Raw genomic sequence first — 124,494 nt, forward strand, 5'->3', positions numbered from 1 at the left:
GGGAGAAAATACAGTAAATATCTTCGTATTTACAGCTACAATGTAGCTCACGTCTATCAGCCTTAAGGAGGAAATTTTTCCAGGATGACCTGACAGTGTGTTTTGTCTAATTATTTCACGTCCTTTGCCTGACCCAATTCACCATTCCAATGAGTTACTTCTTAATGGATCTTAGATTGCAGATTTCAATAATTATATTTAATACATGCTGAGTTTTTGCTATATAAGAAATCAGGTGTCCCAGAAGAACACGCAAACTATATACAGTGAAGGCCACGGCAGGGCTGGGGCACCAGTGCTGTGTACTTCCTCTCCCAAGAATTCTCTTCAGTTAAGCAGGCATGCTCTAGGAGTCAAAGCTTCTAGTTAACTTCCTAGGTATACAGACAAAACTGAAGACGGTTCTTTAAAGGACAAAGAGGGTGGGAGATGTGAGGAGGATGAAGGTATCTGGATCGCCTGGCCTGAGTACATCTGCAAGGAATTTATGAGGTCCATTTGCAAATGCATATTTCAACAGCATTCCCCTTTATTTACTGACTACGTGTCTGCCCCTGACCAAACAGTAATCTTCTAGGCTCTGGGGTTATGAGATGAACGTGGTGTAGAGGGGAAGTGGCGGGCCTCCACCTAAACAGCAATATCACATTATAATCCATTTAAAGTGTGCTAGCAACAAGTGGATATGAGGAAAGTAAGTTTTTATTCTCTGAGGGAAATATCTAAATAACACGTAGGTCAGGGAGAAATAAGAAAGTTATACATCAAAAAGTGAGGAACTAAATTACCCCCGTGAGTGCTGAATTCCAATGGCATGGGTACCTCCATGTCTGTACAAAACAGAAAGGAGCCTCCTTGGTACAGAAAGGACATTTTTTTTTTTTTGAGGGGGTGATACAAAGTTTATTCAATTAGATTTTTCTGTTTACAACTGAGATCACATCTACATACTATATTGCTAGTCTACATGAGTACATTATTTCTAACGAGTTTATTAGACTTACAACGAATGGGCTCAGTCATACAAAAACATGCACACACTGACACTTTTAAAACAGTAATGCATACATTATACTCCTCCTATAAAGCCAGCTTTGATTAACAACTGCTAGTTTCAAAGATCTGTCTGCTTTTGAAGATGAACTAAGATACACACTGTATGATTCTCAAATCTATTTTACCTATTTTGTATGGTCGCTCTCCTACTGGACTACAGTATATATGTTTTAAAGGGACACTAATGAGGGGCACCATCTGGTATTAACTTTAACCAGATAGCTGGCTGCCTCCCCTCCCCCCAAACAGCTTTGGCCAAGAAGAAGAGAAAGGTAGCGTGGTCTGTGGTGCTCAACTACCTGCACGTACAATCAGTGAGTAACTCACAAAAAGGTACTTGGACTGGAGGGTATAATATAAGGCACTTTGTTTTTAATTCCATCAGTTTCTTCAGAATTAAGGTCAGAGGTCCTCTGGTGATCTGAAGCCGTGCTGGCTGCAGCTGTGACCACAGACCCAGGAAGCTGTCAGAGGGCCACCGTCCTCAGTACACTCCTCGCTGCACTCTGCCCACCTGACCACGCACATTCCGACTTCTCCGTAAACTTCCCACAGCACGACCAGTGGGGGCGCCCCGGGTGGCCTTTGTGTCCGTGGCCACAGCCTAGGTACCCACCTGCATGGTTCAAAGAGGAGAGGGGAGAACCACCATTAGAGGAAAGTCCAGCGGTTACCACGGAAATTAATGCTCCTGGCGACATTCAGACTCATGGACGTGAAAACGTCTAATAAAAACCCGGCGAGAGGAACAAGCTATTCGACGCCTCTGTAGTCAGGAGAACTCTGAAGATTGATGACAGCAAATCAATTAAGGTTAGCTGAAGTTCTAAGAAGAGTGTTATTTTAACACTCTGCTAACTCAAAGAGAAGAACTGGTTTGGATTTTAACTGTAACATAATCTAGATGAAGGGGAAGGGCAGAGTGGTGGAAATAAACAAAATAGATCCTGAAGTGTTTATATGAAAGTTTACAACAGCCTATTAAGGCCCACCATTGGAGTAAGGACACCACAGAATACTGACAATAATTAGATCTCTTGCCTGAGCTGACCCTCTTGCCCACCCTCCCTTCTCCCAAGAAAAGAGCCAGACCTGGTTCAGTTAATTTATTCATCTGTTCTCCCATCCCTGCCTTGTTTGGAATTTCTGTAAGGTTTTAAAAGGATCGGAGCGGGTTTACATCTTTGACACTGCTCAGGTTGTTGGAAAGGGTACAGGCTGAAATGGAGCATTCTAGGAGAAGCACAGGGCTCCTAGGATTGGTGAACTGTATCAAAACTAAAAAACTCAGAACTTTGCAGCTTGCTATTTCAGTTTCCAGAACGAAGAAGCTTTAAATGAAACTTTTAGAACTGTGATATATTTATATGCACAGACTGCACTCCTAGAAACAAAGCCTGAGTCTGAACACCCTGAAGCTGGTCGCTGTGGTAGTTGATCCCGCCGCCGGGAGACAGCAGCAGGGGGAGAGCGAGGGCTTTCAGGAGCGACTGGTTCTCCTTACCCGGCATGGTGCCTCCACACGCGCAGCGAGCAGTCTTCTGGCCTCCGCTGGAGCAGAACGTGCAGCAGTGAAACACGCCTGGGTGTGAGCGGTGCCGTTTCCTCACGGTCACAGTGAATGGTGAGCCCTTCAGTGTTCAGACCAAGAGCAAAGAACAGCACCTTGTGAGTCAACAGGGGTGTGCTGAGCATCACACATACTAAACGGAGTGTAAGTCGCAGGGCCTGTCCCTGGAGGGACGAGGACAGCAGGAGGGAAACAGCGACTGGGGGACAGCAACCAGCTGGGCGCTGAGCTGGACGGGGCCAGATACAAATGCAGTGAGAGGGGGAGTCGAGGAATCCGCACTGCTCTCCCAGCGTGCAGACCACCTGACGCACTAGGAAACCCAACTGTGCTTTCACATCACTGACCTTGGTCTCTCTCTCCTCCATTCCTGAGCAAGCTTGGGTAACTATAGAGCACACAACCACAAGGTGAGGACATCTGTGGTCCTTTCTCCAGTTTCTCAGCCACACACCCCCTCCCCTCACATACTGAGCCAGCTCCTCTCCTTCCATCCCTCCATCCTGGACACAACTGTTTACTCATCCCCTCACTCTGGGTTGGTGAAGATAGATGGAAGGGAGGAAGGTTAAGAGCCTGTGGTTAATAAAAAAATTCTCAGATTAGAAACTCTCCTGCCTCTTTTCCTTCAAGGATAACTTCCATTCTCCAATTTCTACCCTATGTTAAATAGTAAATATTTAATAAGTGTTGCTATGTCCCTATCCCTGCATGAGAACCACACGTTCTGCAAAAGCACAAAGCAGAGAGGCTGGCACCTTAGACGCCTTTCAAATGTTAAATCTCTCTTCCTTTAAAGAGTTTACAATCTATTTTAAAAACAACCTGGAGTTCAAAGCTATGGGTTCGGTTCAAATTATGATTTTGCCACACAGGTACTGTGTATTGTGGCAAGTTTGTTTTCTCGGTCCAGTTGGATGATGATCCTTATGCCTCAAGTGATTTGGAGGAAAAGTGAAATAATGTTTGTAAAAACACCTAACTCGGGCTTCCCTGGTGGCGCAGTGGTTGGGAGTCCACCTGCCAATGCAGGGGACGCGGGTTCGAGCCCTGGTCCGGGAGGGTCCCACATGCCGTGGAGCGGCTGGGCCCATGTGCCGCAACTACTAAGTCTGCACGCCACAACTACTGAGCCTGCGCGCCACGGCTACCAAAGCCCACGTGCCTAGAGCCCGTGCTCTACAATGGGAGAAGCCACTGCGATGAGAGGCCCACGTACCACAATGAGGAGTAGCCCCCACTCGCCACAACTAGAGAAAGACCGCGCGCAGCAATGAGGACCCAATGCAGCCAAAATAAATAGATAAAATAAATTTACAAATAAATAATTAATATATTTAAAAAAACCACCTAACCCATCTGACATCCTGTAATTAGGCAAGCAGCAAGTAGCTATTGAATATGAGTCTTCCTAGGGCACAGACCACAAGCCTAACACATGATGATGCTCTGTGGTGTTTTATTGTCCCTGTCAGTGTTGATTTCTGGTTGGGGGAAACCTCTGACAGCTCGAATGTCAGCAGAGATTCTGCTGGACATGTTGAGTATTACCCAATTTTTAAAAATTCATAATCTCTAAACCAGAAAGTGTTACATGTATCTGTTACATGTATCTGTGAAGGTAACAGACAAGCATATACATATAAACAGAGTAGAGAATTATCTGGGCAGATGGTTAGGCAGATAGATGACTGGTCAGTCAAGAAGAGAGGACATAACTCTCCCAATGGTGTTCCAGTAAGTCCATGTCTGGTCATAGTCTGAAAAAGCTGGAAAATCCTGAGCTAGATTGTATTGCTCGAATGTGTGTATGCTTGTCCGCTGGTAGATTGGCCCCTCTGATCAAGGCATCTTTCCCAAATTAAGAATTCCAACAAACTGGGAGAATGATAAAATACAAGCACAACTGCCAGGAGGTAAAGTAGGGATAGAGAGTTCTTACGGTCACCAGCATCCTCTCGTAAGAATAAGAGCTGCAAAATCTGGGCCATTTCTAAAGTGAGGCGAAGTAAGAAAAGAATCCTGTTCAAGCCCTCTATACAGCTGATCCTGTGAGAAATGTCTCCACATCCTAAGATGACAAAACCCAGGGGGGCCAGGGTGAAAGGAGGTCACCGAAAGGGAAGCACCAGTAAGGTCTCACTCACCTGCACGTGTTGTTCCTTGACACAGACGAACACAGTACAGATGCCAGGTTCCTTGGGGGTATAGGAAACGTAGTATGTCCCATCCTTGTTATCGTGGACCATCGTTTGGACTGGACTGGATGGAGGTGAGAGTTCAAAATTATCACTCATTCTCACAAGCCTGCCTCAGTTGCCTACTATTTTAGGATGTAAACTCTACACCAGCGGTCCCCAGCCTTTTTGGCACCAGGGACTGGTCTCGTGGAAGACAATTTTTCCACGGATGGGGTGGGGATGGGGGGATGGTTCAGGCGGTAACGCGAGCGATAGAGAGCGGCAGATGAAGCTTCTCTTACTCACCCGCCGCTCACCTCCTGCTATGCGGCCCGGTTCCTAACGGGGCTGTGGACCCCTGTTCTACACCATAAATCCAGTATTAATTTTAAATGTCCCCCAAGCAGGATGTATCTTCTACTTGTCTCGGAAATTAATTTTACAGCACAAGGTAAGCAACGTAAATGCTGACTTAATCTGATGTTCTGATGAATTCCTTGAAAGCGTCACTGTGTTCTCTCCCGTCAGCTTCTGTTGTACCCTCCTGCTCTTCGTCCTCCCTCCTCCCTCCTCTAATTCCAGAGACGTATAACTTTGCTCCCAGCACAGTTTAGTAGCAAAGTGAGGCTGAATTTTGAGAAGGGCGCCATTCAGTCTAACACGGAATATTTTTCAGTCTATTTGAAGCTTGGGATGAAGACAGTCTGAGGGGCAGATCGGACCTTTGGGAGAGAATTGCATACAGGCCTAAAACCCACACAAGGAAACACATCTGGTCCACTTGGTCCTATTGCACTTTTCAGTGGCATCATGGGGAGGTAGGCTGGAACTACTGCAGTTACAGCCCCACTACTGCAAAGGACCTCGGGTTTCCAGTCGCATCACCGCTCATTACCTGTGACGCCTGAGTGTATAATACAAACCTGTCTTTCTTATCTCTAGGGACTACTGCGACTTGAATGTTCTCTCCTCCCCTGCCCATGCTCTCTCCTGCTGCATCCTTACAAATGACGGTGAAAGAGGCTGTCTGTTTCTCGCGGGCTCTGTGGAGATCTGCGGAAGATAAACACTCCGTCCTCACCTCAAAGGCCAACTGCGGTGACTGTATCCCCAGATCAGACACCATCTTGCCGTTTCTCTTTAGAACAAAAGGTTGTGTTTCCAGTTTCCTCCCTTTCCTTTCTCTCCCCGGCATACCTCTTGGGAGTCGCTCCCGGTGAGCCTGTCTCAGCCAGCAGCTGCTCTTGGATCATATAGGATCCTGGACCTTAATTTCAGCCTTAAGGAAGCTTTGAAAATACTCAGGCTTGATGTACGTATTCAGAGGAAAAACCTCTGGACACCGTGAGAGAGGCTGGTAACCCCAAACTACCCTCTCTGAGCTGCAGATCCTGCTGGAAGAGGCAGGGGGTACAGGGTGACCACCTGGGACTCTTCATGCTGTGAAGTCCTCCACAGTGTGGTAGCTGTGCCATGGTGTTGGGGGCATATTCAGTATCTACAGCCTCTGGTCCAGAAGTCAGATGAAACAGGCTTCTTAACCTGGGGTTCGTGAACTACTATGAGGCCTTATGAAGGGTCTAAGAATCTCCTGAAATTGTATGCCCAAATTAATGGGTGTTTCTTGGGGAGAGATCATTCTCAAAGGGATCTGTGACCTCCGAACAGGTAAGAATTCCTGTGCCAGCTAGGATGACTCTACAGTAGAGTCTTCCTGTGAGGACTGATCTGTGAAATATATGTTTGATCAATGTGCTTCCTTTAGGAAGAGAACAATGTGGTCAAAAGAAATTGTTTTTCCCCTCTACTGACTGAAATGCCTACCATTTTCCTTCAAATGCCAACATGTGGCTTACATGAACCAAAAAGGGCATAGAAGAAAGCAAACCATAATCCTGTCATCCTCACTCCTCAGAAACTCTCTTCAGAACTTGGTCCAAGCCATCCTCTGTGAACAGGCAGGATTCTGCCCTGCCCTGAGGTCTATGCTGTTATCTCCTATGGGCACTGCCTCTGTCCTGTCAGAGAAACAGCATGATCCTTGAGTTCCTTGGTAGTTACTACTTTTCTCCACTGGAAAAGGGTCAAGCTTCACCCCTGTAGGGATCTTAACTGTACCCTGACCAGAACAAATCAGAAAGAAAAGGACAAGGGTGGGGTCACCATCCATTGGATCCATATGTCTCTCTCCCTAGCTAAATGAAGGCCATGGCTGAAAAAGCCATATGTCTTTAACACCATGTCCTGTCCACTGTCCTCTCAATGCCACTGGGAAATGCCTTCCTACCTTCCCCTTGAAGGACACATTTGGCTGGATCGACCTCTTTGGTATTGATGGCCCCATAAACTTCATAGCCACGGCACAGGCCTGCTTTCTCCTTAGGAGAGAAGGTGATCTTCTCGTTCACTCCAGGACGGGTACTATATGCCACTTTGTTCAACTTTGTGAGCCGTTCCATGACCACCCCTTTGGTGATGAGGATCTCCAGGTCGGAGCCACTGGTCAGCAAGTGCTCGGTGAACTCCACTCCGGTCCGCATGTCTGCCAGCAGCTGCTCCAGCTGTGCCTTCTGCAGCTGCAGGGAGTTTTCCTTCTGGATCCGGATGTCTTCCAGCTGCTTCAGCAGCTTGTCCCGATGCTCCTCGATGGCCTTGATGTAGCCCTCGGAGAAGCTGCGGACGTCGGCGGCCACGGCCTCCACCCGTTCCTGCAGGGCACGGTTGGTCCCTTTGATCTGTGCCAGCGCCTTCTCCAGGGCCTCCACGTGGGGCTGGGTGCCTCTGAGGAGCTCCCGCACGGAGTCCCCGTGCTTGTGGACAACGTTGCTGGCGAGGTCGCAGGGGTGCTCCCGGTGCCCCCCGACCATGCAGTCCCGGCACACGGGCTGGTCACAGAGCTCACAGAACAGCCTCAGCTCCTCCGCAGGGTGAGCAGGACACGGAATGGGTTTCCCAATCTGGCTGTAGCCTTTCAAGTCTTTCAGGTCCACCATGGCGTGGTAAGTCGTCGTCTTCTGCCGCCTAGGGGCAAACAGAGTCGGGGACGGGAAATGAGGGGACAATTCTACTTGGGAAACAGTCCGGCAGTTTTAAGAGCACGGGCTCTGAAGTCCAGCAAATCTGGGTTCCGTTCCTCATTCTAACCTCTTACTAACCACATGACCCTCTCGGATTCCAGTTCCTCTCCCGTACCGTGGGGATAATACCTACCTGAAAGGGCTGTTGTATAGGATTAAATGACAGTAGGCTAGGGCTCTCTGACTCGGCACCTGACTTCGCCAGAGGTTGCAATGCTAAGGCTACATCCTGGAACTTTCCCCAAAGAATTCATTTGTCAAGTTTAGGCAAGAGCCACAGCCTACTCCTGCAGCAAGCTAGAGGGGAGAGCACAGTGGAGACCCAGCAGCAAGAGACCAGACCTGTGCCAGATGGCACAGCAATAAACCTCAGGCAATTAAAAAGCAGCTAGCTGGCCACGACAGTCTCCCTCAGCTTCCACCTAACACTCTGGTAAAGCATTTCCTTTGACTAGTGCCTACGTCACCCAAAGCAGCAAGCTAGAATTTTCCTCAACAAGAGTCATCAACATTATTAGACAGAGCAAAATCAGGGGTCAGTAAAATCAAACCTTTAATTCCCCTTTTCTGTAGCCCTCTAGAGATTCAGGGAAATCCCTAGAAACCATGGTAACTGTTCAGATTTTCCCCATTAGCATTATAGCAACATCAAGCTTACATGTCTATTCTGGCACCAGAAAAGTGGCTGTAGACAAAATAGGGTCAGCTGTTTAGCTGGCAGCAAAGTAGCCAAAACACAAGTTAAAAACAGAAAGACCCAAGACTACTAACTTGTTCTGTTGGTGAGGCCAGAAAACACATGGAAGGCAGAACTTAAAAACTACGGTAGGCTAATCCTAAAACCTTGGCCATCTTACACTGTGATGTTCTGGAATAGGGGAAGGGGGTCTGAAAGGGACAAAGTGATTTATGTGACAAACTGTTCACCAAACACCCTAAAAGACATAATCTGCACCCCAATACACACCTACCAGCCCACCTCACCAAGTTCCAGAGTAACACTAGGGTACAAGGCAAAGGCTGGGGTTGTGCCCCACTAATCAGCACCTTATACTGGGAAGGCAGCAGAGATTAGTAGCAAGAGCATAGAAGGGCAGTCAGAAGATCTGGATTTTAAATTCAGTTCTGTTATACACTACTTACCAGCTATGGGACCTTGGCAAATCACATACTGCTGAGCTTCAGTTTCCTCAAATAATAAATAGGGATGAAAACATTGCCTGCTTTTCTATGAGTTGCAAGGATCAAATGAGATCGAGGGCAGGGCCTTTGTCACTATACTCATTCACTTTCTCTAGCACCTAGTACAATTATTCACTATACAAATGATTGATGATCCAAGGAAAGTGTAAATGTGCTTTGTAAACTGAAAAGGACTCTGCAAACCTTTGATGCTATAATTATGATGGGTATTATATAAAGGTTGCAGGAGTTAACTACTGTTCTGGAATATCTGTAGTCACATTGTATATTGCTCTCTGACCTTCCATGGAATTCAAGCTTTCCTATCCATCTGCTCACCAAGGTTATTTCTCTGTCTTGACACCTCTTTGTACTCCGTTCTTAAGCCACACCAGGTGGGGTATCCCATCTTTACCTATGAGCCTGGCAGCAGAAGTGGCAGAGATTGGCTTTGCAGGTCTGACACTTCTTCTCCACTTCCCTGTCGCTGCACAGGTCACACACCAGGCCCTGGCCTTCCCCACGCAGACTCTCCAGCATCACATCATTCATGGCCAGGTGGTCTATGGTTAAAGCCTTCACTCCACCCATGGGCAGGTCCATCTGAGCATCACATACTGGACAGAGGATGCCAATCTGCGGCTGCTGAGTGCGTGGCTTGAGTTCCTGGAATACTGACCCCTCAGAGCTTGTGTCAGAGTCTCCTCCTCGGATGTCCACTACCGAGAAGGGTTCCAGCTGCTCCAGACAGGTGGTGCAAACTGTGTGCAAACAAGGCAAGAGCCTGGGGGCTTTGAAAAGCCCCATGCACAAAGGGCAGCGAGTATTGCCTGAATTTCCAGATGTGGTCCCACTGGGGAGTTTGCCCACGAAGCCCAGCAGCGGCTTCCTTTTTTCTGCCATATTCCCTACGTTTGTGCTCAGTATCAGAAAAGGCCCTGGGCAGTTCTATAATGAAGTAGTATGTGATTAGGCCCACCCAAAGAGAAAGTTTCCAAAACTTGAACAGAGACTATGGGGACTCTCCCTTCGGCATATCAAAGGGCAAAAAGGAAGAAAAGGATTCCTCAAAGGAACCACCCACAGATCTCAGCAAGGCCCCCTCCTTTGCAAGGCATCCCATACCAGACACGCCCACGCCCTCCTCTGTCTCCCCAAGTCCTCTTCCCCGGAAGCGCTTACAGATTTAGGTCTCCAGCTAGTCCTGAACCCCTGCACCTCCATCACCCTCCACTACCAGCCCCCTCCCACCGCCTGCCCCACTGGTCCCGCGCCCGACACACGACAAGTGCCACCCCGCCCCCGCGTGATGAGGTAGGGGGCGCCTCCCACTCCTTCCCTCGACTGGGTCCTCCGCGGAAGGCACGCGGCGGACGAGGGACCTACGAGACCCCGCCGGCTCCTCGGTTGCCACCGCCTCCCCACCCTTTGGTCCAAGGTGCCCGACGGCCCTGGCCCCTCCTCGCACCAATCCCAGCCCGGGGCTACTCAGGCGAGCCCAATCACCGTCCGAGAGGGGCGGCCCTTGCCGCTGCGGGCCCCGTCACCCTCCAGAGTAACACCATCTGCATCCAATAAGCTTTGGAAATTCCACATCTTCGCCTGTCCTCTCCGGGGAGGGGCGGGATCAAACTAAGGGCCGGAGGCGGGGCGGCCTGAGGGCTTGGGTCTCGGAGGAGAAAAAGAGTAAAGCTGGGAGTGAGCGGCATAGTATAGCCAGCGTCACCATTTCACGGCGACTGTCTCCCTCTCTACGGCTGTGGCGACCAGAGAGGCTAGAGTACCACTTAAAAAGCCGCGCTGATGTGCCAGGGGTACGGCCTCCTTTGCGCCCTCGGATTGGTCCCACCAACCCAGCCTGCGCCCTCTCATTGGTGGGTGGCGCTGTCAGGTGGTCCCGAGCTCTGCCCAGGGCTTGCTGGGAGTTGAAGCAGGAGGAGATTTCCTGGTTCTCGAGCACTCGGACCTAGGGACTGGCGTTTTTTCCTCGGCGCGGCTGAGAGCCTGCGAGTTCCCCTCTGGGCCTCCCAGCTTATTTTAGTTAAGGAGTCCTCGAGGCCTAGCGTGCTGGTTACCAGAGCTTCTAGAAGCGGCTTACTGGCTCCTGGCATTTCCCGGGCCAGACTGGTTCTGAGGACGCGTCAGGGAGACCGTTGGACCCAGGTCTAGCGTTGCCTTCGTTCGGCCAGCGCCCGGGAGCTCGACTCCAGATTCCCTGGGGCTGGAGAAGCCGTTGTTTCGTCCGTCGGGGCCAGAGGTGCAGATGACTAAGGGGTTGTTTGTCATCCAGAATTCTACAGTTTTGTGTAAGAGAAGCAGGGCAAGTTTGTCCGCTGTTTTCATCAATCAGGGGCGGCCCGTGACCGGTCACAGTGGGATAGTGGAAGATGTCAAAGAGGGATAAGTCCTTTGTGGGCTCACAAACTAATGGGAAGATGAACACATCAGGCACTCTTTCCTTCACAGTTTCTTTGTCTTATAGTGTCCTTATGAGGCGTCTCCTGATTTGGCCTTATAGGGGATTTGCTACACCTGGGCTCTAGGACCTGTATCTCTAGAATTACAGAAATGGTAACACTCTGGCTCCTTACCCTCCACTTGTTCTCCTTATCTTAAGCCCGTGTAGGATGTCTGATTATCTGTCTCACTGCTTGCTTTGTTAATGACTTTCCCTACTTGATTTGGACCCAATGGGCAACTGTCTCATTGATGTCTTCATTATCCATTTCGTGCTGTAGACACAGAGCCTGGAGCCTAAGCTTTAAGAAATATGGACTCTGAAACGAACAAAAACTGGACTCTGAAATATGAAAAGAAACTATAAAATAAAAATGGAAATGTTTGGCCATATCCATAATATAACATGTCAGTGAGTCAAATGCCACTTTTATGTGTAAATTACATGTAATTTCCAAAAGTAAGCATGCCTACAAAGGTCTTAAAATAGTCCTTACCTATATTTCTTCAGCTTCTTGTCCTTCTCCATACCTACTGGCTCAGAATCTGCTTTCTCCTCTCCAGTATGCTGGGGTAAGTCACAAAAACTGTGCAGACCTGGGTTTGCTATATATTCTCGCTCTGAACTTCACCTCAACCCTCCCTGATGCCTGGTCATGCTTTGCTTCATCTCTTATTTATGCGCTATCATATTTCCCATGGTAGATGTTCAAAGCTTCTCGTTTAAGAAGTGCTTTATAATTTACATGTTTATTATCTTACTTAATCTTTTAACAACTCTCTGAGAAAAGTCTCAAGTTTGGTGGCCAGCCCAAGGTAACACATCTGGGACTTGAACTCTGTCTTATGACGCCATGTTTAAGATTCTAGCCCAACCACCTCTCTACCCTTTCCTTTCCCAGCTTCTTAAGCATTAAATCCTTATATACTCAGCAGGTAACTGCCTTTAATTGAGTAAGAAAAGCAACTCCCTCACTTTTTACTAAAAAAATCTATAATTCATCACACCTCCTTTCAGACTTCTCCTGACTGCTTTTCTTCTATTCCAAGTTTAACCCCACAGGACTTTTGCTCTTGATTCCAACCTTTCCTGCCTTCTCAAAACCTTGCTATTCCTACATTTTCAGTCAATCCTTTACTAGCATGTTCTTCTACCAAATCCTCCCTTGACTAGGCTGCCTGTCAACTTACTGACCTTTGTGACTCTCACCACTACATTTCAGAAGAGTAACCTCACTTTCTGCTTTCGTCATGGTCTTCTCATTATCACCATCGCCACCCATTCTTTTCCTCCCCCAAATAAACTAACTCCTCTTTCCTGTTGAGACTTCTCTTGTGGATCACAAGTGACCATGTAACTGGCCTTTTCTCACTACAGTCTCTTTAGTATTCATCATTGTTATGTACTTCTTCATCCTTAAAACTTGCTTTCCCCCTTGCCTTCTGAAATACTCTCCTGGCCTTCTTGTCTCCTGGACTGCTTCTCACGTTCTCCTTCCTCACTAGTTCCCCTTCCTCCACTTTACCTTTTCTTCTTATACAGATGATCCTCAGATTCACACTTTCAGTACTGACCTCTCTCCTGAGCTTTGGTCACAGCCATCTGTTATAAACCTGTGCTCAAATGTGGTCCCATCACCTTAAGCCCTGCATATCTTAAACTTCATTGAGCTTCTTTATTCACCAAACTATGCTCTTTGAATTTTCCTATTTTATTCTCTCAAGGATATCATCCTTCTCCCTTCCCTCCAGCTTGAAACCTTATAGTGCTCTTGGCCTCCTTTCTCTTTTTCCATATCCAGGCAGATAACTTTTCCATCCCCACTGCCAATACCTTACTGTGTAGAATTTTCTGATGATAAGGACATTATCACCCTTCCTTCAAGTATTAGACTAGTCTCTGAATTATTCCTGCCCTCCATTTTTTCTCAGTTGAATTTATACAGTTTTTCCAAATTAATTATAAAAATATGATACTAATCAGTCTTCATTCTAAAAGCTTCAGTAGCTCCCAATCCCCATAGGATAAAATCTGGATTCCTTAATAGATCCGTAAAACTTGCCTTTTAGTTTACCTAAACATTGCCAAGAACACTTCTTGGCCTTATCCAATTTTGTCTTCAGAATTCTTCCACCTTTATTATTTGAACATACCTTCTCTTTTTCTTTTTTTTTTTAATTAAATTTTTTTGGAGTATAGTTGCTTTACAGTGTTGTGTTAGTTTCTACTGTACAGCAAAGTGAATCAGCTATACGTATATGTATATCCCCTCTTTTTCGGCTTTCCCATTTAGGTCACCACAGAGCATCGAGTAGAGTTCCCTGTGCTATACAGTAGGTTCTCATTAGTTATCTATTTTATACGTAGTATCATTAGTGTATATATGTCAATCCCAATCTCACAATTCCTCCCACTTCTTTTTTTTAATTGACTTTTTTTTTTATTGAAGTGTAGTTGTTTTACAATGTTGTGTTAAATTCTGCTGTAGAGCAAAGTGATTCAGTTATACATGTATATACATTCTTTTCCATTATGGTTTATCACAGGATATTGAATATAATTCCCTGTGTTATACAGTAGGACCTCCTTGTTTATCCATTCTATATATAATAGCTTACATCTGCTAACCTCAGCCTCCCACTCCATCCCTCCCCATCCCTCCGCAACCTATCCTCCCCCTTGGCAACCACAAGTCTGTTCTTTATGTCTGTGAGTCTGTTTGTGTTTCGTAGATAGGTTCATTTGTGTCATATTTTAGATTCCACATATAAGTGATATCATATGGCATTTGTCTTTCTCTCTCTGACTTACTTCACTTAGTATGATAATCTCTAGTTCCATCCATGTTGCTGCAAATGGCATTATTTCGTTCTTTTTTATGGGTGAGTAGTATTCCATTGTATTATATATATGTACTGCATCTTCTTTGTCCATTCATCTGTCAGTGGACATTTAGGTTGTTTCCATGCTTGGTTATTGTGAATAGTGCTGCTCTGAACATAGGGGTGCATGTATCTTTTTGCATTATAGTTTTGTCTGGATATATGCCCAGGAGTAGGATTACTGGATCATATGGTAATTCTATTTTTAGTTTTTTGAGGAACCTCCATTCTTTTTTCTATAGTGGCTGCACCAACTTACATTTCCACCAACAGTATAAGAGCGTTCTCTTTTCTCCACACCCTCTTCAACATTTGTTATTTGTAGACTTTTTAACAATGGCCATTCTGACCAGTGTGAGGTGGTACCTCATTGTAGTTTTGATTTGCATTTCTCTAATAATTATCAGTGTTGAATATCTTTTCATATGCCTATTGGCCATTTGTATTTCTTCTTTGGAGAAATGTTTATTTAGGTCTTCTGCCCACCTTTTGATTGGGTTGTTTGTTTTTTGTTGTTGTTGAGTTGTATGAGCTGTTTGTATACTTTGGAAATTACAGAGGTTTGGATATCTCTTGTCTGTTGCATCATTTGCAAATATTTTCTCCCATTCTGTAGGTTGTCTTTTCATTTTGTTGATGGTTTCCTTTGCTGTACAAAAGCTTATAAGTTTGATTAGGTCCCATTTGGTTATTTTTGTTTTTATTTCTATTGCCTTGGGAGACGACCTAAGAAAACATTGGTATGATTTATGTCGGAGAATGTTTTGCCTATGATCTCTTCTAGGAGTTTTAAGGTGTCATGTCTTATTTTTAAGTCTTTAAGCCATTTTGAGTTTATTTATTTATTTATTTTTTGTTGGCGGTATGCAGGCCTCTCACTGTTGTGGCCTCTCCCGTTGCGGAGCACAGGCTCCAGACGCGCAGGCTCAGCGGCCATGGCTCACGGGCCTAGCCGCTCTGCGGCATGTGGGATCTTCCCGGACCAGGGCACGAACCTGTGTCCCCTGCATCGGCAGGCAGACTCTCAACCACTGCGCCACCAGGGAAGCCCCTTGAGTTTATTTTTGTATATGGTGTGAGTATGTTCTAACTTCATTGATTTTCATGCACCTGTCCAACCTTCCCAACACCACTTGCTGAAGAGACTTTTTTCCATTGTGTATTCTTGCCTCCTTTGTTGAAGATTAATTGACTGTAGGTGTGTGGGTTTATTTCTGAGCTCTTTATTCTGTTCCATTGATCCATATGTCTGTTTTTGTGCCAGTACCATGCTGTTTTGGTTATTGTAGCTTTGTAGTATGGTCTGAAGTCTGGGAGGGTTATGCCTCCAGCTTTGTTCTTTTTCCCTAGGATTGCTTTGGCAATTCTGGGTCTTTTATGGTTCCATATAAATTTTAGGATTATTTGTTCTAGTTCTGTGAAAAATGTCATGGGTAATTTGATAGGGATTGCATTAAATCTGTAGACTGCTTTGGCTAGTATGGCCATTTTAACAATATTAGTTCTTCCCATCCAAGAGCATGGGATATCTTTCCATTTCTTTGAGTCATCTTCAGTTTCCTGTATTAATGTTTTATGGTTCTCAGCATGTAAGTCTTTCACTTCCTTGGTCAGGTTTATTCCTAAGTATTTAATTTTTTTTTGGTGTCATTTTAAAAGGTATTGGTTTTTTACATTCTCTTTCTGATATTTCATTGTTAGTGTAAAGAAATGCAACCAATTTCTGAAACATACCCTTCGTTCTATGTTACGCTGCTTCACACTACTTCTGTGAAACTTCCCCTGTTATTTCAGAGCTCCAGATTTGACTCCAATAGCTCTTCTGCCTATACTTTTCACTGCTACATTCTGGTATTAAACGTTTTTATTTATTATGCATGTATTGATATATGTATATATGTATACATATATATACACATACACACATACATTCTTTGTCTATTAAGATGAAAAACCCTTGGCAACCAATCCTGTGCCTACACAGTAGACATCTAATAAAGACTTATTAGTGACGAGGCAAATAAATGATCTCAGAGTAGAACAAATGGGATGAGCTGCAATGAAGAGTTTTGTGGATAATGCAGACCATAAGTGATATGGGGTGAGATTAAGGGAGAGGATTATTTAAGGATTCTACTTTCCCAGAATTAGTTAGTGTTTTGTTCCATGCTCACATACTGCTTCATCTTTCTGGGGACTTCAGGCAGAAAATAGTTACATGGAAGTGCAGAGTCATGGGATCAGAGGAACAGGACTGATGTAAGTGACCAGGTCCATCAAGGTGTCTAAGGAGTTTCAGCCCACTCCTGTAGCCCAAGACAGGGAATGTACCAAAGACAAGAAGACTAGGAAGCAGAAACTAATAAAATAAATAAATAAATAAAAAGAAAAAAAGAAAAAAAAAAGACACAAGCAGAAAAAAAAAAAAAGAAAACAGTAGGAGGCAGTAAGTTTCATGAGGGCAGGGATTTTGTCTGGCATATAAGAGGCGCTGAATAAATATTTACTGAAGGATGAAAAAAAAAAAAAGAAGACTAGGAAGGGAAGATTACCCATCAGGAAACCAGGCAGGTCTGGATTAGACAGTATGCTTGATCATCACCACCAGCCATGGAGTGAATGTATAGAAAGTGAACCAGAGAGCCATGTCAGACTTATCTTTCAACATTATAGCTGTTTCTGTCAACTCACCATCCTTCCTCATTTCAGAGCAAGGACAGTCCTTTCTCCTAAGATCTGTGTTCTGAAGCCCAGTCTCATCTGCCTCCTCCTTCTCTCTCTTCATACTTTCTTTTTTTTTTAAATTAAATTTAATTTTCTAGCTTCATTGAGATATATTTGACATATAATATTGTGTAAGTTTAAGGTGTACAACTTGTTGATTTGATACATTTATGTATTACAAAATGATTACCAACATAGCTTATCTAACACCTGCATCATACAACCTAATTACCATTTCTTTTTTGTGGTGAGAACATTTGAGATCTACTCTCTTAGCAACTTTCAAGTATACAACACACTGTTGTTAATCATGGTAACTGTAATCACCATGCTGTACATTAGATCCCCAGAACTTATTCCTCTTATAACTGGAAGTTTGTACATTTGATCACCATCTCCTATTTTCCCCTGCCACCTACCCCTAGTAACTACCATTCTAGTCTGTTTCTATGAGTTTGGCTTTTTCAGATTCCACATGTAATTGATAGCATACTTTCTGGTGGAGTTTCTTTCAGCTCATACCATGCTTCACTCTCTTCTACCCTACAACCTGTCTTGAGCTCCTGATTTTGCTCTGCCTCTTAAAAAGAATAGTCTACACTTGTTTCTCTAATTCTTCTCCTCACATTTTACTCCTAAACAGAGTACAGTCTGGCTTTTCCTCTCACATTCCCTGAAATTGCTGTTGCCAAAGTCTCTGATAACTTCCCACTTGCTGTATCCAGTGGATACTTTTCAGTTATTATCTATAGAATTTGCTATAGCTTTTGACATTGACAATTTCTTCTTGAAACTTTCCCCTGTTTGGTTGCTATAACACTCTTCTTGATCTTCTCTCCTTTTCCTGCCCCTCTAATCACTCCTTTTCTTTCTCCCTGCGGTGTACTACTTCCTCGATGTGGTTTTTAAACGTTGTTATTTCCCAGGGCCCTTTAGCCCCCCTCCACCCTTTAAAAAAAAAAAAAGCAAAAAAACTTTTCATCCTCCCTTGATTGTTGTGGGATTTGGAGGTGAAAGCACCAGCCCACAGCAGGGAGCAGCTCCCTCCCTGCTCTTCCTGCTTTACTGCAAATTCTTATCATACTTTGTTTGGATTACGAATTAGTGTCCCTATTTCCAATCCATTCGCTACAATCCTGTTAGCGATCTTTCTGAAACTACATTTTGATCATGATCTTCAGTGGCTAGTCAGTACCTTCATTTATTCATCAAATATCATTTAAGCACCTGGAATATGTTTTCCCCAAATGCTTTCGTGGCTTGCTCTCCACTAGAATAATCAATTCTGTGAAGGGAGGGACTTTTGACTCTGTGCCAGGATTTATCATTGTGTAGAACAAGCAAAAATCCCTGCTCTCGTGCAGATTATCTTCTAGTAGGGGCTTGACTCTACCTCTGCCAGCTCAGCCAAGTTCATTTCTTGCACTGCCCCACCCTGACCTCAGCATGCACCCTGAGCTTCTGCCTCTTTTATGATTGTACAAGCTACTTGCTCTGCTTAGGACACCCTGCTCATTCTCCTTGCCTAGTTAATTCCTACCCATTGGTCAAAACTCAGTTTTCAGACGCCAGCTTCTCTAGGAATCCTTCATTGATCAAGTCTTTATTACGTGCTGCTCTATGTGCTACCCGTGGTACTCTGTGATGACCTCTAGTAAGTCTTTAACATTCTGCATTTCAATTTTATACTTGCTTGTCTGTTTCTGCCTTCTGCCCTCACTACACCCCACCCCTCCCACACCAAGAACAAGGAACAGTGTTTTATTTCTGCATTCCCAACATTGGGCACATGTCTCAAACATAGTATGGTTTAATAAATGCTCCCTATGTGAATAAATGGCCTAGATTCATGTTTAATTTCTAAGAAACTGATCATAATGATAGGATAGATGACTGGAGAAATTTGTTTATTTCAGTAGGTCATTTTTGCTTTCCGATTTTTTTTTTTTTCCAAGAGCCTGAGTCTTTAGTGCCATCTAGTGGAAGTAGCTGCAATAAAAAGCTATGCTACTGGTAAAGCTTGGACAGTGCACGCTGTTCTATCTTGTTTATTTTGAACAGAGACATAGAAGGTAGAACTTGGTCGCATTGCATTATTGGCGCTTTGATTTACATCTAGAAATTCACTGTACCCTGAGATGATTCTAATTGTGAGATCTAGCAGTATAAATACTCCCTTATAATGGATATTTTCTGATAAATGGGAAACTCCTCAACTTTGAGGTGTACGATGCAATGGCTAGAATGATCTGAGCTTTGAGGCTCTCCTTGTGTAACTGCTTTTAGGTCAGACTGGAAGTAAACAAGAACTAAGTTCCATTATTACTTAACTACCTACCTTTTCAGAAAAAGAATTTTTCGCTGTCTTATCCAAGATCTTCTGACTCTTCTCACTTGACTCCTAATTATCTGACCAAATTCTCTGCCATGACCCCAGACATTCTATAGTTGTTGTAGTCAGGAAGCTGCACCCAATCTTACTTGGTCTGGCATAAATATTAACTATTCTTAGACTATTTATACATTATTGCACACTCTATTCATATCTTTGTGTAAATTCCTTTGCTATATTTATCATGTAATAAAACTCATTAACCTTTTAAAACACATCTGATACATTATATTAAATTAATGTGGATAAATACTTTGTGATCATATTTCATATAAATTTATCTTCTATATAAAATATACATGATTAAATTAAATCAGTAATAATATAAAGAAAATGGCATATTTGGAGATTGGTGATGATTCTCGTGATTCAAATTAGAGCAGCAGTTGTGGAGTGCTCATTCTGTTATATTAGAGAATGGATCATAAAAGTCACGCTTTGCACTCTTTATAATGTTACATTATAATTTAACATATGCTGTTTTTTTTCCTCTTAGGATTCTTGTGTGATTTATATTTAATGAACATGTCAACTTCCAAGATTAATCATGAAAATTTTGATTTGGAAGAGACCCTTTGTTTGGAATATGCTTGCCCTAGATATCTTCATGGCTTATTCTCTACCAAAATGGTAAGTCTTTTGAGGGCAAGGACTATTGTCTATTAAATTCTGTGTCTATCCACAGTATCTAGATGCATGCTTGTCCCATAGTTGGAGCCCAATAATTATTTATTGAATGGATGTATGAGAAAATTGAGGCATGGCTAGGTAAAGACATTGGCTTAAGGTCACACAACAAGTTAGTGGTAGAACTGGGCAAGAATCCATGTTTTCTGACTCCTACTCTGTTGAGTGATTCAATACAACACCTCGTCTCTAATCGGTGCTGCTTTTAAACCAGGCCCCTGGGTCCCCTGCCCTGGGTCCTTTGCTTTGAAAGGACCCACTGTGGCCCTTCTCTAGTTACATCCCTTCCCAGGGGCCAAGATACTCTAAGAGTACATCTCCCCACTACTCTCCACCCCGCCCCACTGCCCACTGACACACATTCCAGAGGATACTCTAGCTACGAGGGATTCTTGAAATTCCCTGACAGATAGCTGGAAGCCCACTTCCAGGGCCTGTGCTGGCTCTTCTTGGGTTATAGACAGGATAAGTGTGCCCACACCTAGGCCTCAGGAGTGGTAAAGGCCAGCTGTTGTGGGTGGTGGAGCTTGATCAAGTTTGTTGGGATAGCCACACAAATGTGTGTGAGGCCCCTCTGTTGGGTGGAAGGAGAAGAACAGATCATGGGCTGTTTGCGTCTGTTTCTCCTCTTGCTCACGGTCCCTCAAATGTTAGGGACAGGCCTACCTCCATAATAAATCTGGTTCTCCCCACATATTAAATGTCATTTAAACCAGCACTAAGTGAATACCTGTATTGTGCCAGATGCTGCGCTAGGCATTTTCAAATGTATTTTCTCATTTATGTGTTACCCTTAGGAAGACTCAGAATTGACTTGCCTAAGGACCCACAGCTGACTAGGTGCAGAGCTAAATGCATAGCAGTATCTTCAGGAAGAGTTAAATGCTCTATACTTAACAAGACACACACACGCATGTGTATATAATGTAATTATATATATAATTATATATTTTACATATATATTATATAAAAATGTATATATATCATATATATGCATGTGTATGTACTTATCTGGGGGTGTATGTGTGTTACATACATACATATATGCATTGTGTGTATATAGTTTTTTTTCATTGATAAAATAATGTTTGATAAAAACAGGTGAACAATTTAAGAAAGTGTAAGTAAATAATAAATCTCCCATGCCACGCCTTGAGTCAGAGACAACCAATTAACTTTTCTGTTGTTGTTGTTAAAGATACTCATATTTTAAAACTTACCACCAACAATTTTTGAACTATTTTTATTTGGGCAACTTTAGATACAAGCTGTGTACAAGTGGAGAGAAGTGTAACACAGCCCCAAGTACCCATCATTCAGCTTCACCAGTTAATGGCATTCTGTCATTCTTATATATTTCTCCAACTTTTATTATCATTTTTCTTTGTTGGAGTATTTTAAAGCAAATCCCAGGTAATCATGTCATTTTATTAAATTATATTAAGATACTTATTTGAAAAGGTTTAGATATAAAGATGGAAAAATTTTGACTTTTCATTTAGACTTTTTAGTTTTAAAAATGCCATATACAGTTAAATACCAGTTTTATATATTTATTTTTAAATTTCTTCCTTTATTTCAAAGAGGACCCAGATGGGAGTTAGACATTTAATAATGATTTTTGTAAGTATAAATAAAGCTTACATGATATGTGTGCATTCTGCTTTATGTCATGCTCTTTTCTTTGCAGGATTCTGTGGGACTGCCCTTTTATTTTGTTATAATTGGTCCACTTTCTGGTTTTTTCCTTTCCCTTCATTTGGAAGAGCTGTTAGAAATGGTAAGCAAATAAATGCTTTTTTTCCTCATTTCTGTGAGTGATAGAACTTGAAAATGATGAATATGAAAAGGCAGACTGATTTAACATAGTGCCTTTTCTAATTCAAATGACAGCTAACTTTTCTGAGCTAAAGTGCACCCGCATCTTGGCAATAGCATTTAGAGCATGAGTAGATTATAATGTTTCATGGCATACAGAGAAGTCTGTACATTAGTTCCAGGAATGTTGCTAGGAAACATAAATAAATCATGTTTCTAGTTGCAAGGAAATATAAATAATCCCCACAAACTGAGGCAAAGCCTAGTTATTTATTTCCATAATGACAAAAACTACTTTTTTTTTTAGTACCTATTTTCTAGGTAGCATTTAAATCTGCTGTGCATTTAAATAAATTCTTCATTTTCTTGCACAGTGTACAGGACTTAAAAGCTTTTTCTCCTGTTATTAATGAGGAGTACACCTAATATTAATGAGGTATTTTCAGGAAACTCTGGTGTGATAAATTCCTTCTATTCTTCAGTGTTCCATGCCTCTCTTTTAGACAGAGTCCCATAAGAAAAAGTCTTTGGAGTGATACTGTCTGGAGGGCTGGACTGGGGAGGGGACTCTCTGGCAAGATGCTCCTGAATATCTATGTGAGAGGAGCTGAGAGCCAGCAATCTGGGTGGAAAGAAGATTCAAAGGGTTGTTTGGAAGCTGCAGTTGCAGAGAAAAACACTTTTTCCTTATATATGTATCCATTGTGGCTTGGTGCTGCCACTGCTTTAGACTTAACACTATCCAGTATGGGAGCCACTAGCTATAAGTGGCTTTTGAGCACTTGAAATGTTGTTAATATAAATTAGAAATGGTGTAAGTGTAAAATACGTGCTGGTTTTCAAAAATTTAATATGAAAAAAATGTAAAATATCTCATTTAATAATATTTTATCTTGATTGCACATTAAAATGTTATATAATATATTTTTTAAATATAGACTATTTTTTAGAGTAGTTTTAGATTCACAGAAAAATGGAGGAAAAAATGTGGAGAGTTCTATATGTCCCCCCCACCGCCAGCCTCCCTCACCATCAACACCCTGCACTAGGGAGTTACACGTGTTATAACTGATTGGTTATAATTGATAAAAATTATCACCCAAAGTCCATATTTACGTTAGGGTTTACTCTTGGTGTTGTACATTCTGTAGGTTTTGACAAATGTATAATGACTTGTATCCACTATTATAGTATCATACAGAATAGTTGCAATGAGCTTCACTTGTTTATCTCTTCTCCCCAAACCGCTAACGACTTTTTATTGTCTATAGTCTTGCCCTTTCCAGAAAGTCATACGGTGAGTAGCCTTTTCAGATTGTCTTCTTTCACTTAATAATATTCATTTAAGATTCTTCCATGTCTTCACAGCTTGATAGCTCGTTTCTTTTTAGTGCCAAATAACATTCCAGTGTATGAAATGTACTATAGTTCATTTATCTAAAAGTGATAATATTTTAATTAAAATCTATTAAATAAAATCTATTATTAAATTTATTTTCACTTGTTTCTTTTTTACTTTTTAAATGTGGCTTCTAAAATAAAATTACATAGACTGCTCACATTAAATTTCTACTGGACAGCACTGCTCTAGACTGTGGTAAAATAGTGTTACTGGTAGAGTTTTTCAATACAACATTCTCATTCAAACACCTAAGTTTCTCTGCCTCCTATAAAGAGCGTTCTCCTTCTCCAGCACTTGCCTTAATTCGATCCTTCTCTTGCCCCCAAACTACTTGGGATTGCAATGCTCCTCCCCTAACCCTTCCCAACAGGGACTTATGTTATTTAATTCATTTTGTCAGGACCAGACGATAATTGACTTATTAGGTCTTTTTACCACCATACTAGGTTCTCTGGAGCGTATAAATACGGGGTCTATGGCCAAGTGGCTTACAATAAAAAAACATTTGCTTAGAAGAACTGAAATAAAACATTAGGAGTTAACAACTTTTTTGTTAGAAATCTTAGAGTTTATCTTACTTTAATTTATATAAGTGATATAATAATATTGTTTCTAAAAACTAATTGAAATAGGAGTTTATAATCTGATTTATTCCTCTTTTGTGTTCTCAGTGGTAGTGACATTGCCTGTAAGTGGGCAGTTTTTTCATTCTTGGGGTATAAAAAAATCTTACTCTTTAATGTATAAAGAGAGAGAGAGAGAGAGAGAGGGACCAGATATATAGTATATCTGTATATTAAAATTTCCTGAGGGAGGCAATTAGAAAATAAATGTCTGAAAATGTTCCTTAGGGGGTTGGTCACGAAAAACAGTTTGAGACACACTGGTTTACTGGACTAGGTATTCCTAGAATATGCATAACAGAATGTTTTTATAACAAATTAATCTCCAAAGTTTCCAAAGAGTGGAGAGGAGGAATAAATAGAGGAAAGATAATTGAAAGATGTACATTTATAGGTTGGGGGAAAAGGAGCATCTCAAGAATGTTAGAATTCTCTACCACTAATTGATTATTAACATTTTGCCAAATTAATTAGTTCATTCATTCATTCTCTCTTCCCCCACCCCAACCCGTATTATCTAGGTGAACAGAATATAGACACTCATTGCACTATTTTCTCAAGTGTTTTCTAGGTGTGAACATTTTTGAAATAAAAGTTGAGGTTAATTGCTATCATCTCCACATCCTATCTCTGTCACTCCTATACCCTAATTCTACACTGGGGCCCTATTGAACCACAGTTTCTTGGTAACATGTTTTCTCTCACCTTTGGTCTTTTGCGTGCATTGCTCCCTCTGCCTGGAGATATCATCTGGCCTCCCCATCTTCCTTCACACACAGCCTTTCCCTGGATAACTCCCAGAAGTCTTCTAAGGTTTAACTTCCTCCAGGAAGCCCTCCCTGACTACTCAGCACCACTCAAGCCTAGGTTAAGAGTCCTGCATTTATTCCCTTTGTTGTGATTGTCCTTATTATTGCCCTTGCCATGTATTATTATACCTGTGCATTAAACTTAATCTGTCTTCATTGCACTGTGAGTTCCTTAAAGGCAAGGATTATGACTTATTTTATTCATCTTTTTGTCCTCTGTGGTTATTATGGGGCCTCACACAATATTTATTAAATAAAGCAACAGTTAATTTTTCTATGAGATGCATACTTGTTTTACATAATTCCATTTAAAAGGAAAAAAAACAAGAAATAAAATCTTGATGTTTTATTTATCTTGTAAAGCTTTACTGCTGATAACAGTATAATTTCAGGTTAGATTTTTATAAATGTTAAATATAGCTCCCAGATCCCCATTATTACCCCTGTAAAACTCTTGGTGAAATGTCCCTGACAATCCCAGGAGAAATTGGTTTGTTATTTCTCTCAGCTTCAACAGAACTGTCTTTCTGCCTCTGTATTATAGCATTCCGGGGGTGGGGTGGGGTGGGGTGGGGAGATACCAAGATAGGAAGTTTGGAGTTTGGTGAGAGACTTATGAGTGATACTAAGCATTTTTCCTGACATTTGTATCATTTTTTATAATTTACAGTGCACTTACTCCTCACAAAAGCCCTGTGAATTAGACATTATTAACTCCTTTTTAAGGATGCTGCTAATAAAAGCCAGAATGTGTTATGAAGGTAAGAGAGTCTCTCTTTTTATTTTCTAGACTTTAGGCACTTCCCCCAAATCTGGGGTCCACTAATTTTAAATCTACAGCACCAAATTCAAATTACCAAATTCTGCACTTCTCTTTTGTATAATACTGTGTAGGTACAACCAAAGCTGCAACTTCACTCTTCAGCAGCAGGAGCTACTCTCTAATGAATGATGTACTCCAGATTGAAAATTCCTCAAGTGAAATGCTTGAGATTAAGTAAGGTCAGTTGTTTTTCTAACTTATCAAATCTTTTGGTATATAATTCTATATATTTACCCAAGATGAAGGCTATGATTGCAGCTGTGTGTGCAGTGGACAGAGACTGGAAAGGGCATGCACAGACATAGTAATCATTATTAGAATGGTGGCTTTAGGAGTAATTTTTTCTCTATAAGTTAAAAATTGTATATAATTTTTAGAGTAGGTACATACCCAAGTTATTTTGCGCATTAATTAAGGGAAGCTAATAGCCACCCATTTTGAATCTTACTAGATTCTTAGCTAATTTAACTCACTCGTTGAGCAGCCATTTTCCCTCTGTCTTTCCACCTCCCATCAAGAAATCTCCCTCCCTCTCCTCTCAGTAACATGCATAGTACTCTGCCAGAATCATTGGATCAAACCACAGCATCATGCCACATTGACCCGGAAAGACTTGTTCCTCTATTTCTTAACTCTGTCGTTCCTCTGTTGTGAATCAGGCCTAATGAATTCTTGCTTTTTTCCTCCTGAAGCAAATTACTTTGTTCAGAAGAAGTCAGTCTTAAATTTTACCATGCCTCAAAGGGGTGGTTCTTGGATCAAAAATCAAAAATTAAAATGAAACTGGAAGCAAGAGGATTAGTTTAGAGGCTGGGCAGTTGTTCACTTAAGAGAAGATGCTGAATTAGGCAGGAACAATAAGGATGAAGAGGAGTAGATGGATTATAGAGGCATTTTGGGAGTGTAATTGACAAGAATTGATGACCAATTAATAAGGATGTGTTAGGGATCAAAGATGACTCTGAGACCTCTAGCTTGGATGACTTAAGTAGATACTGCAACTCACAAAAATGAGTTTGTTTTGGATATGTTTAGAATGAAATAACTTCACATGGAGGTACTCAGTCAGTAGTTGGGAACATGTCTGTATCAAGAGAAGGTGATGAAAACTGGAGATAAAAATTTGAGAATTATCAGATTTTTTTGGTAACTACCAAAAATGTATGTGATCTTTCAGTTAAAATGACCCTCTTCCTTTGGTGTAAATTACATCTGCTCCATAATATATGTTTGAGACATCTTTACTATTTTCATACTGTTAATGATAGGATTCTGGACCATCATTTGCCCAGAGAGCAATTGAGTATCTGAAGCAGAGAGGAAAGTCAAAGGGAAGGAATTGGTCATTTAGTGAACTCAGAAGCTATCTGTGCTCTGGGAATAAGAGTCTGTGGGTGGTCTTCAAATGGCAAGAGAACTTAAAGATCCACTTTCATGGCCCTTTCTTGGCAGTCTAACTCCAGAGGGGTTTTATTTGTTTGGTTTTTTTGTTTTTGTTTTTAAATCACAGCTTAGGTCCTAATACAAATCTGAGCAGAGTCCTGTAGGCCTCTTCTTTCCACACCTGGCAGGGAGCTGGCTCAGTGTGGCCACACCCATGTGAAAGCTCTTAGACAAAGTTGGTCACCCTTTGTGCTGCCATTTCAACTGACCAATATTCCAATGACATTTATACATACTGAGGATTGCCTGACCCTCCCTACAATGGCTGATAGATAGGTAATGTGATTATTCTTTTTCCTTGACTGAGCAGGCTGTACCTCTGGAGGGCCCTGGAAGCCCTTGACAGGAGAATGACCTAGTACAAGCTTCTGAACTTTGGAGGATACCCTTTCTAACAAGGCCATTTCCTCGGGGGTCTTCCATAGCATCATAGTTGCCTGCTCTTTCTTTTTTTTTTTTTTTTTTTTTGTGTGTGTGTGTGGTACGCGGGCCTCTCACTGTTGTGGCCTCTCCCGTTGCGGAGCACAGGCTCCGGACGCACAGGCTCAGTGGCCATGGCTCACGGGCCCAGCCGCTCCGTGGCATGTGGGATCTTCCCAGACCAGGGCACGAACCCGTGTCCCCTGCATCGTCAGGTGGACTCTCAACCACTGCGCCACCAGGGAAGCCCCCTGCCCTTTCTTTTCCTACAAATATATAGAGCATTAGTGTGCAGAAGTGTCACTCTGTACTGTAATGGGAGTTGGGTGACTATTCTCTACTTGAACGCTTGGCCCTGATGAGTCCAGTGCAGCTGTGCCCAGCCTAAGCATTCTACTGTAACAGCAGCTCAGAGGATTGCTCTGCTCCTTCAAAGCTGCTTGGAAGGTTTTTCCCCAAATAAGCCCTCTTTTTTCTTAATTCAAAAAATTAAAAAAAAAATTAATACAATTTTTAAAGGTTACTTTGCATTTACAGTTATTGCAAAATATTGGCTACATTCCTCCTGTACAATACATCCTTGAGCCTATCTTATACCCAGTTTTTTGTAACTCCCACTTCCCCACCCCTATATTGCCCCTCCCCCCTCCCCACTGGTACCCACTAGTTTGTTCTCTATAAGTCTGCTGCTTTTTATGATATATTCACTAGTTTGTTGTATTTTTTAGATTCCATATATAAGTGATAGTATTTGTCTTTTTCCAACTTATTTCACTTAGCATAATGTCCTCTAAGTCCATCCATGTTGCTGCAAATGGCAAAATTTTATTCTTTTTTATGACTGAGTAGCATTCTATTATATATATATACATCACATCTTCTTTATCCAGTCATCCATTGATGGACACTTAGGTTACTTCCATATCTTGGCAATTATAAATAATGCTGCTGTGAACATCGGGGTGCATGTATCTTTTCAAATTAGTGTTTTTGTTTTTTTGGGGGGTACATACCCAGGAGTGGAATTGCTGGATCATATGGTAGCTCTATTTTTAGTTTTTTGAGAAACCTCCATACTGTTTTCCACAGTGGCTGCACCAATTTACATTCCCACCAACAATGTACACGGGTTCCCTTTTCTCCACATCTCCAACGTTTGTTATTTGTGTTCTTTTTGTTGATAGCCATTCTGACAGGTGTGAGGTGATATCTCATTGTGGTTTTGACTTGCATTTCCCTGATGATTAGTGATGTTGAGCATCTTTTCATGTGCTTGTTGGTCATCTGCATTTCCTTTTTGGAAGAATGTCTATTTAGTTCTGACCATTTTTTCAGTTGAAATATAGTTGATTTACAATGTTTTGTTAGTTTCTGCTGTACAGAAAAGTGATTCAGTTATACATATATATACGTATTCTTTTTCATATTCTTTTCCCTGATGGTTTATTACAGGATATTGAATATAGTACCTTGTGCTATACAGTAAGACCTTGTTGTTAATCTATTTTATATATAGCAGTTCATATCTGCTAATCCCAAACTCCTAATTTATCCCTCTCCCCCATCTCCCTTTCCCCTTTGGTAACCATGTTTGTTTTCTATGTCTGTGAGTCTGCTTTTGTTTTGTAAATAAGTTCATTTGTGTCATGTTTTAGATTCCATGTATGAGTGATATCATATGGTATTTGTCTTTCTCTTTCTGACTTACTTCACTTAGTATGATCAACTCTAGGTCCATCCATGTTGCTGCAAATTTTTCTGCACATTTTTTAATTGGGTTTGTTTTTTTGATGTTGAGTCGTATGAGCTGTTTATATATGTTTGATATTAATCCCTTATTGGTCATATCATTTGCAAATATTTTCTCCCATTCAGTAGGTTGTCTTCATTTTGTTGATGGTTTCCTTTGATGTGCAAAAACTTTTTAGTTTAATTAGGTTCCATTTGTTTATTTTTGCTTTTGTTTCCTTTACATTAGGAAATGGATCCAAAAAGATATTGCTGTGATTTATGTCAAAGAGTGTTCTGCTTCTGTTTCCCTCTAGGAGCTTTATAATGTTTGGTAGTACATTTAGGTCTTTAATCCATTTTGAGTTTATTTTTGTATGTGGTGTCAAATAAGCCCTCTTATATTTACATTCTGTGGCACTAGAGTTAGTGTCCCTTTTGCATGACTTTGTTTTGTTTGTGTCCCTTTTGCATGACTTTGACCAACACACAGATGTTTCAGTCTACAAGGACTTCAAAAAAGGATTTTAGTGAGAAGGATAGAAAAAAGAAAAAAACTGTTTTCTATCCTCAGAGCCTCAGGACAGAAAAGATTGTAGTCTACCTCTAGCCCAAAGACAGGCTTAGTTCTCAGCAATTTAGTTTAGTCACATGGAGCCAAACTGCCCTGTCACTCAATTCTACTTGTTTGAAGATTGGACCCACACTGGTTTTATTTTTCATCTTTTCATGCTCTGTAGTCTTTTGTGACATTTAAAATAGTAACCTGTGGTTTGCGGAGGCCATTAGCCAATTCAGTTCCCTTAACAGCATCCACCTGCTGAGCCATTGTGCTCTAGTCTTCAAGTGTCCTCTGACCTGGTTTGAAGCAGTAGCTCTTTGGACAAGGCTTTCTCTTGTGTCCCAACTATTCAAACATTAAACAGCTATTCTTGGTCAAATAGGGGGAAAAAAGCTAAGTTGGTCACATCTTTCCTATTATGGTTGCCTTGATATTCAGTTGCCCTGCCCAACCCATATTTAATACTTAATAATAGCTAATTTTATTAGTTGCTTCTTCTATGCCAGTGTTACCGACTGAACTGTGTTCCCCCACATTCATATGTTGTGAAGTCCTACCCCCCAGTACCTCAGAATGTGACTGTATTTGGAGATAGGGCCTTTAGAGAGGTGATTAAGGTTAAATGGAGTAATATGGGTGGACCTTAATCTGATATTACAGGTGTCCTCATAAGAAGAGGAACAGACACCAGGGATGCATGTACACAGAGAAGAGACCATGTAAGGACACATTGAAAAGGTGGCTATCTGCAGGCCAAGAAAAGAGGCCTTAGGAGGAACCAAACCTGCTGACACTTTGATCTTGGATTTCTAGCACCTAGAACTATGAGAGAATAAATTTCTGTTGTCTGAGCCACCCACCGCCATCTCCAGGGAATAGCTGGGTGAATATATTTGCAAGTAACTATTCTTTTTCCTTTCCTATGTATACTGGTTAAAATTGTAGGTCTCGGGCCTCCCTGGTGGCGCAGTGGTTGAGAGTCCGCCTGCCGATGCAGGGGATACGGGTTCGTGCCCCGGTCTGGGAGGATCCCATATGCCGCGGAGCGGCTGGGCCCGTGAGCCATGGCCGCTGAGCCTGCGCATCCGGAGCCTGCGCGTCCGGAGCCTGTGCTCCGCAACGGGAGAGGCCACAGCAGTGAGAGGCCCGCATACCGCAAAAAAAAAAGAAAAAAAAAAAAAATTGTAGGTCTCACAGGTTATCAAAAGTTCAGAAACAGATATAAGTATACATATAAGAACATGCAATATAGTAAAATATTTAAAAAGTCAGTAGGGGTAAGGATGAGTTAATTAAGAAATAGTATTGGAGAATCACTTGAAAAAACAACATTTAACTTCCTTACCTCACAGATTATACAAAAAATTAATTTCAGATGGAATAAAGATTTAAATGTTGAAAAAGAAACATGGAAATACTAAAATATAATGATTAATATTTTAATGTAATCCAGGGTACAGAAGGCATGTTTAAACATATGCAAACATAAGTACTAAAAGAAGAAACAAAAATAGAAAAAATTGATAGATTTGATTGCATAAAAACTGTGGTTGGTCCTGGCAGAGTGGACAGGACCATTTGTGGTCCAGTGCTCAACATTTGTGAATTCAAGGAAGAACTTATAATAATTAAACATGTTCTTTCCAGGTATATTTGAGGCCAAACAACATGGAACATATAAACTGGTCTCAAGAGACATTTTGGATCATCTGATAAAGACGATTATAGCAGATTACAACCATCTTCTGAAGTCCTGGAGACAGTCCCCAAGGAACTTTTGGGAACACACGAAGGTGACGTTAGAGTGAGTTAGGAGGAGGCTTGTAATTTCACTGCCAGCCCCTCTGTGAGTTAGGGAAGGGCTTTGGTGGAAATACTCAAGTGTAATTTAGGAATCATTGCAGTCTCCTCCAGGGAGAAGGGCCGTCTTCCTTACAGATGGCTTCAGATCTTCATGAGCAATGAAGCTGAAAGCTCCCAATGAGTCCTCATAGTTTAATATATATAATAACACAATAGCCAGTATTTATATAATGTTACAAATATTTATAGCACTTTTACACATGACTGTACTTTTTCAGAAATAGTATGGGTTGTGATGAGAGATTTGAGTTTGAATGCTTTTTCAACTTGTTGGTTTATATGATCTTTGGTAAGTTACTTAACCTCTCAGGACCTGTTTTCCCCTCTGTAAAATGGTGATGGTGATGGTGCTAGGGTCAAGGTGATACCCACCTTATAAGATAAGGACTGAATGAGATAAATACCTAGTATGATGTTTGAGACCTAGGAAGCACTTGATTTCCTTTCTCTAAAGATGGTTATTTGCGTCAGTAGACCTCACATTTCCACAGTAGTTATATGTTTATGAAGGTAACATATTCACATGTCTCACGTTACACAGTGATTCTTAACTCCCGCAATGGGGGTGGAAGTGGTGATGCCTATATTGTTAAAGAGCACCCCCGCACCCTCAGTGAGAGTCCTTGGTCTACACTTGATACCCCAAGGATCTCTCACTAGTTGGATATTTTTGCTCCTGCTTTACTTCAGTGAAGTGAGGATTATTTACCTCTGTGGGAAGACAGTACATTAAGCTAATGAAAAAGGTAGTCGAGAAATTACCTTCTTGTGTGGCTAGATGCCAGGGAGCATTGTTTTCTTGGGGTGAGGGGGTGCCTGTGGGGACGTTGTGATGGAAAGAATGGTGGAAAGACAGAATACTCAGGGTCTAGAGGACTGTTGATTGGGCTGTATGGGAGAAAATGGATAAAAGGGAAGGTGAGAGGAACTGAAGACAATTGTTGTTTTTCTCATAGATCCTCATTTAGCAGTCTGTGACTTGGCTTCTTCTGAGGTACCTACTGCCTCTAAATAGGAACTGCTGTCTTTATGCTGTAAACTTGTCACATTTCCAGTCTCACCTACCCTAGGTATGAGACCTGGACCTACCACTTGAGTCGTATATGGTTATCTGACTCATCAAAGTCATATTAAGTACCATAAGGTCCTGGAATTTTATCTGTCAAAGCCTAATAGTTCTCCTTATAATGATACATAATGGTTACAAATACATTTTGGGAACTGCAAATATGGAAGGCAAAGAGAGAAAGGAAATGGTTTCAGTTTGCTATGAACTGCTCACAGGCTAGATTAACTGAGCATCACTTTTGGCTTATTGTAAAGAAGGGATATAGAACTAAGGTATCCATAAAGTTCTTATTCGAAGTATCCTTTAGAGTTTTGGGTAAGGGACTTTATAATTGAAAATGCTAAGGATACTTCTTAGGCCAGGCAATTAGATTTGAACTGAAGAGATAAGATAATGCTGCAGGTAAAATTATGACTTTGAGAAGAGAGAGGCATATCATTATCTGGGGGAGCCATGCCATTCAGTAGACACAGAGGCTCCTATAGTGGTAACTACAGACACCCCCCTTCTAAGTTGTGGCTTAACTGCTTTGGCCCAGAAGATGCTATCAGTAAACAAAGCTTCCTGGGAGTGTCTGCTTGATCCTCTTAAGAGCAAGTTTCCAAAGACTGCCTAGGCCCCCATCCTTATTTTGTCATCATCTTCAAACTTTCCAAGTACTCAGCAATGAAGAGCAATAGACAAAAACAACGTGTGATTTTGTGTTAAATTGCATGTATAGACTAGAGAAGAGTAAAATCATAGTGCACAGGACCACTCAAAGACAGCTTCATGGGAAAGAAGAATTTATGCTCGAGAGAGATAGAATTTAAAGAAAGACAAGAGAGCATCTCTAAGGTTCTGTTTTTGTGACTGTTAATTTTTACTCATGGCTCCCATACTGAAACTCCTGGAGATGATTGATGTGAAAGAGGAAATAAGACAGTGTTAGAAGGAGCAAGGTGCTCAGGCCTATAGTAAGACAGTCTGAATTAGAGCAGCTGGTTGGATGTATGGAGACTTTACCAGCTGGAGGGAGATTAGGAATTACAAATTTCATTAATAGAACCAAAGCACATCACAGATGCCATCAGGCAGAAGCCTTATTATGCAGTAATGACCCCCTGCACGTCCCATCCCCCATTGACAATGCACAGATTGCGGTCACTGTACACTTCCAACAAATCTGGATATAGCTGGTAGCCAGTACTTCTCCTTGAAGTTTGACTTGTTCCCTTGTTAATACTTCTGAAATGTTTTAGCTTTTGGCATCTGGATTTGAGCTTCCCTAGATGTTTGTGGTGTACATCATATTCTCGTCTTTGTACTTCAGTTAATATGGTGCATCTGGTGTCTAATGCCTCTGCACATATCACTGTGTGGTCATGGACGAGGCCAAAGAATTAACCTGGGTTGGGAGTCGTTATGCTTTCACAGTTTACTTTCTCAGTTTGGTTCAGCATTATTCTCTTCTTGCAAAAGGCTGTTTGGGAACAAGCTGGGAATGCAGCAGAGTTATTTCAGAAGCCCCCTGGGAATTTGCTCTTTAGCAATTAAATTATCTTTAGACTTTTTATTCCTCCACCAACTACCAGTGTGATTCTGAGCAAGTTGTATAGCCTGAGGATAGCCAGTTACCCACACTTCACCCTGGGCCTCTGGGTCTTCATCTGAAAAGTGAAAGGACTAGGAAAGAGGATTTTCAGGTCCTTCCACCTCTAAGATTTTGAGAATTTGATAATTCCTGACTAGTAAGGATCAGATTGTTTTGATACTAGAGCAATGGGTCTGTCCACCCGTGTGTATTCTCCCACATTCATCTGCCTCAAGTCTACTGTCACCACTTGTTTTCCCAGATGGAGACTTGGCAGGCTGGTAAAGCCTAATGTAGTTTCCTTAAGAAACTAGACCCAGCCACCTTGCGCATACTCACAGGCTCCTATCATTCCCTCTCATTCATTTATCCATTCATTCATCCATTCATTGAACAAACATTTATTGAAGGCCTGTTATGTGCTATGTACTAATCTTTAGAACCTGATGTATGGCTTTTTATCCATTTTCCCTTATACTCGCGTTCTTTGACAAACTAGGCAGACAACAGCATAGGAAATGTATATTTAATCATTCTCTTAAATGGTCAGAGCTCTAGAATCAAGTTTTCTATAACAAAATGTAATACAGGCACAGTAGGTCCAAAGTGCCAGGGAGGCAGTGGTCAACATGCAAAAAGTGTGGGAAGGGGCCTGGAAAGAAAACATTCTTTTCCATCAAAGTTTCATTCCTCAGGGCCTCATTTCAAAGGTTCATTGCCCCTGCTTTCAGAAATCTCTGTTTCAAGGAAGTTACATGTTTTTGCTGCCTTAATTTGAATTTTGACTAGGCAGAGTGCTGAGATCTAAATTCAGACTGAGAGAACTTGTGATGGAACTCAGGCAGCTCTCTCACAGGACTTGATTTGTAGAGTAGAAAGAAAGGAAAGGAACGTAGAAGCTCAACCACTGAAGATAATCCATCAGGAATTCCTGGTTGCCTGAAACTGAGTTCTGAGTCTCTGTGCCGAGGCAGCAGCCAAAGAGAGAGAAACTCATGCCTAATTTTAGGAAGCAAACAGTTTGGTTTGCTCCCCTGTTTTCTAGAACCTTTTCTACTCTACATCAGGGTTTCTTAATCTCAGCACAATTGACATTTTGGGCTGGATAATTCTTTGTTGTGGGTGGATGGCCTGTATGTTGTAGGATGTTGAGCAGCAGCATGTTGAGCAGCATCCCTGGGTTCTATCTACTAGATGCCAGTTGTGACAACAAAATTGTCTCCAGAATTTCCAAGTGTCCCCTGAGGTGGTGCAAAATCACCTGGTTGTGTCCCACCGCTCTAGATGCTGGTGAAAGCTGAGGTGATCACTGTCCATGCAGGATATAAAGTAGAAGCCTCAAACCTTGTGATGGCATAATATCACACACAGTCAAGATAAGAGGTCTTTTCCTGGACCATTCAAAGATGAACATCATCTGAGAAGTAAAATAGCATTAGTTTGTTGTAAAAATCAGGTGTTCACATAGTTTAGAAAATCAGTGTTGCCCAACTATATTTTTTATGTTAAAATTATGATGATTTTCCACATATCTTAAGCATGTGTCAGGTGGGAGGAGATGCCAGGGCACTTTTGCATTGTAAATGAAAACTGAATCATTTGACCCATCACTAAAATACAGCTACCTCTGAATTGTGAAGTGGCAGCTGATTAGTAGCAGTTTCTTACTGAATCCACCACAGTTTAATTTATGGATTATAAAATGTGGATATATTGCAATCAAAACTTTCTAGAAACTTCCTCAGAGCAACATTACAGCAGTATAGCTAAAGATTCTGAGACAAATGAGATGCAATATCCCATTCTCTCACTCCCTGGATGGGGATGGGGAGGTCCCTGAGATATGGGGATATACTTGTCTCCACATTCACTTTACTTCAGAGTCTAATACACTTCTCTAGTTCAGATGAATTGTTTCCCAACTTTTAATATATGTCTTTGAAGATAAATTTATCTTGTTCATATTGAAGTCTTCTGTGGGTTGCTTTTGGCTTCTTCTTCTTGATGTTATTTGTTCACTCCCGAGTTCTAGACATAAATTCATTTCTCCCCAGAACTATAAAACTAGGTCATATCTTGTGGTGAAATAGTTCTGCAGATTCCTGGAATTCTGAAAATAACAGCAATAAGATACCATTACAGCCATTCAACAAACATTTATCAAGAACTGAAAGTCTCCCTTCCACTGTATGAGTGTATTTCTTGTTCAGAAATAGGCTTGTTTTTCTGTATTTTGATGATATTCTATTGAGGCCACGTGGTATCATGGGTTGCTAGGGGAGAGGAGATGCCTTGAATCTTCCCTTAAGGAAAGGGATCATCCTCAGAGCAAACAGGAACTGAGAGAAGAACTATGGGCAGGCTCCTAGATAGAAGTGGAAAGGTGGCTTCTATCTGAGTTCTCAACCAGGCAATGTGTGTGACCTAAAGTGTTATGATCAGTTATAATATGTATCTCAAGTAATGATCTCTTCCATTTATTTTTTAAAAATTGATTTAAGGTTATCCCTCTATAATTCTAGAGAGAAAGAGATGGAGCTGCAGCTAACCATGTAACAGTATATAACCCTTTGTGTACTGCATGTGAACATGTATGTCTTGGTTTATTTTTAAAAAAAGACTGCAAATTTTACTGCTCTAAGGGAATACAAGATAAAGATGAATAAACTATAATTTATAGGTCAGATTATCTAGTCGCAGTATATTAAAAACTCAGTTCCTTGTGGGAATCAAGGAAAGAAGAAAGGGCTCCTTCTACTAATGAGATACTCAAAGGATAGTTTCCTCAGGGAAATCTCCCTCCAGTGACAACCATGGAGGTCGGAAATGATGGAAACTGGCAGATTTCCTTACGAAGAATCTGTTTTGTGCACTTCACCATAGTGTTTGGAAAACAGGAGAAAGAATGAAAAGCAGATCAAGAGATCCCCAGCCAAGATGGTGGAGTAGAAAGACCCTGAGCTCACTCACCTCCTTTCACAGGCACACCAAAATCACAACCATTTTCAGAAAAACCATCGATGAAAAAGACCAGAGCCTATCAGAAAAGATCTTCTACAACTAAAGACATAAAGAAGGAACTACAATGAGACAGGTAGGAGAGGCAGACTCAACGATATAATCAAGTCCCATGCTCCCGGGTGGGTGACCCACAAACTGGAGGATAATTACATTGCAGAGGTTCTCCCAAAGGAGTGAGAGATCTGAGCCCCACATCAGGCTCCCCAGCCCAGGAGTCCAGCACCAGGAAGACAAGCTCCCAGAACATTTGGCTTTGAAGGCCAGTGGGGCTTACTTTTAGGAGAGCCAAAGGGCGGGAGGAAGAGAGACTTCACTCTTAAAGGGTGCACACAAAATCTCACATGCTCTGAAAGCCAGGGCAGAAGCAGTAATCTGATAGGAGCCTGGGTCAGACATACCTACTGATCCTGGAATGTCTCCCAGAGAGGCAGGAGGCAACTGCATATCACCCTAGGAACACAAGCACTGATGGCAGCCATTTTGGGGAGCTCCTACCATGTGGACACTGGTACTGGCAAATGCCATTGTGAAACTCTCCTTCTAGCTCATCAGCACCAAGACCTAGCCCCACCCAACAGCCTACAGTCACCAGTGCTGGGATGCCTCAGGCCAAGCAGCTAACTGGGCAGGGACACAGCCCCACGCATCAGCAGACTGGCTGCCTTAAGACCACCTGAGCCCATAGCTGCCTCTGGACATGGTCTTACCCACCAAAGGGCCCAGGACCCAGCTCCACCCACCAGTGGGCAGGTACCAGCCCCAGAATCCCCTGGACCCTGATGCTGCCCTCCAGGAAGCCTATTCTAGCCTCTGGGCCAGCTTCATCCACAAGGGGGCAGACACTAGATGTAAGAAAACCACAATCCCAGACCCTGCAGACCTAGCCTGCCACCAGCAGGCCAGACCCTGCCCTGGGGAGCAGCTGGGCCCCAGCCCTTACCACTAGCAGGCCAACACAAACTTTGAGACACCCTCAGACCCAACTGTGTCAGGAACCGCACCCACTCCCCCCGACCCCAGCAATCCAAGACCAGCCCTGGTACCCCTGGACCCTGCAGATGGACTCCAGGACATGGCTTTGCCTGCCAGTAGACCGGCACTAACACCCTTGTTTCACCCATCAGTCGGTGGACAATATTACCAGAGTTTTCTGGACCCTGACTCCATCCACTCATGAGCCAGCACTATCCCTGGGTCCCCGTGGGGTTCTGCAGTCAGCTGCCTCTGCAGCCAGCAGCCTCCACATGAGACAGGGCCTGGCAATGTTGGACCAAGGGCTAACCAATCTTACTAGACCTCCCACATAGTCAGCCTGCGACAACAGGAGGACCCATGCAATCCTCATATGAAGAACTCTAGGGCATACAGCTTGAGTAATGAGAGAGGAGTGTGCTGTTGGGATGCGTAGGAGGTCTCCCACAAAATATCACTTCTCCAAGGTCGTAAAATGTAACCAACCTACCAGATAAATAAAAATACAAACGGCAACGTAGCAAAATGAGGTGACAGAGGAACTTGTTCCAGATGAAGGAACAAGATAAAACCCCAGAAGAACAACTAAGTGGAGATAGGCAATCTACCTGAGAAGGAGTTCAGGGTAGTGATTGTAAAGATGATCAAAGAACTAGGGAGGGGCCTCCCTGGTGGCGCGGTGGTTGAGAGTCCGCCTGCCGATGCAGGGGATACGGGTTCGTGCCCCGGTCTGGGAGGATCCCATATGCCGCGGAGCGGCTGGGCCCGTGAGCCATGGCCGCTGGGCCTGCGCATCCGGAGCCTGTGCTCCGCAACGGGAGAGGCCACAACAGTGAGAGGCCCGCATACCGCAAAAAGGAAAAAAAAAAAAAAAAAAAAAAAAAAAAAAAAAAAAAAGAACTAGGGAGAAGAATGGATCCAAAGAGTGAGAAGTTAAAAGTTTTTAACAAAGAGTTAGAAAATATATATTGATAGGGCTTCCCTGGTGGCTCAGTGGTTGAGAGTCCGCCTGCCGATGCAGGGGACACGGGTTTGTGCCCCGGTCCGGGAAGATCCCACATGCCACGGAGCTGCTAGGCCCGTGAGCCATGGCCTCTGAGCCTGTGCGTCCAGAGCCTGTGCTCCGCAACAGGAGAGGCCACGACAGTGAGAGGCCCATGTACAGCAAAAAAAAAAAAAAAAAAAAAGAAAGAAAAAATATATTGATAGAACAACCAAACAGAGATGAAGAATACAATAACTGAAATGAAAAATATACTAGAAGGAATCGACAGTTAGAGACCTCTGGGACAACATCAAGTGTACTAATATTCACATTATAGGGGTCCCAGAAGGCAAAGAGAGAGAGAAAGGAACTGAAAACATATCTGAAGACATAATAGCTGAAAACTTCACTACCCTGGGAAAGGAAATAGACATCCAAGTCCAGAAAGTGCAGAGAGTCCCATCCAGGATTAACCCAAAGAGGAATACACCAAGACACATTGTAATTAAAATGGCAAAAACCGAAGATAAAGAGAGAATATTAAAGGCAGCAAGGGAAAAGCAACAAATAACATACAAGGGAACTCCTATAAGGCTATCAGCTGACTTTTCAGCAGAAACTCTGCAGTTTGGAAGGGAGTGGCACAATATATTTAAAGTGATGAAAGGGAAAAACATAAAACCAAGAATACTCCAGCCAGCAAGACTCTTGCTCAGATTTGATGGAGAGATCAAAAGCTTTACAGGAAAGCAAGAGTTAAGAGTTCAGCACCACCAAACCAGCTTTACAAGAAATGTTAAAGGAACTTCTTTAAGTTAGAAAGAAAAGGCCAAAACTGGAAACATGAAAATTATGAAAAGAAAAAGCTCATAGGTAAAGGCAAACATAAGTGTAGGAAATCATATCATGCACAAAGCTAGTAAAAGACAAAAGTAGTAAAAATCATCTATATCCTCAGTAAGCAGTTAAGGGATACACAAAACAAATAGATGTAAAATATGATATCAAAAACAGTAATCATGAGGGAAGGAGAGTACAAATGCAGGGTTGTTAAAATGCATTTGAAATTAAGAGATCAGCAACTTAATACAATCATGTAGATATATATATAGATAGATACATAGATAGATAGATAGATTGCTATATAAAAACCTCATGGTAGCCACAAATCCAAAACCTATGCTAGATAGACAAAAAAGTAAAAGGAATCCAAGCATAACACTAAAGATGGTCATCAAATCACAAGAGAAGAGAACAAAAGAAGAAAGGAACAAGAAAGACAGAAACAAACCCCAAACAATTAACAAAATGGCAACAAGAACACATACATATCAATAATTACTTTAAATTTAAATGGACTAAATGCTCCAGTCAATAGACATAGAGTGGCTGAATGGATAAAAGAACAAGACCTGTATACATGCTGCCTACAAGAGACTCACTTCAGATCTAAAGACACACAGACTGAAAGTGAGGGGATGGAAAAAGTTATTCCATGCAAATTGAAATCAAAAGAAAGCTGGGGTGGCAAAACTTGTATTAGACAAAATAAGCTTTAAAATAAAGACTGCTATAAGAGACAAAGAAGGACACTGCATAATGATCGAGGGATCAATCCAAGATGAAGATCTAACAATTGTGAATATATATGCATCCACCATAGAAGCACCTAAATACATAAAGCAAATGTTAATGGACGTAAAGGGAGAAATCAACAGTAACAATAATAGTAGGGGATTTAACACCTCACTGACATCAATGGACAGATCGTCCAGACAAAAAATCAGTAAGGAAACACTGGCCTTGAATGACACATTAGATGAGATGGACTTAATGTCTATATCTATATCTATCTATCCATATATATATATATATATATATCACATTTCATTCAAAAGCAGAATACACATTCTTTTCAAATGCACATAGAACATTCTCCAGGATAGATCACATGCTAGGCAACAAAACAAGCCTTGGTAAATTTTTAAAAATTGAAATCATATAAAGCATCTTTTCCAATCACAGTGCTATGAAACAAAAGAAGTCAACTACAAGAAAAAAAGACTGCAAAAAAATAAACTGAAATGTGGAGGCTAAACAATATGCTGCTAAACAACCAATGGGTCAATGAAGAAATCAGAGAAAATAAAAAAGAAATACCTAGAGACAAATGAAAATGAAAACAATCCAAAAATCTACGGGACACAGCAAAAGCAGTTCTAAGAGGGAAGTTTATAGCAACACAAGCTTACCTCAGGAAACATGATCTGACCTGATCCCATAACAGCCCCATAAGAAAGGGTTTCCTCTGATTTCGTTGTTTGCATACCACCTTTGCAATTTTTATTATATCCATGTACTACCTTACATCTAAGTATACAACTTTATATTTGTATTTCAACCACTTTTTTTAATACATCTTTATTGGAGTATAATTGCTTCACAATACCATGTTAGTTTCTGTTGCACAACAAAACGAATCAGCCATATACATACACATGTCCCCATATCCCCTCCCTCTTGAGTCTCCCTCCCATCCTCCCTATCCCACCCTTCTAGGTCATCTCAATCACTATTTTTTAAAATAAATGTAAAATATTTTTTACCACACTCAAAAAAGCAAAGCAGATCAACAGATTTTTGTCTGCCCTTGAGGACTTAACAATCTAGGCAAGGAATATATGTGCCTTAGAGAGTGTAAGATATTATAAATTATACATGCTCACCAAGGGGATGTGAGATAAAAGGACCAGCAGGAAATGGGTGAAGGAAGTGTGTGGATCTGAATTAGCATAGAGTAGAGGAGATTTCCAGGAAGGGGCAGAGAGAGAGGGAGCAAGGCCAGAGAGCAGTAGTAGGTAGCTGAGAGACAGAGGAACCTTAGGGAGAGAAACTTAGAGAGCTGTGACTGCATAGCTGAGGACTTTAACTTTGATATACTAGTGCCCGGAGAGTCACTTTAGGTTGCAGAGTAAAGGACTGCTGTGATGAAAATAGCATTTGAAAAATTTTATTCTGGCACCTTGTTTCCTATCACCTGAAACAGAGGAAGGAGCAAGTACAAGGTTTTAGAACTAGTCGGGGCATGAGATGATTAGGGTCAATCTGAAAGACAACATGGGCAAATACTGTAGAGCTTGGTAACAAATTGACCTGAAGGACAGAGGGGGACAAAAATAGCTCTAAGGTTGTGAGCCTAGTGCATGGTGGCAGTGCCACTGAGTAATGTGGTAGTGTTGACTGTAACTTCACAAGCTCAGTTGTATACAAATTCCACATGCAGAAGAATATTCAGAAAGAGATGTCCTACCAGTAATTAGAGCCAGAGGACTGAGGTGAGAGTGGGAAGTCTTAGCAGGAGGGCTAGTTGGTGAGTGCTTTGTCAAGTCTCCAGTCAACAGGGGCTTTGTTGAGGGGGGCTGGGAGGAGGTCACTTATGTGAGTGATTATGCTTATGTCATGATGTTTCATTGTGAAATCCAGAGTAATGAGTCAGGGCCAAATATCTCTTTCTCTTCAGTAAGATATGTTTGCCTTCAAGGATGACTCAGTAAATGAAAAGGTGTTTGAATAATTTACACAAATACTTGAATTGCATAGAGTTGTTTTTCCTGTAAGTCTGTCAATGAGGTCTCTACTCTTTGTTAACAAATGCTTACCTTTCACAATAGCAGTGGAAATAGTGCCTACTGCCCTGACGTTATTAAATGTTTCTCTCTGAGGCTGGTGCTGGGAGCTGCTTGATTCCTGTTAGGGACACAAACACACACAGTGGCTCCCCCACACCATTCGTGATTCATCTCACCTGTCGTACCAGTGACTCTGCATGTTTCTATGTAGCCAAGGTGCATTATTTTAGCATCAGGTAAGGGCAGAGAGGCAGGAGTACCCAGGCGATGGCAACAGAAGAGACACACAGGGAAGCTTTTGAGTTCAGCAGCTGGAGGTGACTTTGCCTTTTAATCTCAGAGTCTGTAAAGGGAGAGAAAAAAATTCAGGGTCATAGAGGAAAAGCTGGATGTCTCCTTCACATGGCTGGTTAGCAAAGAAAAATACCCCCAAAAAACAGAACAGGTTGTTCCTAATATAACTTGTGCCCTAATTTGAGGGCAATTTTGTACCCCATTCTCTACCTTTCTGTAACTAGCTTAAAAGCAGAGCTTTCCCTTTCTGCAAAGAGTTCCATTCTCTCGTCCACTCCAGTGAGCACTCAGCCAAATGAAAAACGATTCCAGTAAACACATTGCTATTGGTTACCAAATAAAGAATAGGCTAAACCAACAGCCATGGCCAGTCCTTGGTGTCAGACACATTTTTTTCCCTCTAGGCAGTGACCTTTACAGGTTCTGTGTCATTTGCTTTCATCACACCACTACAGAGTAATGAGAAAGTATTGTTCTCATTTTGAAGTAGAGAAAGGCAGAAGTGAAATTAAATTGCTCTTTACTCTATTTTCTCCCTAGACAGTCCAATGTCATTTAGCTCATTTCAGCTCTGATACTTACTAGCTGTGTGACTTCAGGCAAGTTTAGGCAAGTTACTCTATGTGCTACAGTTTCTTCATCTATAAAATAGGGCCAAAATAATAATAATCAACTTCATAGGATTCTTGTGAGGATTAATGAGTTAATACATGTAAAGCACTTAGAACAGAACCTGGCACCATAGTAAGCATTCAGTAAGTAGTAGCTGTCAAGACAATAACAGTAACCCCACTCAAGCCTAATAAACATTACTTCCATTAAGCTGATCATTTTCCAAATCCACCTCTTTAGCTCAAATTCTGTCCTAAATTCCACATCTGTATTTACAGTTGCTACTATATGTCAGTTAAAAACATAATTATTCAGCAAATATTTTTGAGCACCTGTTGTTTGAGTTCAAAGGAGTCCAATAAACACCCTCTTCCCAGCTGAGTTCTGAACCAATTAAAGAGCAAGACAAAGTGAGGCAACTGGAAGACTAAAATCACCTTTATTCCTGATAAATCTGATAATAAAGGATTAAGCTTTGTCTGCAGGGAAGTGGGCTGCAGCCCAGACTTCCCCAGTGACAGGCAGCCCAAGACTGGGGCAGGCTTCCTCCCACAAGGGCAGATTCTACCCCTGAAAACTGTTGGCTTAGAGGAGAAGGGTAGAATGTATACTTCTGATTAGCTAGAGAGAAAAGGAAAAATGAGGAGCTGAGCTATTTATACCCAGCTTCTCCTAATAAACTCCCTAATTGGGTAAGTTAATTTCTCTTCCTCTGGGGAAGAGTGAAAGAGGGGAGAAGAGAGACTAGAAGGGTTACATTGGTGGGGATCTCTTCCCATGGAAGGAAATATGTGGAGGAGAGATGAAGCAGTCTCCCCCAGACTTGGAGTATGCTGGGTAATGTGCTAAGCATTGGACATCTCTACCTTTGTACATAGTGGGCACTTTCAACTCAACAGCTCTAAAATCTTCATCTTTTTACCAGACATGTTGCTTTTCCTACATTTTCATTTTTGTTGTTGGTAGCATTACTAACCTCCTAAGCAACCTGGATAGCAATATCAGACCCCTTTTGACTTGTTCCTTCTCTTGTCCTTCACATTTGTGTCACCAAGGCCTGTAGATTATTTTCTTCATTAACTTTTGATTCTCCCACCTTTCCTTCCCATTGTCGCTGCCCCAGTTAAGGCCCTCATAATTTCTCCCCTGGACACTGACATAGGCTTCTGACTTCATGCCTTCCTAGTCTATCAAAACCATTCTTTTTCTTCAAAACCCAGCTTGAACTCTTCATCTATTGAGCCACTACAGTCATAATTAACTACTCTTTCCTGTGGGTACCGTATCCACACTGATTAACTTCTCTTATGACAAGTGTGCTATTCATCTCAGTATTTCATGGGACTTACAAATTACTTTGTATATATTTGGCACTAAATAGATATTTGTTGAATGAATGACCCAAATTAGCAGTATAGTTAGAGAACACAGGATATAAACCTCATGGCCTCATTTAGTTGTTTAAGAACTTACTTTGTGCATGGTAAGAAGGAATTGTGTTATTTTATCTTAATTTTGAACTATGTCATGCTTCTAAAAGTTGGATATAGTCCTAGTACTGGTACATGGAACACTTGTTCTGATGTATCCAATAAGCATGTATGGAAAAAGAACCTGCTCACTGAATAAAAGCTGTGCCCAATTTCTGTGGTTTGTTCGGTTATTGCCATTTCTATTAGAAGACATTAGTTATATAGTTTGGAGCTTTTAATTGAGATCTAAACTGAAATACTGTTGTTAACACTCATTGTTTTAAATGCCTAATGCTTCATTTCCCCCTTCTCTTCTGGGAAGGCCTTCCATCCAGGTACTGCCTCACTGGTCTAAGTATGGGCAGCTGACCCAAGTTGAGCTGTTCTGGGAATATATTCAATAGAATCAGACTGAGGGATTGAGCTTCAGTCTAGTTACTCTCTTGAGTGAAAGAGACTTTTAAAGGTAGGAGCTCTTGGCAACCATATTCTGCCCTATAGACTAAAATAAGAGAGAGTAAATTAGAGACCAAAGAGAATACAGTAGAAATGAGAGACAAAGAATGGAATTTAAGTTCTTGGATCCAGCTGTTCTTTTTTTTTTTTTTTGCGGTACGCGAGCCTCTCACTGCTGTGGCCTCTCCCGTTGCGGAGCACAGGCTCCAGATGCGCAGGCCCAGCCGCCACGGCTCACGGGCCCAGCTACTCCGCGGCATGTGCGATCTTCCCAGACTGGGGCATGAACCCGTGTCCCCTGCATCAGCAGGCAGACTCTCAACCACTGCGCCACCAGGGAAGCCCGGATCCAGCTGTTCTTGAAACCACACTGCACTTTCTGTCCTTGGTTTCATGAGACATCCTAATACCCTTCTAATAAATTCCTTCTTTTAGCTTAGGCTTCAGTTGGTTTTGTTTTCTGTTACAGGCAACTAAAAGTGTTCTAATTGGTACAGTCACCAGTTTGTTTCACAGGATAGTGGAAGAGCTCTCTCTTTCTCATATATGATTTTTTATTAGATACTTTTTTTTATTGTGGTAAAAAACATAATATAAAACTTACTATCTTAACCATTTTAAGTGTACAGTTCGGAAATGTTAAGTATATTCACATTCTTGTGAAAAAAATCTCCAAAACTTTTTCATTTTGCAAATCTGAAACTCTATACCCATTAAACAACAACTCCATATCCTTTCCCCTTGGCCCCAGCTCCTGGTAACCATCATTGTACTTTCTGTTTCTATGAATTTGATTACTTCAGATACTTTATAAGTGGAATCAAATGGTAGAATCAAACAATATTTATCTTTCTGTGACTGGCTTCACTTATAGCATAATATCCTGAAAATTCATCCATGTTGTAGCATGCAAAAGGATTTCCTTCCTTTTTAAGGCTGAATAATATTCCATCGTATGTATACCACACTTTGCTTATCCATTCATCTGTTGGTGGACATTGGGGCTGCTTCCTCCCCTTGGTTATTGTGAATAATGTTGCTGTAAACATGGGTGTGCAAATATATCTTTGAGACACTGCTTTCAGTTTTTTTGTACATAATACACAGAAATGGGACTGCTAGATCATTTGGAAGTTCTATTTTAAGTTTTTTGAGGAACCTCGCATACTGTTTTCTGTAGTGGTTGCACCATTTTACAGTCTCACCATCATACATACACAAGTATTCCAATTTCTTCTCATCCTCACCAACACTTGTTGTTTTCTGTTTTGTTGTTGTTAGTAGCCATTCTAATTAGTACGAGGTGATATTGTGGTTTCCATTTACATTTCTCTGATGATTAGGGATGTTGAACATCTTTTCATATACTTGTTGGCCATTTTGTATATCTTCTTTGGAGAAATGTCTATTCGAGTCCTTTGCCCATTTTTTAATCGAGTTATTTGACTTTTTCATTGTTTAATTATAGTAGTTCTTTATGTATTCTGGATACTAATCACTTATCAAATATATGATTTACAAATATTTTCTCTCATTCCATAGGTTGCCTTTTTGTATATATAAATTTTAATTAAAAAACAGCTGATGAGGGACTTCCCTGGTGGTGCAGTGGTTAAGAATCCACCTGCCAGTGCAGGGGACATGGGTTCGATCCCTGGTCTGGGAAGATCCCACATGCTGCAGAGCAACTAAGCTTGTGTGCCACAACTACTGAGCCTGCACTCTAGAGCCTGCGAACCACAAGTACTGAGCCCACATGCCACAACTACTGAAGCCCATGTGCCTAGAGCCCATGCTCCACAACAAGAGAAACCACCACAATGAGAAGCCTGTGCGCCACAATGAAGAGTAGCCCCTGCTCACCACAACTACAGAGAAAAGCCCGCGCCCAGCAATGAAGACCCAATGCAGCCAAATAAATAAATAAATAAAATTATTTTAAAAATACCTGATGAAAATATGGTTTATTCAGTTAAATTCAGCAAACATTTAAAGAGCACTTAAAATGTGCAAGGTATTCTGTTTGGTACTAGGCTTGATATAAGACAGTGGTTCTCCTGATATACTCCTTCCCCTATAGCTTGAATTCAATTTAACCCCAGCAGGGATGGTTTTAAAATTCATAATTCAGTCTATGCATTTCCTTGACACTAGCTCAACCCTAGGTTTTGTAATATACTAAAGCACTGCAGGGAGACTAGGGTGTTGAGCCTCCCTGGCTCCTGGTCTTCTCAGCCTGGGAGGCCAGCTTAATCTGGAGCTTTCAGATTAATCTTGTGCCAATATTAGTGGGATCTTGAGCAAATCCTGGTAGGACTGAATAAGAAAGACTAAGGCAGACTCTAAGACCTTTAGTCTTCAAATCAAAAGTCTTCGCAAAGGCAGGATAGACCCAAACCAGTTTTGGGGGACTCGGGATGTAGATCACCAGCTGAATATATCAAAGATTTCAAATAATCATCACTTCTCCACTGCTTTACCAAACCAATCCTTCTGAGTTAGGGCTTCAGAATCCTAAACACTGCTCTCCAGACAGTAAGAAGGTATACAACGTGAAAACTAATTGCCACCTTTGACCTATATGCCATAAATATTGTTTTGTATTAGTTTTCTTCCTACATAATGCAATCCCAACTTGAATTGTGATCGAGATCTCTGTGAAACTTTCTGTGCCCTGGTACATAATATATCTGTTAAGGAAATTAGATTTTAGTTTACACTAGATTATAACCCCAATAAACCCATACCAAACGTGTAAAGGAACCCACCTGTCACTTTGATATCCCCTGTGGCTTTGGCAATGTTGTTTTCAATCATACAGGAGTATGTGTTGTTGATCGTGACATTGTAGAGTACAGATACAACCTTCATGGTCACATTCTCAGAGTTCATCTCAAAGCTGGTGTCGGAGACTTCTGAGAAGTTGGCTCCCTGGTCTACTTGGGATGCCCAGACCACTGTTGGCTGGGGAAACCATTGGGGAGCCTCACATCGTAAGCTCTCTGAGGTGGCGTTACAGTCCACGTTCACTTCTGGGATGCTGAAGGCTGCAGAGTTGAAGGGTAAAAAAGGGGCAGGGGTCAAGGTCAGATAAGGCAATATAGCCTTTGAAGTGCTAGGTCTTAAAAACACATTGAAGTGACTCGGTACTTTCCCAGTGGGCTGTCTGTGATGCAAAAAATGATTTGCTCATAGTATTGCTATACATCAAAACACTTTGGACAATATCACAAACTCCAAGGACCTGAGTTCTAGGTATAATTGTTACAACAAATAAATTTCTCCAAATAAGAGGAGTTCCAGTGATCACACACAAAAAATTATCAAGTAGGGAAATTGGGTATTTATTTTCCTAGGCACCTATGAAGGCTCCTGAATTTTATGTAATTTTTCTTCCTGGAGGGTAAAAGTGTGGGGAGGGAGAAGGAAGAGACAAACAGCATTCACCTACCCACAGAAATTCCATACACAGGCCACGGGGATCTGAAGTTTGCTTGGGTAGAAACTGCCCAGCCCTGGTGTCCATGAATAAAGACAGGCATTTGTTTTCTTTTAAGATAATTCTCCTCACTGGAGAGGCAAGTACATTTTGAATTTAAGACTAACCTCCTCCTCTATCTAGGCAGAGAGACACTTATAGAAAATGTTAAGGCCTGGACTTTGGCCTGCAAAATGTTTATTATGCCAAAAGGGCAAGATACAAATTGTTAATTTATTTAGCATCTTCCTTTGCCCAGGACTGTGCTAGTGCGGAGTGAGAGGTGGAAGGAAAGCCTTTGCCATGCCCTTCAAGAGCCTGCTGCCTAGCAGGAGAGATGAGACTCACATACTTGGAGCAGGCCGGGCACAAGCTCCTGGGAGATGATGTGGGAACCTGAGTGCACATGACAATGAACCACCATTTATTGAGGGTGTGCTCTGTGCTAGGGACCAAATTCCAGACATTATTTTTTTTTGTTCCTCACAACAGTCCTAGGTATATCTATTATTGTGCCCATTTAACTTTAATTTTAGAATAACTTTAGATTTACAGAAAGGTTGCAAAGATAGTACAAAGAGTTCTTGTATACTTCTCACCCAGTTTCCCCTAATATTAACATCTTAAATAACCATGATGCATTTGTCAAAACTGAGAAAGTATCATTCGTATATTACTATTAACTCCAGCCTTTATTTGGATTTTACTAGTTTTTCCACTAATGCCCATTTTATATCCCAGGATCCCATCCAGAATACCACATTGCATTTATTTGTCATGTCTTTTTAGATTCCTCTGGTCTGTGACAGTTTTTCAATCTTTCCATGTTTTGCATGATCTTGACAGTTTTGAGGAGTACTGGCCAGGTATTTTGTAGAATGCCCCTCTATTGTAATTTGTGTGATGTTTTTCTCAAGATTAGACTGAGGTTATGGGTTTTGGAGAGGAAAACTATAGAAGTAAAAGTACCCTTCTCATCATGTCACATCAGAGAGTGCACGCTATTAACATGATTTATCATGGGGATGTTAACTTTGATCACCTGGCTGAGTCTATGTTTGCCAGGTTTCTTTGGAAGCTGGACTTCACTAAGTCTAACACAACCTACGTGCAGTGGTCGGGGAGGGCGAAGTTCTAAGCTCCACTTCCTGGAGAGGGAGAGATCTAAATACATTATTTGGAATTCATCTATAAAGAAGATTTGTTTCATCTCCCTCATATAAGTATGGACTCGTGTATTTATTTTATGCTTAGTTATAATTTAATACTATATTGTTTATTTTGTTGCTCAAATGGTTCCAGCTTTGCCATTGGAAGCCCTTTCAGTTGGCCCCAGTGTCCCTTTGACCTGGCTTTATTAATCCCTATTTTAAGATAAAGAAGCTGAGGCTCAGTGAGGTTGCCTTGCCCAGGCCACTGTATGTTCCTAGGTCTGACTAGATCTATGCTTCAGACCACTACATACACATATTATGAGGGGCCCAAGAAAGATCTGTGCAGGCTAGCTTAGCCTGGGATGCCTCAGGATACTTTCTGCCTATCCTTCAAGGCTCCTCCCAAATGTCAAATTCTCTCCATGGGGGCCTTCCTGTCCCTTTCCTCCCTATGCATTTGGATATGATCTCTTTCTCCCTCTGAATCCCCAAATCACTCTATTTATATTTTCTCTTAAAGTATTTAATACACTTTACCAATTATTGTAGATATGTTTCTTATCTACATATTTTTCTTATTTACATATGTTTCTCATCTCTGCCCTGACCCTCAACTCTATAAGCTCTACACTCTCAGCTCTACAGAAGGAAGGACAATTATCTTTGTTTTCTTAATCATCATTTTACTCCTTCCAATATCTCAGTCCCTTGTACATAAATTCAGAAAATATGTTAAATTTAGTTGGTAAGAAAGCATGGATTTCATTGGAGGAGGATTAGTGAGTTTATAGGCCAATATTGTTTTGGTCAGTTACATTTGAACTTCTCCTATAATGGGTTCCACTGTCGTGAGTCCCTGGAGATACTGATTTCAGACTTGGGCTAGGGCCTACTTAGCACAGAAAAGTCTCAGACCAGATTATAGTCTTCTCTCACTAGCAAGACCAAAGGGAAAGAACAGAGAGCTACTGATGGAGAAAACATATTCTGGCAAAATATTTCAGGGAATATATGAGAAAATTCAGAAGAGGCTAAAGTCCTGAACAAAAGATTTTAAGACCTAATATTATAGTGGGTTACTTCCGGAGTTGGTGTGGGTCTTGGACAGCAAGGATGGCTGCTAGCAGAATTCGGATGGTCTTTGTCTGATATTAGTCACTCATGAGCATAATATGACATTTCATCAGCAATTCACACTCTCTAGTCTCAAATATCTTCTGGCACCTTCTTACCCTCTCTTCAAAAGTAACTTACCTCCAGTTTTATACTCGAGGTTAGCATTCCCCTTGCCTTTAGAAGTGATGATGTAACATTTATAGATGCCAGCATCTGTGAGTTGCACATTTTTCAGCCTCAGAGAGGCATTGCCAACTATTACTTGATCAGCAAATACTGCTGTCCGACCTCTGAACATTTCATTCTGGTCTGACAGTTCATCTTTGCCTTCTTTGAACTCATGGACCAAGCCCATAACACCTTTCTTCAGCCACTGTATCATGATATCAAGAAGTTTGATGTCAGGTTCAAAAGTGCAGCTCAGGATTCCATCCTCCCCAGTGTTCCCAGCTGAGGTGAGAGTAGTGACTGGGATGGAGTGTCTCCCTACAATTCAGGAAACAAGGGTCAATGCCAAGGGAAGCTTTGGAACATCTACAACCAAATCCTTCATTACTAAAAAAGCCAAACAGGGACTTCTATAATAAATTAGAAATATACAAAACAGGAGAGGCATGAAAAAAGAAGACATAAGAATAGAAAGAGTATTACGACGATAGTTGTGATACCTACAGCAGACCTGCCAATAGCAGATAAAAAAGCTACGCTTTTTGAGACCAAGCAACTGAAATCTTGAGACCAAATAAGAGGAGAACGTATTGGACTTGGGTTTTGAAGATGGGAATTCAGATCCTGGTTTTGTCACTTAAGAGCTACGTGACCTTGACTACATCTCTGGATCTCAGAAAAATGGAGGTAATGATATCTGTCTTACCTACCGAAAAGAGCTCTTGTGAGGATCAAATCAAATGGATGTGAACTTGATTTGCAAACTGTAATTACACATATAAGGTATTGTTATTCTTAGTTAACCAGAAGTGGCACAGACCTGAAACCTCACGTTAACTAAATATGGCTAATAATTCTGAAGAATGCTAAATTCTAAGTGTTGTTACTTTTATCTCCACTTGAATGATGAAGAAACGAAGGCATAGAGAATAGAAGTGATTTGGTCAAGGTCAGAGTGCTAGCTATGGCATAATGAAGAATGATACTTAATTAAATTGATTTTTGGCCTAAGATAGAAGTCACACCCTTCTCTCCAAACATATAACAAGTACAAGTATTAATTATGGTGACAGCCACATCCACTGCCTCTTCCCCACTTGCCCAGCTGACAGCCCACTCAGTCTGTAAAGGATTGACCAGCTCTTCTCTCTGTACCGGAGGCTGCTGACTGGGGATGCCTACAGGGGTGCTTTAATTAACTGAATATTCTTGAGAGCCTCCTTCTGTGGTTTGGATGTGAAGGTAAGGAGAGGATGGGTCTTTGAGCCCAAGAAGAGAGTGGAACAGACCCAATGAAGTGTGGGGGAGAGACCATGAGAGGACAAGGTGAAGAGAGTCCCCCATCACCAGAGCTGCCTTAGATCCTGAGGGTTTTCTGGTCTAGTTCCTGTCTCACTGTCTGGGTATCCTTTAAACAAGCACCTTATATTTATAATGGTCTGTACAAACCTCTCTTTCTTATAGCCAAGAAAGTCCAACATGATGGATGCTGAGCACTTCTCAACTGGACTTCTCAGCTTCCTTATTGGTATTCCTGCCTCTCATCTTTGCCTCCATCTAACCCATTTTACATGCATTAATCTTACAGGTAGACCTTAAAGTACAATCCGAACATGTCAGTTTCCTAATCGCTAATCTTCCATTGCTCCCAAGGGCTGTGGAATAAACTTCAGACTAACAGCATGGCCTTCAAAGTTAAATATTGCATGCCACATAGGAAATGCCCATAGATATTAGCCCTTTCCAGCCAGACTTCCCACTACATCCTTTCAAAGTCTATATTGTAGTCTTTGCATATCCAAGTGATTTATTGATTTGCTGCTTTCAATGAAAAAATACATAAGCAAAGCGCATTTGCTATTTTTCAAATGTAAGAGGTAAACATTATGAACATAGGGGATATCTTTGGCATCTTGCGTCTTCCAGCCCTTAAGGGGTTGGAATTGTCTTATTAGCTCCTATGCTTTTATAAAGTAGATGAAGGTAATGGATTAGGGACAGAACTGGAGAAGCAAGCTAGATGAATTTATATTATAAAGAAGAGAGAGTTACTGATGGAAGAAAAAGTACCCGTAAAAATGAAGCAGAGGAAACAAAAACCTGTGCATAGGCTGGGTTGGGAGGATGTTCTGGAGGTTTTAGAGTATAGGAGAAGAGAGGCTTTGGAGTAGCTGCCATGCATGGCCATTCATGTGGGAGATTTGGGAGAAAAAGTGTGAAAGAAGGTAGTATGAAGTTTAGCTGTGTAATATGAATGCAACACACCCCATCCCCTGCCTTGGCATTTTATTGAACACTGCTTTATAGATTTAATTTGCTTTTTAATTGTTTTTACTTGACAGATTGATATCCAAGACATTGCAGGCTAGTACTGGTTATAATTATACTATGCATCTTCACACACTGTGCATTGTGCACCTACAATTTATAGTTCCCTCCTCTCCTTTATCACCAGTTATCCAAATTCTACTTATATTCAAGGCTGTTCAGATGGCAGGACTCTCATGAAACCCCCTTTTGATATGCCAAACCAAAATTAAAAGATTGTCTCTTTCCTCTTCCTCAACACGTTTCTTTGCCTTTATTATAGCATCTGTCTCCTTCTACCTTGTCTCTAGTCTGTCTCTGGCACTAATTTGTAAGCTTTTCAAGGGAAAAAAATTGTCTTAATCATATTTGTAAGTCCTATAACGCTTTGATGGTTAATTTTATGTGTCAGCTTGACTGGGCCCCAGAGTGCCCAGATATTTGGTCAGACGTTCTGGGTGTGTCTCTGAAGGAGATTAATATTTGAATCACTAAAGCAGATCACCCTCCTTAATGTGGGGGGGCCTCATCCAATCAATTAAAGACCTAAATAGAACAAAAAGGCTGAGCAAGAGGGAACTCGTGCTGCCTTTGAGCTGGGACACAAGTCTCTCCCTGCCTTCAGACTTGAACTGAAACATTGTCTCTCTTTGGATCTTGAGTCTGCCAGCTTTGGGGAACTACTCCATTGGCTCTCCTGGTTCTCAAGCCTTTGGACTTAGACTGGAACTAAACTGTCTGGGTCTCCAGCTTGCTGCCAGCAGATCTTAGGACTTCTCAGAGTCCATAATCATGTGATTCAATTCTTTCTAAATCTCCCTCTCTCTCTGCCTCTCATTCCCTTTCTCCATATACCTCCATCCTATTGGTTCTGTTTCTCTGGAGAACCTGACATATAAATTCTGGTACCAAGAAGTGGGGTACTGCTGTAATAAGTACCTAAGCATGTGGAGGAAGTTTTGGAACTGGGTAATGAGTAGAGGCTGGAAGAGTTTTGAGGTGAGTGCTAGAAATGTGGATGTTAAGGGTGATTCTGGTGAGATCTCAGATGGGAAATAAGGAACATGTTATTGGAAACAGGAAGGAAACAGTCCTTGTTAGAAAATGGCATAAGAACTTGGCTGAATTGTGTTCTAGTGTTTTGTGGAAGGTAAAACTTGTAAGTGATAAAATTGGATATTTAGCTAAGGAGATTTCTAAGCAAAGTGTTGAAAGAGGGGCTTGGTTACTCCTGACTGCTTCTACTAAAATATGAGAAAGGAGAGAGATGAATTGGAGAAGGAATTGTTAAGCAAAAAGGAACCATAACTTGAAGATTTGGAAAGTTCTCAGCCTATCCATATTGCAAAAAATGAGAAGACTGTTCTGAAGATAGCACTCAGGGTGTGGGTGAACAACCATTTAATAAGGAGATCATAGGTATGACTCATGAGGATTTTAACAGCCACCTCAACAGAATCCAGGAATAGAGATAGGATTATATACTGCCAGCTTGGTACAGAAAAACTAAAGGGAATAGAAAAATGAGACAAAATGAAAGAAAGCTGTCAGACTTCGTAGATCTTACAGAACCAGACCATGGAGCTATTCAGCTCTATGCTTCAGCAGGCCAAGGGCCTCTATTGCAGCAGGCTGGAGGGCCTCTAATGGAATGAACATGGAATGTTCAATGAACAATGGAATGGCCCCTTAGAGATGGGGCCATCTGGAGCCTGGGTGGGGGGGTGGCAGTGGGACTTCTCAACTGCTAGAATTGTGAGAAAATAAATTTCTATTGTTTAAGCTACCCAGTGTATGGTATTTTGTTATGGCAGCCTGAGCAAACTAAGACAAGTGCTTAGTGCTGTGTTTCTACAGAGAAAAATAATATTTGTTGAGTGAATGAATAAATGAATGAATGAAAGAATGAAAATCAGTAGAAATCAAAGCACTGTTCGAGATAATGATTCTATCCAAAATGATTGTAGGAGTAAGGAACATTTGGCTAGATTATCCCATCTAAATTTTGGGGAAATGCGAGTCAGTGAAAAAGAAAGCAATGAAAATACACCATGATTCTCAATAGAATCATAGAGCAAGCGTAACTATGTTAGAGCAAGGGTAAATTTGATTGTAGTTTATAAAGTTCCATTAAAGTTGAATTGAAAAATTACTTTTTAGAAAAAATACACGATTAGCACAGTTTATGGAGAGAATGAAATGGTAATGACATATCTTAGTTGAGTAATTATGTTACTGAATTAATTTTAATGTGTTGGCCTTGAGCCCACAGGTGGAGAATTTGTTGAAATATCTCTTAGAAAACTTAATGATTAAAAATAGGCAGCTGTGGAGTGCCCCAGGGACCCACCGCAGGCTCTAGCTCATTTAAGGTTACATTAAAGATGTGGCAGATGGAATGCAAGTAATGTTGATTAAATCCCCCCTCCTTGTAGCAAATCAGGAGGAGGAATAAAAGCCAGTGAGAATTTAAGAAACCATGAGGACTTGGCCATTGCTTTGCACCCAGAAAGCAATCAATAAATACTTATTTGTTAGGTGAATAAATGGTGGTTACAAGTGATAAAATGAGATTTACTTTGCAAGCAACAGTATATAAATATGGCTTCTCTCAAAAAGAAATCTGTTTTCAATTTTGCAAACAAATATTGGCTCAAGGAGCTATGTTCTACTCTTGCACTGCTGGTGGGAATGTGAATTGGTACAGCCTCTATGGAGAACAGTATGGAGGTTCCTTAAAAAACTACAGATAGAACTACCATATGACCCAGCAATCCCACTACTAGGCATATACCCTGAGAAAACCATAATTCAAAAAGAGACATGTACCAAAATGTTCATTGCAGCTCTATTCACAATAGCCCGGAGATGGAAACAACCTAAGTGTCCATCATCAGATGAATGGACAAAGAAGATGTGGCACATATATACAATGGAATATTACTCAGCCATAAAAAGAAACAAAATTGAGCTATTTGTAATGAGGTGGATGGACCTAGAGTCTGTCATACAGAGTGAAGTAAGTCAGAAAGAGAAAGACAAATACTGTATGCTAACACATATATATGGAATTTAAGGGGAAAAAATGTCATGAAGAACCTAGGGGTAAAACAGGAATAAAGACACAGACCTACTTGAGAATGGACTTGAGGATATGGGGAGGGGGAAGGGTAAGCTGTGACAAAGCGAGAGAGAGGCATGGACATATATACACTACCAAACGTAAGGTAGATAGATAGTGGGAAGCAGCCGCAGAGCACAGGGAGATCAGCTCGGTGCTTTGTGACCGCCTGGAGGGGTGGGATAGGGAGGGTGGGAGGGAGGGAGACGCAAGAGGGAAGGGATATGGGAACAGATGTATATGTATGACTGATTCACTTTGTTATAAAGCAGAAACTAATAAAAAAAAAAAAGGAGCTATGTTCTAGGAACCACAGTCTGACCTAATATGACTCTCCAGACCTCTTAACCACCAGGGACTCTTGTGTGGTTTGTTGAGGGTAAAAGGGCTTTAAGAGATGGTTAGAGGCAGCTATCTACTGATATAGAATTTTGTTAAACAGGCACGGGTTTCAAGAATTCCATTGGTCTCTAAGATTCCATCAAAGCTCTTTAAAGTTAGAAGTCCCAGCCACTTACTGAAAATGAATTCTCTAGCTCATGAGGGCTAATTACTATCACAGCTCTGGTCTGCATGGGAAAAGAGGAGCTGTCAAAGGGCGGGAGCAAGCTGAAATTGGAACCATTTTGTTTTCACACGAGTGGGCACTATTCAATTGCCCTCTTGCAGTAGGAGCAGGAACCTCTTGGGAAGTGGGGTTATAGGTAACACAGGCAAGGATTCTTTACAGAAATTACGATTCTGGGTTGCCCAACACCACTGGATGAAACCTGGGAAATGAACTTTCCTTTGAAATGACTCAGTAAGACAAGTTCTGTAGATTTCAGTAGCACAGAGAGCATCCTCAGCTTCTGCTGTAACCCAGCTGTCCAGATGGGCACCATAGCACATGGTTTAAAGGTGGAAACACATAGACTTAAGCCTGCACCAGTGGAACCTGTGGTGGCACCTGTGTGTGCCACTCTTGCCAGAGAAGAGGGCGGGTTGGGGATAACAGTTGCTCTTGTGAGAAGACAGCAGAAAGGATGCTGGGCCAGGCTAGATAAAGGAATGATGTAGGGAAGCAGCAGCAGAGCATTGGCGTTTGAGAACAGGTATCAGGCTGTCTGTGTTCAAGTCCCAGCTCTGCCACTCACTGGATATGGGACCTTGGGCAAGTTTTCTAACTTCTCTATTCCATAATTTTTTTAATCTGTAAAATGGGAATGCTAATAATAGTAGCTTCCTCAGAGGGCCCCTGAAAGGACTAAGTGATACAATACAGGTAAAGAGCTTACCATAGTACCTGACTTGCTGCATGTTAAACCTTAAATCAATGATATGGATAACCATTATTAATTAGAATCATTTGGAAAGATTGCAGATCAGAGCACTGGGAGGAAATAAACACTTAACTAAATGCTTATAGTGACTCATTTTAAGTCAGATAACAACCTTGAGAGGTAGGAATTACCGTTCTACCCATTTTATGAATAGGATAAAGAGGCTCTGGGTGATTAAATGGCTTGCCTAAAGCCCCGTATCTAGCAAGTAGTGGAGCCAGTATCAAACTCAGTCTTGTCTGAGTTTGTCCTAAGCCTATACTCTTTCTACCACATTTTACTGATACCCAGGGCCAGGCTGAGATCTATAGAGAGCCTATCCACTAAAACAGTATCCCCACCTCATGTAAAAATAAAAAATAATTAAAAGCCATAAAAAAACAAGTGTAAGAAAGGCCAACATCTGTCTATTTTCTCAGATGACTACAATGACAAAATATGTATCAATTTCTTTTCAAAGAACTTCAGTGCTCCTGTTTTGGTGCCATAAGCACATGCCTGATTGTTTTATCCAGTGACCAAAGATGGAGCATAATTAGGAGGCAGTGTCCTGTGGCTTCCTGCCCTGGCTTCCCTAACTTCAGAGGAGCCTCTGGGCGTGGCCAGGAAATAGTACAAGTTTTAGGAGGTGCTATGTGAATGCATTAATAATAGCAAATTATTATTAATGGCACTGATGGTATCAATGAAAACAATAATAGCAGCCATTTATTACACACATATGTGTCTGGCACTTTATAAACACTTTCTCATGTAATTCCCACAACGACTTTATTTTACCAGTAAAGTTCTGGAAAGTTAAGTTATATCCCAAGGGACACACAGGTTAATGTTAGACCTGAGATTACAACAACTCTGATCCCTAAATGTTTCTACTATACAGAGCTGTTCAAAGTCACCCAGTGGGTGAGTGATAGCACAGGGACTATCAAATTATAGTCAGGGACCTTTCCACTGCATCTCTCTCCTTCTCAAAGGGTCATCCACGAAGGCTGCCCTAAAACCAGCCTAATGGGAGTTGCTCAGCCTCTCTTCCAAACAACCCACCTCAAATGCATTTTATGGTTTTTGTTTTGTTTTGTTTTGTTTTGTTTTTTGCGGTACGCTGACCTCTCACTGTTGTGGCCTCTCCCATTGTGGAGCACAGGCTCCAGATGTGCAGGCTCAGCGGCCATGGCTCACGGGCCCAGCCACCCCACGGCATGTGGGATCCTCCCGGACCGGGGCATGAACCCGTGACCCCTGCATCGGCAGGCGGACTCTCAACCACGGCGCCACCAGGGAAGCCCGCATTTTATGCTTTATGGGGTCCATATTTAGAGCTTGTAAGGAGTGGAATAGCTATGAGAAGGTGACATACACAGCTTCAGGAGAGTTACAAAGAAATAGATTCTTTTCTGTGTTTAGGAATATCTTTACATCTTTAAAATCTGTGGTCTCAGAAATATTGCCTGCAAGTCATACCAGAAAACACCCTTCTCTGCCACAGCTCTGCATGAACGTTGTCACTGGTGTGGAGTGATGGGAAGGAGCATGGGTTCTGGAAGCAAATTTCCAGGGCTTGAAACACAACTGTGCCTGCTTGCTTGCTGTGTGCAACTTGAGGCAATTTCCTAATCAGGACATAATATTTATCTCCTATTTGTTGTGAGTGGTAAATCAGATAATATATGCATAATAATAAGATAAACTTATTTAGCACAGTGAGGTGAACACATAAAGGATTCAAAAGATATCACCATCACCATCATCATCATCTACCTAATGCTATTTGCTTAATTTCACTGTCTTGTGTATTAATCCAGCTAACATTTTATCTAATTTGCTTAAAGTGTGATAATATAATGCTCTCGGGTAAGGGTTATGGTCCTTTTAATAGAGGCAATTTAGAAAAGTCCAACTAAACAGTGTTAAAGTAATAAACAGCCCACTTAATCCAAAATAACCAGCTTTTACCTTATGAAATAGAAAGAAGGCAGAAAACCTTTCATTGGTGGTAGGGTTTTAATATTATTGGTGGTACACTGCTGAACTGAGTGAACTGTAACTTTTATCTATGTATTCTCCCCTCCATGCCTTCGTCCACTTGTCTATTCAAAAAGCACTGAAGGGGCTTCCCTGGTGGCGCAGTGGTTGAGAGTCCGCCTGCTGATGTGGGGGACACAGGTTCGTGCCCCGGTCCAGGAAGATCCCACATGCTGCGGAGTGGCTGGGCCCGTGAGCCATGGCCGCTGAGCCTGCCCGTCCGGAGCCTGTGCTCCGCAACGGGAAAGGCCACAACAGTGAGAGGCCTGCATACTGCAAAAAAAAAAAAGCACTTAAGGAGTACCCTCTGTATTCAAGGAACTGAGCTCAGTACCTGAGGTCACTGTAGCTATGCCACAGGAAAAGGTATAAGTAGCAAAATGATGACTGTCACAGGGAAGCTGAAGTTATAACTAAAGAAGAGGAGTTAAGGATTAGTGAGGAAGGTACCAAAATGTATGTATTGATATCTTTAAAAGTCCAAAATATTTGCTTTGCTAGTCAATATTTTATTTCTATATATATAATATATATTATAGAAGATACAGAAGTATAACATACATACATAAAATGTACACATAGTTGTGCAGTTTGAAGAATTATCACAACTTCTCCCCATGTACCCACCACCCACACTGAGAACTAGAACTTTACTATCCCCCAGAAGTCCCCTCATGGCCCCTCCTAATGGCTGCTCTCTCACTCTTCCCAGGATAATAATCATTATTCTGCCTTCTAATAGCAGAGGTTCATTTGCCTGGTTTTTATACAGAATGTACTATCTTGTGTCTGGCTCTGTTGCTCAGCATTATGCTTCTCATATGAAAACGTACCCAGTCTCTCAGTCACCAGGAAATATTTAGAAGTTCAAATCACAACAGTGTCCCACAAGATCCAGTGTCGTTGAGGACGTGGAACACTGGGTCTCTCATACACTTCCTGTGAAGAGGGACTTGGTAAATCACTTTAGAAAACTAAATGGCAGTATCTACTAAGGGCTGTTTATTGGCTTTCTAGACATACTGTTTTGTGAAGTGTTTATTTTAAGATATTAGAAAAAGAATTAAAAGACAGCAACAACTAGGTCCTACTGTACAGCACAGGGAACTCTGTCCAGTCTCCTGGTTTAAACCATAATGGAAAAGAATTTTTTTTTTTTTTTTTGCGGTACGCGGGCCTCTCACTGCTGTGGCCTCTCCCGCTGCGGAGCACAGGCTCTGGACGCGCAGGCCCAGCGGCCATGGCTCACGGGCCCAGCCGCTCCGCGGCATGTGGGATCCCCCCAGACCGGGGCACGAACCCATGTCCCCTGCATCGGCAGGTGGACTCTCAACCACTGCGCCACCAGGGAAGCCCGGAAAAGAATATTTTTTAAAAAAGAATGTATATATGTGTATAACGGAGTCACTTTGCTTTACAGCAGAAATTAGTACCACATTGTAAATCAACTATACTTCAATACAAATTTTTTTTAAATAAAAAAGAATTTAAATGGATCATCACTTAAAAAAAAAAATTAAGGGACTTCACTGGTGGTCCAGTGGATAAGGTTCCATGCTCCCAATGCAGGGGACCCAGGTTCGATCCCTGGTCAGGGAACTAGATCCCATATGCATGCTGCAACTAAGAAGTCCACATACTGCAACTAAAGATCCTGCATGCCGCAGCTAAACATGCCGCAACAAGGATCCCGAGTGCCGCAGCTAAGACCCAGCACAGCCTAAATAAATACATAAATAAATATTTTTAAGAAAGGAAAGGAAAGACAGCAAAACAAAACGGAAAGAGGGGCATTAATAAAGATAAAAGCCAAAATTAATTAAATAAGAAAATCAGAGAAAGTAAAAAGAAAACCAAAACCTGGGTCCTTCAAAACTACTATAAAGCTAATTAACACCTGTAAACCTGTTTTAAGATATGAGAGAAAAAAAAAAAGATATGAGAGAGAGAGCGCGCCCAAGATTAGGAATAGGAAGAGATGAAATAAAGAGAAAACAAATTATAAAAGAATATTAGAATGAAACAGGCAAGTGTGCTCAGAAACAGATCCATACGCATTTGGATACTTGATTTATGACAAAAATGGCACTAGTGAGAAGTGGGGGAAGGATAGTATTTTGACCAGTCTTGCCACTATCTTTGCCCATGCACAAAATTATTCTAGATAGTTGTAGATATAAATGTGAGAGGTTAAACCTTAAAGCTTCTACAAGATAACCTAGAAGAAAATGTTTATGACCTTGGGATAGGCAGACTTCTTAAACAAACTGGTTACAAAAAACTCCTGGTATAAAGGAAGAGATTGATAAATTGGACTATGTTAAAATTAGGAACTTTGCTCATTGAAAGCCATCATTACGAAGGTGAAAAAGCAAGCCACAGAGTAGAGGATATTTTGCAATACACATAACCAAATTGCACCCAGAATATATAGAGTTCCCACATATCAAAAAGAAAAAGATAACCCCATAGAAAAATGGATGAAAGACAAAATATACATTTTTGTTGATAAAAGAAAATGGAGAAGGATGCTTATGTCTTTTCTAGGCAAACATATCTACAACGAGTTTTCTTCATTTAGGCCTTGTGATTACTATTTAGTGGCAGCACACACACTGGAGGAGAGTGACACAGAGAAAAGACAGCTGGAACTATAAAAACTAAAGTTATGAAGTAACAGCTATGGCCACAGACTAAGTTAAAATAAACGTGTTGTCCTGAGTCAGGCACTTTAAGGGAAATGAAGCAAATGACTTGCTTCAGAGAGGACAGCTGCTGGTCTAACTCATTCAATGTCTTAATTAATCTGGCATCCATAATAGATGCTTCTGAGACATGGTGTCCACAGAAGAGAAGACTATTCCTGCAGTTGACATCAGTTAGCTGCATTCAGAAACTCACCATCCATGCTGCAATGGCATCTGTTTCCTACATGGAATGGCAGTTATGACCAGGATAAGGCTTCTCATTAAGAACCCTGTGTACAAAGACTTGATATTCTTTAACACTTCAGCTGAAGCTTCACTGCAAAGGAATCATCTACTCAGGCCAGCCATTGATAGAATGGCTCAGCCACAGCACTTTACCTATGATCCCAGAGCGATATCTTCAGCACTATCTGGTAGACAGAACACTCTGATAGACATTCCATTTGATTCTCTCAACTACCTGGTGATGTAGACATTATTTCCTCCACACCATACATGAGGAAACTGAGGTCCAGGGAGTTAAATGAATAAAGTGCCGAGAACACAGACAATAAGTAGAAGAACCAGTTCTCTACTCTGAAGTTTTCTTGGTCCAAGATCTGTGCTCTTGCCATTCTATCACACTGAATGATTAGGGACTTAGTGACAAGGGGTGAATGGATCAATGATAATGCAATAAATCACATACCTGAAATACCAAAACCGATGATAAGTGCGATTGCTCCAGCCAGAATAATGATGATGCTAATAATGTTGCGGAGAGAGAGAAAAACAGGAAATTACTTCTTCATTCCATTTGACGTGCTGCTTCGCAACCTGGGCTCATACCTGTCATTTGTAAGAGGTGTTACATAGAGTCTCAACTTTTTCTTCAACATAAGCTCTTTCCTAGAAATAGGTACCTTAGAAAAGAATCTCAGTGATCCCATCCCTGTCCCCCTGGGGTGCTGGGATAGATTAAAGGAGTGGCTTTTTTATCTGGCTATGTGTGTCATCTTTCCTATTTCTAGGTCCGTGAAGACCATACACAAAGACTGCTGGGGAAAACCCGATGGCATTTCTGTAATGCCAGGTGCCACTTGAGGGGAGACTGGTTCCATCCCCAGCCCACCCTGAGCATTACTGTCCATCCCTCTTACATCATTAACCTATCTGTTTTGTCTCCTTCCATAGACTTTAAACTCCTAAGGACAGCGGTCATGTCTTCACTTTGTACCCACTCATCTCTAGTCCACTTCACCCTGCAGATCCTCGACAGGAGTTTGTTTCCTCTTATTAAAAAAGTAAGACAGAAAGTTTAGAAAATACAAATAAGCAAAAATAAGACAATAAAGTCACCTGTAACTCCACCATCCAGACATAACAACCACTAACTTCTTGATATGTATCTCGCCACTTTTCAATGAGCAGATTAACAAATGACATTTGGGAAGTAAACAAATAAGGAAGTATTGCTTACATTTACTGAGTGCTAGAATTACATAGCAAACATGTTGTTTTAGGCACCGTTTATGGATTATGTCATTTATCCATGTGATAACCGTATGAGGTAAACAAATTTATTATGTCCATTTTACAGATGGGAATGACACAGGGAGGTCAAACATCTTCCATACATTCACACGGTTGGTAAGTGGTAGGGCTGGGATTAGAATCTGTCTCCAGAATCTGCACCTGACTACTTCCTACGCTGCCTCCCAGGGGTGAGGGCTCACAAGTGGTCTGTCCCTCCTCTCTGCCCAGAGGGGCCCATGAGAGGATACCGGCTTTAGCTGGTGAGAGTGACTCAGGCAGAACAGAAGGTGCAGGTCAGAGCTGGCATGGGGGCAAAGCAGTTCCTGGGAAGCTTGCCCAGTGCTGCCTGCTCTGGTGCATAAGTCATCAGGCAGGTGTCCTCGGCCACACGTTCATTGCTGGCAACTCATACCCTCCCCACACCCACGCTGATGCTACGCAATAGGCACGACAAAAGAAAGGCACAGAGAGGCAAAGAATGATGCTATAGAGAGAAAAGGGAAGCACGGGGCATTTTACTTGCTGCCCTGAATAAGCTCATTGTACCCAGCTCTCCTCAGCTCAGGGATGGGCCCACCAGAGAGAAACAACAGACTTCCAAGAAACAATTTGAGTAAACAGTTACCCTGGAGGATAAACCCTCATGAGGTACAGCCATAGGGGCAGCAATTGAATAAGCAAAATGAAGCTTTTAATAATAGGGTATCTGCAGTTGATTCCAAGAAGAGGCCACATTTGACCACTTCCCCTCTCTTTACACACCCAGGTGTGGCCTCAGATCCTACTGGTCCAAGTGTGTGAGAACAGGTGGACAAACTCATAGCAAGAGGTACTATACTATCTGGCTCTCTTTGACTACTGAGCTGACAGCAGACTTGCTTTTGTGACCCAGGAATTCACTCACCTTGGGTGAATTACTTCATCTCTCTGAGACTCTGTTTATCCTTAGAATGGGAATAAGAGTAATTCCTGCTCTACCTTCTATGAGTGTTACAGGTTGATGTGTGTCCCCCTCCAAGTTTGTATTTTGAAGTCCTAAGCCCCAGAACCTCAGAATGTGACTTTATTTGGAAATAGTCATTGTAGATGTGATTAATTAAGATGAAGTCATACTGGAGTAGGGTGGGACCCTAATCCAACATGACTGGTGCCCTTATAAAAAGAGGAAATTTGTGCTCGCAGGGAAAGCACCATGTGAAGATGAAAGCAGAGATCTATAAGCCAAGGAACACCAAAGATTGCCAGCAAACTACTAGAAGCTAGGGGAGAGGCCTGGAACAGATTCTCCCTCACAACCCTCAGAAGGAACTAACCCTGCTGACACCTGGACTGCTAGTCTCCAAAATAGTGAGACGATATTTTTTTCTGTTGTTACCCAGTTTGTGGTACTTTGTTACAGCAGCCCTGGCAAACCAATACAAATGAGTTGTTTTAAGAACAAAACTGACAATGATTGTTGCATATTCCATAAAGGGCTATGCACATGTTACTTTTTACTATAAAAAATTTACTTGTGGCTTTTTGCTGCAAGCTTATTATCAAAAGTTAGGACTTAAATCTGGAGAATAACCCAACTGGTGATAATGAAAATATCATAGTAGTTTGATACATCAAAAGAAGCATGTACTAGGCTTGCTGCTAAGCATTCAAAGTGCATTTTGTCATTTGCTTGAATTACCAGAACCTGTTCTCCTTAATTTCTCTCATATTCCTCCATTTCTATTTCCACTGCTCCTGGTCACCATCACGTCTCACCGGCATCATTGCAACACTCTCCTGACAGCCCTGCTTCTAGTCTAGACCTCTCCAACCCATTCTTCACACTGCCAGAATCAGTGGTGACCTCAGAATTTCTGTATGAGTGTGGCTTAGGGGAGATAACCTAGTTGAAAGCGGGGCCGAGGGTGATCACTGAGGCAGTATAATGCTGTAATCACAAGCATGGCTTCTGGATCCAGCCTGAATAGGTTCAAGTCCCAGCACCACTACTTACTAATTGTGTGACCTCAGATTTCCATTCCTTCTTGTGAAGATTGAGTTAAACACATTTTCAGAGATCACCTAGAATGGTGTCGGGCGCATAGGAAGCTTTAATAATATTAGCTATCATCATTCTTGTTTTTCTGCTATGGTTATATTACGAGCACGTTTCTAACGAAGTATATATTTTCTTGGTGGTGCTGATGGAAATGGTTGTGAGGACCACCTATTTCCCGTTGGTTAGCTACTGAGCTATTGGTAAGAATGATTACAAAACTAATCATAATAGTCCTCTGGTTAAAACCTCAAGTGCCTTTCCATTTCCTTCATGATAAAAATCCGCTTTTTGATGTAGCCAGCATGGCCTTCCTAAGGGGGCCTTGCCCTCTCTCTCCAGCCTTGCCTCTCCCCACACTGCCCCTGGGGTCCTGCACTCCAGTCACATTGAACCATCACAGATCTCCCTGCTGCAGACCTACCCTCTCTAAGGAGGGGTTTGGACAGCAGAGACACTGAACAGACACCTGGATACTCACCAACAGGAAGGGGACAGTGGAGGTTTTAGGTTTCAGTCAAAGCAGCTGAGCCCATCTTCCCTACCCTCAGGCCCACATGCTTCGCTCGCTGTGGAAGCAGAAGCCTGCCGTCTGTCAGCAAGTTCCCTATCTAAGCAGAAATCACCTTGAGGTTTGTTCTGAGCTGGTATTCCCTTGGGAAACCACTCAACCTCCAGAGCCTTGGAAAGAGAAGCAGGAACTATCAGAGCGGCCAAATGAAATAATTCTTGTCTGCTGCTTATTAATTTTTTAAAAAGATGAATAAAATATTTCACATAAGGTGTTCTTACATTGCTTTTTGGTTTTTACTTCCCCAGAATGATTTCCAATAATTACGCTCCAGGAAATTTTTCATGCAAAACTATGTCTTCTAACCACTGCACTGGAATTCACAGTGCACATTTGTTAGACCCTCCTGACAAAAGAGCCCAGATGAAAGTCAATGCCTTTGGAGGATTTGCTCACTTAATAAGCATTTATTAAGTACTTACTATGCGAAAGACATTGTTCTGGGCAATATGGAGAAAGTATAGAGATGACGTAAACAAAGTGCCTGCCCTCAAGGAACTTATAGTGTAACTGAGGTAAAACACACACACACACACACACACACAAATAAAACATACACAAACATACATATGCACACACAGACACACATAACACACCACTGTAATAAGACATAATGTGGCGAGGGCTTCAGTAAAGAGAAGAACAAGTTCTCACAGGAATTCTAGGGAGGTAGGAAGCATTTAAATTGGAGAGAAATAGGGAGAATCAAAGTGCAGTTTTGTGACCAAATTTCAAAGACAGTAAAGAGAAATATATTTAGCTAATTCATGCTGCAATACAGTCTCTCTCCAAGGCAGAACCAAAAAGAAAAGTGGTTGTTTCTGCTGCACTGCATGTGGTCAGGACCCAAGCATCACACTTTAGTGCTCTGGGCCGGGAGAAGGTGATTTCAGTGGCTGTAGAGCTCTGCCTTTCAGGGGAGGGACCAGCCTTGCAGCCTGTTAGTCTGCAAACACATCCATACTACCCAAGGATGGCCTTGCTCAGTTCCTTCACAGGTCTTTGCTTCACCTGCGGCCGCTCTCTGTGGCACTTGAAAGAAATGAGGCATTTCTGTTAAGACGTGTTGTGTTCCCGAAAAACCTCACATTCTACAAAATCACACAATGAAGGTAACAGGGCTTATGGGAAAAAATAGGGTTAAGAGCAGACTATTCAAAGTCTATGTGACTTTGTAATTGGTCTCTAAGAGACGCAGTCATCGGTACCTTGGGTGGTAAATTGGACGGCCAAAGCAGGCAGCCCAGTAGGCCCAGAAGCTGCTTTGGGGAAAATTTAAAATGCGCAGAAACAATTGAGTCGAAACTCTGACTTAAGGTGCTGTGAGCCAGTGAGACTGCTGTGAAGGTGAATATGACAGGGGGAAGTGGAACCTGGGAGATGCAAGGCCGGGATGTGTGTCTGTGGGGCAGGAGCCCCAAGGGCAGGTGTTCATTTAAAATTAAAAGAAAAAAAGAACGGAAAGCTACACTGAGCCCTTGCCACTGAAGTTGTCATTCTTCTCTGCTATTTCAGCTCCCCCTGCCTTGGAAAAAGTTGCATGTGAACCAATACTATTTCCATGTTAAGCCATTATTGTTCCCCTATTTTCCAACCACATATGAGCTAATTAGTGCTCTAGAAATCTATATAGCAGCAGACAGACTGTATTAACGAATTACCAAGAAATAAACTGGGATAGAGATACCTACCTCTTAAGGACAATTCTCATTGTATCAGAGGTCCATGAGGGTGATAAAACAATAGCTAATTCTTATTGGTCATGTTCTGTGTGCCAGTGCTATGCATACAGAGTCTCGTTCATTCCTTACAACCATGCTATGAGGTAAGTACCACTATCTTTACCTTTTTACATGTGGGGAGACTGAGGCTTAGCTTAAGTAAATGACCGAGCTCTCACAGCTAGAAAATGGGAGAGCCAGGTCTTAAACCCAGGGAGTCCAACTTGTGAGCCTGTGCTCCTAAGAGCTACACTTCTAGAAAAAAATGCCATATGGCAGGAGGCTACAAGTTTGGAAGGCTCCCTCGGCCTCACCCCTGCATATCTTCTCTTGCTCCATTTCTGAAAACAAGGACTTCCTTGATCTGCTACGCCATTGTGTAGAGCCCTCATCCCAGAAGACGTCAGCTGCTCTTTGTTTTATTCAAACATTAATGGTTTCTCTGTTGTCCAGTTTCAGCCTCCTTCTCAAATACTTAGAAGCTGAGAGATACCACATTCCTTATAGATCATCAGCTTACCTTCACTTGTGTAACTGGTAAATGATTAACACTCTGAAAATTAGATTAAGTTAGCAAACGTGGGATTAATCTGAATGAATTCTACTCTTAAATATTACAAGCAGAATATTTGAGTAAATCAGGTAAATATTTGAATAAATCAAACATATTACTTTGTTCATAAACTAATAAAGTAACTAGGTTTATAAAGGAATGCTGAAATTGAAGACATTTATTTCAGCCTATCCAAAAAGTTTCGCTTTCTCTCTCTCTCTCTTTTTTCCCCATAAAAGGAGAAAAGGAATTATTTAAAATACTATATGAAACACTGGGCTTCAAGGTAAAATTATGTAACCGTTTTCTAGATATTGATTAGTATAGGTTTTAGGTTTCTGAGAAGTTTAGATTGCCATGTACTCAAGTTCTTTTTTCCCTGAAGAATCCAGGATGTAGAGTATGTTTCCCTAACTCTAAGTGCCTCTCCTTCATCTCTTTTTTTTTGCGGTACGTGGGGCTCTCATTGTTGTGGCCTCTCCCATTGCGGAGCACAGGCTCCGGACGTGCAGGCCCAACGGCCATGGCTCACGGGCCCAGCTGCTCCGCGGCATGTGGGATCTTCCCAGACCGGGGCACGAACCCTTGTCCCCTGCATCGGTAGGCGGACTCTCAACCACTGCGCCACCAGGGAAGGCCTCCTGCATCTCTTTATATTGGGAAAAGCAAGGCCAGCGTGGATCGAGGGAACCCAGACCATGAGCATCAAGAGTGGGGAAGAAATTGGCAAAGAGGAGGAGCTATTCCTTGCAGCTTGAGGAGCGTGTGTGGAAGAGGGCGCCTCCTTTCTGGGCAGGCCTGCTCTGTCCACACTGCGGCGGTCAGCATGGCTTTGTGTTCGGGAAAGGGATTTTAGGTAACTGCGTATGAGAGACTTGGGTGCTCTCAAGTGTCAGGTTGAGGCATCCTTTCTTCTTTCAAGCTGCCACTAGGGGTCGTGACACAGGATTGTGGGGTCCTCCAAAGCACAGGCCCCAGGATTACATCATACTTGGGACCCAATGCCACAAAACCAGGGAGACACGACAAGCAAATAGATTTCATCTCGTACCCCAACTTCTTTTGAATGATTGATGGTGGTAGCCTAGGATATTGTGTTGGAAAAGATTGCAAGGCTGCCTCGGGGCTCAGCAAGAGAGAGGGCCACCACTGATTAGTGATTTCTAGTGAACATTTCCAAGTGAGCCCTATCCCTGGGTTAGCAGCAACACATGAAAGGGGGCTTTAACTGACCGATCACTACGAACTACCTGAGTCTCAGGCTAATTTAATGGCAAAGTAGGGCAGTGTTAGCTGACACTCCCATGTCAGCGAACAGTCCAATGGCAGTGTTAGCTGACACTCCTCTGTGTACATTTTGGGCCCTAGGCTTTAAGAAGAACACTGATTAACATGTATATTTAGGACAGTGTTTCTCAAGCTCAGCCCAATCGACTATTTGGGCCAGATAATTCTTGGTTGTCGGGCTGTCCTGTGCATTATAGGATGCTTAGCAGCATCCCTGGCCTCTAGTTAGGATGCCAGTAGCACCCCTGCCCGACTTGTGACAACCGAAAATGTCTCCAGATGTGTCACCCCAGTTGAGAATCATTGATCTAGGAGTAACAGGACCAGGGTGGTGATGTGATTAGAAGACAATTCTTTTGAAGAATAGTTAGGGAAACCAGGGTAGTTTAATGTAGACAGGACTAACTGTAGTGATGATCATTCCAAAACTTGAAAGGTGCTATACGGGCCTATTCTCGATCACTCTGGAAGCAACGAAGCCAGGAGGTGAAAGTTCTAGGAGGTTAGGTTTAGATTCGTCATACAGAGAAACTTTCCAACAGAGCTTTCTAGCACTGGCCTGAGACTGCAGTTTCCCATCACTGTGTGTGGTGTACAAGCAGGGGCTGAGTAGCCACTTAGGGAGAGAAGTGGGAAGGGAAGAGTTTCTGGTACCAAATAAGGGTTGGAACAATTCTGAAAGTCCCTTTCAAATATAGTATTATAGCTAAATGATTCTGTAATTTGATATTCCCGGGGTTTGCTCTGACCTTGCCGTTGCCACAGTTACGTATTCTGTATACGCCTCCTAAAACCTTTGTTAACAATGATAGCTGATATTTACTGAGTGCCTGACCTCATTTATCTCATTTAATCCCCACAACAACCCTATGAGGTAGGTACTATAATCTTTGTTTTACAGGTGGGGAAACCGAGGCCTAGTATTAAGGAACTCATCCAAGGGCTCATCCCCGGGGAATTAGACTCCACTGTCCATGGCCTTCATTATTATACTCTATTTTATATAAATCCAAAGTTTTGAAAATCCCAGGATTCAAATCCGTGTCCAGGCTCATGTTTTGTACAGTTGTAACCTATGGAAGGTTTACATAGATTGAAGGAGTCCCTCTCTCTCAGGAGCTATCTTTTGTCTGAAACTCTGAAAGGAAAACAGGAAGGGGGAGTGTCAGGTGGAAAAATACAGAATGTTCATAACTAGACATCTTTCCCTAAACAATGTTGGACTTTGCAGCGAAGCCATTCTATTTTATTCTTAAGCTGGCTCTATTTATAACCGTCTCCCTGATTGCCCACGAAGCCCACATTAGCATTTCATCAGGCGGGTGCACAAGCAGAGGGAGACAAAAGTCAATACAAGGTTGATTACTAGTCCTTTTCCTAATCATACCTATACTTTCTGTTCCTCCTTATTCTCACCGCAGAGAAAAAGACATTTCCAGAAGATTCCTTCAGCAGCATAACCGATCCCATTGTGTTTAATAACAAACACACTTCAGACCTTTTATGAACCTCGATGGCAGCAGGGAGCTTGAATCACTGAGAATGCTGCCATTCATCCTATACCTGTGTCCAAATTAAACACTTACCCCTCCACAGGATTCTTATAAGGGCCCAAAGAAACAAACCATGCTTTGTAACGTGTAAATATTAGCTATTATATTAAAATTATAAAAGTTAATTTTGGGCTTCCCTCGTGGCGCAGTGGTTGAGAGTCCACCTGCCGATGCAGGGAACACGGGTTCGTGCCCCCGTCTGGGAGGATCCCACATGCCGGGGAGGGGCTGGGCCCGTGAGCCATGGCCGCTGAGCCTGCGCATCCGGAGCCTGTGCTCCGCAACGGGAGAGGCCACAATAGTGAGAGGCCTGCATACCAAAAAAGAAAAAAAGTTAATTTTTTACCCCTTCTTAGTACCCCCTAATTTAAACGACTTCTCATTGCCGTAAAGTTCAAACTGAGCCTAGAATTTAAGACCATCCTAAAAGGCCATGCTGTCTGTCTAACCCTTCTCCCCATCTGGAGCCCTGTGTTCCATCAGGCTGATCTCCCCGTTGCCCTCTGCCTAGCACATCCTTCCACCTCCTCTCTGGTTATCAAGAGCGGGTCCCGTTCAAAGCCCAGCTCAGCTCTGTCTGTCCTCTGGCGTCTTTTCTGAAGGCTCAGCCCAGAGCATGCTCTCCTTTCTCTTTCCTTAACAGAGTTAAGAGAGTGGGGCAGGAAGGTGAACCCCAGAACCCGTGAGAGAGGAGGAGGGCCAGGCACTGGCATCAGGATGGGAGGCCGAGGCAGGGGCTGGATCTGAGGCGGTTTGATGGGGAAGCACCGTGCAGGCTCCCTCCGCTAACCCTTCCTCCCCTCAGTCACTGTGGTCCGGGCCTCGGGCAGACGGAGGGCCCGCAGAGCATGAAAGATCTAAGGACTAGGCCACCTACGCAGCTCCCTAAAGCCACATTTGACTGTCTGGCTTTTTATTCCTTGACCTGCCTTCAGGATCATGCGCTGTCACTGAAGAGATTCAGAGCACTGCCTGGGCTGTCCCTTCTCAGAATGCCTAGCCCTGCCATCAGTTCACTGTTTATTCATTAATAAAGATGGAAACAAGTATATTGGGCACCCTCCGAGCATTTCTCTACCCAAGCACACATACCTGTCTTAGGCAGTCTGATGCCTCAGGGTCCTGAAATGGGACCCAAGGACATACTTGTACACTCCAAGGCTTCTATCATTCACGTTCTTTATTTCAGTAACACTAAAAAATATCCCCAGAGAAAAGCAGACCACTGTATCCTGGAAATCAGTAGGGATATCGTGTGTAGTCTTCCAAAAGTCCTACCAGGAATTCTACTGCAAATCCTCACCTGCTAGGACTCACATTCTCGTTTTTTAGGCATGGGCACAGTACTGCAGGTGTGGCCATGTAAAGTTTTTGAGGACGGAGGTGTGGCAATCAGGCTGCCGGGCCCATTCTTTGAGGACCTGGCCTGTCTGAGCTGCACTCATCAGCTGCCCTGGGGCTGCTCTGTGTGCCATGACAAGCCTTGGTTTCCCACACTGAGGACAATTCTGAAGCCCAGGGCAGGGGAAACACTCCCTGTCCTAGGATCTTCAGCTGTCCTCAAGTTGAACTCCTTTGTGGACCTATTACAGATGCAAAGTTTCCCTGGCCTTCCTGGAATCTGCACCCTGCCTCTGCCCTGGAGCTGGGCTTGAACCCAGGCCTTCTGTTAATTATTTCAGACTCTGCTCTCTGTCTTTCCCCCTCTGGTCCAGCCTGAATTCTGGGACCCTGGTCTCAGCTTTCTCCTGTAGATTCATGGTTCCTGCATTCCCCTGATACTATTACATGCAATAAGGTCCTACTGTGTTCTCCTATACCGACCGCCGACTCCCATCCCAGACTCTTGTGGGCCACCCTAACCCACTGTGGCCCAGGGCCAGGCATTGACCCAGAGACTGGTTACAGGTCTACAATGAAACACAAGATTTCTTTTTACCTTCTGATTAAGACTTCTACATATTCAGATACCATATTCTAGTAACGCTTAAGATTTAAATCTCAAGTATTGATTTGAGCATTAAAAAATGAAGAATGCATATGAATTCTGAAATGTTAAAAAGTTTGAACACAAATAAAAGCTCAAGGAGAGTCTACATAAATTTGTGGATACTTTAACCCATTTCTTGCCCCACTTCTGGCCCCCTACTTCCATGTTCCATTTGTTCTAAACTATCTTGGGCCCCTAAATAGGCCAGGCTGTTTCTTGTCTCTATGCTTTGTTCATGTTGTTTTTCCAATTCTTGGAACATGGTAGGAACTTAATGTTTGTTAAATAAATTCTCCACTTTAGAGAATGCTTCCCTCAGAGTGTCTAGCACATAGTACTTAAAACTTGAAGTAATGATTAAATTAAATATCAATACTGTGTTACTAAGGGAAACTAACACATTCTTAATTTTTGAGCAGCCAATTATGGGAGAAATTATCATTTATCTTCTTCTCTAAAGGAAAATATTGGGAGTTTTGGAGTGACATGTACACACTGCTATATTTAAAATAGATAACCAACAAAAACCTACTGTATAGCAAGGGAACTCTGCTCAATATTCTATAATAACCTAAATGGGAAAAGAATTTGAAGAAGAATAGATCCCAGTATATGTATAATTGAATCACTTTGCTGTACACCTAAAACTAACACAACATTGTAAAACAACTATACCCCAATTAAAAAAAAAAAGCCATTTACTACAAACCCACAGCCAACATAATACTCAACACTGAAAAACTGACAGCTTTCCTGCTAAAATCTGGAATAAGACAAGAGTGCCCACTCTCACCACTTCTATTCAACATAGTACTGGAAGTCCTAGCCACAGCAATCAGACAAGAAAAGAAATAAATGTCATCCAAATTGGAAGGGAAGAGGTAAAACTGTCACTATTTGCAGATGCCATGATACTCTATATAAAGAACCCTAAAGTATCCACACAAAAACTATTAGAACTAATAAATGAATTCAGCAAAGTAGCAGGATAGAAGATTAATATACAGAAATCTGTTGCATTTTTTACACTAATAATGAAATATCATAAAGAGAAAGTTAAAAACAATCCTGTTTAAAATCATATCCAAAAAAAAACCCCTAGGAATAAACTTAACCAAGGAGGTGAAAGACTTGTATGCTGAAAACTATAAAACATTCATAAAGGAAATTGAAGATGAGTCAAAGAAATGGAAAGGTATCCCACACTCTTGGATTGGAAGAATTAATATTGTTAAAATGGCTATAATATCCAAAACAATCTACAGACTTAATGCAATCTCTACCAAAATACCCATGAGATTTTTCACAGACCTAGAACAAATAATCCTAAAATTTATACAGAACTGTAAAAGATCTATAATTGCCAAAGCAATCCTGAGGAAAAAGAACAAAGCTGGAGGCATAACCGTCCCAGACTTCAGACAATACTACAAAGCTACAGTAACTGAAACAATTAGCACAAAAAAATGGCATATAGATCAATGGAACAGAATATAGAGAGCCCAGAAATAAACCCACACACCTATGGATAATTAAACTATGACACAAGAGGCAAGAATATACAACAGAGAAAAGACAGTCTCTTCAACAGTGGTGTAGGGAAAGCTGGACAGCTACATGTAAATCAATGAAATTAGAACACTTCCTCACACCATCTACAAAAATAAGCGCAAAATGGCTTAAAGACCTAAATATAAGATACGACACCATAAAACTCCTAGAAGAGAATGTAGACAAGACATTTTCGGACATAAATCTTAGAAATATTTTCTTAGATCAGTCTCCCAAGACAAAAGAAATAAAAGCAAAAATTAACAAGTGTGACCTAATCAAGAGCTTTTACACAACAAAGGAAACCATAAACAAAATGAAAAGACAACCTAGGAGAAAATATTTGCAAATGATGCAACCAACAAGGGGTTAATATCCAAAATATACAAACAGCCCATACAACTCAATATCGAAAAAAGAAACAACCCAATCATAAAATGGGCAGAAGACCTAAATAGACATTTCTCCAAAGAAAGCATACAGATGGCTAACAGGCACATGAAAAGATGCTCAACATTGCTAATTATTAGAGAAATGTAAATCAAAACCACAATGAGGTATCACCTCAGACCGGTCAAAATGACTATCATCAAGAAGTCTACAAGTAATAAATGCTAGAGAGGGTGTGGAGAAAAGGGAGCCCTGCTACACTGTTGGTGGGAATGTAAATTGGTGGAGCCACTATGGAAAACAGTATGGAGATTCCTTAAAAAGCTAAAAATAGAGCTACCGTAGGAGTCAGCAATCCTACTCCTGGGTATATATCCAGAAAAGATGAAAACTCTAGTTGGAAAAGATACATACATCCCAGTGTTCATAGCAGCACTATTTACAATTACCAAGATATGGAAACAACACAACACAAGTGTTCATCAACAGATGGTCAGCTTAAAAAGATGTGATATACAATAGAATACTATTCAGCCATAAAAAAGAATGAAATAGTGCCATTTGCAGCAAAATCGATGGACCTAGAGAATATTATATTTAGTGATGTAAATCAGACAAATATTATATGATATCACTTATATCTGGAATCTAAAAGGTAATAAAGGGGAAATGGAGGGGGGAGAGATAAATTAGGAGTTTGGGTTTAATAGATAGAAAGTACTATACATAAAATACATAAGCAACAAGGATTTACTGCATAGCACGGGGAACTGTATTCCATATCTTTCACCTATAATGGAAAATAATCTGAAAAATATATATATATATAACTGAATCACTTTGCTGTACACCAGGAACTAACACAACATGGTAAATCAACTGTACTTTAATGGGAAAAAAAAGGTTTTCACCACAAGAACAATAATTCTATAATTCTATGTATTGTGATGGATGTTAATTAGACTTGTTGTGGAAATAATTTCTCAATACATACAAATATCAGATCTTTATGTTGTATACCTGAAACTAATATAATATTGTATGTCAATTATACCGCAATAAAAATTTAAAATATATATATATAAAAGAGAGGGTAAGACAAATGAAAAACAAAATTTTAATATATATCATACCAGAGGTCCAGAAAGAGAGAATAGAGAAAGAGAGAGAGGCAATACCTGAAGAGAAAAAGTATTTTTTTTTAGTATTCATGAAAGATCCCAATCTTCAGATTCAGGAAGCTCAATGCATCTCAAGTAGTGTAAATAAAAAGAAAGCTACCAGACATTTCATAGTGAAACTATAAAAGAACAAAGACCCAAAAGATCTTATAGGCAGTAAGAGAGAAAAGATAGATTACCTAAAAAGGAATGAAAATTAGACAAATAGCTTATATTCCAAAGTAACAAAGGAAGCCAGAAAAATGATGGAATTATATTTTCAAAGTGCGAAGAGAAAAGGAAATTTGAGATATGAAGTATATCTGTAGTACCCATTAGGTATTATGGATACTGGTATGATATGGAGAGCATGTGGTACCCATGATTAAGCCTTCATGCCCAATAGAGACATTACTAGATTATGCTATAAACACATAAAAGTAAGATTTATACCTTCACCATAGGGGTAAAATCAGCATTAATGGTCATCCAGAGAATTTGTTTCAAGCATATTGAGCAACTTAGAGAAACGAGTCACAGACAATGCTTTGCTTTCCAGGGATCAAAGCTATCAAGAACTTTAGGAGATGAGCCAAAGAAAGCTGTACTGGGTCAGCATAGGGTAACTAGAAGCCCAGGCAGTAGCGGGCTATTCACAGGGCTGATAAGCTTGTCCTATGGCATCTCCCCCACTCCTGACCAACACACTCACAAATGGGGGCCAGAGATAAGAGTTAAGTTTCAACGAACTCATCTAGAAATGTACAATCAGGAAAACTAGATGGAAGTGTTTTTTAACTTGTGTATGCATTTTCTAGTTTTATAGTTTAGTGCCCTTTACACTTTGAATTACATGCTGGTTGGTGAGGGCATAGGTGGGCACCTCTAACAATTTTTTTAATGCTTAGGACATTATTTCTGAGCTCAAGGTAAGAAATATTTGAGGGCTAGGGAGAGAACTACCTTTTTCGATTGGTGCCTTTCTCCATGATGTATATAGTGTCTGTAGGATAGTGCCTGGCATGTAGCAAATGCACTAGAAACGTTAGTTTCCTTTGCTGCTCTCAAGAGGTTAAGGCCCACGTCAAGAACCAGGGTGACTGTGGTACAAAGTATGTTGTATTTCAAGGCCAGAGGGGTGGAGGGTGGTCTTAGGGAAGGAAGACCAGAGACACTTGGGACAGATTCTGTTAGGGACTGAGGGTCCTGCTAGGCCTGGGAGGAATGCCTCCCCAGTTTTCCTTTGGTCTAGAGACTAATTAGCTTTTCCTCTTGCTAACCCAGACAGAGATGAGAAAAGAAACTAATGCTGGTGCCCTCAAAGCTGCCACATTATCCAGTCATGTTAAATGTTGACTTAGATTTCGGAAGTTAGGATAAGAAACTAGCTTTGTTCATGTCATATTTACAATGTTTCTTAATTTCCTCCCCCTTTCTAGGCATATCTTACTCAAAACAAGGACAGAAACAATTTTTCACATTTCAGTCAAATACAACAGTTCCAGTGGCCACAGAGCTGAGAATCCCAGGAAGGAGCGGGGGACGTGGCAGCACAGGCAGGGGCCTGAAGAAGAGACGCAGGAATGACCTGGAACACTGGCCTTTTTCCATTCGGGCAAATTTCCTCCTACCCAGAAAAAGCAACCACATTCTCCCAGAGGGCTGCCCTGAGAGTCAGAACCTAGCTGGGTTGGGAGTACCCTGGTCAGTGCCAAAGGGGCATTTAAAATTTTTTTTAATTGTATATTGGAGTATAGTTGATTAACAATATTGTGTTAGTTTCAGGTGTAGAGCAAATGATTCAGTTTATATATATGAATCTATTCTTTTTCAAATTCTTTTCCCATTTATGTTATTACAGAGTATTGAGCAGAGTTCCCTGTGCCATACAGTAGGCCCTTGTTGGTTATCTATTTTAAATATAGCAGTGTGTACATGTCAATCGAAAGGGGCATTTCTTGGACGAAATGCTGCTTCTTGCTCTGAAATGGTGTCTGGTTATGGAAGCAATCTTTCCAAAAATGGGAACTGTGGTTTGACAATGGTTGTGTGTGTTACTTCCAGGTGAGAGAGGTCTGAAAGACATAGTTTGGATTCATAATTATTTGAATTTCTGGGATAATTCAATGGCTCGGAGGGACACTAGGCAAAACAACTGAAATTACAACAGTCCTGTTGATCCTGAGACACACAGCCTTGGTATGATCCCCTCAGTGTGTAAAGTGGTTTGTATCTGTTTGGACAGCCAGATGGGACATCTCTAGGGTTCTGGGGCTCAGTGGCATAAACTCCATTTGAGGACCTAACAGAATACAGCTCCCTTCTTCCCTGCCTTAACAGCATTAGAGGAGCTCATTGATAGATTTTTCTGCTATTTTCCAAGCAATTTTATAATGCTATATTTTATGTTGTGACTGGGGGCTGGGAAAGTGCAATGAACTATTCATTCCAAAGGAAAAGAAAGAATTGGTAGGAGAGAGAATGAAGAGAGAGAAAAGGTAGGTATAGTGGATGTGTCCCTCATGCTCCCTCTCCACTTCTAACGTCTGGGGCAGTGCTTGTCCAGATGTCCTCTATATGGTCACTGAGGTGTGGAGCCAAGAGCACAGGAGTGAGACACATGTGAGTGGTCCAGGCCCCAGAACTAGCCCTGTTTCTACAGTATCTTAAGTAAGATTCAGAGAGCATGACTATTTTCATTTGTCTGCCAAGATTTCTGGGCTTCCTTTCAAACCCTTAAAAAAGGGTCCTTTTTCTATCCACTTTAACCAATTATACAGTATTATCCCAAACCCATAATTTAATCATTCCTCCAGGCACTGAGTAACTGGGGATAAATCAATAGCATTTGTTCTGAAGCATGAAGTTCCCAAGAAGATACCACATTCTTTCAGCTCACTTGCAAGCTACACAGACTCCTTATTCTTTTGTGTGTGGCCTTCCTCCAGGTAACGTTTGAGGCAAAATAGTGGCAATGTGTATCAGAAGCTGTCTCCTTGGCCTCAAGGTCCCCTGCACATTTCTCTGTCAGACGCTTGTCACGTTGTATTGAAATGATCTGTTTATACATTTGTGTCTTCTTTAATCTCCTCTCAACTTCTCAAGAACAGGAACTGTACCTTTATGTTTTTGTGTAATAATAGGATGTTAAATTTAAAGTTTCAACTGAGATTCGAGATACAATAGATGCTGCACACAAAAGTGAGACACCACGTCACTCTGTAGAGTTTAAAAAGGGAATCTTTGACAAGCAGTTCCATGATTCTTAGCCACCTCAATCAGATGAAGGGCTATAAAAAGGAATCAAAGTAGAGAGAGATTTGTGATGCTATTTCTTAGGAGAAAAAGATTTTTTTCTCTGCTATGAGGACATACTCTTCTCCCTCCTCAATGCACAAATACAAAGCACAAAGTTGGGGTGTGGTGGGTACACCATGGAGTAGAGCCAAAGTCATACGTGTGAAATTTAATGTGGTCTAGAACAGGTCAATGAGAGAGAGAGAGAGAGAGAGAGAATGGGAGAATATGCATTTGGAGGTCAGTACTCTTTTACAAGGCAAGGAATAGGTGAGTTTGTCCAACAGGCCAGATATCCTAGAGCCATGATGAGTTCCCACCAATAGGAATACCTGGGAGAGGGGTCCTGAGCATTGAGAGTCATGTGTGAAGTGGACCTTTGGGGAACCAGGTGCTGAGGAGACATCAGGCAGCTGATGGAGAGGTCAAGTTTTCATCAGAGGCTTCAGAAGTTTCAGCATGTATTTCCCTACTGAATGCACTTTAAAAGGTCAGAGGGAGATAAAAGTTAAACTGTGCTTTGATTATAACCTACTGGTCATGTTGGATCAATATATCAAGTCACATATATTCCCCTAAGTGTCAGACATAGTGCCTGACTCATCCTGGGCATTTGATAAATGCCAAACTGAGCTGACTGACTTTGGCACATACTCTTCTATGAATCAAAATATGTCCATGAGGCAGCCCAAATGAATGGCAGCCCATATTTTTATTTCAGGGTTATGTCTACTTCAATTACACTTCGGGGAAGATTTTAAGGAAACAATTAAAATTAGCTACTAAATATAAATATACATTTAGAAATCAGCTCTTAATTATTATACATAAATATTGTCAAGCTCCAGAGACATGCTCCTATTGTAACCTATATAAAGCCCAAATATCTCATGGTTTGGTTTTTGACAATATTACAGTCAAAGAAATATCAATCCGATAGAAAAGTTTGACTGAAACCAATGGACATCTAGGAAAACATCCGAAGGTATTACATGGATAATGCACAGAAAAACTAAAAAAAAAAAAAAAAAAAAAATCCTCTTTCCCAACTTCTGTTCTTATTAGAACAGAAAATTCCCTTCTCAAAAATTTCCCCAAACTCTCTCTGAAATCCACTCCCTGTCTCTTCTCCCTCCTGGCATAAAATCTATTCTCATCACTATCCTCTTCCCTTTCTCTTATACCCTTTTCAGACTTCTCTGCATGTTTTTTAAAATTAATTAATTAATTTGTTTATTTTTGGCTGCATTGGGTCTTTGTTGCTGCGCGTGGGCTTTCTCTAGTTGCAGCGAGTGGGGGATACTCTTCGTTGCGGTGTGCGGACTTCTCACTGCAGTGGCTTCTCTTGTTGTGGAGCACAGGCCCTAGGCGCGTGGGCTCAGTAGTTGTGACTCGTGGGCTCTAGAGCGCAGGCTCAGTAGTTGTGGCGCACGGGCTTAGTTGCTCTGCGACATGTGGGATCTTCCCCAACCAGGGCTCAAACCCATGTCCCCTGCATTGACAGGCAGATTCTTAACCACCGCGCCACCAGGGAAGTGCTCTCTGCATGGTTTACTCCATTGAATTCATACTTATGAGTGGGAGGGTGAGGAGACTTAGCAGAAAACACCAAGATTTTCCTGAGGAGTTGGGTAGAGAAAGAAGAGACTGTAAACTTCATTTTCCTCTCCATAAAAGGGAGACTTGCCAAAGAACAGCTTTAGGAGTAAGAATACAGTAATAAACTATAATGGAAATGAATCTGAAATATGTATATGACTGAATCACTTTGCTGTATACTAGAAACTAACACATTGTAAATCAACTATACTTCAATAAACCAAAACAAACAAGAACAAAACCCCAAAACTCCTGGCCTCTGTTTTACTACCTCTGGGGCTTTCTCCACCTCACAATAACTCATCTTTAGCTTGATAATGAAGTGAAACCTTATAAGAAATGTATTTCTTTGGTTTTGTTTGTGATTAAGATGTATAGTGTAATATTTTATCTCATTAGTCATTGATACCTGGGTGTAAATGAATGTCTTAGTTACTTTACTGAGAGCAGGGTTGGATGGTAAATTAAGAAAGAGGAGGCTAAGACATAAGAAAGAAAATCTCAATAATGGGGAAAAGTGGGAACATTGGATGAAAAATTTGCCATTTTCTTTTTCAAAATGTTGGCAGGGTTAGTTCTGGTCCTGGAGAAAGGCTTATGTAGAAATTATTACTTTGGGGATTCTAGCTGGCTGGTAGGGGTGTGAATTGGAGCAAACTTTACGGTGGGGATAGGAGGACAATTTGGCCACATGTATCAGCAGGTTTCAATGTGCATAGTGAGTCTTGATCCAGTGATTCTACTTCTAGGAGTTCATTCTAAAGAACCAACAGGATGTATTTCCAAGGATGTTAACTATAGCATTGATTGAAATTAACATAATAGTTGTGGGCAAATAACTGGAAGCACCTACATGTCCAAGAATCGGGAACTGAGTGAGTAAATTAAGGTTCATCATGAGAGGCAATACTATGCAGTTGTAAAGAATCACATCATAGGGCTTCCCTGGTGGTGCAGTGGTTGACAGTCTGCCTGCCGATGCCGGGGACACGGGTTCATGCCCCGGTCCGGGAAGATCTCCCACGTGCCGCAGAGCGGCTGGGCCCGTGAGCCATGGCCGCTGAGCCTGAGCGTCCGGAGCCTGTGCTCCACAGTGGGAGAGGCCACAACGGTGAGAGGCCTGCGTACTACAAAAAAAATAAAAATAAATAAAAGTGATAAAAGAAGAAAATTAAAAAAAAAGAATCACATCATAAAAGCATGTTTACTTATATGAGAAATGTTCACAAAATTGGTAAGTAGAAAGTATTTTCTAAAATAATATGTACCATATGCTACCATTTATTGTATCTAAATACAGAGAAAAAAGACCGGAAGGATACATTAAAGGTGGTTATCTCCGGGTTCAGGATGATATAGATTTAGACATTTTTTTCTTTTGTGCTTTTCTGTATTTTCCAAATTCTCCCCACTAACCCCACATTACTTTTTTTTTTTTTTTTTTTTTTTAAGGTACGCGGGCCTCTCACTGTTGTGGCCTCTCCCGTTGCGGAGCACAGGCTCCGGACGCTCAGTCTCAGTGGCCATGGCTCACGGGCCCAGCCGCTCCGCTGCACGTGGGATCTTCCCCGACCAGGGCACGAGCCCGTGTCCCCTGCATTGGCAGGCGGACTCTCAACCACTGCGCCACCCGGGAAGCACCCCCCCCAACATTACTTTTGTAAAACGAATAAGGAGAACATATTTTTAAAAAGAAAGCATTGCTCTAGTTTTTCTAGGTTTGACCTAACTCTCTTTGAGAAGGTGGTTGAACAGGCATCTTTCAGTCAGATGCTCCCACAAAGTTGTTAACTTACAACAATTTCCTAGTTCAATGGTTTGTACTTTCTGTAGAACTCCCACAGGAAGAGCCAAGACCCAGTGAGTGTGTGCTAGGAGTTACCCATAACTTGTTTTTCTTCCTTTAAGTTAGCAGACATGTGCAGACATGTTCTTCATAACTCCATAGGCTGTTCACAAGGTGCCCGAGGTGATGATTGGAGAACAGCCTCAGTTTGGGGGACCCAGGTGAACAGCACCAGGAGCCCCAGATAAACTGAGCACTTCCTTCACAATTCAACACCTTTTGAGAATGCTGATGAAAGCCACCATCCTGTGCCTTGCTTCTTTACAATTTTGCCTTAAGGGTAGAAAACTGGGAAGCTAGCAGTATCCTCTACACGTATTAAACAGATTCTCTTGTAGGTCCCACACTTTCTGCCTCAGAAAATTAGCATTTACATTCAGATAACACACTTATTAGAATAAATGGAATATGTTGGGGTCATTATTAGTGAAAGTATAATTACTTATTTGCTGAATCTACAAAAGTCGAGCATTTCATAGTATTTTGCCTATGAGAAATGTCAACCTAGAATATGAGAAAACAGCCAGATTTATCTTTTTTTCAAAGTTTTGGTCATGTTCAAAAGCTTTCAAGGTTTTAGTCTTCTCCTACAGTTTAAGCACAGAAGTTTTGGGGGAATCTCTTTAAGGGGAAAAAAATTCTTCTAGCGTTCCAAAGGAACCAAGATCTTGATAGCTCTGTAATATCAAAACACTTCTTTCTCATACCGATATTCCTCTCTGCTAACACTTCAGAGTTTTACTTCTAAAGGCTTTCAAAGAAAGGCAGCGGAACCTGGCATTTGGGGTTTTGTCACTGGGACTCCTGGGAAGCCGGGCTCCTGGGCTCTTGATAAAGTGCAACTACCAAGACCTTGGCCGTAAGGGGAAGTTGCCTTGTAAGATCCACGTTGCACCAGCCTAGCCACCCAACTTCTCCAGCTGCTTCACACACCTAATCATAGTATCAAAAATAAAATAACTTTTTTCTAGACTAGAAAAGGGCATAGACTTTGGAGGCAGATAAATCTAGACTCTATTTTTTATTCCCTTTGCTTATATTGTACTAAACAGTTGTGATAATGGATAAGCAGTGAGATTGACGATCCCTGGGAGAAAAGTATCAGTAAGGGGCACCATGGGCCCAGCGGAGTCTGACCATTAAGCAGTGGATTCTGACCTCATCATCTCTTCTTGCCATTTGAAAATCATTCTCAAAAATGATTTGAGGGCTTCCCTGGTGGCGCAGTGGTTGAGAGTCCTCCTGCCGATGCAGGGGACACGGGTTCGTGCCCCGGTCCGGGAAGATCCCACATGCCGCGGAGCGGCCGGGCTCGTGAGCCATGGCCGCTGAGCCTGTGCGTCCGGAGCCTGTGCTCCGCAACGGGAGAGGCCACAACAGTGAGAGGCCCACATACAGCAAAAAAAAAAACCCAAAAAACAAAACAAACAAACAAAAAAAATGATTTGAGTGGTGACCTAAATGGGAAGGAAATCCAAAAAAGAGGGGATATATATCTATCTATAGATAGATAGATAGATAGATAGATATACACATAGAGCTGATTCACTTCGCTGTACAGTAGAAACTGACACAACATTGTAAAACAATTATACCCCAATTTTAAAAAAAGGATTTGATTTCATCTGCTGGTTTTGCCATCTTCTAATAATTCTCCCAAACATCCCCATTCACTTTCTCATGTCACTCTATGCCTTGATTTACTCAGCTGCAAAGTGGGAAGATAAAACCCACCTTATTCAGTTGTTGAGGAGATTAAATCCAGCTCATGCTCGTCTCTGCAGCTACCACTCTGTCTTCCTCTTCCTCTTCCCATCCCCCCACCCCATAGGTCTTGCCCTTTGCCTGGATATTCTCCTCACTTCTCCTTGCTTGGCTAACTCCCACTCAGAAACTACCTCCTCCAGGAAATCTCTGAATGACCCACCACAAATCACCACCACCACGACTGGGTTAGAAGTTGATTCCAAAGCATTCTGCAACTGGCCTGGGGTGGCACTTAGCATACAGTATTGTAACTGTGTGTTTATCTATCGTCTCTCCTTCTAGTCTGTACTCTAAATGATGGTGGGCCCTATACCTTGTACCTGACTAATCCTAGGATCTATGGTGCCAGGTACAAAGTAGATGATCAGTAAAAATTTGTTTAATTAATCAATAGTGTATGCAGAACTTGCAGAAGTGTACTGGCACATGGGAGGAACCCAACATTGGAGGCCATGATTATGAGGCTGTGGGACTGTGAGGTGATCCCATAAGAAAGTCAACCCCAGAACTGATCTAAATTGTTGACCAAGAGATCCAAAATGTCAGGCTACATCCCTAATACAGACAGACTCTCTGGAAGCTGAACCTGAAGGGAAATGAACAATTGGACATAAAGGACAATTGCTTTTTAATATTTCTGTCTCTTTTAGGTGTATGGGTCTTGGTTCTTTTTAAAAGTTATATTTCTCCAATGGGCAAGGCAGCTTCTTAATGAAAGATGTAGACATGTCAGGTACTGCCAGAGAGCTGTGTGTTGCTGTCACTGTCACTATCGTGACCATCTCTTGTACCTTGTCTCTTTTGATCCTCAAGGCGGTTCTGGGAGGTCCATTTACTGCCCTTACTTAACAAGAAAAATTAAGTGACTGGCACAAGATCACACGCAATAATTTTGGAAGAGAAAGACAAATCAGGACCCTCTGGTTCCAAATTCATCCTTTTCCCATCTACTGTACAGCCAAAGAGAAATAGCAACGTTCAGGCCCCTTCCCTTTCCCACTGTTCTCAGAGCTCTCAGCAGATATTATAAAGATTATCTGACTTTTTCATAGATGACAAATGAGACGTGAGGATCTGAAAGATGACGTGACCTCTTCCAAGCTTCTCCGTGTTTGCTCTTTCAGGGAGCCGAAGTCCAAGTCTTTGTTTTCACTCACATCATGAGAAATCAAACAACCTTGTTCTTTCCTTTCCTGGTAATTATATGTTTGTAGCAATGTCCCCGAGAGGCCAAGAATTTCTTTTGTAAGCGTGCTCACTCTGGGCAGTGCCTTCCACTGCAGGGCACAAAACTGTCAGGGTCCCATTTAATGTCATTTAAATCCCACCACACTACAATTAACAACTTTAAATAAACTCTGTGCTCTCACAGGCAGGCATCACCCTACCTTTTGATTCTCATCTTCCACTTCCCTGGAATATCAGATAATTCCTACCCACACCTAACACCTGCTAGATGACCACAGGGGCTAGGTGATGTCAAAATGCCTAGTGGCTCCACTGAGAGTCCGTCACGCTGACGTCCACTAGGTAGCATGTGAATGATGGACAACCCTGTTAAAGGCTCTCTGGTGGGCTTCCCTGGTGGCACAGTGGTTGAGAGTCCTCCTGCTGATGTAGGGGACACGGGTTCGTGCCCCGGTCCGGGAAGATCCCACATGCCGCGGAGCGGCTGGGCCCGTGAGCCATGGCCGCTGAGCCTGCGCGTCCGGAGCCTGTGCTCCGCAACGGGAGGGGCCACAACAGTGAGAGGCCCACATACCGCAAAAAAAAAAAAAAAAGGCTCTCTGGTGGGAAGAATTCCAGACAGTGGGACAGTGGCGTGGGATGGGGGGGCTAGGGAGTAGAAGCAGGGAGGATTTAGTCCTGGCTAAGCCTCTGTCTCGCTGTCTGCTACTTGAATCTACCCTGTCCGACAATTCCAGTCTCTGTCTTAGACATCTGGCTCTGGTCCCTGGAGAACAACATATTCAAAGCTGGCCATGTGCTCATGTTCTTTATACAGCACGTGGGAGGTGCTCCCCGGGGCACCCCAGCCAGGGCGAGCCTCCTGCCTGCCCCCAGATTAGCTTAACTCACCTCCTAGTTGTAAGCAAATTAGATTAACACTTATGAACTGGGATATAACATCCTGAAAAGATGAACTAACTAATAATTATAATGAGAGAGCAGTAAAATAATACCCATGTTTATTTAATATCTGTCATTTGAGGAATATGGGGTGAGCCATTGCTGTCAGTTCATGAATCCTCCCTACATGTTTATGAGGGAGAAAAAAAGCAGAGGTTGGTCAGGAAGAATCACTGCCGCAGGGGAAGGGCTGAAAAATATGATGACTTTCGATATCAAAGTTGGGCAGGTAGTCCAGGAAGGAAAGTATCCACCTGCCCTCTCCCTCTTGAGCCTTTACTCAGCCTTCATACTGCCCTGGACTCCTACATTCATGTTTGTTTTTCTATTCATGACTTCTGTTCTTTTGTAATTACTACAGGTCCGAGTTTTCCAAAGTACATCCTGATGTATATTAATAAGTATTATTTTTAAAAGGATTACATTGAGTCAATCACAATCAAATAGATTTCTTTAACTATAGGACTTTTCAAAAGCTCTTAATAACGCTAATATGCATAGTGAATGTCCCAGCGGAGTATGTACTAGGTTGAACCATTTGAAATCCCTCTTTTGGAGGTCAAAGACAATTGAACATTGGCAATTTCACGTAGTCCAACCTAATAGTATACAGCACTTCCAATCTTGCTTGACTACAGAACTCTTCTGGGAAAAATTTTGCTGTGTCAGTGTCCTCAGAACTCACTTTGGGAACCGCTGTGTTAAGTAAATACTTAAATACAGAGACTGTTAGGTGCTTGACTGGTGCACGTTGCTTGGACCCCAAGAGGCTCACATGTAACAGGATAATAGATTGAGCAGAATGGGCGGCAGGCAGATGGGGGAATCCTGCCAGGCCTTGTGTTTCCAGGAAGGGTGGCCCAATATGGCATTTTCCAACCCAGTAAAAGTGCAGAAATGCACATTACTGTATAGAGTTACAACTGCTGCTATATTAAGGTGTAAGGATTTTTTTAAACTGTAAAAGTGCTTTAAAATATTTAATTTTTTAAAAATTAATTTTTTTTTTACATTTTATTTATTTTTGGCTGTGTTGGATCTTTGTTGCTGTGCACAGGCTTTCTCTAGTTGCGGCAAGCAGGGGCTACTCTTCGTTGTGGTGTGCAGGCTTCTGATTGTGGTGGCTTCTCTTGCTGTGGAGCACGGGCTCTAGGCGCACAGGCTTCAGTAGTTGTGGCACGTGGGCTCCGTAGTTGTGGTGCACGGGCTTAGTTGCTCCGTGGCATGTGGGATCTTCCCGGACCAGGGCTCAAACCCGTGTCCCCTGCATTGGCAGGCAGATTCTTAACCACTGCACCACCAGGGAAGCCCTAAAATATTTAATTTTAATACACAAGGGCTCAACGGAAGAAGCAGAATATGAAAGGGTACACACTCTATTACTGACTATGTAAAAATGATTTACTGTTTGGCTTACAGAGGAAAAAAAAGAAAATATTTCATTTACAATGAAAATATATTCACTTATAATGATAGACCAATGGATGACTTTTTGTTTCCTTGTTTCAAAATTTCCTTAAATGTTATTATACTGTTTCACAGTTAAAAAAAAAAATTATACCAGTAACTCCTTAGGCTTTGAGTCCATACCAGAATGTCCTCTGAGAAAGTCCCACGGCACCCCAGCCCCATTCTTTCCAGGTGGGAAGGTAGTATCGAGGAGAAGATGGCCTTCCAGACAGAGCTTTAGTAAATGGTGTCCCGCCGGCTCCCTCACTGAGCTGGGAGGAGTCAAAGACAACCCCTAACAGCCCCTCTGCCTCCACAGCCAGGTGAGGGACCACCCGCCCACAGAGATCCCAAATCTGCAGGCATTCCTAGCACCCAGTGGCTGCTTCCTAACACCTACGTTTAAGTTGTTTTTGAAGTCTTGAACAGGATCCTATAGAAACACTCTTCATAAATGATTAGCTCTCTCAGCAAGGCCTCACAACCCTGTTGAATGCCAGTGTTTCAGAAGTATGGTACTTTTATAATGCGAAAGGAAAATGGCAGGAAACATTCCTACCCTAAGCACACAATGATGACAGCTACAGCAAGGAGGGCATGGATTTTGTGGGCTAACTCGGGAATCTAGCTCTCATTTATACAGCTGTGTCCCTGGGACAATGTCTTCCTAGTCTTCCTAAGGATGCTGTCCCAACAGCCCTCAGCCACCTGTTGGTAGAGGGTGAGGTCGTTGCTGCTGAGGAATTCCTCCGTCCACGCCTTCAGGCAGAGCCTGGCCTGCAGGGGAGACTCCCGGGGCAGCAGCTTCAAGGGGGCAGGATAACTGAGAAGCACCTGCACTCCTCCTCACGGCTTGGCGGGGAAACCCTCTGTGTAAGGGACATCCTGGAGTCCTGCTCCCTCACCCTGTCCCACTCCCAAATTGGCCTCATTCCTAGGCTCTGGGCCCCCAGCATTCCCTGCACGTTGTCCTGGAGGAGCTGGAATCAATGCCAGGAGGCAGAGCCCCTCTTGAAACCTGGATGCCTTTGGCTGAATTGCCACGACCCTATATTAAGGTCTCTGGACAAAGACCTCTTGACCTAAGGCCACCAGAATGACATCAGGACTTTCCCAATCGACTGGCTTCTTCTCTCTTAGCTGCAAAGAGAGTCACCAAGACTTGGATCCTCATCAAAAAAGGGAAGACAGAAGGAAAAGGATAGGAAGCTCTTTCCCCGGACAGGTCAGCTTCTTGACTGGAGTAATTCCTCATCCCCATCTACCCTGCCTCAGGGCTTCCCACCAGGACCTGTCTGGAAACTTAACCCCAGGCTTCAAGGCTTCCGCCAGGGCTCCTTTGGGGTCTGGAAGAAGCTCCCTCTCACACAGCCCTTGCTAGTACGGGACTGGCCCTCCCTAGCCTCATAAAACTTTATCCTGACCCTGAAGCTTACACCAGCCACTTTTTTTTTTTTTAACATCTTTATTAGAGTATAATTGCTTTACAAGGGTGTGTTAGTTTCTGCTGTATAACAAAGTGAATCAGCTATATATATACATTTATCCCCATGTCTCCTCCACCAGCCACTTTTAAAGGGCAATTGTCCCCATACTGTTATATTCTGTTCCTGGACCCTGAGGCCTTTTAGCAAAGGGTACAGTCAATCATCGAATATGCAAAATGAGTGAAAGGCTACTTCCTCATACCAGAGGCGGGTTCCCTGGAGGTGGACCCTGGTGGTTTTGAGCTGCATGGGGCAGCAGAGGAGGGCGGCTACCACCTGACCAGGCGTACAGTGGCAGAGGACAACCCCAGGAGATGGGACCAGTGTCATGGGGTAGGGGTGAGGACGGGATTCAGGAGAGTGTAGCGTCATGGAGACCATAGAAGAAAGTGTTTCAAGGAGGCAGTTGTGGGGCATTTTGTGTTGAATGCTGTTGTGAAGACAAGTAAGATCATATCAGAGAAGCTGACATTAGATTTGGCAACATGGAGGTCGCTAGAAACATTGACAGTTGTGATAGATACTTTGGTGCAGTGGGGACAAAACCCCACTGGAGTAAATTAAAGAGAGAATAATAATAGAATTTGCAGTTTACAGTAAGTGTCTGCTAAATGCTTTATATGCATTCATTCACATATTTCTCACAATCTTACGGTGCAGATTCTAATATCATGTCCATTTTACAGATGAGGAAGCCAGGCCCAGAGAGGATAAATAACTTGCCCAAGGCCACATGGCTGGAAAGTGGTGGAGCCTGGGTTGCAACCCGCTGCCCGGTCCAGTCTGCCCGGAGCTTGAGCCACCCCTCTAGCTCCCTCTACAACACCAGCAAGTCATAGTTCACTAACTCCGGGCAGCTTTCAACAAGTTTGCTAAGAAGGGAAAAAGAGAGGGGGCAGGAGAGGTTGTGGAGCTGAGAGAGGGCTTTTCTTTTAAACTAGAAAACACTGACATTCAGGTGGCATGCTGACAGGGATACTGGAGGAGCATAGGAGAGGTGAGGATGCTGACTGGAGGAGGGGAGAGGAGACGGATCCAGGGCACAGAGGGGTTGCCCTTCTCTCGGAGCTGGGCTCGTCCTCTGGTACCAGGAGGGACGCAGAGAAGAAGAGTGCAGATGAGTGTGGCAGGCAGCCGTGGAAGAGAAAAGTTGAGGGAGCCAGAATCTGCCGGCTCCTATTTTCTCAGTGAAGGATACAGCGAGATAAGAGGCTTGCAGGAGGCCTGGAGAGAGGAGGTGTGAAATGGCCTTTTTGGGGGAGGAGGGAGGAGAACGTAGTGAAGAGCCAAGACAGGGAGCAAAAAGAGACAATTCAATACCCCGACACTTTAAGGATGCTCTATTTCTCAAATCTTTCATGCTCTTTATTCTATGAAATTTTTCATTCTAAATCTGCGGGGAAAGAAAGGGGGGAAACTGTCTTCCCTTTCTCTCATTACTGCTATGCTGGAGCGGTAGGAATACATTTGGAAGAGATGTGATAGTAAATCTGAAACATCCCAGGCAGAGGGTTTGGGACTGTGGAAAGCTTCATGTTTTTTTCCTTGGTTTTCGTCAAGGCCCATCTGCCCCTCTTTAGAACACTTCTTAAGGAGAAATGCGGAATGATAAATGATCACGGGTGAAATTTATCTCTATCAGGATTCAATACTCGTGCTCTCCCTGAAGAATCACAGAGCCCAGAGAGAAGGCTAACACAGCATTACCTGAAGGGCTTGTTAAAACACAGATTGCTGGGCCCCGCCCCTAGTTTGGGATTTGGTTGGTCTGGAGGGGGGAGTGCAAATCTGCATTTCTCGGAGGCCCAGACCATGGAGCAAGTGTTACTACCCCAGGCAGTGAGCACTTTCCCGAATCTTGTAGAACAAGGACTAGAGAAGAAGGTATCTCCACTGAAATCCCAGAAGAATTCAGACACAGAGGTCCCTTAAGCCCAGCTGCTACTTTTGGACTGGTCATGCCTCACCTTCCCTTTGAGTCACTTTTTTATTTTGTAAAAACAATGGGAGGGCATGACTGAATAAGAGTATCTAACACATACATTGGTAACTACGTGCAAGGTGCTGCTCTGAGCTCTTTACATGTATTAACTCATTTAGTCTTCACAACAGATGGGAGGCTGGTACAATTATTAACTCCAATTTCCTGAGGAAATGAAGACACAGAGAGGTTAAGCAACTTACTTGGGGTCACCCAGCTAGGAGAGCAGGAATATGAATACAGGTGAGACTAACTCCAGCACCGACATTATTTCCACTTCTTTATATGTCAAAGGTAAATATGGATGAAGCTTTGGTCTCTCAGATTTAGGGATCTTTGATGTTTTGGTAAATCGTGGTCAGCTGGGGTCCAGTACGGTTTTTAGCTAGGGTCACTGGGCAATATGGAATCATTGAAAGAGCATTGTTCTACCCATTTTTAACTGCATGACCCTTTGGCAAGTTGCACAATTTCTTTTTATTATCTCGTAGATAAAATGAGGGGGTGTACTGACTTTCTGAATTTTCAAGCTCTGAAAGGATGTAATTTTCACTGAGTTTCAATCACTTCTCACTCCTGTACTCACTCATCTAGAGCAGCTGCCGGAAACAACACAGACCCAGGGTTGATAAGCCACAGGCTCCGGCTTGTTCTGGGGACAGCGCCCTCCTCGGCCGGCTGAGAACTCTTCCGCCCTGGCTGTCTGGTCCCTGAGGAGTTTTGCCAGTGTGGAGCTGGGCTCTGCTTTAAGTGGCAGGAGATGAGGCGGAGCTGATTAGAAAGATAATTTTCTAATAAAAGTCAGTGTAGAGGTCTAGGGAGGAGCTCGTTGGTTTCTGCTGACCTGGGGCACATTGAGCGGGTCATCTTGCCTCAACGTTTGCATCTATGAAATGGAGATAATGAGGAGTGTGGTGTCGTTTAGCTAATTAACCATTACCCAGTGCTTGGTCATACCTCCATAGCTCCATTGGCCCCCTGAAGGCTGTGGCTCTTGACAACAGCAGTGCCTCATAGGAAGACTTATATGCTGAACTTGTACACTCAAGGACCTCCCAGACTCACCTCACCCACCTTAATGCTTGACACTGGCAGAGCCATACATTTATTCTAAACCCTAGTCATCCTCAGGTTTACAGAAGAATGGTCTCAGACTCATAGACAACAAAAGGTGGGGTGGACATTTTTTTTTTTTCAAAACAAGAAGCTGAAAAACTCTGAATATTCTCCAGAGTGTTGTTAGAGTGACCTGTCATTAAGAGACCCTGATAGCAATTTATCCAAAGTATACTAGAATGTGTATTTCACAGCCACGTATCAGGCATTGTAGAAAGATTTGCAGATGAAGACTCTAGCAATAACTCTTAGGATGTGCCAGGCACATAATTATCACATGCCATTCACACAACTCTAGGAGTTAAGTTCTATTATCAGCCCATTTCATAGGTAGGTAAATTGAGGCCCACACAGTTCAAGGTGGCACAAGGATTTGAACCCAGGTAGTGTGATTCCAGAGCCAAGATAGGTAGCCATGGAGCTACACTGCCTCCCTATGACAAGGGACAAGACAAAGGCCAGGCCCTTGACGAGCCAACCCCACTGAGGGAAACAGATGAGCACAGGAACAGGTATTCATCAACATGGCTGACCACGAACATAAAAGGAGCAGTTAACTGCAACTAGAAAGATCCAGGAAGACCTCAAAGTGGAAGTGGCATTTGAGCTGAATGCTGAAAGAAATGAGTAACATTGCAGCAGGTGGAGATGGGGCTAGAGCAACATGCTCAGGAGGTAACCTGCCCCTGGTGTGGGCAGGAACACAGGTGCCTCCTGTTTAGTCTTTCTTCCGATGTGCAATTTATCTCATTTTCCAACTCTCTGTTCTGCTCATGAGGATGGGCACTCAAGGCCCCAAAGTCTCAGGTTTTATAGGCTCAGAGGGTCTGAAAGTTGGACCCATCTTTTCATACCTCGATGGGGTTTCAAGTGTCAGCATGGCCTGTGCTGAGATCCTCCCCAGGCCAGGCCTTTGGAGAGATTTTCTCACTAGGCAAACTTTTGTTATGTTGCCAAGCACCACTTTGGCCATCAAAGTCTGGTATGTATGAGCCAGCCACCAGCTCGAAATCTTGGGGGCAACGGGAAACCAAGATTTTGGAACAAAGTTCCCTGTGCCTCCCTTGTTCAGCCTCCCTCATTCTCTGTTTCATCCACCTTCCTCTGGTAGACTTCTGCTCCTTTTCTATGCAGTAACCTCCTTCCTTTGACATGTCTTCATTAATCCCATTGTGGCTGGTGATTTCCCCCAGTCTTAAGTGCTCCGAAGAGCTCTCTTCAGATACAAGAGCCAGAATGAGACAGATGAAGAATACAGGAAGAAGGAAGGGAGGGAGGGAGGAAAGGTGGGGGGAGAAAGGGAGGGAGGGAGGGAGGAAGGAAAAAGGGAAGGAAAGAAGGAAGAAAGGAAAGAAAGAAGGAACAAATGAAAAAAGGAAGGAAAGAAGGAGGGAAGGAAGGAGAGAAAGAGAGGATGGGGAGGCCGGGGAGAAAGGAGAGCAGAGTAACTATTTTAAATCCATGCCACTGGGTCTCACTTCTGCTTTAGCTTGTGTCTCTGTTTTCTGGAAGGAGAGCTACAAGATGCTGCAGCTATCTGGTATTCTCTGTTGCCAGTGCATGCTCAACACACCCATGAACCTAGACTCAGAGGATCCTTGCCTCTTCCTGGCCTCATCTGGGTTCAGGAGCTACCTGGCCTCATATCTTCCTCACTTTCTGGGCAAAGCCACATGAGTTCTGCTTAAATGCTGTATAGGCCATATTATTATCCGGATTGGATCTCCCGACCAGCACCAGTCCTGATACCCCTACCAGTCCAGGGTGCCCCATGAAACTTCTCTGTTGACATCCATGAGACCCTTCTATCCTGGTCTTATCCTACCTCTCCCACCACTTACTCCCAGTTCTTTCTTTGACTCACCTTCCTCTGCCCACCCTTAAACGTTGGTGTTCGTCAGCTTCCCATCCCCGGTCCCTTGCTCCTCTCCTGCGATGTGCTCTCCTTAGAAGACATCCAAGCTGGCTATTCCCTGCCTCCTGCTTCTGACTCTCAAACTGACATCTCCAGCCCTGACCTCTCCCAGTTTCTCTCAGTGGATGCTGTCCACTGAGCATCTCCACCTAGAGGCCCCAGGAGAACCTCAAATTCTACACATGCTGAAGTTAACTAACTCTCATCTCTTCTCCCTCTTTCCCAACTCACTGTATCTAATCCAGGAACATGGGGTTCATTCCAGGCTTCACCCTTTGCCTCATCCATTCCTATTCTGTACCACCCTACCTGCCCCTCCATTCATTTACCAAATATCACCACTTTAAGTCCTAACCATTTCTTGAATAGTTTCCCCCTCTCTGGACCCCTGCTATCATTCTCAACTTTAGGTCCTCATCATTCCTTATGTACCTGTTTCCCTGCAATTTCTTTGCCCTCATATCCATTCTCTATGCTGCCTCTGGACCCCTGCTATCATTCTCAACTTCAAGTCCTCATCATTCCTTATGTAACTGTTTCCCTGCAATTTCTTTGCCCTCATATCCATTCTCTATGCTGCCTCTGGAATAACCTGCCTAAGATGAAAACCACCAAGATTCCCCTGCTTGAGACTTCAATGGCTCCTCATCACCCACACCAAATTCCTAGCTCTGAGTCTGCTTGACAAAGGCCCAACATGACCTGGCTCTCCCTCTCCAGCCTCATCTCAGCACCCCCTGCCTCAAACTTCATGCTCTGATAATGATATGGAGTAGCTTGTAACTCTCCAACACCCCATGCTGCTTTGTGAGCTTTATTCTATTATCCTATCCTATCCCATCCTGTCCTGTCCTGTCCTATCCTCTCTGTCTAGAGGGTCCTTCCCATGCTTCTTCACCTGGATTATGCTAATTCATCCTCAAGACTTAGCCCAGCCATCACCTGGTTCAGGAAACCTTCCCCAAAGCCTCAGGTTAGGGAAGTGCTCCTGTTGCATTCTGCCCTATTGTCTCATGGCTTATGAACAGCAGGTTGGAATTGTCTGTTTGGGAGTCTTTCTTTCCCATTAGCCTAAAATCCTGTCAGTGTTTTAGTTGCCTTCGCACTAGTGCCTGGTGCAGTGCCCAGCACATAGTAGGTGCTCCGTTAATGCTGTTGATCAGAATGTAACCCCTTCAGATCAGGGATCATGACTTTTCCACCCATAGACTCCTAGCAGGCACTCAAATATCCCATGGGTCACAGTTATGGTCAATTAATCTACAACAAAGGAGGAAGAATATACAGTGGAGAAAAGACAGCCTCTTCTATAAGTGCTGCTGGGAAAACTGGACAGCTACATGTAAAAGAATGAAATTAGAACATTCTCTAATACCATACACAAAAATAAACTCAAAATGGATTAAAGACCTAAATGTAAGACCAAATAATATAAATATCCTAGAGGAAAACACAGGCAGAACACTCTTTGATATAAATTGAGGCAATATTTTTTTGGATCAGTCTCATAAAGCAAAGGAAATAAAAGCAAAAATAAACAAATGGAGCCTAATTAAACTTAAAAGCTTTTGCATAGCAAAGGAAACCATCGACAAAATGAAAAGACAACCTATTGAGTGGGAGAAAATAATATTTGCAAATGATAAGACTGATAAGGGGTTAGTACCCAACACATATAAAGAGCTCATACAACTCAACATCAAAAAAACAAACAATCCAATTGAAAAATTGGCAGAAGAACCAAACAGACCTTTCTCCAAAGAAGACATACAGATGCCAACAAGCACACGAACAGGTGACCAACATTGCTAATTACTAGAGAAATGCAAATCAAAACTACAATGGGGTACCACTTCACACTGGTCAGAATGGCAATCATTAATAAGTCTACACATAACAAATGATGGAGAGGATGTGGAGAAAAAGGAACCTTCCTACACTGTTGTTGGGAATGTAAGTTGGTGCAGCCACTATGGAAAACAGGATGGAGGTTCTTCAAAAAACTAAAAATAGAGTTGTCGTATGATCCAGCAATCCCACTCCTGGGCATATACCTGGACAAAACTATAATTTAAAAAGATACATGCACCCCTATGTTCGTAGCAGCATTATTTACAATAGCCAAGATATGGAAACAACCTTAATGTCTATCAGCAGAGGAATGGATAAAGAAGATGTGGTACGTATATACAGTGGAATACTACTCAGCCATAAAAAGAATGAGATAATGCCATTTGCAGCAACATGGATGGAACTAGAGATTATCATACTAAGTGAAGTAAGTCAGACAAAGACAAATACCATATCACTTATATGTGGAATCTAAAATATGACACTGATGAACTTTTATGAAACAGAAACAGACTCACAGACATAGAGAACAGACTTGTGGTTGCCAAGGAGTGGGGGGTGGATGAGGGATGGAGTGGGAGTTTGGGGTTAGCAGATGCCAACTATTATATATAGAATGGATAAACAACAAGGTCCTACTGTATAGCACAGGGAACTATACTCAGTACCCTATGATAAAGCATAATGGAAAAGAATATGAAAAAGAGTGTATGTATGTGTATAACTGAATCACTTTGCTGTACACATTGTTAATCAACTGTACTCCAATATAAAATAAAAAGTAAAAAAATTAAAAACTAGACAGTCTCATGTCAGTTAAGGTCACATTTGGCTGTTTAAAGTTAATAAAAAACTTGACTTCAAAACAAAACAAAACAAAAAACACAACATTGTGAGTCAACTATACTTCAATGAAACAAGAAAACAAAAAAACTCCACAACCTGATTAAAAAATGTTCAGAAGAACTGAATAAACATTTTTCCAAAGAGGAAATACAGATGGCCAACAGGCACATGAAAAGATGCTCAACACTGCTAATCATCAGGGAAATGCAAGTCAAAATCATAATGAGATATCACCTCACACCTGTCAGAATGGCTCTCATCAAAATGAACACAAATAACAAATGTTGGCGAGGATGTGGAGAAAAGGGAGCCCTTGTACACTGTTAGTAGGAATGTAAACTGGTGCAGCCACTGTGGAAAACAGTATGGAGGTTTCTCAAAAAACTAAAAACAGAGTTACCATATGATCCAGGAATTCCAATCCTGGGTATATATCTGAAAAAAACAAAACCACTAAGTCTAAAAGATACATGCACCCCAATGTTCATAGCAGCATTATTTACAATTGCTAGTATATGGAAACAACCTAAGTGTCCATCAACAGATGAATGGGTAAAGAAGCTGTGGTATATATATATATATATATATATATAATGGAATACTACTCAGCCATAAAAAAGAATGAAATTTTGCCATTTGCAGCAACATGGACGGACTTGGATGACATTATACTAAGTGAAATAAGTCAGACAGAGAAAGACAAATACTGTATGATCTCAATTACAGGTGGGATCTAAAAAATACAACAAACTAGTGAATAAAGCAAACAAGAATCAGACTCATAGACCTAGAGAACAAACTAGTGGTTACAAATGGGAAGAGGGTATGGGGGAGAGGCAACAGAGGGGTAGGATATTAAGAGGTACAAATTTTTGTGTATAAAATAAATAAGTTACAAGGATATACTGTACTACACAGGGAATATAGCCAATATTTTATAATAACTATAAATGGAGTATAACCTTTAAAAATTGTGAATCACTATATTGTACACCTGTAACTTATACTGTACAGCAACTATACTTCAATTAAAAAAAAAAAGAGGGGCTTCCCTGGTGGTGCAGTGGTTGAGAGTCCGCCTGCCAATGCAGGGGACACGGGTTCGTGCCCCGGTCCAGGAGGATCCCACATGCCGCGGAGCAGCTGGGCCTGTGAGCCACAACTGCCGAGCCTGCGCGTCCGGAGCCTGTCCTCCGCAATGGGAGAGGCCCGCGTACCGCAAAAACAAACAAACAAACAAACAAACAAACAAATAAATAAATAAATAAAAGAAAAAAAATGTTCCATGGGTGAAGGCTGCTTCCACTGATGGCCATGAAGGAAAAAGGGGAAGAGAGTTCTGACCACAAAGCTCCTAAATGTACCATGCAGGCAGGCCTGGTAGAACATACACAACAGCATTCCATCTCCAAGTGGCATGCATTCTGAGCATGAGATTTGAAGATAGTAAGCTCTCTGGTAATTATTTAAGAAAATAATCCACTGGGTCCGCAGAGGATGGGGAGATCCTCTCATGAACTCTCCCACATCACCAATGGCCATGATCACCTCATGACCTTAATATACTCATAAAATGTATGAGTATATTAAGGAAAATTATGGCCTTGTTAGGGCAGAGAGTGGACACCAGCTTTACCCAGATGGGCTCCACCCACTTCCCTGGAACAGCCCTCCAGCCCCTGCTTCCCACCCAGCCTGCCCATCGGCCCTCTTCCCAGTGGCCTTTTTGCACAAAGGTTCAGCCATGCTCACCTCCTTCATCCTGGGGGCTACAGAGGGTTCACCTGCGTCCCACCCATCATCAGTCATAGATTCCCTTCCACCCTCCCAAATAGCCTCATGCCACCCTGCTCAGTGCCCCCACAAGAGCCTTGACATCCCAGCCTGGCACATACACTGGCATGTGCCAGCCCTCCAGGGCAGAAAACCAACCTGACCCTGAACGGGGGCCTCGAGAGGCTGGGGTGTGAGGTTACACTGAGTCCACTTAGGCTCTTGTCTGGCCAGGCTCCGCCAGCCCAATGCTGGATCAGATAAGGGTACAGGTGGGGACCTATGGGACAGCCCAGCAGTCCTCAGCAACCCCCAAAGCCCTCACTCCAGTTTCCTCCACCTGTAAGCATAGAGAATAGAGTGCTACCTCCAGAAGATGACCTGCCCTTGGGAAGCCATGGCGGGGGGAACAGGCCCTTCCCACAGGAGCTGGATGCCGGGGTGAGTGGAGCTGCCACTGCCTTCCCGGTGCTGTGACTCACAGCTGGCTGGGGTGCACTGGCCTTAACTAGTGGGCTCAGACGGGAGTGGTAGGTGCAGCTGTGGATGGCTCAGAAGTCCTGCTGCTGAAGTCCCTGCAGGCACAGAGGCTGCCTGTTCCAGCCAGGGAGTTCAGGCACGCAGAACCCCCTTGCCAAGCCTCGACCCGGTGAGAGGGTGGGAAGGAAAACCTTCCCAGGTCCCCTGCTTCAGGGCTCATATTCACACACGTCAATTCTCCTAACTCTGCAGGAGGGAGAGCTAGGGAGGGAGAGTTTATCTCCACCTAAGAAAAGACTGGAACAGCCCAAAGTGGCAGGTCTGTGCCAGGAAGCCGGGAGGCTGGGAGTCCTTCCTGTGGTGGCTGATGCTCAGACAGAGGCTGGGTCATCCCTGGTGGGATCTCTTGTGGAGGAGACTTGTGCTGAGGGACCTCAGACGGCTGTGAGCCAAGATGACAAGAGTACTGAGTCTGTCACTCAAGACTGAGCTCACCTTGGGCCCCTGAGACTGCCCGGCTGGATGGGCAGATCTCCACTGGTTTCATTTCAGTTAAAGGGTGAGAGGTCCTGCCCTGCCCACCTCACAACTAGTTTGAGACTCCAAAATGACACAGAATGTGCACTACATAGAAGCTATTGCTGTTGGGTGAGTGGGTTAGAAAAACTGGTCTCTGACATTTCATCCAGCACTCAGATTTCCAACAAGACAGGAAGTCTAAGGCATAAAGCCCCCTCTCTCTCTCTCTATCGTCTCCTCCATCCCCCGAAGGGGCACCCTGGATGGGAAACATCCACTGACTGGATGATTCACCAGCTACTAGCTGGCTACTGTGTTTATTTCAGGGTAAAGATGCCCCAGGACTTCAGCCGAATGACTCCAGTGTTGGTACACGAGCTGCTGGAATAAGCACGGAGCACAGCTGGGAAAGGAAGAGAGCACCACGTGGTGGGGAGAAGACAGAAGAGGAGAGGGTAATTTAACAGTGGGAAGGTCTTTGTTTGTTTTTATTTCTTTAAACATTTTTTCTCTCTAGGCTTTTTTTTTAATTGAAGTATAGTTGATTTACAATGTTGTGTTAATTTCTGGTGTACAGCAAAGTGATTCAGTTACACATATATATTCTTTTTCATTATAGGTAATTACAAGATATTGAATGTAGTTCCCTGTGCTATTCAGTGGGTCCTTGCTGATTATCTATTTTATGTATAGTAGTGTGTATCTGTTAATCCCAAACTCCTAATTTATCCCTCCCCCCCTTTCCCTTTGGTAACCATACATTTGTTTTCTGTGTCTGTGAGTCTGTTTCTATTTTGTTAATAAGGTCATTTGTATCATTTTAAAAAAAAGATTCCACATATAAGTGATATCATATGCTCTTTGTCTTTCTCTGTCTGACTTACTTCACTCAGTATGACAATCTCTAGGCCCATCCGTGTTGCTGCAAATGGCAATATTTCACTCTCTTTATGTCTGAGTAGTATTCCATTGTATATGTGTACAACATCTTCTTTCTACATTCCTCTGTCGATGGAAATTTAGGTGGTTTCCATGTCTTGGCTATTGTAAATAACGCTGCTATGAACATTGGGGTACATGTATCTTTTCGAATTAGGGTTTTCTCCAGATATATGCCCAGGAGTGGGATTGCTGGATCATAAAGCAACTCTATTTTTAGTTTTTTAAGGAACTTCCATCCTGTTTTCCATAGTGGCTGCACCAATTTACATTCCCGAAAACAGTGTAGGAGGGTTGTTGGAAGATCTTTAGAGTCAACCAGAGCCAGGTCCAAATCCTGGATTCTTAATCATGTGACTGGGGAAATTCCTTTACCTTCCTTCAAGGCACCTCTTACTGGGCTGGGGTGCAGAGTACCTGAGGGGGTCCACATGCTTTCCCTTTCTCCAGAGTAAGTAAAGGGGTGATGCCTGGGACTTATGAGGTGCCTGTGCTAACTGGATCCCTTCCGGGTCTGGGGAGGCTGAAGGAAGTGGGAGCAGTGATTTCAGTAATTCCTATAAAGTGTCCATCGACAGATGAATGGATAAAGAAGATGTGGGACATATATACAATGGAATATTACTCAGCCATAAAAAGAAACGAAATTGAGTTATTTGTAGTGAGATGGATGGACCTAGAGTCTGTCATACAGAGTGAGGTAAGTCAGAAAGAGAAAAACAAATACTGTATGCTAACACATATATATGGAATCTAAAAAAAAAAAAGGTTCTGAAGAACCTATGGGCAGGACAGGAATAATGACACAGACGTAGAGAATGGACTTGAGGACACGGGGAGGGGGAAGGGTAAGTTGGGACGAAGTGAGAGAGTGGCATGGACATATATACACTACCAAATGTAAAATAGATAGCTAGTGGGAAGCAGCCACATAGCACAGGGAGATCAGCTCGGTGCTTTGTGACCACCTAGAGGGATGGGATAGGGAGGGTGGGAGGGAGGGAGACGCAAGAGGGAGGGGATATGGGGATATATGTATATGTATAGCTGGTTCACTTTGTTATACAGCAGAAACTAACACACCATTGTAAAGCAATTATACTCCAATAAAGATGTTAAAAAAAAAATCCTATACATCTGACCCACCCCAAAGGCACAAGGTTTCTGCCCAGTCCTCAATAAGCCTCAGAAAGGACAGTCCCCCCTCAAACAGCCCGGAGCAGGATCACCCAGTCTGTCTCCTCCAGCCATCTATCATCACTACAGGATGGGCTAAGGAAGGCCTGGAGGAGAAAACCAAGACAACCCACTGAGAGATAAAGTGACCAACAAGCAGCTTCTGTCAGGAGGAAAGCTTGAGGAGCCCACCCGCCACGACGGCAAACACTGTCATGCAGCAACACAGAGCTAAAAGCCTCTGCAGAAGCAAACAAACATCATCTGGTTCTGACTCCAAAACCTGAAGAGCGATGCACGTAAAATAACAAAAAAATCATTGCAAAGCAACAGACCAGTATTGCAAAATGTTAGAATAACATAAGATTGTGTGTGTGTGTGTGTGTGTGTGTGTGTGTGTGTGGAGAGAGAGAGAGAGAGAGAGAGAGGCTTTGAAACCTTCATCTCTCCAGGATTTGAGAGCCTCTCTAGACACTTCTCTGAGAAATGCCTGAAGCCTCCTGCTCTGTCCTGTGCCCAGGCCATTTTCCTTCACCTGTCCCATAAGTGATGGGGTTCTTTGTGATTCTGTCCTCTGCCTTCTCTTCCTACAGGGCCCATGTCCCCTGGGCGACCGTGTCCACGCCTCTGCTTCAACTGCCCCCTTCTGCAGACCGGGACATCTGTACCCCCAGCCCATGGCTCCTGACAGGCCTCCAGCACCACATGTCCCGCTGCTCCACTTGCTGTCCTGCAGGAACCACAGAGCCACACATGTCCAAGCTGGAATGCACCCTTGTCCGTCTCTAACTCCACTGCTCCTCCTGGGTTACACCTCTTGGAAACGGCAGCATCCCGTGCCAGACTGCTCAAGCCAAAAACCTGGAAGTCAGCCTCTACTCTCTCTTCCCCTTGCCCTTTACACCTCTGTGCTCCCCAAGTCTCATGATTCTTCCTGCTTGTATTAGTTTGCCCCCTTCGACATAACAAAGTACCACAGGCTGGATGGCTTAAACGATGGAAATGCATTTCCCCACAGCTCTGGAGGCCGAAATCCAAGATCATGGTATCAGCCGGGTTGGCTTCTTCTGAGGCCTCTCTCCTTGGCTTGAAGATGGTTGTCTTTTCCCTGTGTCCTCACATGGTCTTCCTTCTGTATGTCTATGTGTCTCTCCCCAAGATCGACAAGGAGAAAACAGATTTTGTGTTTGTTTCACACATCTGCTCTACCTTTTGTCCGAATCCTAAATTGTTCTTCTAAGTACAGCAGCCATATCGGATTAAGCCCACCCTAATGACTGTTAGCTTAATCACTGCTTTAAAGACCCCTATCTCCAAATACAGTCACAATCTGAGGTACTGGGGGTTAGGACTTCGACATGCGAAATTTTTCAGGGGAGGACACATTTCAGCCCATAATACTCCTTTATGCTTCCCAAATCCACCCCCTTCTCTCTATCCCTATTAGTATCCCTTAAATTCGATCCCTCATCATTTCCCGTCTGAAGTGAATTATTAAACAGTCTCCTATTTCTCCTATTTCTGCTAGAGTGATATTTCTAACATGCAAATCTGATCAGAGTTCTTCCTGAGTTAAAATGATCCATGGTTCCCCAGTGCCTGTGGTCTGGCGTCTACCGACCTTTCCAGATTCTGCTCTCACGTTCCTTCTCCTCACTCCATGTACCAGGCATGCTGAGCTGCTTTGGGTTCTCCCCAGATGCCACAGTCTCCCAAGCTGCTCCAAGCTGTCTTTGTACGTGCTGCTCTGTCTGTCTGAATCCACCCCCTTCCCTTTCCTTGTTTGTGATCAATTCTGTGGGAAACTCTCCCCAACTACTTCCACCTGGCAGGTGCCATACTCTGGGCTCCCATGAGAACCTCATGCCTACTTCTGAGTTCCTAAGTTATGACTGCGGACTTCTCTGACTTCTTCACTAGACACTCCTTAAAAATAGAAAAAGGCGTCTTGTTTACTTTTATATTTCACAGCAGCATAAGGCACGCACAGAGTGAGGGGTGTTACATGTTTGTTGAACAAATGCATGTTTTTCTCTCACAGCACACAATGATAGTACTATTTCCTGTTTATGCATCTATCTCATCGCTAGTCTGTGAGCAACTAGGGGATTAAAACGAGGCCTCATTCATCTTTGTGTCCCAAGTTCTAACACCATGGCAGACACATAAAAAGGACTGGTAACATTTGATGGATGGGTGAGCAGGGATCAAATTGGGGTGTGATCCATAAAACCCATTCTAGAGCAGATGTCTTGTGAGCAGGGTTGACGCTGTTAGCAGTGGGAGAGAACAAGTTGCCTTTGAGCTAGAAGAACAGTTTAGAATTAGGATAAGGGTAAAGCAGATGTGTGATACAAATACGAGGTCTGTTTTCTCCTTGTCCATCTTGGAAAGACAAAGATCAAGACTAACAATGTATCTAGAACTGAAAGGTCTTCTTGTGAATTTTTTTAAAGTTAGTGGGAACCTGCTGTATAGCACAGGGAGCTCCGCTCATGCTCTGAGGTAACCTAGGAGAGTGGGACGGGGGTGGGAGGGAGGTCCAAGAGGGAGGGGATGTATGTATACATATAGCTGATTCACTTCTATGTGCAGCAGAAACTAGCAAAGCATTGTGAAACAACTATACCCCAGTAAAAAAAAACATTCTTTAAGCAGTCCATTCACCTGGGGCTCTATTTTCTCATTGAGTATCTCTACATTTCCTTGTACACTAGCTTAAAGTTTCCTTCCTCGCCTATCCTGGCTGAAGGAAGAGCACCCACTTATGTGTGGGGCTTTGCACTTTTCACAAAAGGCTGTGAGCTCACGCGATCCTGACCGTAACCCTGTGGGGTGAGTTTTACCAATGGGAAACTGAGTCTCAGAGATTAAGGGATTTGTTCAAGGTCAATAATTTGAGTTTTCCAAGGCCTTCCTGCCTGTGTGTGTAGAAGGGATCATAGAGATGTATATAACAAAGCTTTCACTACCTCCTGAACTTTACCATCTAATCTCTGGCAGTCCGCAAGTTTTACCTCTGTGAGTCTCAAGACATGTTACAGAGGTTCTCAGAAAGGCAAACTGTGAAAGAGTCTTACACTGAAGGCCCCAAGGAATCATGCCTTCATGTATCTAAGCCTCTGTGCAGTCCCCTCCTGCACTGACGCTGGGATGTTAGCAAGTGTGATGCAGGCAGAGGCCTGAAAGGTGTGTGTGCATTCAGACTTGCCCTCTCTGACTGCTGAAGGCTCTTCCACCGCCTTGTGATAAAGCCTCTGGCACAGAGATGAGCCATCCCAGCTGAGAGCCCTACATCAATCAGCCTCCAGCCAACCTGCTGACCGCAGCCTGTGAATGACCGCCATTGAATAGAAGAATCGCCCAGCTGAGCCCAGCCCAAATTGCGGACCCACATAATCACCAACAAATAAAACAGTTGCTGTTTTAAGCCATTATTTCTGGGGTGGTTTGTTATATAGCAATAGATACACTGTTCTTTCATCTTATTCTGCTCCATGTCTCTCTCTGATGGTCACTGCCTTTGAGGTCACTTCCGAAGACATCTCACCATTATCACTACTGAGGGGGCCTGCTAAGTCAACCTTAATATCTATAGCCAAAGTGCTGTCTGGCTCCCAAATTACAGTGGTGTTCCATGGAGCACCGAGCAAGCTACGACATGTTATGAATAACACACACACACGTGCACACACACACATGTGTGTGTGCCTGTTTAAAATTTTTAAAAAGTTTAAAATTTAAACTTTAAAATTTTAAAAAGTTTAAAATTTAAACTCAGAGTTTAAAATTTTTAAAAAGTATTTTTGTTGCTTTTTGTTTTTGGTGTTGAATCTGCCTTCAGGAAGGAAACACCTGCCGAAAGCAACCACAACACCCATACCTCTGGACCTTTTTATCAATATTTCAGGCTTTCTCTTATATACTAGTACACTCTAAAAGCTGCTCTGAGAAATACTTTGTGTTTTGCGGGGCTGTGGAATCTTACGATACTCTGCTAGAGGTGGAGAGATCTCATGATACTCTTCAGACATGGGAAGAGCAGACCTTGTGGTCTTAATATAGCAAACTTCAGAAAGGCTAATTGAAAGGAATGCTGACGTCTAGTAAAATATTACAGAGCTTTCATTTCACTTGAGGCTCTGACTTTCTCTTGCTGGTTGCTGATCCTCTCTCATCAGAGAAGGGCTGGCTGCTCCATCACCAGGCAGGCTGGGGACCCACACCCAGGCAGATTCCAGGCTTGTTCTCCATCCCCCCCTTCCCTTATCCTCAGCAAAGCCCTCAGGACTCTCACCAGTTTACAAGTTTGTGTGACCACTGCTGTCATCACAGAGTCATAATGTGCTGGAGCCTGGGTACATTCCCTGGCCAGCTGACTCCAAACTCAATGCTGCCTTCCACCCCACATCCATGGAAGACATTGCTAGTTGATCATGGGTTTCTGTCCTGCTAGCCTAATGTGGCCCCAGAAACCCTTCAAAATAGCATCCAGGCAACACTTACCAAGCTACTGGAGATGTTCCTTATATTCCTTTGCTAGGGCTGCCATAAAAAATTACCATAAACTGGGTGGCTAAGCAGCAGACATTTATTTCCTCACAGTTCTGGAGGCTAGAAGTCTGACATCAAGGTGAGGACAGAGTTGGTTCCTTTTGAGGCCCGTGAGGGAAGGATCTGTTCCAGGTCTCCCTCCTGTGCTTGTGGATGGCTATCTTTTTGCTTTGGATTCATATCATCTTCCCTCTGCACATGTCTGTATCCCAATTTCCCCTTTTTGTAAGGATATCAGTCATATTGGATTAGGACTCATCTTAATAACCTCGTTTTAACTTGATTGCCTCTGTAAAGACACTATCTCCAAAAAAGGTAACATTCTGAGGTACTGGGGTGGGGTTCATAATGCAGTATATCTTTTTAAAGTGACACAATTCAACTTATAACAGTCCCCTAGATGCGGCCCACTGCTCTTCCCTTTCTATACTCTGCTGCTCTATATGACACGCATGCCCCCTGCTCTGAGCAGGGTACATGATCTGGGGGAGAAAGGTCAGGTGTGAGGCTTATTTGCCTCTGGCATGCATAACCCCAGGCCAGCGATGATGTTCCTGACAAAGCTGGTAGGATGTAGTCCCCAGCCAGCTTCAGGCTCCGTGTGTGTCCTTTCCAAGAGCTGCACGTTAACAGATAGGACAATAGTGAAAGACTGAAATGTCCTTCTTGTTTGGCCCTCCTCAGGGGAGGGTTATACTTCCCTATCCCACTGGCATCAGGATTGGTTGTGTGACTCACTTTAGCCCATGAAAAGCAAGTGTTATTTCTGAGAGGAAGCTATAAGAGGTACTGTGTATGTGGTCTTGGTCTCTCTTCTGTACAAGATGGTCAGTTTCCTAGATGGAGGGTGGGTCATCCGCCTGGGTCCTCAAGTAAAGTCGGTGGGGAGCAGAGCTTACTCCAGACCACGATGGACACGCAGCATGAGCATGAAATAAATCTTTCTTGTAAAAAGCCACTAAGAGTTAGGAGTTGTTTGTTACTGGGTGTAACTGCCTATCCTGACTGATACAACAACCTTCCCCAACAGAGGACGATTATGTTTTAGTTAAGAATATAAATGTGGAGTGAACACAAGGATAAATTCCAAATGGATCAAAGCTTAAATGTAATCAATGAAGCCATAAAAGTACTAGAAGAAACGAGGAATTACCTTTATAACCTCAGAGTGGGCGAAGGTCTTTCTACTTACGACTTGAAATCTAGAACCTGTGAAAGAAGAGATTGACAAATTGTATTACATAAAAATAAAAAACTTCATAGGAAAAAAAACTAACAACAGTAACGTGAAGAAAAAGAACCAAAATCCCAAACAAATCCCGTAAGTGTGGTAGATTGTTTGCAGATATGGCCACAAATTTCTTCCCTTTATTCACGCCCTTAGGTATTCCCTTCCTACCCTGAATTCAGCCTTAGCCCTGTTACTTGCTTTGACCTCCGGGCAATAACAAATGTGACACAAACAGAGGCTTAAAACCACTTGGGCTTTGGTACTTGTTCTCTTGCTGTTTTTTGGAACCTGTGACCATCATGAGAAGAAGAGCAGACTAGCCTGCTGGATGGCTAGTGATCTTCGTTACCTCTACTGACAGCCAGTCAACCACCAGACCCATGAGAGAGGCCATCAACCACCAGCTGACTTTAAAGCATAAGTGAGCCCAGCTGACACCTTGTGGAACAGAGATGAACTATCAGCTAAACCCAGACTATAGCATCACAGGCAAATCAATGGTTGTTGTGATGAGCTGATAAGTTTGGGGATGGTTTCTTACACACACACACACACACACACACACACACACATAACTGATGCAATAAGCCAAATCAAAAGGGAAACAACCAAAGAAGAAAGTTATTTGCAGCCTATACCACAAAGGGCTTACATTTCTAAGAGTAAATTTTCCTTGTATAAAGTTCCTTATTATAAAATACAGAAGACCAACAACCCAATGGAAAAATGAGCAAAGGATATAACATACAGTTCACAGTAAGGGAAATATAAATAGCTTTTTAAAAATATGAAACATGCTCAATCTCATTCATAATAAGATAAATTCAGATTAAAACTACATTGAGATGCTATTTTCACCTATCAGATTGGCGACAGTACAAGCGTTGGCAACACACTATGCTGGCACTCATACATTGCAAGTGGGGGTATAACCTGATGGAGGGCAAATTAACAATAGCTATGAAGATAATGTTGCACAATATGTTTGATCCAGTAACGTACTTCTAGGAATTTATTGTACAAATGTACTCACATGCAAAATGGCATATGCACAAGGTTATTTACTGCAGTATTGTTTGTAATAGCAAAGAACTGGCAACAACCTAAATGTCCATCAGTAGGAGACTAGTTGGTGAATTACGGCACATGCATGTAATGGAATACCAACTGCGAAAAAGAATAAGGAAGCTGATATGTACTGATGTGAAAAAAATCCAAGATGTGTTGTTAAAAAATAAAGCAAGTTGCAGAAACACATATATACGCATTTGGATTTGCTTCTATATGCGTAGAGACTCAGAAAAAGATACACAGCAATCTGCTGAAGGATGTGCAGGTTACTTACGGGATGTGGTGGAACGGGATGGATAGTGGACAGGGGTGAGAAGGAGACTTTTCTTCACATAGCTTTTTGTAGTTTTTAAGTTTTGAAACTTACAATATTTATTTATTATTTAATTTTTATCTATTCAAAAATTTAAATAATCAAATTTAATATTTAGGAAAGGACGTAGCTATGGATGTGTAAAGTTGACCACAGAATGTAAAGAAGCTGAAGCTCAGAGAGGTTATGTGGCCAAAGGTGCCCCAGCTGGCAGGTGGCAGAGCCAGCGTCTGAGCACAGGTCTATTTGACTCTGAAGTTAGGAACTTGAGAAAGGCTTCTCTAAACTTCCGTTTTCCCAAATGTAAAATGGGAATCCTAGTAACACCAGCCCTGCCTACACACAGGACTATCGGGGGGCTCACTCCAATGAGTGTGTGTTAGTGAGAGTGCTTTGCAGACCACAGAGGTCTCTAACCACAGATGCTCAATGGATTTCCACATGCTAGATGAGGTACAACCTTTTTTTCTGGTCTCACTATTGCCAGCACAAAGGGCTGTGTAGTTTACATATATTATCATTTCACCTAATCTTCATAACAACTCTAGAGGTGAAGTATTTTATTCCCATTTCAGAGATGAGGATATGAGACTCAGATTAATTAATTTAGCTAGCATGTGACACAGTAGGGTTTGAGTCCAAGTCTGTTTGATACTGAAGTTGTTGCCTCTCAATTATTGTGCATGTGTATGTGTGTGTGTGTGTGTGTGTGGTGGGGATCATCCTACCCCATCCTCAGAAATGGGCTCCTCACCATCTGATGGGCACAGCTGGGATTCATTCCCATTTTCCAATAGATGTGCTCGTGCAATTCCCCAAGTGGGTAGCCTTGTTTTCTTCTCTCTCCCTGCCCAAAGGTTGCCCTTCCTTCAAGGCCCATATCAAACCCACCCTCCCTTTTGAAGACTTTCATGGCCCCATCTCTTAGCACTGAACTCTGCTTTCTCTAAATTGTCATTGCTCTTAATGTCTTGATTTTCAGTTTTATACACTTGGAATAGTTATCTTTTTGTGTGTATAAGTCTTATTTTCCTTTAATGACATTTCATTCTTAAGGTTGGAGACTGTCTTATTCATCTTTGTAAATGAGATAAAGTATGTACAAGACCTAGCTTAGAGCCTGGTGCATAGCAAATACTCAACAAGAGTGATTCTCTGGGTCTCCCTCACAAAATCTGACACAATACTTTTGCCTGGAACCTATTCAATAAATGATTGCTGATTGAAAGTGTAGCTGCCTTGAGGGACTAGGAGACACATGAAAGAGGAAAAACTTACTGTGAGAAGGCAAATGTCCAGGAAAACGCTGGCATGAGATGGATTCAGAAGTGCTGGCCCAGTGTGATCAATTCCAGAGCTCGGGACCTGACCAGAAAATCAGGTTCCCCACTCTGCCACATGGCCTTCCATAACAAGCCATGTACCCACTTTCCAAAGGGCACTCTTAGGCACAGATGCCTGAGGCCGCATCGACTCAACCCAAATAACTGATGGCAGGTGTGGCCCAGTGAGTGTGGAAAGACCCCCATGAATTCAGATTCACAAGCATATTGAAGGTAACGTACTGTGTGTCAAAGATTCTCACACATGGTATCTATTAATTTAATCATCCCATCAAGCCTTGAGTTCAGAATAATCGTCCCCACTTTACACATGAGAAAACTTGGCATCAATTAGGTAGTGACTAACCTACAAAGACACACATACTATCACCATCATCACCACCATGACACATCTTCGTTAAGTCTGAATATTAGGAAATGATTGAATTGAGTACATTTACAGCCATAAGGAGAGTGATAGGAATAGATACCTAGGACATGAGAAACTAGTTACTGGCCTGGTTAATCCACCTTTAAACAAAGAAAACAAAAGGTTAACCCACCTTTGAACAAAAGTTGTGTATAAAAAAGTGAATAAGAGGGAAGGATAGAAACTCGAGGGGTGGATGATTGACATCTTAAACTCGAGTTTCCAAAATATGACCCATAGGGCATGGCTGATCTAAGATTTTTAGATGAGCAAAAACATTTTGACTAATTAACACTCAAGCCAGTAGGCCACTAGTGTCTAATAAGCTCCATCCCGCAACTACAACAGGTGTGTAACTGTTTCTTCCTGGATTAGCACTAGCTGGCTTTTATCCATTAATAATAATACTTGAAACTGAATGTAATTCTATAAAGTATCATTCTACCAAAATTTCTTCTTGAAATAGGACATTATGGAGGATCCTGACAAATAGGATAATAAAGATCAACAAAATATGTGAACTTGGTCCCTGCTGTAACTTGTAGGCCAAGCATGGACCATTTGAATTCCCATAATTATGAATAAAAGATTCACATGGCCCACACCCAGGGATTTGTGGTCACGTGGCTCACTACTGAGAAAAACTAAGCCCCTCCACTAGTTAAAGCCACGACATGGGAATAAATAATAATTTACTTTTAGAGTTTTCGGGCTTCCCTCTCTTATTTCCTCTACTTGCTTCTAAGTTTCTTGAGGCCTGAGATCACACTTTGTATAATTTCGTATGTGGGCTTGTTGTATCTTTCAGGCCTAATTTCTAATCATGTCATTTCCTATCAAGTTTCTGATTCCAGGTAGTCAAACACTGCAGTGACCACTGTTGGCATCCAATCTTCATCTTGGCCCCTGTTTTGGTCACGAGATATCCCACACATTCCAAGCTAAAGCCAGAGGTTGCCACTGAACAATCAAAAGGATCTAGTTCCTTAAGAAATAGTGGATCCATTTATAGTGGAAGGAGGGGGAGTGGGGGGCTGTTTTAGAAGCAGATCAGCAAGGCGCTATTCCGGGTGATTAGCTTAGGTGAACAGAAATCGGTTCACTGGCAGGAAAACACAAAGCCAAGCTGGAACCTCAAGCTGAAACCATGGTTTCAAGTGACTGTTTTTCACTCTCTGAAATCACATCCTTAGAGGATTTTCTTTTTTCCATCAGAGCCAAGGCTAATGACCTCTGCCAGGGCCTTGTAAATCATTCTCTTACCGCAAGAATAAAGCCCGTAGTTAATTTCTCAGCTTGCCATTCATGAGCTACAGGAAACCAGGCTCCAAGCTGACTCACTGCTGTCATTCCTCTTCGCACTGGTACAATTAAGTGGGAGCTGTCACGTGACCCAGCAGCTGGGTTGGCCAGCGGCTTCTGCTGCTATTCATTAAAGGGGAAAGGCAGGCATCCTTTAAGGAGCCCTGGCCAAAGATATAGGCGTCCCTTTAAGGGGCCTGGGGGCATGTGCTTATTGTTAGGTTTCACCTGACACCCATCTGTTGTGTGACCTTGACAAGCCCCATCACCTTTCTGTGATCAATTTCTTCACCTGTAAGTTTACACTAGTGATGATCTTTACACCTATTTGTTTGATTCTAAACCTTTTAAACCTGGTATTCAGTTACCACTGCATTGGTTTCTCTTCAGAAAGACATGGTCTTTTCTGTAGATATTACATTCTATTTCCTAAATACAATGGACAGTTTTATACTTCAGATGATTGGATTTATTGGCTCATTACAATTTGTTTGTTTGTTTGTTTTTTTGCGGTACACGGGCCTCTCACTGTTGTGGCCTTTCCCATTGCAGAGCACAGGCTCCGGATGCGCAGGCTCAGCGGCCATGGCTCACGGGTCCAGCCGCTCCGCGGCATGTGGGATCCTCCCGGACTGGGGCACGAACCCGTGTCCCCTGCATCGGCAGGCGGACTCGCAACCACTGCGCCACCAGGGAAGCCCTCATTACAGTTTTTAAAATAGAACAAGTCACATAAAATTCTACAGATTATCTCCCTGAGGCTGATAGAATTGGTAGCAAAGAGGCAGCACTTTCCTCTTTCAGGATTTAACTTGAACGCACATGTTGTGTTGGCATTAGAGGGATTACTGGGCAATCAAGACTCCAGGTACCAGAGGAGAGAGGGGAGAGAGGCCTGTTGATGCCATCGCTTGGATTTCCTGCCTCTGAGTCCTTGGTCTACTACCTCTTAGCCTGCTGGCTGCCTTCCCTCTTGCTGTGCCCAGCAAACCTTATCCATCTCTCAAGTCTTCAAGAGCCTCCCCCATGTTGCCTTCCTCAATCCTTCCCCTCACTCCCCTAGCTGGAAGGAGCCCTCTCCTCTTTTCTCTCCCTAAGCACGTCTTTGCTATAATACACTGCTTCGAACCATGGATGTTTGTGCCTAGGTTTCATTCTCTTTCTCCAGGGCAGGGTCACATTGTTTGTAACGTTGTATCCCATCACAGAGCACCCACACAGGGTCCTGCCCACAGCAGGCAAATGGAGGACTTTGGGCATGAGGAGTCACTGTCCTCGTTCCCCTTTCCTTCCTCTTTTGCATGTCATGAACGCTCCCCCCATCTGCTCTGTTCTTGGATCTCAAAAAGTTCATCTGTTCAACCACTTTACTGAGCGCTATGGTGGGCACAGTGCAGGCCACCTAGATCTCTCTGGAAATGAAGGAATTATTTCCCCAGATCCTGGGAATGCATTTGGCATTAAGAGCTGTTGGCAGTAAGTGCTCACCTGTCAGCCCACTACACAATTGCCTAGCTAAAGAGAGCACTTCCTCCAAGGTCATGCCCCCTTCCTAGGGCAATCCCCATGAATAACTGACCTTCATGTGTTATAAAAGCCCAGCCCTACTCTGAAGGGCCATCCCCGCTTCAGAGCTTCCTGTAGGATTGGCTGAAGGCTTCATTGAGACTGTATCATCACTCAGCTTCTTCCTCTGCCCAATTCTGTTTCCTTCCCTTCCCTTTTATAGCTATTGATCTGAAGAGCCCTCCTTAATGGAAGTCATGCATACTAACCCTGCCTGCTTCCCAGGGAACCTAACCTGCAACAGGTACCTGCCCAGCAGTAGATATTATTCTCAACAGGGGTTAGAGTGGTGAACAAGTCCCTGCCCCATGGAACATTCCTTCTACTGGGAGGAGACAGAAAATAAACAAATATACATGGAATAAGTTCAAGTGGACAGAATAAGGGAGTTGATAACTGACTCAGGAATTGGAGGAGGAATGTTATTCTTAAGGAAGAGATTAGTTGAGAAGGCTTCACTGATGAGTAACAACCTGAATAAAATAAGGAAGACTGACGGGGAGATGTTTTGGGAAAGAGTATTGTAGGCAGTTGGAATAGCAACTTCAAAGACATTAGGTCAAAGGAATAGTGAGAAGAATGGTAGGAGATGAGGACCCAGAGAGTCAGATCACATAGGGCTTTGTAATCCATTATAAGGATTTTGGATTTTATCCTGCATGAGATGGGAAGTCATCTAAAATTATGAATAGAGTCACATAGAATTTACATGAGCTGACCTTAAAGAATCACTCTGGATGTGATGAAAAGAATAGATTGGCTTGGGGAGGGGACGGGGGGTGGGGGTGGAGAGGGAGGTGGGGGAGGTGATGCAAAAACAGAAGAAGGGGGCTTCCCTGGTGGCACAGTGGTTGAGAGTCCGTCTGCCGATGCAGGGGACACAGGTTCGTGCCCCGGTCCGGGAAGATCCCACATGCCGCGGAGCGGCTGGGCCTGTGAGCCATGGCCGCTGAGCCTGTGTGTCCGGAGCCTGTGCTCTGCAACGGGAGAGGCCACAACAGTGAGAGGCCCGAGTCCGCAAAAAAAAAAAAAAAAAAAAAAACAGGGGCTTCCCTGGTGGCGCAGTGGTTGAGAGTCCGCTTGCCAATGCAGAGGACACGGGTTCGTGCCCCGGTCTGGGAAGATCCCACATGCCGCGGAGCGGCTGGGCCCGTGAGCCATGGCCACTGAGCCTGCGCGTCCGGAGCCTGTGCTCTGCAATGGGAGAGGCCTGCGTACCGCAAAAAAAAAAAAAAAAAAAAAAAACAGAAGCAGGGAAACCAGTTAGAAGACTATTGCATCAGTCCAGGGATGGGGTGGAGGAAGATCACAGGGGATAACTTACATTATCGTAAACATTCTATTTTCTGTATTGGGTGGTATGTTCTTATTTATTTATTTATTATAGTGTTTAAAATAATAAAACAATAAATAAATTGAGAAGGCCAAGCATTAACCAAAAAACAAACAAACAAAAAATGAGTGTGGCATCAACAAAAGGTTATAATTAATTCATTTCTATGAACCTGAAATTTAACAGAAGAAAGAGAGAGAGAGATGTTTATTCAAAATCCAAGAGGAGATGTTGGATACATGCATCTTAAATTCAGAGCCAGGATATAAATTTGAGAGTCATTAGCATACAGATTAGGAAGTAAAATATGGGAATAAATGTGATAGAAAAGAGATGTCTAAGGGCAGAAACTGGAAACTTCCAACATTAAGATGTTGGAGAGCTGAGTAGGAACCAGCAAATGTGACTGAGGAAGAGAGGCCAGTGAGGAAAAAAGGAGGGGTGATGCTCTAGGTCAAATGATTGCTTGAATGGTCAAGTAAATGAGGTCTAAGAATTGGATTTGGCAAAATGGAGGTCATTGGTCATCTCAAAGTTTCAGTAGAGTCCTAGAGAGGAAAGCACAATTGGAGTGAGGTCAAGAGAGACTAAGAAGCTAGAAAGTGAAAACAGCAAGCGTATAAACGATGCTCTTGTGGATTTTTCTATAAAAGGGTGCAGAATAAGGGTACCATACCACGGCATGGTAGTTGGAAGGATGCATAGTCAAGAGAGGGACAATATAAGATGAGGGATATTATTCATTCTTCAGTGAATATTTATTGAGCACCTACTAACTGTCAGACACAAAATTATGCATTGAGTAAACTGTAGTCAACTCCATCAGCAGATGATTTGGGTGCCCAAGGCCACCTAAAGGCAGCTCTGTTTGACAGTTCTATGTAGGTAGCCAGCACCCAAGCACACACCAGAGCACCCCTTTACTTTCTGCCTCAGGGCTTTCTCCTAAACCAATCTGTATCCTGATGGGAATTATCCAGTTGAGAGGAAAAACTGATGATGCAGGAGAGAGGAGTCAACTGCAGGAGCAAAATCTTGAGTAGGCAGAAGAGAGTGGGATGCAGTACACAATTGGGATAGTCAGACTTAGACAGGAGCTGGGACAAGCTGTCCTTTGTGATAAGTGGGAAGGAGCAAATATGGGTAAGGTTGCAAGGGAGGTGGTTGACTTTGTTGTGGGAGTATGTAGCTATTCTTCTCAGACTAATTCCATTTTCTCAGTGAAGTAAGTAGCCAGGCCAATAGCTGAGTATTGGGTTTGAGGTCTGAGGAAAGAAGAAAAAGTGTAAAACACTTGTCCATAACATTCACTACACATGCTATGTGCCAGGCCCTATTCTAGGTTCTTGGGATATACCAGTGAACAGAACAGAGACCCCTGCCCAAGTAGAGCTCACACTCCAGTGAATTTCCTAGAGAAATGTGTTCTGGTTGCCAGGCAGCACTTAGGACCCACCTCAGGTTTAGAATCAAGGCTATAAATGAAAGTGGTCACATGATTTAGTACTGCTCAGTTGTTTGAGGGCATTGTTGAATGCTCAGTGTAGAGGCAGAAAAACTTTTCCTCTGTCCTCTCAGGTTCAGTACCTGAAGCCTGCAAATTAAACTGACAAAAGACAGAGTAACAGGAGGAAGGTTTCTTTTGCATGTACATGGGGGCTTCACAGAAAAGAAGTGAAAACCCTAGGAGGGAGTTAGACCCAAGGACTTATATACCACTTTAACAAAGGGTGATAAATTGTGGAGAAGTGACTAGACAAAGGAAAGGGGGGTGGTTTGGGCTTTTAGGATGGTAAATTGTGGGAAGGTGACTAGGAAAAGAATGGTAGATAAAGGTTATTTATTAAGGTTTGTTATGCAGACACAAGTCAGTGCTATCTCTAAGTGATAAGAGTCATCTCTGGTGATTAAAATTGTTCTCTTTCTGGTGCTAGAGAGGGAGAAAACTTTATAAATGGAAATTTATGCTACCTTTACAAAGGGAAATTTATGCCCTGCACAGGCAGTAAGGGGGAGGGCAGAGAGTTTCTCTTGTGTCTGCTATTTCTTAATTGCCTTCAGTTCAAAATAATCCTTAAGCCAAAGTGGCATATTTTGGGGTGGCATATTCTGATCCCCTTCATCAGCTAAGGAAGTCCTGATGTCCAACAGAGCAGTGTCTGGAAAATATGAAGTAGAAATAGAAAAATTAAACATAAAAACTAACACTTTTTAATGTCTTTCTAAAACTATAGAAAACCCAGCTTTATTTACAAATCCACTTCCTACTTCCACTCTTCTTTATATCCCCACTGCCACTGCTCAAGTTTAAGCTCTCAGTTCTCGGCTGGACTTTTTCAATAGCATCTTAACTTATTTCTCTTTTCCATTATTTTCTCCCTTTAAGCCAGTCTGTAAAACCATGTTAGATTACTTTTCCATAAATGTAACTGTCAACGTGTCACTCTCCCTCTCAGAAGCCCAAATGGCTTCTCATTCCCTACAGGATGAAGTCTAAACTTATTTTTATTTTCCATGCTCTTTTCAATCTGATTCCCAAAATGCCCTCGTCATTCGAGTATCCCCATATTCCATTACTTGAATATCCTGCTCTATTTAGACTAATTTACTCGATGGCCCTTAACCATTGCATGCTCCTGACATGCCTCATGCTCTTCACTTGAAACATACAACCTCCCCACCTATCTTAATGTACTTCTCCACACTCTATGGACTCTCAAGTAGCATCTCTCCCTACCCCCCAACCCCGACCCCTTCCCCACCTAATGCTACCAATTGTTTATATTACCCCTTTAGCTCTTACGTGTCTGAAAGTGATATTTATCATTTATGTGTCTAGTTTTCACCTCCCCAGCTAGGTTACAAGCTCTTAGTGAGCAGAAGCCATGCCTTATCCTTCTCTGTCTGATCCTCAATGCTTTTGCACTTGGAAAGTCAACACTTTTCCAGCATTTAATTTTGTGTGCTGACTCAGAGACAAAAAGCATTCCATCAGGGAGCCTTCATGCAACACCTCTGATTGGTGGTTACAATTACAGGAAGCTCACATGAGAAGCCACCTCCCATTTGTTTTCACTCCATTAGGAAATGCTTTGTGTCAGTTCAACATTTTATCCTATGACCCATTAAGTAAAGCTACTTTGAAAGCAATTTAATTAAAACCCTGGGATTTTGCAAGACTGCCAAAAATTCAGTCTCTCCAGGCAGAACTATGGCTTATAAAATGCAGCATTTTCAGATAACAGCATAGCAGTGGAGAAGCCCAGAAACTCAGGCTTGTTCGAAGATGAAGTTCTGAGAAGTTCCTCCCACATTGGTTGAGGTCACTTGGCTGGTAGAGAGATTTTGCAAATGTAGCTGACTGTCAAAAAGCTGCAACATAAATAATACAGCCTCCTCTTCCCCACACATATACATACATACGTCCTCTCTTTATATGCCTAAATAAATATAAGAGCAACCTGAGTGTGCCAGCACAGCCCCAGCAATTACAGTTAAAAACAGCAATTACCACTTTGTAGCACCTAAAGTTCTTCATTCCCCAGATGAAAAGTCACCCTGTTTGAAACTCTCTTCTGCATTGAGAACTGTCATTTTCCCAGCAAAGATTTACGGAGAGCTTATAATTCACCAAAGGTAAATGGGGTTGCAATAAACAATACAAAGAAAAATAAGGCTTTTGCATTCTTCCCTCAAGGAGTTTACAATCCGCTAACAGGAGACGGGTAATATAAGGTAACTAAACTCAAGTTCAGGCGCCAGGAGACATGTGTACATCAGAAACAGTCATAATACACAGAAGGAGAGATAGCTCAGGTGGAAGGGGAAAGGACAGGTCAAGAAAGACTTCAGAAAGTCTGTCTTAAAAGATGCTCAGTTGATTGACATTTCCTCAATAAGTTAAATATAAAATTACCATATAACTCAGCAATTCCACTCCTGGGTATTTATCCTCCCAAACTGAAAACAGGTACAAACAAAATCTTGTACACAAATATTTATAGCAGCACTGTTCACAATACCTGAAAGATGGAAACAACCCAAATATCCATCAGTGGCTGAATGGATAAACAAAATATGGTATATCCATACAATGGAATATTATTCGTCCACAAAATGAAATGATGTGCTGATACATGCTACAACATGGATGAGCCTGGAAAACATTATGCTAAGTGAATGAAGCCAGGCACAAAGGCTACAGACCGCATGATTCAGTGTATATGAAATGTCTAGAATAAGCAAATCCATAGAGACAGAAAGCACATTAGTGGTTGCCAGAGGATGGGGAGGGGGCAGGTGGAAATGGGAAGTAACTGCTTCATGGGTTCAGGGTTTCCTTAGGGATGATGAAAATATTCTGGAAATAGATAGTGATAATGGTTGCACAACACTGTGAATGTACAAAATGTCACTGAATTGTATACTTTAAGATGGTTAAAATGGTAAATTTTGTAATATACATGTTGCTGCAATAATAATAATAATTAAAACACACACAATTGACACAGGGGTGGGAAGAACATTGCAGGAAGAGGGAACAGCATGCACAAATACAAGTGGCTCCAAAATTGCCTGGTGGTGGCTTCAAGAGATTTGATGTGACAACCAGCCATCGTGACAACCAAAAGTGCCCCTACACATTTCCAACCCCACCAAGGTTTTCTTTTCCCAGTCCTTAGCTATTCTGTAGCATTGAGTCTTTCAATAATTCAGTCAAGAAATATTTGTTAAGAGCTTACTACGTGCCATCATGGTTCGAGGCATTAGCAATACTGAGACACATAAGACCCTGCAGCCCTCTTTCCTTTAGCTTCCATTATATTATATCAACTTCATCTCATGTGTCCAATTGTTCCTTCTACCAAAAGACAAACAAAAAACTCCCCAAAATAGAAATTTCCCTTATACCCCACAGCTAATCCATCAGCAAGTTATGTCATTTCTACCTTTAAAACACAGGTCAGGAGATCTTACCATCTGTACTCCTACCGTCCATGTCCCAGCCACCATAACCTCTTCCTGGGACCATCTCAGTACCTCCAGCTGGTCCCTCCACGGCCACACTTGTTCTCCACAGTTTGAAGCAGGCAAGATGACCCTTCCAAAAAGCAAGTCACATCACGACAATCTCCTATTCAAAGCCTCCAGTGAGTTCTCCACAAACCTTAGAATTAACTCTAAAATCCTACAAGGTCTTCTTCTGTGACCTGGCTGTTGCTTGCTCCTTTACCCTCAGCTTTTACTACTCACCCCCTTCCCATCATTTTTTAGATACTTTTTCTCCACAAAGTACCGGTGTATGCACCAGTTTCTCCAGGAAACTTCTCTTCTCTCAGCTGAATGTTTCTCCCCATTCTTTGTTGCCCGAAGAACTCTGTCATTTCTTATGGTACTTACTCATTTTACCTTTAGTAGAGTTACTTATTTATCTGTTTTATTTCCTATAATTCATAAGTTCCATGAGTGCAGGAAATGTGAATTATTCATCTTTGTTTACTCCAGAGGACTCAGCCCAAGAGTTGCTACTCAATAAATGTTTGTTGAATGAATGACTGAACTCTTGTTTGGTTCAAAATACACTTTGTCATTCTGTGATTTTTTTCTCTTCCAGCTGTTAAAAAAGGAACCCACAAGATAGTAATCAAAAAAAATTTGGATCATTCATTTCTGCTACAAGAAAAACACTGATAGCCAGGTACTCACAGCCATTTGTGATAATAATCAATTTAGATATTATAATGAAATTAAAAAACAAATTTATTATAATCAAGGAACATAAAACCATTTACTATTTGTAACAAAGAACAAAAAAACCTTGGGTTCTCAATCATGGTCATAAAACAGAATTCTAAATTAATGCAAAGACAGTCTGTTGTGAAATATTCGATTTGTAGAATAATTTAAACATAAGAATGGGGAGAGTCAACATTCAGAACTCCACCCTTCAAGGTAACTTTTCCTTGTTCCCCAGTTTGGAATAATTTTGCCTTCTCTTAGGCAGATGAAAAACTTGGATGAACTGTGGGTAACTGAGACCAACTGCCCACAGTAGTCCCCACCACTGCAGGTCTGTTCTACTGCTAGGCTTAGGGAGACGTGTCCACAGCATAGAAGCAGAGAGCCCAGAATGGATTTTTTTCCAAGAGAATGATGCCATATATGAGGCAAAATATCAAAATAAAGCTTTTAATGATCCTCTCATATTTTGGGTTAAATGGCTCTTGGGATCTAGCCTGGTAACCTAACCATGTAACTTTAATATACATGTTGAATTCCTATCAACAGACCAACTTTTGAAACATCCTCTTTCTGCATTTTTAGCAGTTGGAAAAAGTCCTCTCCTTTCCTCAGTCCTGTTGACCTTGCCAAATGTCCTTAGGTTCATGACTCTAATGACCTCTGTCCTGGAGGTATGGAAGATATCACAAGTAGACATGCCATTTGTTGAATGACACTTGAAACCCCACGCAAGTGGCATTACTAAGAAAGTAAGAAAAAAATACAAAAATGAAACTGTATGTACAATGAGACACTGAAGATAATTTTTGAAATGTTCTTTCTGTTGAAATATTCTTTCTGAGATTTATTGTGCTTATACTCTATTCATTTGTGCAAAGAACAATTTATTTCTCACACAGTTCACCCGAAACCTATGCTATTGTTCTTGTCTGTCCAGAAATCATAAACTCACAAGGTTGGAGGAGGCCTTGGAGATCATCTCATCCAATGCCCTCATTTGGCCTACAAGCACAATGAAATTGCTTCTGTTTTATCTTCATCATAAATTCTATATGCCACAATGTTCTGAATGCTTCCTATGGGTTCCAAACATAACCTACTGGGTTTTATAAAACTTCAGGGAGAATTAATACATGGTGATTCTTTGGATAATACAAGACAGAAAGTAATACCAGAATCAGTTCTGTAAAGTGGAATTCTGGAAATAAAAGACCACAGACTCAAAATTTTAAATTAAGACTCTGCATGCAGGAAGGATTAATAGGAGAAGAACCCAACAGCAATGGCTTAACTCCCAGACTCCTCAGCACTTTGGAGATATGCTGATTCTTTCATCTAACTTTTTGGAAACTAGCTTAGTAATTTAATCAAATAGCCAGAGGCCTCTTTATAAGATCTGTCTTTGTGGTTGGAGATCTCTTTGTCCAAAACCTTCTTTTCTTCCCCCCTGAGAATTGGGAATTTCTTACGTCACTTGAAAGCTATGAGCAGGGGCACCTGGTAATACAGGGGAGTTGTCTTCTGGGGTCTCTGATGATACAGGAGAGTTATGGGTGCTCCCAGAGAGGGTGAGTGGAGTCTTCTTTAGGTGGTGGAGAAGATGAGGAAATAGAGGAAGGTGGCAGAAAAGCAAATATATTATAAATGGATGCAGATAGAAAACTACTGAAAACCAGAACGAGAAAATAGCCTCTGGTTCAAACTCACTAATCCCTCCTTCAGCCATGTCAGTTCCACCTTTATCTGAATTCTGTACATGTATTTAGATTCCTTGCAACATTTTGTTTTTAAAAAGAGTGGTATTAAGGGGTGTTCAAAAAGAATTGAAAACCATTGGTCTATTTTGATTCCCTCAATTTACATCAATTAAAAGACATTAGTTGGGCTTCCCTGGTGGCGCAGTGGTTGAGAGTCCGCTTGCCGATGCAGGGGACACGGGTTCGTGCCCCGGT

General features: G+C 42.4%; 3 protein-coding genes across 10 annotated transcripts; 1 reads left to right on the forward strand and 2 right to left on the reverse strand.

The window, feature by feature from the left end:
- Window positions 1-872: 872 nt before the first annotated feature.
- On the reverse strand, window positions 873-10,305 carry TRIM45 (tripartite motif containing 45). Of its 2 annotated transcripts, none has more exons than XM_082616478.1 (6): window positions 9,481-10,305; window positions 7,094-7,827; window positions 5,730-5,859; window positions 4,774-4,888; window positions 2,561-2,721; window positions 873-1,672 (listed from the first exon to the last, which is right to left on the reverse strand). In XM_082616478.1, exons 1-6 carry the CDS (start codon window positions 9,966-9,968, stop codon window positions 1,459-1,461), a joined length of 1,842 nt encoding a protein of 613 aa, XP_082472604.1. In that variant the 5' UTR covers window positions 9,969-10,305; the 3' UTR covers window positions 873-1,458. The 2 variants fall into 2 exon arrangements, with proteins under 2 accessions (XP_082472604.1, XP_082472605.1); XM_082616479.1 differs by having other exon boundaries at window positions 2,561-2,687; window positions 9,481-10,303.
- Window positions 10,306-11,031: 726 nt separating this feature from the next.
- On the forward strand, window positions 11,032-104,323 carry LOC309801553 (uncharacterized protein). 6 transcript variants are annotated; one of them, XR_014293608.1, is made up of 8 exons: window positions 11,032-11,371; window positions 20,018-20,151; window positions 21,899-21,988; window positions 25,531-25,621; window positions 25,755-25,862; window positions 30,497-30,735; window positions 31,484-31,640; window positions 47,325-47,723. XR_014293608.1 is itself a non-coding variant. In XM_082616483.1 (6 exons), the coding sequence occupies exons 2-5, from the start codon at window positions 20,041-20,043 to the stop codon at window positions 25,859-25,861; spliced, it is 399 nt and encodes a 132-aa protein (XP_082472609.1). In that variant the 5' UTR covers window positions 11,032-11,371; window positions 20,018-20,040; the 3' UTR covers window position 25,862; window positions 104,272-104,323. The 6 variants fall into 6 exon arrangements, 2 of the variants coding, with proteins under 2 accessions (XP_082472609.1, XP_082472608.1); XR_014293609.1 differs by having other exon boundaries at window positions 31,484-31,629; XR_014293610.1 differs by having other exon boundaries at window positions 30,497-30,719; window positions 31,484-31,629.
- VTCN1 (V-set domain containing T cell activation inhibitor 1) lies at window positions 32,553-51,998 on the reverse strand. 2 transcript variants are annotated; one of them, XM_082616481.1, is made up of 4 exons: window positions 51,669-51,998; window positions 48,551-48,829; window positions 43,125-43,291; window positions 32,553-35,758 (listed from the first exon to the last, which is right to left on the reverse strand). In XM_082616481.1, the coding sequence occupies exons 1-3, from the start codon at window positions 51,910-51,912 to the stop codon at window positions 43,170-43,172; spliced, it is 645 nt and encodes a 214-aa protein (XP_082472607.1). In that variant the 5' UTR covers window positions 51,913-51,998; the 3' UTR covers window positions 32,553-35,758; window positions 43,125-43,169. The 2 variants fall into 2 exon arrangements, with proteins under 2 accessions (XP_082472607.1, XP_082472606.1); XM_082616480.1 differs by having other exon boundaries at window positions 32,553-36,451.
- Window positions 104,324-124,494: the final 20,171 nt, after the last annotated feature.

The sequence above is a fragment of the Mesoplodon mirus genome, assembly GCF_964341445.2.
Source record: "Mesoplodon mirus genome assembly, chromosome: 3".
NCBI classification, from domain to species: Eukaryota; Metazoa; Chordata; class Mammalia; order Artiodactyla; family Ziphiidae; genus Mesoplodon; species Mesoplodon mirus.

What these genes read in the sequence shown, in the direction of transcription:
- TRIM45 (XM_082616478.1), bottom strand. Translation starts at nt 9,968, where the DNA reads ATGGCAGAAAAAAGGAAGCCGCTGCTGGGCTTCGTGGGCAAACTCCCC. An exon ending in TTCTGCTGCCAGGCTCATAG is followed by an intron (nt 7,828 to 9,480) that starts GTAAAGATGGGA and finishes GTTTGCCCCTAG; the next exon opens with GCGGCAGAAGACGACGACTT. An exon ending in CCTAGAGATAAGAAAGACAG is followed by an intron (nt 4,889 to 5,729) that starts GTTTGTATTATA and finishes ACCTCCATCCAG; the next exon opens with TCCAGTCCAAACGATGGTCC.
- LOC309801553 (XM_082616483.1), top strand. Translation starts at nt 20,041, where the DNA reads ATGAACATGTCAACTTCCAAGATTAATCATGAAAATTTTGATTTGGAA. An exon ending in GCTTATTCTCTACCAAAATG is followed by an intron (nt 20,152 to 21,898) that starts GTAAGTCTTTTG and finishes TTTTCTTTGCAG; the next exon opens with GATTCTGTGGGACTGCCCTT. An exon ending in TGGAAGAGCTGTTAGAAATG is followed by an intron (nt 21,989 to 25,530) that starts GTAAGCAAATAA and finishes TATAATTTACAG; the next exon opens with TGCACTTACTCCTCACAAAA.
- VTCN1 (XM_082616481.1), bottom strand. Translation starts at nt 51,912, where the DNA reads ATGATACAGTGGCTGAAGAAAGGTGTTATGGGCTTGGTCCATGAGTTC. An exon ending in CCTCGAGTATAAAACTGGAG is followed by an intron (nt 48,830 to 51,668) that starts GTAAGTTACTTT and finishes TCAACTCTGCAG; the next exon opens with CCTTCAGCATCCCAGAAGTG. An exon ending in AGGGGATATCAAAGTGACAG is followed by an intron (nt 43,292 to 48,550) that starts GTGGGTTCCTTT and finishes CTCCCTTTACAG; the next exon opens with ACTCTGAGATTAAAAGGCAA.